At 44.4% G+C, this 120,379-nt stretch overlaps 1 protein-coding gene across 1 annotated transcript; it reads left to right on the forward strand.

Annotated features, from left to right (window-relative positions):
* The first annotated feature begins 33,772 nt into the window (after positions 1 to 33,772).
* TRAF3IP1 (TRAF3 interacting protein 1) lies at positions 33,773 to 111,366 on the forward strand. The gene is made up of 15 exons (XM_040357573.1): positions 33,773 to 34,077; positions 46,189 to 46,257; positions 53,845 to 54,006; positions 55,635 to 55,778; positions 57,714 to 58,256; positions 58,594 to 58,656; positions 60,545 to 60,620; positions 73,142 to 73,165; positions 84,425 to 84,497; positions 86,132 to 86,215; positions 89,059 to 89,185; positions 89,269 to 89,305; positions 92,182 to 92,249; positions 106,763 to 106,986; positions 111,034 to 111,366. Exons 1-15 carry the CDS (start codon positions 33,955 to 33,957, stop codon positions 111,197 to 111,199), a joined length of 1,983 nt encoding a protein of 660 aa, XP_040213507.1. The 5' UTR covers positions 33,773 to 33,954; the 3' UTR covers positions 111,200 to 111,366.
* Positions 111,367 to 120,379: the final 9,013 nt, after the last annotated feature.

A 120,379-nucleotide genomic window follows, 5' to 3' on the forward strand; every position in this document is an offset into this window, starting at 1 on the left:
CTGTGAACAGCAATTTTCAAGTCTGTTCACTGATTCTCAATTGGATTTAGGTCTGGCTTTTGACTGGGCCATTCTAACACATGAATATGCTTTGATGTAAACCATTCCATTGTAGTTCTGGCTGTATGTTTAGGGTCGTTGTCCTGCTGGAAGGTGAACCTCCACCCCAGTCCCATGTCTTTTGCAGACTCTTTAAGATTGCCCTGTATTTTGCTCCATCCATCTTTCCATCAACTCTGACCATCTTCCCTGTTCCTGCTGGAGAATAGCATCCCCACAACATGATGCTGCCACCACCATGTTTCACGGTGGGGATGGTGTGTTCAGGGTGATGTGCAGTGATTGTTTTCTGCCACACATAGCGTTTTGCTTTTAGGCCAGAAAGTTCAATTTTGGTCCCATCTAACCAGAGCACCTTCTTCCACATGTTTTCTGTGTTCCCCACATGGCTTCTCACAAACTGCAAACAGGACTTCTTATGGCTTTCTTTCAACAATGGCTTTCTTTTCCATAAAGGGCAGATTTGTTGCGTGCACAACTAATAGATGTCCTGTGGACAGATTCTCCCACCTGAGCTGTGGATCTCTGCAGCTCCTTCTAAGTTACTATAGGCATCTTGGCTGCTTCTCTGATTAATGTTCTCCTTTCCCGGCCTGTCAGTTTAGGTGGATGGCCATGTCTTAGTAGGTTTGCAGTTGTGCCATACTCGTTCCATTTTCAGATGATAGATTAAACAGTGCTCATGTTCAAATTTTGGGATATTTTTTAAAACCTAACCTTGCTATAAACTTCTCCACAACTTTATCCCTGACCTGTCTGGTGTGTTCTTTGGCCTTCATGATGCTGTTTGTTTACTAAGGTTCTCTAACAAACCTCCGAGGGCTTCATAGAACAACTGTATTGATACTGAGATTAAATTACACACATGTGGACTATTAATAAATTAGGTGACTTTTCAAGGCACTGTAGGTTCTAAGCTTGAAAAAAATGTATGACATTGTTAACATAATTATAGAATTTGTTTTGCTATTTTCTGATGGCTGTATTAAATGGTGATGAAACTTGTGAAAAAATTAGGAAAGTGTTTTATTTGTTTATTTAACACTTTGTTGTGTTTATAATGTACAAAATGTCTACTTTTGGCCAAAATTATAGACATAAAGCTACAGATACCATTAGTTGAACATTTTTATTCAGTGAAAAGGGATTTGAAATATAAGTAGATAATATGATAGACCATTATCCCCTAGCTGTGATTTACATTTGTGAGCTAAATTGGTACTTTTAGGATTATCTAAGGAAGCCTGTACTATATAACCAACATCACTCACTAATAGGTGGTGTTGTATATCTCTGCGTACAGTAAATGTTATTTACATATCTTGTTTATTAACAGTAACAGACATCACAGCCTGCTTATTAGTGAAGATACATACTAGTTTGTAGTAAAATCCAAGTGGCAGTTGACAGATCATTCATATACTGTACATACATGTTGTTTTTTGGGAGGAGTAACATGATAAACTAAAGCTGGCTATACACAGATGGCTCAGCAGGGACCAGCCACACTTCCATCAGTGTATGGCAGTCCACGGTCAAGAGTAGTGAATCATTTGATCAACTTCTTTAAGGGGACTAAATGAAAAAAACAAACAAACAAATTTCTCCATCTGTAAAATTAAGGTGGATAGAGGAATCCTCCCCACTAAGACATTTTATGATGACAGCGGGGATGCTGCATTGGATAAAAAGGTTCTGTATTCATTTCTTGGTCCATTCCTGTGCATTGGCAGCCCATTTAACCACTTACCCCCCGGACCATATTGCTGCCCAAAGACCAGAGCACTTTTTGCGATTCGGGACTGCGTCGCTTTAACTGACAATTGCGCAGTCGTGCGGCGTGGCTCCCAAACAAAATTGGCATCCTTTTTTTCCGAGGAAATAGAGCTTTCTTTTGGTGGTATTTGATCACCTCTGCGGTTTTTATTTTTTGCGCTATAAACAAAAATAGAGCGACAATTTTGAAAAAAAATTATATTTTTTACTTTTTGCTGTAATAAATATCCCCCAAAAATATATAAAAAAATAAAATTTTCCTCAGTTTAGGCCGATACGTATTCTTCTACGTATTTTTCGTAAAAAAAAATCGCAATAAGCGTTTATTGATTGGTTTGCGCAAAAGTTATAGCGTTTACAAAATAGGGGGTATTTTTATGTTATTTTCATTAATATATTTTTTTTACTAGTAATGGCGGCGATCAGCGTTTTTTTTTTCGGTACTACGACATTATGGCGGACACTTCGGACACTTTTGACACATTTTTGGGACCATTGGCATTTTTATAGCGATCAGTGCTATAAAAATGCATTGGATTACTATAAAAATGCCACTGGCAGTGAAGGGGTTAACACTAGGGGGCGGGGAAGGGGTTAAGTATGTCCCTGGGTGTGTTCTTACTGTGGGGGGGGGGTGGCCTCACTAGGGGAAACACTGATCTTCTGTTCATACATTGTATGAACAGAAGATCAGCATTTCCCCCCCTGACAGGACCGAGAGCTGTGTGTTTACACACACAGCTCCCGTTCCCCGCTCTGTAACGAGCAATCGCGGGTGCCCGGCGGCGATCGCGCCCGCCAGGCACACGCACGGGAGTCGGGGGCGAGCGGCCTAGTGGCCGCTCTAAGAGCTGACGTTATACTACGGGCTCTCGCCCAGGAGAGCTGACCTGCCGCCGTAGAATGACGGCGGCTGGTCGGCTACTAGTTAAAATGGATTTACTTAACATAATGTAGCGCACTGTAAGGCCCTGTACACATGATCAGTCCATCCGATGAGAACGGTCCGAAGGTTAAAGTGGAGTTCCACCCATAAATATGACATTACATCAGTAGTTTTAAAAAAATGTCATTAGTCCTTTACGAAATTTTTTTTTTTTTTTAGATGCCTTCAAAGTGTTGTTGCTAGGCAGAATAGTTAATCTTCCCACTTCCTGCACCTAGGTGCTTAAGCTTCCTAACCTACACCGCACAGACTCCTGGGAATGTAGTGGGTGTAACTTTCCAGGAGTCTGTGCACTCCCCAGTCTCAAAGAATCATGTGACTTGGACAGCACAGGTGCTAAAACCTGATCTGACACTGCTTGTGCAGCACTGAGCATGTGTGAGATCTGCAAGGCTGAAATCCAGGAAGTCATACAGTCTGGCTTCATGATGCCCACACTTAAGATGGCCCCAGTCAATTTCTATTTTATAAAGTGTCTAAATGCTGTAACAACCTAACAAAACGGACCTTAGTTTACAGACTAACTAGAATACATTAAGCTTGTGTATTACAGGGGTATTTATATTTATAAAGTGAAATTGTGGCCGTAACTCCGCTTTAACCGATGAAGCTGACTGATGGTCTGATGTGCCTACACACCATCAGTTAAAAAAACGATCGAGTCCAACCCAGTGACGTAAAACACAACGACATGCAGAGAAAAATTAAGTTCAATGCTTCCAAGCATGCGTCGACTTGATTCTGAGCATGCGCGGGTTTTTAACAGATGCTTTTGCGTACTATCGGTTTTGACCTATCGGTTAGGCGTCCATCGGTTTAATTTTAAAGCAAGTTCGAACATTTTTGTCCGAGGGATAACTGACCGATGGGGCCCACACACGATCGGTTTGGACCGATGAAAAGGTCCTTCAGTCCGTTTTCATCGGTTTGGACCGACCGTGTGTACGCGGCCTAACATGCATGCATTATTGCAACGCAAAGAAACAATGAACTGTAAATCCAGGCTTTGGCATGGTGTCAGTATCAGGAAACAAATGGAAGATAAGTCTAGAGGTTTCAGAATCGCACATTATCAAAGGATAATTTTTTTTAAAGTTTAAAGCGGAGGTTCACCCTTAGAGAGAACTGTTTAGCCTTAGATTCCTGCTCGTTTTGTCTAGGGGAATCGGCTATTTGTTTTAAAATATGAGCTGTACTTACCCGTTTAAGAGATGCATCCTCTCCGTCGCTTCCGGGTATGGGTCTTCGGGAGCGGGCGTTCCTTCTTGATTGACAGTCTTCCGAGAGGCTTCCGACGGTCGCATCCATCGCGTCACGATTTTCCGAAAGAAGCCGAACGTCGGTGCGCAGGCGCAGTATAGAGCCGCACCGACGTTCGGCTTCTTTCGGCTACGAGTGACGCGATGGATGCGACCGTCGGAAACCTCTCGGAAGACTGTCAATCAAGAAGGAACGCCCGCTCCCGAAGACCCATACCCGGAAGCGACGGAAGAAGATGCATCTCGAAAACGGTAAGTACAGCTCATATTTTAAAACAACTAGCCGATTCCCCTAGACCAAACGAGCAGGAATCTAAGGGGGAAAAATTTTTTTTTTAATATATGGGTGAACTCCCGCTTTAAGTGAGATTTGTTGTGTAACTGGTATCAGGAAAGTTGGGTAAATCCATAAGAATATATTTTTGTTAGCAAGAAAAATGAATCCTGGTAATATCAAATAGATGCTCTTTCACCTCAGTCATCCTGAAATATCCATTATGCAGAAGAATATCCAATGAGGCATGTGGGGCAACAGGTTAAAGAGGCAAGTCATTAAGACCCCTTTCACACTGGGGCCGTGGACGCGTTAGCGCTAAAGCGCTGCTCGTTTTAGCGGTGCTTTAGCGCTGTTTAACCACTTAAGACCCGGACCATTACGCAGGTAAAGGACCTGGCCAGTTTTTGCGATTCGGCACTGCGTCGCTTTAACTGACAATTACGCGGTCGTGCGACGTGGTTCCCAAACAAAATTGGGGTCCTTTTTTTCCCACAAATAGAGCTTTCTTTTGGTGGTATTTGATCACCTCTGTGGTTTTTATTTTTTGCACTATAAACAAAAATAGAGCGACAATTTTGAAAAAAATGCAATAATTTTTACTTTTTGCTATAATAAATACCCCCAAAAAAGATATACATTTTTTTTTCTCATTTTAGGCCGATACGTATTCTTGTACATATTTTTGGTAAAAAAAAAAATAAGTGTTTGATTGGTTTGCACAAAAGTTATAGCAGCTACAAAATAGGGGGTAGTTTTATGGCATTTTTATTATTACATTTTTTTTTACTAGTAATGGCGGCGATCAGCGGTTTTTATCGTGACTGCGGCATTATGGCGGATACATCGGACAATTTTGACACATTTTTGGGACCATTGTCATTTTCACAGCAAAAAATGCTATAAAAATGCATTGTTTACTGTGAAAATGACAATTGCAGTTTTGGAGTTAACCACTAGGGGGCGCTGAAGGGGTTAAGTGTGACCTCATATGTGTTTCTAACTGTAGGGGGCGGGGCTGGACGTGTGACGTCATTGATCGCCTTTCCCTATATCAGGGAACAGACGATCAATGACAGCGCCACAGTGAAGAACAGGGAAGCTGTGTTTACACACACCTCTCCCCGTTCTTCAGCTCCGGGGACCGATCGCGGGACTCCGGCGGCGATCGGGTTCGTGGGTCCTGCGGCCTCGGAGCTTCGGACCGGTTGGGCACTTAAAGAGGATGTACAGGTACCAGGGGCGGACTGACAACTCATGGGGCCACCGGGCAATAGAAGAATATGGGGCCCCCGGACTTACAGATGGCCACCACGCCAGGTGGCAGGGCAGCTAAAATCTCAGGATTTTCACATCAAAAGCATGTTGGTTTCAGACATATCAGGGACAGATGTAAAAAAAACACAGATTTGAACATACTGTCCCTGGTTTAATTGAGCCTGGCAACCCTGGTGGGGCCCCCTAGTGGCATGGGGCCCTCGGGCAGTGCCCGAGAGCCCCAATGGTCAGTCCGCCCCTGACAGGTACGTTCTTGTGCCCAGCCGTGCCACTTTTCAGCCCTTAGCGGACACTTTTAACTCCAAAGAAGGGGTTCAAAACTCCCGTGTTGTGGAGCTTCCAAAGCGCTGCCAATTCACTGCAATGGGCATGGGCATTTTGGGAGCGCTGTATACAGTGCTCCCAAACTGCCCCAAAGATGCTGCTTACAGGAAATGTGAAAGCACCCATTGTAATGAATGGGGAGGCAGTTTTCATGTGCTAAAAAGCCTGAAAACTGCCTCAGTGTGAAAGGAGTCTAAATATGTTATGGCTAATTTCCAAAGAATTCTGATGGATTAGCAAAACCAAAAAGCATGCAATGTCTTACTATATGTAATGGCAGTGAATGTTTTCCATGCACAAAATAGATTTGATAATATTTTCAATTTTACAATCATTCACTTATTGAGTAATTTTATTAGCAAACCAAAAAAGGCCTGAAGACTTGTTAATGTAGTCTATGCACAAGGATTTTGCCACCTAAGGGCATAACTACAGTCACAGTAGCCCATTGGAAAATTGTATGAACTGTAAAATAGCTGGTTGAGGGTTTGTGAAGTGCAGACCTTTTTATTTATTAATTACACACTGATTTGCCCACCCATTACCTGCTTAGTTTCGAGCTGACGGCTCATCAGAGCAGGGACTCATGAAGAGGAATGCAAGTCTTAGGCCGCGTACACACGATCGTTTAAAACCAATGAAAACGGACTGAAGGACCGTTTTCATCAGTCCAAACCGATCGTGTGTGGGCCCCATCGGTTAGTTATCCTTCGGTCAAAAAAAATAGGAACTTGCTTTCAAATTGAACCGATGGACGCCTAACCGATAGGTCAAAACCAATCGTTAGTATGCAAAAGCATCGGTTAAAAACCTGCGCATGCTCAGAATCAAGTCGACGCATGCTTGGAAGCATTGAACTTCATTTTTTTCAGCACGTCGTTCTCATCGGATGGACTGATCGTGTGTACGCGGCCTTACAGCAACCACGCCTGCAGTTAATTCAAACTGTTTGGGCCGGATTCAGAAAAGAGATACGACGGCGTATCTCCTGATACACCGTCGTATCTCCTGATACGCCGTCGTATCTCTGAGTGCGGTCGGTCGTATCTATGCGCCTGATTCAGAGAATCAGTTACGCATAGATATCCCTAAGATCCGACTGGTGTAAGTGTCTTACACCGTTGTATCTTAGGCTGCATAATCACGCTGGCCGCTAGGTGGCGCTTCCGTATAGTTACGCAAGGAATATGCTAATTTGGTATTTACGCCGATTCAGAAACGTACGTCCCGGCGGCGCATTTTTTTACGTTGTTTACGTTAGGCTTTTTCCGGCATATAGTTACCCCAGCTATATGAGGCGTAGCTAATGTTAAGTATGCCCGTCGTTCCCGCGCCGAGTTTTGAAAATTTTACGTTGTTTGCGTAAGTCGTTCGCGAATAGGGCTGGACGTCATTTACGTTCACGTCAAATCCAATGCGTCCTTGCGGCTGTTCAAAAAAAAAAAACGTCAAAAACGCGGGGTCAAGTAAAATTTAGAAACACAACACGCCCACAACATCCCCATTTGAATTAGGCGGCCTTACGCCGCAACACATATGTTACGCCGCCGTAACTAAGGGCGCAAGTTCTTTCTGAATACAGAACTTGCGCCCAAAGTTACAGCGGTGTAACGTATCGGAGATACGTTACGCCGGAAGAAAGATGCGCTCATCTTTCTGAATCTGGCCCAATGTCTGTAGCTAGAAGGCTTGGTTCACATATGTGCGAATTGAATGCAGATTTCACTGCATCCAATTCGCATTACATGAGTGTCCGGCTCTCAGTGGAACCGGTTTACACAGGTCTGGGGCAGCCGTGGATTGGAAAAGGGTCCTGTGCGTGTTTAGGTTCAGTTCAAGTGTGAATTCCGGCAAAAATTCAGACCTGAATTGTACCTGAACTGGTGAACAGACACGCACTGGACCCTAGGTACAAACCCTCGACGCATAAATATATGTGAATATATGTGAACCCGGCCTTAAGGTTGCAATTACAATGGTCACCAATGTTACAAGGAATATCTGCAAATTATATGCCGTTTGCCACTGATTGGGTCTCTTCAAAATTTTGCAATGGGACCCTTTGACTTCTAGTTATGTCCCTGCATGGCCCAAACTAAGAAATCCTTGGTAATGGTGTAACTGGGCCTGATGGCACGCAGTCTAACAAAATCTCCTGATCAATGTGACTCGTGTTGTGTTAGCAAAGTTATTTTTTTGCTGGGGGGCATTTGAAGCTTTATCAGTATGGTATAATACGGATTTATATATCTTCTCAGAAATTGCATTCATTGTTCATTGATTGGAGAATGTTTTTTTACAGCAGTTTTTTTTTACTAAGCTGGGACTAACTTATCATGAAATTATGGAAAGTAGACTCTCCCAATCAGCACTCCCATTTCATTTAGTTTGATAGTGGAAACGCCTGTCCCAGCATTTACAAAACAAAAGCAGGTGATAATCTGTTGATCTAATCTAATGAGTTTTTCTTAAATTTTTTAATGCATACATTTAACCTGGGATGGTTGTTTCTTATCATCAAAAGTGAAGTCTCTCTTTAAGGCCTGGTTCATTATGATGCAATTTTATATTTAATTATGTTTTATTAAAGCGGGAGTTCACCCAAAAATCAACTTTCTGCAGTTAGATCCAGCATACTGCTGACATCTGCAGTATGCTGGTCTTTTCTTTTTGGTACTTATCGTTTTAGCAGTATTTCTTCTATCGCTCCGAGCGGGGATTACTTCCTGGTATAGGCGTTCCCGAAGACAAGCAAGTTGCTTGACAGCCTTCGATAGCGCGTCACGGCTTCCGAAAATACACACGAGTGACACTCGGCAATTTACGGCGCCTGCGCAGTCAGCTCTACACGGCAGGCGCAGGCGCCGTAGACAGCCAAGTGTCACCTCGGCTATTTTCGGAAGCCGTGACGCGCTATCGAAGGCCGTCAATCAACTTGCTTGCCTTCGGGAATGCCCATTCCCCGCAGGATTCCCCGCTCTGAGCGATAGAAGAAATACTGCTAAAACAATAAGTACCAAAAGAAAAAAAAAGACCAGCATACTGCAGATGTCAGCAGTATGCTGGATCTAACTGCAGAAAGTTGATTTTTGGGTGAACTCCCGCTTTAAGTTTTCAACATTAGAAAGTACAAAGAGAACATTGTACATGATAGGCCATAAAGACATAAGCAAGGCATGTGAATAATGTACAACTCAGCAACTGACAACAGAGTTGGTAGGATACATCTGGGGAAAATGCAAGGCGTAAATATAGTCACATTAGTGAAGTAAATGCATTTGAACCAGATGGACAATAGCAGGATACCCAAAAACAACTTGTAGAGAGCTCTAATGGCCACATTGGGGTAGGAAATGAGAGAGAAAATAAAAAAAAGAAGGGGGGGGTAAAGGGTTGTTGTGAGAAATAAACTTCTTTGTTCAAGCATGAAAGTGACTGGCGCCCATCTTTCTACCTTGTACATCACCCACCATGCCTAGCAACCTGCACCCTGAGGAGAAATGTCGGCCCTCCCTGTCTCTAGGGGTCACCTCCAGGCCTCTGGAAATTGGGGGGGCTACATAAGATACTTGAACTGTGGTAACAATGTTGACTCTTGCCAATATATTGAATTTTGGAAAACTTTAATAAAAAAAATTACTGATAAAAAAGTAGGTTTAATTTATTTAGGCTGCAATAACAGTCCAGATGTATTTCAGATACAAAAATGATTATTGAATTTTTTATCAGACCATTGGGCTTCCCACAAAAGTATGTCTGTAACATAAAGTCTTAGGACTTTGGTTCTAGAACAGTCCGCACACCGTCATTCATTATCCATAATGCAGAGATCCTGCAGTAGTAACCTTTGGCTTCAATGAAATGCAAACATGTAAGTGGAAATGTACACAGGCAGAAAAGATGTTTGACAGCTCCGTGCCGTGCAAGAGTCAAGAGCAGGGGATATGCACCCTCTAAAGACAGGCAATACATCTGCATGTCCAAGCAAATTATTACCACAGTGCAGGCATCATCACCAGTTTCCAGAGATCCAAAAGTAGTTTTAGGGTTGGGAAAGGCTAATACAGAGGGGCCCAGATCCACAAAGAACTTACGGATACGCCGCGTAAGTTCTAAGATGCCCCGTTGTATCTTTGTTTTGTATCCACAAAAAAAGATATGACTGAATGTGGGCTCGATCCGACTGACGTACGTCTTAGTACGCCGTTGGATCTAAGGTGCATATTTACGCTGGCCGCTAGGTGGCGCTTCCGTTGATTTCCGCATAGAGTATGCAAATTGGCTAGATACGCCAATCCTCAAACGTACGTCCGCCCGGCGCATTTTTTTACGTCATTTCCATAAGGCTTTTTTCGGCGTAACTTTACCCCTGGGTCTATAAGGCGTACGCAATGTTAAGTATGGATGTCGGGCCAGCGTCGAAGTTTACGTTGTTTGCGTAAAACGTTCGCGAATAGGGCTTTGCGTAAAATACGTTCACGTCGAAAGCATTGACTATTTGTGACGTGATTTCAGCATGCGCACTGGGATAACCCCACGGCCATTCAAAAAAGACGTCATTTACGTGGGGTCAAGTAGAATTAACATAAAACACGCCCACATCTTATCCATTTGAATTGCGCACCCTTACATAATAATTGATGTGAACAATCAGTGATGGATTATAAACCAGGGGTGCCCAACCAGTGGCCCGGGGGCCACATGTGGCCCGCGGAGCCCTCTGATGTGTCCCGCAACCTCCTGCTCTGGGATGGCTGGTTGGCAAACCCAGATTGTGGATTGCCGATCATCCCAGAACATCAGTGTTGTGAATGAAGCTAGGGGTAAAGAAAGCAGGCGGCTGCGGAGCAGAACGGCATAAGCCGATGCTTCTGGTATAGCACTGGCTCCTGTCACAGGAGGAGTGATACCAAATATGGGCATATCTGTTATGCAGTTGTTTCTGGGCTGCTTTCAAACTGATCCGCAGGTGCACAGCCTACCTCCAATATGATCCACTAAAAAAACAGAAGGGGATCAATCCCCTTCCGCCTGGAAGGATCAGAGAGAAGGGCCCATAGAGTAGAGTGGGCTGTGTCCATGTCCGCTCTCCATATGCAGAGTGGACACAAACCTGTCATCCACCCGCTCCACTCATTGTGGCCCGCGTCCGATTACCAAGACACTTAAGTGGTCCTTGCTCTTCAAAAGGTTGGGCATCCCTGTTATAAACCGTGCTCTTAATTATAATGTATAGCAAGTGTCCATAATAATGTGCTCAAAATAGTCAACACTTCAAACAAAATAATAGTGAATAGAAATAGAGAATACATGGAAGGAAAAGGAAAAAGGGGGAGAAAGAACAAGAAAGACGGCAAGAGAGAGGGATGAGGAGGGAAAAAAAGAAATCGGGATAGAGAGAGATAAAGGGGAAAGAAAGGAGAACAAAGAGAGAGTGGTACATCCTAAAATGTACCATAAGGGGGTTCAATACTGTATGAGTGTAAGGGACTCAGGGAGCGCAAATTACTTGTCTTGCCTTGGGTGCCGACAACCTAAGCTACGAAAATAATTTTACTGTTAGGGGTCCCCACTACTTGGGAAATTTTATCAAGGGGTCACGGCACTAGAAGGTTGAGAATTACTGTTCTAGAAAATGCTTATAAGGTCATATACCGATGGTACTATACACCTGCATGCCTGGCCTGAATAATTCCCCAATATCCACCAACCTGCTTTCATGGATGTTCCCAGCCGGGGACGATGTCCCATATCTGGTTGTCCTACTCAATGGCAACTTGACTGTGGATATGGGTTTATGCGCTTTTACGAACATTTCTTCAACCAGATGTAAAGAGAAGACCATGTGAAGCCCTTCTTTTCAAATCTATAGAATCCTTATTACGAGTGGAACGCAAGATGGCAACGCACCTCTTTGTCGCAACAAAATTAACTATTGCGAAAGCCTGAAAAACTCCAGCACTCAATTCAAGTATTAAGCACCAGCCGCGACTGTTAGGCCCTGTACACACGAGGAGACATGTCCGATGAAAACGGTCCGTGGACCAATTTCATCGGACATGTCTCCTGGGATATTTTGGTCTGATGTGTGTACACACCACGGTGATGTGGCGGTGACAGTGACGCGGCGACGTGCGCAAACCAGGAAGTTCAATGCTTCCACGCATGCGTTGAATCAATTCGACGCATGCGCGGAATTTCGGTCCGCTGGTTAGACGTACTAACCAGCGGACATGTCCGACGGACAGGTTTCCAGCGGACAAGTTTCTAAGCATGCTAAGAAACTTTTGTCCGCTGGAAAACGGTCCGATAGGCCGTACACACGACCGAACATGTCCGATGAAACTGGTCCGCAGACCAGTTTCATCGGACATGTTCGGTCGTGTGTACGGGGCCTTAGGAAGTTTAACTTGGATAGGGTGAAGTGTAATATGGGATGCCCACTTGAGTTTAGTAGAACTATCAGGGGCAACTTCTTCTGAACAGCTATTTATACTTCTCAGCTTCCTCCAGCACAACACTTACTTGATGCACTACAACACCCAAGACCAGCTGGCACTGTTAGATTGGTAGCAATTTCCCTTTACAGGCAAGGACCATGGGCCCCTTGTTTATGTAGCAAAGTCCTAGTGCCCAGCTGTCCTTCTGTGGCTACTGATCCTAGCACCACCTCTTCAGGCACTGCCAGTCCACCTGGCTGCAGCTGCCCCTTTCTCCAGCCCCCTTGGCTAAACTTCCACAGTCCTCCCAAACTGACTGTGCACCCATCTCAGACTGCTGTTATCCAGTCCTCTCAGGCTGCCTCTCAGTCCTCCCTGACTGTAACACTCGCTAGCCCACCTGGCTCTCTTCCTCCCTAGAGATTTGCCCGGCAGTGTTCTCCTCCTGCTGTCCTCACTCCTGCTCCCATGTCACTGGTAAAGACACCTCTGTGTCATAAAGAGGGTCCCTTCCACACCCGTGCTTTCAAACACAAGGTCACCCCCCCCCCCCGGACTAGGGGGTTAACCCCCAAGGGTCTCCAACAGCCTCCTAAAACTCGAGTCATCTCCATCTTCTAACCAAACTTCACTGCCCCAGCTGGGCTGACCCTGAGTATTTAAGGGGGCTTGCACCCTGCCGACCATCTGTTGGAGATTGGTCAGGGCCCTCAGAAAGCTCCAGGAAGCTCCTCCTCACCTCCACTCCCATTCTTCTAGAATCTTCTCCAAGTTTCTGTGTCCCCTTTAGAAACCTCCTTACAACTGTAAGGCTTCCAGCTTTCAGCATGGCTGTAGCAGCAGGTGAGAGGTGGAGTAGGTCTTAAAGGGGTTGTAAACCTTGGTGTTTTTTCACCTTAAAGCGGAGTTCCGGCCACAATTTCACTTTTTATATATAAATACCCCTGTAATACACAAGCTTAATGTATTCTAGTAAAGTTAGTCTGTAAACTAAGGTCCGTTTTGTTAGGTTGTTACAGCATTTAGACACTTTATAAAATATGAATTGACTGGGGCCATCTTAAGTGTGGGCATCATGAAGCCAGACTGTATGACTTCCTGGATTTCAGCCTTGCAGATCTCGCACATGCTCAGTGCTGCACAAGCAGTGTCAGATTAGGTTTCAGCACCTGTGCTGTCCAAGTCACATGATTCTTTGAGACTGGGGAGTGCACAGACTCCTGGAAAGTTACACCCACTACATTCCCAGGAGTCTGTGCGTTGTAAGTTAGGAAGCATTAGGCACCTAGGTGCAGGAAGTGGGAAGATTAACTATTCTGCCTAGCAACAACACTTTGAAGGCATCTAAAAAAAAAAAAAAAAATTGTAAAAGACTAATGACATTTTTTTAAAACTACTGATGTAATGTTATATTTATGGGTGGAACTCCACTTTAATGTATCCAATGCCTGCATTAAGATAAAAAAAACTTCTGTGTGCAGCAGCCACTCTCGGCCCCCATAATGCTTACCGGAGCCCCCTCTCTATCCAGCAATGTTGCATGAGTGTCTCGGCTGCCCGGGACACCCCTCCTCCCACTTCTGTCAATCAAAATCAGTTAGCCAAATAGGAGAGAAAGGGGGAGGGGCCGGGCCAGGGCTTCATGTCTCAATGGACACGGGGAGCTGTGACTCAGCTCAGGTGCCCCCATAGCAAGCTGCTTGCTAAGGAGGCACTCAACAGTAGGGAGGGGAAAGGAGTATCGAAGAGGGAGCCTAGAAGAGGAGGATAAGGGCTACTCTCTGCACTGCACAGAGCAGGTAAGTATGACATGTTTGTTATTTTTAAAGCAAACAAAACAAGCCTTTACAATCACTTTAACAGATGAAGTTACAGTATCTCACAGTATCTCACAAAAGTGAGTACACCCCTCGCATTTTTGGAAATATTTTATTATATCTTTTCATGTAACACTGAAGAAATGACACTTTGCTACAATGTAAAGTAGTAAGTGTACAGCTTGTAGAAACAGTGTACATTTGCTGTTCCCTCAAAATAACTCAACACACAGCCATGTCTAAACTGCTGACAACAAGTGAGAACACCCCTAAGTGAAAATGTCCAAATTGGGCTCAAAGTGTCAATATTTTGTGTGGCCACCATTATTTTGCAGCACTGCCTTAACCCTCTTGGGCATGGAGTTCACCAGAGCTTCACAGGTTTCCACTGAAGTCTTCTTCCACTCCTTCATGACGACATCACTGAGCTGGTGGATGTTAGAATGCGCTCCTCCACCTTCCGTTTGAGGATGCCCCACATATGCTCAATAGGGTTTAGGTTTGGAGAGATCCTTGGCCAGTTCATCACCTTTACCCTCAGCTTCTTTAGCAAGGCAGTGGTCATCTTGGAGTTGTTTGGGATCCTTATCATTTTGGAATACTGCCCTGTTGCCCAGTCTCTGAAGACAGGTGATCATGCTCTGCTTTAGTATGTCACAGTACATGTTGGCATTCATGGTTCCCTTAATGAACTGTAGCTCCCCAGTGCCTACAGCACTCATGTAGCCCCAGACCATGACACTGCCACAACCATGCTTCAATTTAGGCATTTCACAATTGTCTTTGTACTCCTCACCTGTTTGCCGCCACACATGATTGACACCATCTGAACCAAATACGTTTATCATGGTCTCATCAGATCACAGGCCATGGTTCCAGTAATCCATGTCCTTAGCCTGCTTGTCTTCAGCACACTGTTTGTGGGCTTTCTTGTGCATCATCTTTAGAAGAGGCTTCCTTCTGGGATGACAGCCATGCAGACTAATTTGGTGCAGTGTGCGGCGTATGGTCTGAGCACGGACAGGCTGACCACCCACCTCTTCAACCTCTGCAGCAATGCTGGCAGCTGTCATACGTCTATACACAGATAGCTGTACTGGAGACTGCAGGGTGAGAGGGATGCTTCAAAGGAGGCTACAAACAGCCACAGTTTGCAGGCCTCTGGATTATAATAATACATCTGTTGGACCCACTTCTATATGGTGTTTGAGCTAATATAGGATATCTGTAATGAGTTTCCCCCGTTTCAATTGCTTTAGTTTTGTTTGTGATGTAGTACATTTTCAGTGGTATTGTATTGCTGACCCTGCAGCTTTTTTATATACATTTTCTTGACTTTCCCCTAGTACCATAATTATTCAAAAGCCTAATCTGGATCAAAGGCAGGTCAAGGGCTAGGCAGCAAAATCCTCTATGCTGGGCACACTCATGGGCCTATTTATGTGACTGATGATTAGCATACCTCCCAACAGTTTGAGATGGGAATGAAGGACACCTACCAGCAAACATATGTAGGCATAGGACACGCCCCTTGCCACACACCCTTAAAGGATAATTAACCCCCCCCCCCCCCCCCCAAAATGGTATTTTTTTACCACCTCTTATTCCTTTTTATTGGCTTTTTTTTTTTCTTTTTTTTCTTTTCTTTTTTTATTGAAAGTGGAATCCCAGAGGCATATAAAAGAGAATCCAATCCATCGGAAGGCAGAGAGTGCAGAGATGTCCTTAATTTCTCTTTGTCGTTAGAGAGCTTTACCAGCCTCTGAGGTAGTGGTATTTACACACTCTATACATAGGCTATCTCTCAAAGGGGACTCCCATTTCTATCAGCCAAGGCTCCCACACTCTTCTAAATCTGTTGTAGTTTCCTTGTTTAATAAAGGCTACCCTCTCGCACCAAATCAGAGCATTGATTGTTTCAACCCAATTCTCAACTGTTGGAGGTGCATGCGCTTGCCATCTCTGTGCTATTAGCTTCCGAGCTTGGAATAGGCACCTAAGCACACTTTCCATGGCTCCTACGGGGATTCTATGGTCTTCCATATCACCTAGCAGGCAAGTTCTAGCCTCCGGTTCTAAAGAGGTCTTGAAGATCTTATTGATCTTGATTATCACTGCTGTCCAATATCTAAAGAGCTTGGGGCATCTCCAGAACATGTGTATAAGGTCCCCTGTTGCCCTACACCTGGGGCATTCATCGCTTTGCTTCCAACCTAGTGCAAACATTTTTTTAGGGGTATTATAGACCCGGTGGAGTAGAAATAGGTGGGACAATCTCTGAGCTGGGGCAATTGACACCAATGTTCCTCTATATAGGATTTCATTCCACTTCTCCGGGGTCAATAGCCCAATGCCCCTTTCCACTTTTCTCGGCTCTTAGCCACCCCGATTTGACTTATGGATTTGGCCCCCAATTTGTCGTATAGTACAGAGATTTGACCTTTTGTAATGTTAGTCTGGATCATTTTGAGAAGTGCAGGGGTATGAGTCCTAACCATCGGATGGATCTTGAACTGAGTCTGGAGAGCATGCCTAACCTGTAAATAATTAAAGAATGTCTTATTTGGTATGTTAAATTCATCTCTCAATTCCGAGAAAGTTTTAATAAGGTTTCCCTCATACATGTGTAATAGCCGTGTTATCCCCTGGTTCTCCCAAATTTTAGGAATTTCTATGTCTCTAAGTTCTGTTAGGTTCTTATTATGCCAGAGGGGGGCAAACTCAGTTACACCAGTATATCCCAACAAAGCTTTCGTAGTCTGCCATACTTTGTTGATTAGCTTTACAGTTGGGCACTGATAGTGAAATGAGTTTGCCTCTAGGGCTTCTATTAGGATCGTATGTGGAGCCCTTGATAGCATTAATTTAAAATTATTATTGCCCAGCTTTTGAGAGCCACACCCCACTATGTGCTGTAGTTGGGATGCCAAGAAATATGTTCTCGGGTGTGGGACCGCCATCCCCCCCTCCTTCACCGGCAGTTGCATAGTCTGAAGTCTGATTCTGGCCTGACCTCCCTTCCACACCAACTCCCTAAACAGTGTCTCCATTCGTTTAAACCATATTTGGTTCACCCAGACTGGAGAGTTGTGAAGGCATATAATATCTGGGGAAGCCAGATCATTTTTATCAAATTGCATCTGCCAGCTACAGAGAGGGGGAGGCGGCTCCAGATATCTTTTTTTAGTTTCAATTTTAACAGTAGTGGAGCAATGTTATTACTGGTGTACTCCTTGACCTCGCTAGTGATCCAGACCCCCAAGTATTTAAATTTTGTTGTAATTTTCAGCTGGGGCATTTCGGCTATTGTCTGGTCCCCCAACGGATCTATCGGGAGTAGGGCCGACTTATCCCAATTAACCACTAGTCCCGAGAACTTTCCAAACTCCCCGACCATTTGGACCACTGTGGTCAACGAGCTATCCACATTCCCTATAAAGAACAGGACATCGTCCGCGAAGAGCGATATCTTGTCTTCCTCTGAACCCCTTCTAAACCCCTGTATGTCTTTATTTAGTCTAGTTTTGATAGCAAGAGGTTCCATGGCAAGTGCGAACAGGAGCGGTGAAAGGGGGCAGCCCTGTCTCGTCCCTCTCTCGAGCTTAAATGTGTCTGAGACTTCACCGTTAATTTTGATTTTTGCTCGTGGTTCGCTATATAGGAGTTAAACCCACTTGATAAACAATGGGCCAAATCCAAAGCTTTCTAATACCTTCCATAGGTATGGCCACTCAATGCTATCGAAGGCCTTAGCTGCGTCTAAGGCCAACAGTGCTCTGGGGCCCTCGTTGTCAGTGGGGATCTGTATATTTAGGAAGGCCCTTCTGATGTTTATGCTGGTTGACCTGTTTGGAATGAACCCTGATTGATCAGAGTGGATAAGGCTCTCAATGCACCCTTTTAGTCGGTTTGCCAGTACTTTAGCAAGAATTTTTGCATCTGTACAGAGCAATGATATTGGACGATAAGAGGTAGGATCTAGTTTATCTTTTTCCTCCTTATGGATTACAACAATCGTTGCCTCCATCATAGAGGAAGGGAGTTGCCCCTCCAGGAAAGCACTTTTTAAAATCTGAAGCAGTTCTGGTAGTAAGATTTCACTAAAGCGTTTGTAGATCTCTATTGGGAGCCCGTCCGGGCCAGGTGATTTATGGCTGGACATCCCCGCTACTGCCGACTGTAGTTCTTCCAGTGTAAGTGGGGATTCCAGTTTTTCCCTGTCCACTTCTGGGAGAGTTGGAACTGGAATTCCCTGAAAGAAAGTCTCCATTCCTGCATTTCCTCCCCTATACTTATAGAGGGATTTATAAAAGCCATGAAATATTTGTCTTATCTCACTACTATCAGTGGAAATATCGCCTGTTAAGGCCCTAATTGCCGAGATATTTGAAGAGGGGGAATTGGCTCGAGTCAGCAAAGACAAAACTCGCCCCACCTTCTCCCCCTCCCCAAATTGGGCTTGTTTCTGGAATATTCGATGGTTCTCTGCCTTTCTCATGGTGGCCATCTTATAGGCCTTCTGTTTGTCGAGCCACTCTCTTTGACTACTTACGGACGGGGTCTCAATATATCTTTGTTCAGCTACCATCACTTCACTTCTAAGATCCTCTTCCCATGCCCTAGACTCCCTCTGCACTCTTGCCACTCCCTGGATCAACAAACCCCTCAAATAGGCCTTCAGCGAGTCCCAGACCACTCCAGACCTTGCCGAGCCTGTATTTATTTCGAGATATTCTTTCAAGCTGTTCAACATTTCCTGTAGTTCACCCAATAGCTCAAGCCAGTATGGGCTAATTTTACACTCTCTTTGAAGGATATTCTTTCTCCTCCTAATAACTAGGTCCAATGGTGAGTGGTCTGAGACCCCCCTTGGTCCATATTCTATCTCCTTGACCATACCCAGAGCCAACTCGTTGCCCAAGGCCATGTCTTGGCTTTTAAAATGTACAAATTCAGCAATTTAGAAATCAGATGTAAGGTTTTCACACCGGTAAAAACTTTTTGAAAGATAAAAAGTGCATTTTATATACAGCTATATAAATCAGACCAAAATGAGGGACAAATGAGGAGGAATGAGGGACAGGGGGACATTGCTCCAAATCAGCAACAGTCCCTCGAAGTCAGGGACAGTTGGGAGCTATGGATTAGTTCATCAATCATTCCTATTTAACCACTTCAATACAGGGCATTTTCACCCCCTTCCTGCCCAGACCAATTTTTAGTTTTCAGCGCTGTCGCACTTTGAATGACAATTGTGCGGTCGTGTGATATCGCTCCCAAACAAAATTTACGCCCTTTTTTTCCCACAAATAGAGCTTTCTTTTGGTGGTATTTGTTCACCCCTACAGTTTTTATTTTTTGCGCTATAAACAAAAGAAGAGCGACAATTTTGAAAAAAACACAATGGGCCAGATTCTCAGAAGAGATACGACGGCGTATCTCCAGATACGCCGTCGTATCTCTGCATTGCGCCGTCGTATCTATGCGCCTGATTGTTAGAATCAGTTACGCATAGGTATCTGTTAGATCCGACAGGCATAAGTCTCTTACGCCGTCGGATCGTAACTGCATATTTACTCTGGCCGCTAGGTGGCGCTTCTGTCAAATTACGCGTTGAGTATGCAAATTAGCTAGATACGCGAATTCCCAGCGTATAGTTGCCCCTGCTATTCCCAGCGTATAGTTGCCCCTGCTATATGGTGGCGTAAGTGCGGCGTACCAATGTTAAGTATGGCCGTCGTTCCCGCGTCGAAATTTGAAAAAGTTACGTTGTTTGCTTAAGTCGTCCGTGAATGGGTCGAAACCAATGACGTCCTTGCGGCGTACTTTGGAGCAATGCACACTGGGAAATTCCACGGACGGCGCATGCGTTGTTCGGGGAAAAACGTCAATCACGTCGGTTCACAACACATTTACATAAAACACGCCCCCCTGATCCAAATTTGAATTAGGCGGGCTTACACCAGCCGATTTACGCCTCCGCAACTTACGGAGCAAGTGCTTTGAGAATACAGCACTTGCCCGTCTAAGTTGCGGAGGTGTAACGTAAATCAGATACGTTACGTCCGCACAAAGTTACGCGCTCCTACGAGAATCTGGCCCACAATCTTTTACTTTTTGATTTAATAAATATCATAATTTTTAAAAAAAGAAAAACTTTTTTTTTCCGTCAGTTTAGACCGATATGTATTCTTCTACATATTTTTGGTAAAAAAAAAATCGCAATAAGCAAAAGTTCTAGCGTCTACAAAATAAAGAATAGAATTATGTTTTTTTTTTTTTTTTTTTTACTAGTAATGGCGGCGATCTGCGATTTTTATTGTGACCGTGACATTGCGGCGGACATATCAGACACTTTTGACACATTTTTGGGACCATTCACATTTACACAGCGATTAGTGCTATAAAACTGCATTGATAATTGTGTAAATGTGACTGGCAGGGAAGGGGTTAACACTAGGGGGCGCTGAAGGGGTTAAATATGTTCCCTACAGTGTGTTCTAACTGTAGGGGGACTCACAAGGGGAGGAGATCGATGTGTGTTCCTCTGTAAGGGAACACACATCTGTCTCCTCACCGCTGACAGGACATGGATCTGTGTGTTTACACACACAGATCCATGGTTCTGCCGTGATTGCGGGCAATCGCGGGTGCCCGGCGGACATCGCGGCTGCCGAGCATGCGCACCGGGTCCTGAGCAATGCGGTGGGGGGGCGCGCACGTGCCTCCTAGCGGCCGGGAATGCAAGGACGTCATATGACGTTCAGTCTGAAAGAGGAAAGGTTCCCGCCGACGTAATTTTACAATGACTTGGTAGGGAAGTGGTTAATGTTTCACTGAATGCTTTTTGGGTTGTTTGCCATGGTTAGAAATAGCGTGTTTATCGGTAAAATGATCAGGCCCAAGCTGACATTACCCAGTACTTGTTTGTTTTGTCATATGAAAATCGTTATTTTCTTAATCCCTCTGCTGACAAATGAATGTTTAACTGGGTGAGTATGTCTGTATTTTTGCCTGTTCTCATTATTATGAAATGCACAAACCTAAAAACTGTACAACCAGTGAACTTCTGTTTATAACCACTAGAGGGCAGAGTTTCATAAGAACATCATTACAAGAAATACTCTTCAGTACTGCACTTATTCCACTATTGTAACCTGCTGCTCCAAAGTATTTTATTACACTAGGGAATTTAGGATGGATAAATGACATATAACTGCTTTTTTCTAAATCTACACGCGGTTCAGCTGCCCAGCAGCTTATGTTACATAGTGGTGTATTTATTATACTGCCACGTAATGTTTACATTAAAGGGACCCCTACATATTCAAATTCCACTGTATAGACATTTGCCCGGATTCACATACATTGCCGCATATTTATGCCGGCGTAGCGTATCTTTTTTAGGCTACGCCGGCGTAGCGCAGAGCGCCAAGCACAGTATTCACAAAGCACTCGCCCCCAAATCTACTCTGGGTTTCCTCGGCGTAAGCCAGCGTAGGTGGAAGTGGGCGTGAGCATGCTAATGAGGCGTGACCCCATGTAAATGATGGACTGAGCGTCATAAAGATACGAATAACGTACGGCGCATGCACCGTCCCGTGGCCGCATCCCAGTGCGCATGCTTAGAATCACGTCGAAACAACAACTGCCTAAGATACGTCGAATCACTGCCTACGACGTGAACGGAACCGACGCCCAACCCTATTCACGTACTACTACGTAAACGACGTAAAATAGGATGGCTGTTCCCTTGTCCATACCTTTGCATGAGTTGCGCCTCATAGATGGGGAATAACTATAAGCCGGACGTAAGCCTTACGCGAACCGCGTATATTATGCGCCAGGCGCAACTACGTTCGTAAATCGACGTATCTCCCTCATTTGCATATTTGCAATGAGGCGGCCAGCGTAAATATGCGCCCACGATACGCCGGCGTATGAAAGATACGTCACAATGCCCACAAGCAAGTTGGAGAACGCCTGGATGTCATTTTAAAAGTTCTTCTTTAGGACAGAATACGAGGCAATACGATTTGAATCGGCTAGCAAGTAAGTGTCAATTTGTAATATGTTATACTATGCATTGAACCTAACAGTTAAAAATCGTTAAACTGGGAACCTCCGCTTTAATATTGCACTTAAAATGTCATCCTCTCCTCAGATCATTGCACTGGTTAGAATTAAAACCTAGTATACAGGAAACGTAATGGTGAAGAAAGCACCAGTGGGTTTGAGTGATAATTCATCATGATCTGCATGACTGGTGATGTGGCAAGATTGTCCACCGCGCTAAAAGTTGTCTCTCTGTCCCATCTCAGAAAGTTGGGAGATATGTATTGTATTTGATACAGTCATTTTCATTATGAGTCTGAAATCTTGGGCTTCTGTACAGGTAGTCCCCGAGTTACAAACATCCGACTTACATACAACTCATGCTTACAAATGGAGAGAGACAACAGGAAGTGAGAATAAATCTACTCCTAGTAAGGGAAATTCACTCCTGTAATGCCGCGTACACGCGATCAGAAATTCCAACAAGAAAACCGTGGATTTTTTCTGACGGAATGAAATGCCGCGTACAGACGGTCGTTTTTTGTGAAGGAAAAAAAACGACGTTTTAAATCATGAAATAAAACAACGTTTTTGAAACTTCATTTTCAAAAACGACGTTGCCTACACACCATCGTTTTTTCAAAATGCTCTAGCAAAGCGCGGTTACGTTCAGCACTCTTTTCCATTGAAACTAGCTTCATAACTTGCTTCTGAGCATGCGCGGGTTTAAAAACGTTGTTTTAAACGTCGTTTTGCCCACACACTATCATTTTAATTGACACAAAAAACGACGTTTTGAAAAACGACACAAAAAATTCAAGCATGTTCGAATTTTTTTTGGTCGTTTTTCAGAAGACATAAAACACACACGGTCATTTTAAATGACGTTTTTAAAAACAACGTTTTTTTTTTATCACAAAAAACGACCGTCTGTACGCGGCATTAGTTCAAGCTTGTGTTGCTTACACACGGTCACGCAAATCTTGTCGGAAATTCTAACCGTCAAGAACGCAGTGACGTACAAGACGTACGACGAGCCGAGATCAATGAAGTTCAATAGGCAGTTCGGCTCTTCTGATTGTTTCTGAGCATGCACGTTTTTTTGCGCGTAGAAATTGCATACAGACGATCAGAATTTCCAATAGGAATTTTTTCCAGTGGGAAAAATAGAGAACCTGCTCTCAATCTTTTGTTGATGGAAATTTCGACAGCAAAAGTCCGATGGAGCATACATACGGCCAGAATTTCCGTCCAAAAGCTTACATCGGACTTTTCTTGTACGAATTTCTGATCGTGTGTACGCGGCATAAAAGTTATTATGGTAAAAAGATAACTCCACTGATGCTTTATCACCAATCCTTGTTTCCACAACACCCCAAAATTCTCAAAATCCAATTGTCATAAGCACAGAAAGTGAAGTGAAATCTTCTGAAGAGGGACACAGAAAGCAAAACATTACAGGGGTGTTAACCCTTCCCTATTTGATCCAAAAAACAAAATATATATTTTTTGGGCCAGATTCACAAAGAGTTATGCCGGCGTATCAGTAGATACACCGACGTAACTCCGAATCTAAGCCGTCGTATGTTTAAATGTATTCTCAAACTGAGATACACTTAAACATGCTTAAGATACGACGGCCAGCGCCGTCGTATCTTAGGGTGCAATATTTACGCTGGCCGCTAGGTGGCGCTTCCATTGCGGTCGGCGTAGAATATGCAAATGAGTCGTTAGGCCGATTCGCTTGCCCGTCGCAGTAAATTTACGCCGTTTCCGTAAGAGATACGCGGCGTAAAGATAAACATGCCCCCTAGGTGGCGTATCCAATGTTAAGTATGGCCGTCGTTCCCGCGTCGCAATTTGAAAATTTTACGTTGTTTGCTTAAGTCGTCCGTGAATGGGGCTGGACGTCATTTACGTTCACGTCAAAACCAATCACGTCCTTGCGACGTCATTTACTGCAATGCAGGGCGGGAAATTTTAGGAACGGTGCATGCGCAGTACGTTCGACGCGGGAACGCGTCTAATATAAATGATCTACGCCCCCTACCCGGATCATTTGAATTAGGCGGGCTTGCGCCAGGGGATTTGCGCTACGCCGCCGCAACTTTACAGGCAAGTGCTTTGTGAATCAAGCACTTGCCCGTAAAACTTGCGGTGGCGTAACGTAAATGTCATACGTTACGCCGCCGCAGTTTTGCACGAAACTACGTGAATCTGGCCCTTTGGCTGTAGTTACTTAAAAATCGTACCTGTTACAACTTACATACAAATTCAAATTAAAGTGGAGGTTCACCCGGAAATGACAATTTTAAGATTAGATTCATGCTCATTTTGTCAAGGGGAATCGGCTAGTTTTTTTTAATCTAAGCAGTACTTACCGTTTTACAGATACATCTTCTCCGCTGCTTCCCCGTATGGGCTGCGGGACTGGGCGTTCCTTCTTGATTGACAGTCTTCCGACATGTTTCCGACGGTCGCATCTATCGCGTCACGATTTTCCGAAAGTAGCCGAACGTTGGTGCGCAGGCGCCGTATAGCGCCGCACCGACGTTCGGCTTCTTTCGGCTACTCGTGACGCAATACATGCGACCGTCGGAAGCCTGTCGGAAGAATCAATCAAGAAGGAACGCCCAGTCCCGAAGACCCATACCCGGAAGCGGTGGAGAAGATCGCTCTCTAAAACGGTAAGTACTGCTTCGTTTTTAAAAAAAACTAGCCGATTCCCCTAGACAAAATGAGCATGAATCTAATCTTAAAAAAATGTTTTAAGGTGAACTCCCGCTTTAAGAACAAACCCAAACCTACAGACCCTGGCCCAGATTCTCAAAGGAGATACGACGGCGTATCTCCAGATACGCCGTCGTATCTCTGAGTCTGAGCGGTCGTATCTATGCGCCTGATTCTTAGAATCAGTTACGCATAGATTTGTATTAGATGCGACCGGCGTAAGTCTCTTACGCCGTCGGATCTTAACTGCATATTTACGCTGGCCGGTAGGGGCGTGTATACTGATTTACGCCTAGAAATATGTAAATCAGCTAGATACGCGAATTCACGAACGTACGCCCGGCCGACGCAGTACAGATACACCGCTTACGTTAGGCTTTTCCCAGCGTAAGGTCACCCCTGCTATATGAGGCGTACATGCGGCGTACCAATGTTAAGTATTGACGTCGTTCCCACGTTGAAATTTGAAATTTTTACGTCGTTTGCGTAAGTCATCCGTGAATGGGGCTGGACGTAATTTACGTTCACGTCAAAACCAATACGTCCTTGCGGCGTACTTTGGAGCAATGCACACTGGCATATGTCCACGGACGGCGCATGCGCGGTTCGTAAAAAGCGTCATTTACGTAGGGTCACATAACATTTACATAACACACGCCCGCATCTTCCAAATTTGAATTAGGCGGGCTTACGCCGGCCTATTTACGATACGCCGCCGCAACGTACGGAGCAAGTGCTTTGAGAATACTGCACTTGCCCATCTAAGTTGCGGAGGCGTAACGTAAATAGGATACGTTACGCCCGCTCAAAGATACGCCGATGTACGAGAATCTGGGCCCCTATCTTTTTTGTAACCAGGGGACCGCCTGTATATAGGTTTGTTGAGTCTAGTAACCAATTGTAGATACAAATTGACCTTGCTGTATAGGAGACCTAAACCATAGGTATTAAAATGATGCCAATGCATAAGTTATCTTTAGGCTAATTTATGCCATAAATGGAAGACTGACTGATAGAATGGTGGGGGCATTAGACAAGAAAACAGTTAACAACATACAAGAGAGTGCATAAGAAATAACTGTATGTGTTTCGTAATATTGGATATAAAAAAAAATGGTATGATATTACAAGCAGGAATTGGAGTTAGCTAGTATCAGACGAGCAGGAGTTGATACTAGACCAAGTTCAACTATGAGTCACATCACAAGCCGGGTTCAGTACCAGTCTAGCAGGAAGACATACCTGTGTGAAAACTTTTTCAGAATGAGTATGACAGAAGGACTGCCATTGTTGTCTTTGTGTGAGAATTTGCTTCTGGTTGCAACACATTTTTCTCCAAGCCAAAACCTTTACATTTCTGCTGCATTTATTTTATTTGTTATGTTGAGTAAATAATAATTGTGACACACAGACAGGGGCTAGGACATCTGATAGGAGCAACAATCAAGTCTGAGTAATAATGAACAGACGCATGCATCAGTAAAACATTCAGGATCTATATAAACATCATTCTAGTGGGCCATTTTGGGGACGGTATTTGCAGATAATAGACCTGGTCCACTGGTTAAGAGATTAGGTATGGAAGAGGAGAGGTATGAAAGGGGCCTTACTTGAAGATGCTGCTGATGAAGAAACACTTTGTGATGATCCAGAAGCAGCAGAAATAGTGTTTCTGGAATGAGAACTCTGGAGAGAAAAACTACTCGCACTTTTTTATTCTGGTCCTCATCATTTCATTAAAAATATAAATATATTGTGCTAAACCAAAACAAAACTATAGGCAGCCAACAACACAACAAAAGGATAATTGTGAACAACGTGAAAAATACAGTGTAGCGCCAATGATAGGACCGCCTATATGGCAGATTCACTACAGGCCTAGTGACAAGGTAATCACAGACCTTGAGTGACAATATTGCAATATTAAACTGCATCCACTGTAGGTAAGTACAGTAGCAGCAATACTGGCTGTAAATAGTTGGTGAATCAACACCGCCAAACTAATATATAAACAAATAGGTCAATCAGATACCATCAAAAAAGGACTGCTTGAGCACCCCTAGTTTGGCACTGAATACCTATATACGTAGTGGTGCTTCCCCCGTAGTGTCCTTACACACCAGGAAAAACTAACCCTATACAGTGATACAGTGGTAATAACACATTGACCTAAAGTCAGTCAAAAAATGAGTGTTCATAAAAAACTATCTGGGTGACACTATTGGTGTAAACCACTGTGTGGTGATAAACCATACATACAGATATGATAAATTTTATAATGCCAACTGTAAAATTCTATAACAAAAGTCCCAAACGAGGTGAGAAATTAGTCCATACACAGTGACAGTAATATGAGTATGTTCCCCTCTAGTTGATCTGGACAAGATGCATATTCCCAGATGCAATCCACAGTTGTTATAAATAGGTATGAATTAGGTACCCTTACCGGATGACGTGGACTCACCATACGGTGGGGGGGTCTCAAAGGCTTGTGTGGGCCGATTGCCCTCTCCAATCACCATCAGGATGGTTGTCCTAGGCGTAGTTGATATTTGATGTATTCAAGATGCACTTGTAAATTTCACTCCGGTAAGTAGATAGGCACCATAGTAGCACCGTAGTAGTACCCAATCAATTCCAGGGGGAAGAAGGAGGAAAATAAAAAAAGCTCCTCATAGTGTAAAATTATAAAAAATTTAATAAAAAGTTTCCAAAATTCACACTGGTGACAGGAACAAGTGTCAAAAAATCTTAAAACCACACGTGAAAAGCAAATCACACAGCAACTCTCCACCTTGGATGGATGGACAGATGTAATCCAAACATTGTGCAGTGGAGAAATGGTAGGACCAGCGTACCCGACCGGTTTCATCTAATGGAGACTTCAACAGGGGTGTACAGCTGGGCCTCACTCCCCCTCTGCACTTAAATACCTACTGCACCCACCTGTATGAGACCCCGTTTCGTTCGCCATTCAATAACGACGTGCGTTCCAAATGCAAGTGACATCCGGGAGCCTGCGCTTCAAAAACCGGAAGTGAGTGGGCAGGGATGAATACCCATAGCTTATTCAGGTCCCAATCCCAGAGTGGCCACGTCTCTCCCCTCTTCACCTCCCTTCAATGGGAGAGAGAGATGGAGCATGCTGCGTCCAACCAGCCAACTCTGCCTTAGTGGGCGCGGCGAGCGTCATGACGTCACGCGTTCATGCGCTCCGCCGTGCGCTCCACCCGCATCCACTGTGCGCACAGTCGACTCAGCGTGTGCGTCACGTGATGCGGAAGTGTAACGACGTTATGCGTTACACTTGTTGAAGACGTGCGCTCCAACGGGTTTATTGAGCGTCGTGGGACACCGGATGATGGGAAATAGACAAGCCTGTCACAGGGGTCTCATGGAGATAGATTTAGAAATGCTGCACAGACCTCATATAGTGGGACAAATTGTCCAAAGGGACCAAATGTCACTACCAGATCATCGGAAAGGCAGAAACATGGGTGAACCCGGTCTCGTAGGGGTGAAAGAATGTCAATACATAAAACATATTGAAAAAACATGTTAATGTAAAAAAAAGGGATAAAATAACATGTAAATAACATGTGACCCACAATCTACGTCAACCATCCCCCATAGGACATTTAGGATTGGTTGATGAAAGCATTCACATTCCATTCAACAGTTAAGGCCGTAAGGTACATAACTTTTGAGTTGATATATCCAGAATACTTCTAACTTAGATACCCCTCTGACACTAGGTTCACCCCTCCAATGGGGGACAAACCTATCAATAATGTGGAAGTTGGTACCTTCAAGCTTCTTGTTGTGTCGTTCAAGGTAGTGTCTGGGCACCGTATGATTAGTGCGGCCTTTTTTGATACTAGGGATGTGCTCACCTACCCTTGTGGAAAAGCTCCGTATGGTACGACCAACGTACTGTTTTCCACAAGGGCAGGTAATAAGATAAACAATATGCTTGGTGGCACATGTGAAAAAGTGCTTCATTGGAAATTCTACTCCTGTATAGGTAGATCTGAAACATACTGTTTTCTTTCTGCCACTCACATGTGTATTCATCCCTGCCCACTCACTTCCGGTTTTTGGAGCGCAGGCTCCCGGATGTCACTTGCATTTGGAACGCACGCCGTTATTGAATGGCGAACAAAACAGGGTCTCATACAGGTGGGTGCAGTAGGTATTTAAGTGCAGAGGGGGAGTGAGGCCCAACTGTACACCCCTGTTGAAGTCTCCATTAGATGAAACCGGTCGGGTACGCTGGTCCTACCATTTCTCCACTGCACAATGTTTGGATTACATCTGTCCATCCATCCAAGGTGGAGAGTTGCTGTGTGATTTGCTTTTCACGTGTGGTTTTAAGATTTTTTGATACTTGTTTCTGTCACCAGTGTGAATTTTGGAAACTTTTTATAATTTTTTTTATAATTTTACACTATGAGGAGCTTTTTTTCTTTTCCTCCTTCTTCCCCCTGGAATTGATTGGGCACTACTACGGTGCTACTACGGTGCCTATCTACTTACCGGAGTGAAATTTACAAGTGCATCTTGAATACATCAAACATCAACTACGCCTAGGACAACCATCCTGACGGTGATTGGAGAGGGCAATCGGCCCACACAAGCCTTTGAGACCCCCCCCCACCGTATGGTGAGTTGAGGGTCCACGTCATCCGGTAAGGGTACCTAATTCATACCTATTTATAACAACTGTGGATTGCATCTGAGAATATGCATCTTGTCCAGATCGACTAGAGGGGAACATACTCATATTACTGTCACGGTGTATGGACTCATTTCTCACCTCGTTTGGGACTTTTGTTATAGAATTTTACAGTTGCCATTATAAAATTCATCATATCTGTATGTATGGTTTATCACCACACAGTGGTTTACACCAATAGTGTCACCCAGATACTGTAGTTTTTTATGAACACTCATTTTTTGACTGACTTTAGGTCAATGTGTTATTACCACTGTATCACTGTATGGGGTTAGTTTTTCCTGGTGTGTAAGGACACTACGGGGGAAGCGCCACTACGTATATAAGTATTCAGTGCCAAACTAGGGGTGCTCAAGCAGTCCTTTTTTGATGGTATCTGATTGACCTTTTTGTTTATATATTAGTTTGGCGGTGTTGATTCACCAACTATTTACAGCCAGTATTGCTGCTACTGTACTTACCTACAGTGGATGCAGTTTAATATTGCAATATTGTCACTCAAGGTCTGTGATTACCTTGTCACTAGGCCTGTAGTGGATCTGCCATATAGGCGGTCCTCTCATTGGCGCTACACCTCATCATTTCATTGCATAAAGAATTTTTTTATGTTTTTAGGGCACCTCTGGCATTTTAGGATATGTTTTGTCATCCTTGTAGCATTTTAAAAATAATTTTTCATCTCACAATATTTGCAAATTGCAACTTTGCTCTCAGCAGAAATTGCACTGTGGGAATGTTTCCAAACTCTAAATGTTAAGCCTCATACACACAATCGGATTTTCCTTGGACAAAGCGTAGGCCATGAACTTGTCTTGCATACAAACGGCAAAGAATTGTCGGCCAACAAATGCAAAACGATGTGTTTTTTCAGCTTTTTAGCGCCACCCTTTGGGCAACTTATGCTAATGTTGTGTTATGGTTAGCATTGCTTCTTTTCCGAAGGACTTCTGTACACACAATCGGATAATCCGACAGCACATATTTGTTGTCGGAAAATGTTAAAGCATGCTATCCAACATTTGTTGTTGGGAAAACAATTGTCCGATGGAGCATACAAACGGTCGGATTTTCCAACAAAAGCCTGCCATGATACAATTCCTGTTGGAAAATCCGATCGTGTGTACAGGCCTTTAGTCTCACTGGGGTAGATTCAGGTACTGCTGCGCACTTCTTACAGAGGCGCAGCGTTACGTTTTTACGCTACGCCTCCGTAAATTACTTGCGCTACGCTTGATTCAGGAAGCAGTAGCTCCGTAATTTGCGGAGGCGCTCCGTAAAAATGGCCGGCGTAAGCGCGCGTAATTTAAATGATCCCGTAGGGGGCGTGGATCATTTAAATTAGGAGCGTTCCCGCGCCGAACGTAGTGCGCATGCTCCGTCGGGAAACTTTCCCGACGTGCATTGCGGCAAATGACGTCGCAAGGACGTCATTTGCTTTAACGTGAACGTAAATGGCGTCCAGCGCTATTCACGATTCACTTACGCAAACAACGTAATTTTCAAACATCGCAACGCGGGAATGATGGGTATACTTAGCATTGGCTGCCCCTGCTAATAGCAGGAGCAGCCTTACGTGGAACTCGACGAACGCAAACGATGTAAAATGCGTACGCAGGGCGCGCGTAGGGTTGTGAATCGGCGTGAGTATGCAATTTGCATACTCTACGCTGACCACTACGGAAACGCCACCTAGCGGCCATCGTAAGAATGCAGCCTACGATACGACGGCATAAGAGCCTTATGCCAGTCATATCTTAGGCTGCAGTCGGCGTAACAAGCTTTCTGAATACAGAAAAGTCGTTACGCCGGCGCAACTAAGCAATTGCGCTGCGTAACTATGGATACGCAGACGCAATTGCTTACTGAATCCAGCCCACTGTTTTAGGCTGGATTCACACCTATGCATTTTGCAGATTTGCACTACAGTCCATTTAACATGGTTTCCTATGGAACACGTACTTTAGTGCAAATCTGCAAAAAGCACTAAAAATGCATAGGTGTGAATTCAGCCTTACTGAGAGGAGAGAAAATAAAAAAACTATTTACTGTCCAGACTATAGGTAAACATTATGCTGTGATGGTGGGGGACATTATCAGGAATCATTTAAAGGTTATAAAGATAAACACAAGTAAAGTACAAGATGGAGCGCACAAGCAAACTTAATTGGAGCCTTTCCCTGCAGTGCCCATCAGTGCAGCCTTATCTGCGCACATCAGTGAAGGAGAAAAACGACCTGAAAAATTGTATAACTAACAAGCGCCTTGAGGCGATTTAGTTCGCATTTGTAGCGCTATACAAGTTACTCATTCATTCAACAATACCCATCAGTGTTGCCTATCAGTGCCTCCAAATTAGTGCCCATCAGTGCAGCATATCAGTGCCCATCGATGCCGCCTGATTAGTGCTGCCTTATCAGTGCACATCAGTGAAGGAGAAAAATTACCTGTTTGCAAAACATTTTTTTTAATTTTCTGTCTTTTTACGTTTATTTAGCAAAAAAATTAAAAAATACAGTGGTGATTTAATGCCATCAAAGGAAACGCTCTATTTGTGTGGGAAAAATAATAATACAAATGTCATATGGGTACAGTGTTGCATGACTGCGCAATTGTCATTCAAAGTGTGACAGAACTGAAAGCTCAAAATTGGTCTGGGCAGGAAGGGGGTGAAAGTGCTCAGTAGGCAAGTAGATAAAGGGACCAGCCACCACACTCATAGAGGGTTGGCAACAGTGGCGGTTCGTCCATAGAGGGCGCTGGAGCGCCGCCCCCTCTGGCTCTCACCGCCACTGAGTCTTATAACATAGATTCATGCATTGCACGAATCTATGTTATTATCGCCGCTGCCGCTGTTCTATTCAGATGGTCGGCGCTCATGTCCCCCCATCTGAATAATGGCAGCTGGTTGGCTGTACAGAAGTGCCTATCAGAGCCAACGGCTGAGTACAGCCCTCGGGTCCCAGAAGCTTATACACTGCGCTCCTTGTATAAGACTGACAGGCGTCTCAGCCAATCAGGTTGGCCGGTTCTGGCTACCGGTAACCTGATTGGCTGAGACGCCTGTCAGTCATCGAGGGCGGTAGAAGACATCGAGGGACGTGGATGGCTGACTCCAGTAAAGGTAAGTGCCAGGCGGGGCAATTTACAGGGCACAGCGGCGACATCAATGGGCACAGTGGGTACAATTAAAGGGCACAGTGGGGACAATTAAAGGGCACAGCGGCGACAATTAAAGGGCACAGTGGTGACCATCAAAGGGCACAGTGGTGACAATTAATGGCACAGTGGCTGTGTTTGATGGCATGGCACAGTGGCTGCGTTTGATGGCATGGCACAGTGGTGACAATTGATGGCACAGTGGCTGCGTTTGATGGCATGGCACAGTGGCTGTGTTTAATGGCATGGCACAGTGGTGCGAATTGATGGCACAGTGGCTGCGTTTGATGGCATGGCACAGTGGTGACAATTGATGGCACAGTGGCTGCGTTTGATGGCATGGCACAGTGGTGCGAATTGATGGCACAGTGGCTGCGTTTGATGGCATGGCGAAGTGGTGACAATTGATGGCACAGTGGCTGCGTTTGATGGCATGGCACAGTGGTGATAATTGATGGCATAGTGGCTGCGTTTGATGGCATGGCACAGTGGTGACAATTAATGGCACAGTAGCTGCGTTTGATGGCATGGCACAGTGGTGACAATTGATGGCACAGTGGCTGCATTTGATGGGCACAGTGAGGCTGCAATTTTTTTTTTTGGTTTGCGCCCCCCAAAAATTTTGAGCACCAGCCGCCACAACTTGGCAACCTAGGATGGGAAGCCACTGCGGAGGTACATACAAAAGAAAACAGAGGCTGCTGAATTAAAAGCATCCCTGAACACACTGATCTTTACTTTGTGGGTTTAGGTTATTTTTCATGCAGTAAAGATGTAAGCAGATACACAATGACAGAGCAGTACGGCTGAGTCTGATGCTAGAACAGCCTGGTGTTCTGATAGAATGACGACACTGGTCCCACCCCTCGTTGTGTTACCGTCCGTTTCCATGGCGGCGGACGCTTGGTAACAGCGGAGGCGGTGCATGCGCACATCGGCGTTGGAAAGGGATTGTGGGAAAGGAAGAACTGGCCGGTGCTGAGAGCACAGTAACCGAGCCTTGGAGACTGTTGTCATCGAGGAGCGGGAGCCGGGGAAGCAAGCCTGGGAGTAGAGAGCCCGCTCCGCCGTTCCTCTGCTGCTTCACAGGCCCGGTCTCCCGGGATGGAGGCCGCGGTGATCCGGCGTACACAGGATACTCTGGGGAAGGTGATCAAGAAGCCCCCGCTCACCGATAAACTGCTGGCCAAGCCGCCTTTCCGTTACCTTCATGACATTCTGAGCGAGGTGAGAGCCGGACCCTGACAACCACACCGGGGGGGGGGAGGGGTCCTGACAACTTTGTTCTACAACTCTCAGTAACAGAATGGTGTGCTGGGACTTGTAGTGCTTCTATAGAAAGCGAGGTCACAGAGCTCTAGATATGGGAATGTACACTTCTAGGCCTGGTAGGGAGCAGGGAGCCCGCCATGACACTGTATGACCCTGACACTAAGCTCTATTCATCTATGTGTTCCTAAAGTGGGTCTTCAGTCCGCCTTGTAAAGTGACTTCCACCAGTGGTGGCTGGGGGGGCGCAAACAAACTGAAAAGGAAAAAATCAATTGTAGCCACTGTGCCCATCAAGCGCAGCTACTGTAACTATCAATTGCCGCCAGTGTGTGCCCCATCAATTGCTGCCAGTGTGTGCCCCATTAAGCGCAGCCACTGTGCCCATCAAGCGCAGCTACTGTAACCATTGATTGCTGCCAGTGTGCGCCCCATCAAGCGCAGCCACTGTGCCCATCAAGCGCAGCTACTGTAACCATCAGTTGCCGCCAGTGTGTGCCCCATCAGTTGCCGCCAGTGTGTGCCCCATCAGTTGCCGCCAGTGTGTGCCCCATCAGTTGCCGCCAGTGTGTGCCCCATCAAGCGCAGCTACTGTAGCCATCAGTTGCCGCCAGTGTGTGCCCCATCAGTTGCCGCCAGTGTGTGCCCCATCAAGCGCAGCCACTGTGCCCATCAATTGCTGCCAGTGTGTGCCCCATCAATTGCCGCCAGTGTGTGCCCCATCAAGCGCAGCCACTGTGCCCATCAAGCGACACTACTGTAACCATCAAGCGACACTACTGTAACCATCAAGCGACACTACTGTAACCATCGATTGCCGCCAGTGTGTGGCCCATCGATTGCCGCCAGTGTGCCCCCCCCGACATCTTACCTGTCTAGGGTCACAACGCTGTCATCCATGCTCCCTCTGAGTCCTGGATGTCCTTTGCTATGATTGGACGCCTGGCATCCAATCACAGCGCCTGTCGCTTCAGCCAATCAGGTAACCAAACCCGGTGCACCTGAGAGGCGGGTCAGTGTTAGGGAAGCAATTTATTTGCTTCCCTTACACAGTACTGTAAACAGTGAACACACAGCATTGCGCCCGCTGTTTACCAATTTGGAAGCCTATTAGCCTATGGCTCTAATCAGGATGCCTATTAGAGCCGATGGCTCTAATCAGGCGCTTCCAAAATCGCCCTGACAAGGGGCCAGACACCTGAATAGGGGGCGGCAGCGGCGACAATAGATAGATTCACGCAATGCATGAATTTATCTGTTGGTGATATAGCGGTGCAGGAGAGAGGGAGCGGCACTCCTGTGCCCTCTATGGATGCACCGACTTCCACCATTTTGTTGTGTGCGCAGATATGCCTACGGGTTTTGCCAAGCCTTCAGGTCATCCTAGGGGCCGCTAGTACATCCGTGTACACGTCGTGGAAATTCTGAGCACGAGCAAAGACAGGGAAGGACTCCAGCTTCCCCATCAGCGGTCTCTGCGTGTGCCCGTCGAATCCTACGCATGTGCAGATATCTGGATCATGCGGCACGTCTGCAAACACATCAAGGGCAGTAACAAAGTCTTGCCTAGGTATAACAATCGATCTTTCTGTAGCTGCAGATCAAAATAATCCCACTAGTAGGAGTTGTATAGCAACCTCAGCTTGGGCTCCAATGCTTTTCGCTTCGCCCAATGATTAAGCTCCAAGGGGTAGCGCGAAGCACATTGAGGTCGTGGCCTGGTTGGCGCTCAGGCTGAGGTTGCCATACAACTTCTACTAGTGGGATTGTTTTGATGTGCAGCTACAGGGAGATCCATTTCTATACACAGGGACGTTTGGAGCCGGGGCAAGCTCCCTGCCAAGCCGACACTTGCAGCAGAGGACTGAGGACTTGCACCCCTCCTAAAAGCCTGATTGGCTCACATACACCTTTCTTTAAAGTCTGTCCTTGGCAAGCAGAGTGGAAATGTGTTTAGAAGAGGGAGGGCAGAGGACAAGTTCTCAATTAAACCCCATACACACGGGCTGAACGTTGGAAAATCAGCAACTGACTGGCTCCCGATCAGCGCTCTCAGCTAATGGTAAAGAGCGCTGAACGGAGTGTTTTCCGGGGGGGGGGGGGGGGTCGCCCTGTCAGAACACAACAGCTTAGCAGGGGAGATTACTGTACTAATGTTGAATCATTAGTACAGCAGCTCCAACTGGAGCTGAGAGTTTTTTTTTTTTAACAGAAAAAAAAACTCGGTGTGTACCAGGCTTTGGGGTGAAGGTCTACTTACCTCAGACAATTGCCTTCTATTGCCCTCAGCCTCCTCCAAACATCCTTTATTACTGCTGTGATCTGACTTCCTGTTAGCGGGTAATAGAAGAAGAAAGCCGCACACCACAACAGGATACCAGTTATAGCTTCTTTATCCCAAAAATGACTGATAAAACATCACAGGAAGCCAAGGATGTTAACGTGTTTCACTTTGTGCTTAATCATAATAATTTATGATTATGTGAAACGCGTTAACATCCTTGGCTTCTTGTGATGTTTTATGTCATTTTTGAAATAAAGAAGCAATTTTTGGTATCTTGTTGCGGTGTGCAGTTTTCTTTTATTTTCGTGGTTGATCGCGGTGGCGAATTGGACCAGCACCTTTCGGAAATGACTAGCTGTGGGATTTACTTCCCTATTTCACCTGAAGCGGAGGTTCCTCCATATCGGGGATCCTCAAACAATGGCCCTCCAGCTGCTGTGGAACTACAAATCCCATGAGGCATTGTAAAACTCTGACATTCACAGACATGACTAGGCATAATGCAGGGCTCGTCAAATCCCGGGCGCCAGGTCGCCATGGCAACTAGAAATAGGGTCCTGGCGACTTGGCTTGGAACGGGGGCCAAGCCAAGTTGTGAGCTGGCGCCATCTGGTGGTGAGCCATTGGTATTACAAGTTATTACCACCAGATGTGTAAGTTGGCGCCATCTGGTGGTGGCCATTGGTATTACAAGTTAAACTGCAATTCTAATGTGATTTTTCACTATTTTCACTGCCATCTTCTTCCCTCTGATTAGAACCCCCCAAACATTGTATATATATTTTTTATCCTAACACCCTAGAGAATAAAATCGATCGTTGCAATACTTTCTGTCACGCCGTATTTGCGCAGCGGTCTTACAAGTGCACTTTTTTGGGAAAAAATTACACTTTTTTTTTATTAAAAAATAAGACAACAGTAAAGTTATCCCCATTTTTTTTAATATTATGAAAGATAATGTTACGCCGAGTAAATTGATACCCAACATGTCGCGCTTCAAAATTACGTCCGCTCGTGGAATGGCAACAAACTTTTACCCTTTAAAATCTCCATAGGCGACGTTTAAAAAAATTCTACAGGTTGCATGTTTTGAGTTACAGAGGAGGTCTAGGGCTAGAATTATTGCTCTCGCTCTACCAATCGCGGCGATACCTCACATGTGTGGTTTGAACACCGTTTACATATGCGGGCGCTGCTCACGTATGTGTTCGCTTCTGCGCGCAAGTTAGTCGGGACGGGGCGCGTTTTCTGGCTCCTAACTTTTTTAGCTGGCTCCTAGATTCCAAGCAAATTTGTCAACCCCTGGCATAATGAGAATTGTAGTTCCTGAACAACTGGAGGGCCGTAGTTTGAAGACCCATGCTCCATATCATATAGTGTTAGAGGGTGACTACGCTCATTCTCCATGTTACCACTGTAGGTAGATACATAGCCACCCTATCTTACTTTCTCCTGAGATGGACTATGGACCAGGGATGAGCTTAGGCATGTTCAGATCCCAGCCTAAACCAACAGCCAATCATAGGTGGTGGAGTCATTCCCCACCACACGTAAGCAAAGGGGCTTGTATATGTGTGGCTGGGTGGTGATGAATGCCTCCACTGCCTATGATTGGTTGCCTGCTTTGACCGCTTTCCAGCGGCATAGCTCAGGTGGGTTTGGGCTCATGTCCACACCCATCTGAGCTCAAACTGGTTCCGAACCCACCTGAGCTATCCTGTCACTACACACCACCAATCATATGAGGCATTCCCCACCCTACAGTTGCACATATACACACCAATTGTATACAAGTGGGTGAGAAATGCCAGCTTCCAGGCAGGATAGCTCATGGATGTTTAAATTAAGATCTGAGCTCATCCCTACCAGGGGCTCTGGGATCTGTAGTGTGGCCATATTACATCAATTATGTCATGAACATCCCCGCTCCTTTTGTAGGTGGGATTTGACTGGACTTCTACTTTAGGACATGTGCTGGACCTCGCCGCTTGACTGATGTAGGCACCTCTGGCAGCCCGATGCTTTTTTCTTTTTGGCCTTTTCCTAGTGCTACAATGGCGCTGGTGGTCATCGGTCCTCCTGTGGACCGATGACTATAGTGCCTCTGGGCAGGTCCCTGTATGGTAGGCTGAGGAAAACCAAGCTCCATTCCAGCACCAGATAATGACACACATGTGGTGGGCAGAACATGCAATTCTGCCCAGTCGCTTAGAAGAATGTGCGCTGTAATTTTCTGTAAACTTCAATGCAATATGGCAACCCGGAAGTGTTCTGTACAACATCTGTTCCTCTGATTTTCCCAAGAAGTCTGCTGTATGATGCAAGTCAAATTTTAGGCATCCCCTGCAGTAGGAATTTTTGGTTTTGTTGCTCTACTCCCCAAGGGTTAATCATTTCTAAAGGGATGCAGACACTGCAGTTTTTGTTATCAGAACACAGAGTGCATCAGGTTATTTTAATGAACCAGTCGCTCCCATTCAGAGTCAGTATCCTAAAGACACACTACAACAAACAGCGTTTTATTCAGAGCACAAACGTAGGAATCTGCAACAAACTTTGCTAAATTCCCTGCAATTTACATTGATCACCCAGAGAGGTCTGTTTTTTATTTTCTCAGCAAAAGTGGAGTTACTGTTGGAGCTTTAGTATACACATTGTTCAACTGTACCTAGCCCATATGAATGGCTTAGAACCCCCTCACACTGTGTTGGCTTTTTATGATATGTTTTATGCTGCCCCCACCCATAAGCACCTTGTCCCCAAGGCCTCTCCCCCTCAATCCTGGACGGACTTGGGGGACTGCAGGCAGGGGGCTCATCGGAATCTGGAAGCCCCTAGATCCCTAGATCCCAAGATCCCTAGATTCACCAAAAAGAGTGTCAAAAAGAAATAAAAAAAAAAAAAAATTTTTTTACCCAAATCTCACCAGTGCTGTTTTAGAAGACCCTGGAAATGGAGTAACTGATAATTCTATCTTTTTTTTTACGTTTTATATGCTGGTTTAAAGCGGATGTGCCACTAAAAAAATATATTAAAAGCCAGCAGCTACAAATACTGCAGCTGCTGACTTTTAATATTAGGACACTTGCCTGTCCTGGAGTCCAGCGCCGTCCGCAGCAGATGACGAGCGATCGCTCGTCACCCTGCTGCTCCCCCCTCCATCCACGGTGAGGGAACCAGGAAGTGAAGCTCTCCGGTTTCACTGCCCGGTTCCCTATAGCGCATGTGCGAGTCGCGCTGCGCCCGCCGATTGGCTCCCGCTGTGTGCTGGGAGCCGAGTGTTCCCAGCATACAACGGGGGACGGACGGGATGGCAGGAAAAAAACCGTCTTTTGCCAGTGTCGTGTGGCCGGAAGTGGGTGCAAATACCTGTCTGTAGACAGGTATCTGCACCCCCCTCCCCCCTGAAAGGTGTCAAATGTGACACCGGAGGGAGGGAGGGTGCCGATCAGCGCGACTTCACTTTAGGATGAAGATCCGCTTTAAGCCCAGGTTCACACTGCTGCAGGAATGAAGCCATGCAAATTTGGCAACGATTCCACTCCCGCTTGTTCAGTTCTGATTTTGGCCTGCAATCACAGTGACATCTGTACAGTTTTTGCACAGTTGTCAATGTAAATCGCAGCCCGAAATCGAAAATGTTAATTGGAATTGAAATTGGTGCAGCGCCGCACCGATTAGGACGGTGCCATTGCCGGCAAATGTCGCCGATTTGACATGTAAAATCGCATGTCAAAACGCACCAGTGTGAAATGTGGGTCTGTTATATCTACCTTTAATTCTGCTTTAGGTTAAAACATGGTAGATTGTTCTGAATATTCAGACAGTGTATGGATAGGAATCGGATTCTGGAAATAATAAATTTATTGGGAATATGTGTAAATGATGTCATCTTGTTGAAATAAACAAGCAAGAGACTATCCAAATCTGCACGGTATTTAATAGATCTCATTTTCACCCCTGTCATTTCATATTGTGCCACATTTGAGATACCTTTTGTCGTATATTGTATAACGGCACCTATGTGTATTCAGCAAGCGAGCAGAACAGATTAATCCATTTATATAAAATTTACAGCAGATTGAGGCCCTTTTCACCTTTTCTGGAGTGCTTTGCAGTGCATTACCAGATGCGTTTTAGTGTGTGTGTGCGTTTTTGTTTTTTTACACTCTAAAATATGGTGTGTATGTTGGCTCATTTATTTAGCACTGGCTGCCATCACACCACAATTCTCTTAAAAAAATAAATAAATAATAATTCTTGGTAAATGATTAAATTCAGAGAATCAGCATCAGGTCAGCAATGACAGCCTATGTATTCTTCTCATAACGAGTTCCCTGTAGAGTGCTTTTCTTTATTTAGCTAACAGTCTCTATTTACTCTTTAATGTTGAAGGGTTGACATGGATAACGTCACTAGGTAATCCGTTTACTCTTACCAAACCCAATGTATAACACCTGGACATTCTATGAATATAGTTTGATAAAGATAAAATAATGGCATTCTTTGACCCACAGCAATCAGTTAGGAGGAACATTTTAGCAGTTAATAGTTGTAAAGGCAAAAGGGTAGGCAGCAAAAAACAACCTGACGGGATTTTACCCTTTCCTACTCTATTAAAAAAAAAAAAAAAAAAGACAAAAGGTTTGGGTTTGCTTATACTTTAAAGCAGACATGTCCAAAGTCCGGCCCGCAGGCCAATCGCGGCCCGCGTTCTGGTTTTGAACAGCCGCCTGGTTGTTTAGACATATATATCTTTTGTGGCCCCCGACGATCTCCCAGCGCCGGGGCCACAAAGATGTATATGCCTAGGAAAACAGGGAGGAGGTGGGACGAGCGCCGTACATACACAGGAGAAATTCCTATTTACGGCTGGCCTCTGTAATAGGAAATCCCGTCTCCGGCGTTGCCATTGGACGACTGTTCTGTCCATCAAATGAGGCGGGACGTTCTATTAAAGAGGCCGCTGTGTAAACAGGAGATTCTCCTGTAGATAATCTTTGGTGCTCATGGGTGCATTCCCGACAATGGTGAGTGCATTCCCGGCAATGGTGGGGGGTGAATTCTTGGCAATGGTGGGTGCTGCATTCCTAGCAATGGTGAGGCTACATTCATGGCAATGGTGGATCTGCAGATGGGCACCTGTGAGGCTGCAGATGGGCACTCACCCTTATTTTGCTTTGCAGTCTTTTATTTACAATTAAAAAAAATCCTGAAACTTCACTCTTAAAGTTAAGGCGCGTGTTATACGCCAATAAATACGATATATCCAAATAACACACCTGAGCTCATCTCTTTACTCACACACAGCCACAAAGGCAAGAGAACTCTTGTTGGGCAGTGTATTAGTGATCGAGCGAACACACTTAGACCAAATTTTTATGGTTCAAAGAATGTCAGGCTAAATGGTCGGCCCTCCTGCATGTTCACTTCATCAAATCTGGCCCTCTTTGAAAAAAGTTTGGACACCCCTGCTTTAAAGTGATACTAAATAGAGAGATTTGTTTTTACAATAATTATTTGCATAAATCGTAAACACACACTGGCCACTTTATTAGGTACACCTTGCTAGTACTGGGTTGGACCCTCTTTTGCTTTCAGAACTGCCTTAATTCTTAAAGGGGTTGTAAAGCTTTGCGTGTTTTCACCTTAATGCATCCTATGCATTAAGGTGAAAAAACATCCGATGCTTACAGGCCCCCCATTTACTTACCTGAGCCCTCGAAAGTCCTGCGTCGTGAATGTGCTGGCTTCTCAGCCCTTTATTAGATAGATTTATAGCAGCACAGCCATTGGCTCGCGCTGCTGTCAATCAACTCCAATGACGAGAGGCCGGCTGGGCGGGGACGATTTCTGTAGTTGGCGGCTATAGATACCGAATACAGGACTCAGGGGGAAAAGCCTGCAAGGTAACCCCCTTGGGAAACCGCATCAGCTAGCCCCAGGGGGGTTAGCTGATGCAGGGAGGAGCCAGGACAGCCGCCGAGGGACCCCAGAAGACGAGGATTGGGGGCCATTCTGTGCAAAACAAACTGCACAGTGGCGGTAAGTATAACATGTTTGTTATTAAAAAAAAAACAAAAATTAAACCTTTTACAACCCCTTTAAGATTCATCAAGGTGTTGGAAACACTCCTCAGAGATTTTAGTCCATATTGACATGATAGTATCACGCAGTTGCTGCAGATTTGTCAGATTTTGCATCCATGATGCAAATCTCCTAAGTGCATAAGCTCATAGGCTTATATACAAGTACTGTGTGTGTGTGTGTGTGTGTGTGTGTGTGTGTAAACAATTGATACAAAATGACAATTTTTTTTTTAATATAACAAACTGGTGAAACAAAGTCTGAAAAATAAGAATCTTGAAATAAGTAAAAAATAGTGGTGCAAAGTATCTCTTGATTGCTGGGTTCAAGATTATGGTTACCGTATTTTCCGGCGTATAAGACGACCCGGCGTATAAGACGACCCCCTAATTTTCCAGGAAAAATTTTGATTTTGGGATATACTCGCTGTATAAGACTACCCCCTTCTTACTGTCTTTCTGGAAGCTGAGGGGTAGCCAGAACCGCTAACAGAAACAGGCTTTTTCAAATCTCACTGTGCCATTACATTACTCACTGTGCCATTACATTACTCACTGTGCCCAGACTGTACATGGCCAGACTGTACATGCCCAGACTGTGCCACTGTGCCATTACATGCCCCCACATTGCCACTGTGCCATTACATGCCCCCACATTGCCACTGTGCCATTACATGCCCCCACATTGCCATTGTGCCATTACATTGCCATCACTTGCCCCCACTGTGCCTGAACTTGTTGCCCCCCCCCCCCCAGTGCAATAACACTCACTTTTTTCCCCCAGCGCTGACAGTCTAACATGCTGCGATCGCGAGCGTGAATGATTTCAAAGCCGCGCCTTCACTGCAGAGTGTTCTGTGATAGGAGGAACAAAAATCTTCCCAGCAGCGCCTCTGTTATGTTTTCCGCCTATCACGGACGTCTTCTCATCTCGTCCGAGGATGAGAAGGCATCTGTGATAGGAGGAACACAGAACAGAGGCGCTGCTGGGAAGATTTTTGTTCCTCCTATCACAGAACACTCTGCAGTGAAGGCGCGGCTTTGAAATCATTCAGGCTCGCGATCGTAGCATGTTAGACTGTCAGCGCTGGGGAAAAAAAGTGAGTACTGAGACTGTACCCGGCGTATAAGACGACCCCCGACTTTGGATGCATTTTTTTGCATCCAGAAAGTCGTCTTATACGCCGGAAAATACGGTATGTTAAAAAAAAAAAAAAACCTTAATAACTTTATTTCACACACTTTGTTTTTTTCATTTATCTGTGAATTATCTGGATCAAATGAGTGTCCACCCAAAACAATACCTGAGTAAAGGTTCAGTGCAAACATCATTTTGTGAGTTTCTTAGTGAATGTAGTCATCATACTATATTCCTCCCCTATAGTGTTTAGCAAAAGGACATGGGGGGGAGTGTCATTTACTACTGTGTATATGCCTACATGCGTGACTCTATACTTGGGGGCTGCACAGATCAGAAAAAGGAGAAAATTAAGAGTTTAGAGGGGAACTGAGATTGAGCATGCTCCATAGAGGACAACAGCTGGTCTATGCAATCTCAACCTGCAGTGGGGAGGGACAGCTGAGGGCAGGATCAAGCAGGTATATTTCACTCTACACAAAACAAATGCTTTAGTACCGTATTTTCCGGCGTATAAGACGACTTTTTAACCCCTCAAATTCTTCTTAAAAGTCGGGGGTCTTCTTATACACCAGTAACCTAACATGCAGACCGCGGCCGTCCATTTTTCAAAAGCAGCGCCTCCTCCTTCTGCTGTTCCGTGGATAGGCGGAACACTCAGCTTCCCAGGAAACACTGTGTTCAGTGTTCCGCCTATCACGGACACACAGTGTCTCCTGGGAAGCTGAGTGTTCCTTTTATCACGGAACAGCAGAAGGAGGAGGCGCGGCTTTTGAAAAAAATGGACAGCCGCGGTCTGACAGATACTGCATGTCTTAGGATAAGGTAAGGGATCGTCAAGACATGCAGTGACACAGTGAGGCATGTAATGGTGGCACAGTCTGGCATGTAATGTCACAGTGAGGCGAGGCATGACTGGTAAGAAGGGGGTCATCTTATACGGCGAGTATATCCCAAAACCAACATTTTAGCTGGAAAATTAGGGGATCGTCTTATACGCCGGCAAATACGGTATCTTTGTATGAACAGAAAGCATGTAATATATCTTTTTCTTAGTCTGGGTTTAATGATAGGCAAAACTTTATTTTTCATTTTGGATAGAATAAGGGAGGGATAACCGCTGTCAGATAATTTTTTGCCTTCTGTGCCCTATTGCAGAGATTTTCCTTCATTTCGTGTCCCATAGCCAAACAGGAAGTGACAGAAAATCCCTGAAAATTAAGGGAATGACTTGGGGACCCCCAATCATCAGAACTAGTGTCCCCCTTGGAAGATTTTCCCTCTATTACTTTTCTGGGGACAACCCAGAATTTGGGATTTATTTTACTTTCACTTTCAATAATAATGGTACATTTTAAAGAAAAAAAATTGTGCTGTCATTAATCGTATAATAAAGTGCATATAGTGATAAATAATCAAATTTATAATCCATCATTTCGCACACATTAATTAAATAACAATTCATGGTATCGGTGCCAGCATGCATAAAAAAGTGGCAAAAAGACATAAGAAAGTCCAATATGAATTCTTAAGCCTCATACACACGATCGCATTTTCTGTCATTACACATTAAACTTGTGTAATGACAGGCTGTTGTCGGATTCTCTGACCGTTTGTATGCTCCATCGGACAATTGTTGACGGATTTTCCGCAGACAAATCTGGAAATAGCATGCTTTAAAATTTTACGACAACAATTGTGTGTTGTTGAATTTTATGAGCGTGTGTACACAAGTCCATCGAACGAAACTCCAAAGTTCAAACACGCATGCTCGCAAGCAATGCTCACCATAACACAACATTAGCAGAAGTTGCCCAAAGGGTGGCGCTAAAGAGCTGAATTACCACGTAGTCTATAATCGCCTCAGTGAGCTCACCCCTCATTCTGGGTATGGGTTATCTAAACGTTTCCATCCGCCCTCTGATGTTTATAATTAAGAGGTTCTCATTAAAGCGGAGGTCCACCTAAACAAAAAATATTAAAAGCCAGCAGCTACAAATACTGCAGCTGCTGACTTTTAATAAATGCACACTTACCTGTCCAGGGTGCCTGCGATGTCGGCAGCCGAAGACAAGCAATCACTCGTCTCTCGGCTGCCCCCGCCGCCATTCTCGGTGAGGGAACCAGGAAGTGAAGCGTTGTGGCTTCACTGCCCGATTCCCTACAGCGCATGAGCGAGTCGCGCCGCACATTTTCACTGGTCCCAGCTGTGTTCGGGGAACTGTGTGTTTCCCAGAACACAGCGGGGGGGTCGGGATTCTACGGATATCTCTCCCTAGAAGTGGATGCAAATACCTGTATTAAGTTGAAAAATTGGAGCATGTTCTAAATTTTTAATAGCCATTTTTCACGTCGCGAAAAATGCTCTGGAGCCTACACACGATCATTTTTAATGACCAATTTAAAAAAAAATGTTCACGTCATGAAAAAATGGTCGTGTGTATGCGGCATAAGTGTAGTGAAAATAATGAATGCTATAAATGCTAAATCATAGTAATTACTTTGCTACTGTGCATCGTTGCTTTGTAAACTTGACATTAATGGCAAATCTGTTGTCTCAGGTTATCAGAACTGCTGGGTTTTTCAAGGGACTTTACACAGAGTCAGAACTGAAATCAGACAATGTAAAGGTATGTATTCGTTATTTTTGGTTCAGTACTGAAATATGGTCTTAACATCTTGTATTCATAATTATTTGTTTTAAAGGGGTTGTAAAGGAATTTTTTCCCCCCCTAAATAGCTTCCATTACCTTAGTACAGTCCTCCTTCACTTACCTCATCCTTCAATTTTTGCTTTTAAATATCCTTATTTCTTCTGAGAAATGATCAATTCCTGTCTGTAACTCAACACAGTAATGCGAGGCTTTCTCCCTGGTGTGGAGAAAGCCTCTTGAGGGGGGAAGGGGCAAGCTGGCAAGTCAGGACACTCTCTACTTTGCAGATAGAGAAAGGAGCTGTGTGTTAGTGGGCGTCCTGACACTCCTGCTCGCCCCCTCAAGAGGCTTTCTCCACCAGGAAGAAAGCCTCGCATTACGGTGTTGAGCTACAGACAGAACAGGAAGTGAGGATTTCTCAGAAGAAATAAGGACATTTAAAAGCAAAATGGAAGGATGAGGTAAGTGAAGGAGGACTGCACTAAGGTAAGGGAAGCTATTTAGGTTTTTTTTTTTCCCTTTACAACCCCTTTTAAGTGTCTTGTGTGGGTGTGTGTATACTGTGTATTTATTTAATATATAAAATATGCAGTGAACTTTGCCAATTTCCTCCTCTTAGAGCCGATTCACACTGGGGCGACTCGTCAGGTGGCTCAGCCGCCTGACGAGTCGCGTCCCATTCTATGCAATAGAACCGCTCTAATAGGAGCGACGCAAGTCGCTCTGACTTAGAAAAAGGTTCTTGTACGACTTTGGGGGCGGCTCGGGGCGATTTGCATTGACTTCAATACAGAAGTCATTTTGCTAATCGCCCCCGAAGTCGTGCCGCCGCAGTGTGAACCGGCTCTTATGGTTAGCTGGTTTCAAAGAATGCAGACAAGGTTTGTACCCTTCCCTTTGTTTTATATATATATATATATATATATATATATATATATAGATAGATAGATAGATAGATAGATAGATAGATAGATAGATAGATAGATAGATAGTATTTAGGTCATTTTCAGTGCAGTTGAGGATCCCCTGGGGATCTTGGCTACTGTCAACAAAAAAATTGGGGGGTTATTTTTATATGTATCCAAAGAACAATTGTCATGAAGTCTTGCCTGCTGGCACTATGTAGTTTTGCCCAACAAGATTGCAGTTGGAATTTGAACCTGGTGGCTGTGAGGTGCTAAAGACCCCTCTCGCACTGGACCGTATTGCAGGCACTATAGCGTTAAAAATAGCACCTGCAATATGCCCTTAAAAATCTGTCCCCATTCTGTCTCCGAGGGGCTTTCACACTGTAGCGGTGCGCTAGCTGGACAGTAAAAAAAGTCCTGCTAGCCGCATCTTTGGAGCGAAGGAGCAGTGTGTTTACCGCTCCTCCTCCGCTGCTGCCCATTGAAAGCAATGGGATAGCGCGGCTATACTGCCCGCAATGCGCTTGCGGGCGGTTTTAACCCTTTCTTGGCCGCTAGCGGGGGTAAATGCGCCCCGCTAGCAGCCAAAATGTGCCGCAAATTGGCCCATACAGTGGCAGTAAAAATAGCAGCGTTTTACCGCCGATGCTATGGGTGACACAGTGTGAAAGGGCTCTTAAGCTTCCGGAATGAATCTCTCTTATCCTTTACTGCCAAAAAACTGCCATCTCGGCCTCTGTTTGATCTGCAGTTGCCATGGTGCTATACATATGATCATTTATGAAACCAGCCATTTCAATGGCTTGACGGTTCAATTGAGAGCACAAGCAACTGTGACAGTTATCAACAACACAACTGCAGGTGTTTTTTTAATGCATTTTCCATTCATTTCAGTGGGGAGGTGGATTTTTGGCATGTTGTGTTTTTTTTTTAACATGCAATTGGCTGTAACTGTGCAATGTAAAGTACATTCACTGATGACAATTTTATACATTTTTCTTTTTTTTTATAAATTATTGGAACAGAGCATCAGTGAACATCACAGTCTGTTTTGGTCTCCCTTATTTCATTTTTTTTTTGGCCCCACGGTAAAGGTCACCTAGGTACAACACTAGTAATTCCAGATTATCAGAAAATGGATAAATCCAAACTATGAGAAGTTGCAAGCTTTTTATTTATTTTGAGCCTTGACCTGTTTAAAGGTATGATATAAAGCACTATCACTGTTTAATTTATTTCCTATTTGAGAACATGGCACATTCTCGAGCTATCACTTACATGGCAACCTCCACATAAACTTCACTATTGTTGCCCAGTTACAAATGAACACAAGGGCATGCTACAATGACTGAGGTAGTGGGACTGGGAGGTAGTTGGGCCATTAAACTTGTGGCAGACATTCCATCCTTTTTCCTGCTTCCCTCTCTATATAGTTTGCTTTGTATACGGGTTTGTACATTTTCTACAGCTTCAGTAAAGTTTGTTAGATAATTATAGCTGGATTCATAAAGACGTGCCTAACGTTAGGCAGGCGTAGCGTATCTCATATACGCTACGCTGCCGTAAGTTAGAGAGGCAAGTGCTGTATTCACAAAGCACTTGCGTCCTAAGTTACGGCGGCGTAGCGTAAATGTGCCGGCGTAAGTGCGCCTAATTCAAATTGTGAAGAGGTGGGCGTGTTTTATGCTAATGAATCGTGTTTTATGCTAATGAATCGTGACCCGTAAAAAATAAATTTGACGCGGTTCCGACGTCCATACTTAACATGGGCTGCGCCATCTTTTTGGTGGAATATCTTTAGGCCTGAAAACGCCTTACGTAAACGGTGTATCTTTACTGCGACGGGCAAGCGTGCGTTCGTGAATAGGTGTATCTCACTGATTTACGCATTCTAGGTGTAAATCAGTGTACACGCCCCTAGCGGCCAGCATAAACGGACAGCTAAGATACGACGGCACCGGCGGTCGTATCTTGGCTACATTTAAGCGTATCTCCATTTGAGAATACACTTAAATGTACGACGGCGTATCTCTATGTGAATCTGGCTATAAATGTATTTGTTTTGTCCAATGTCCTCCCTTGACCTGAACATCTCTATGCTTTAAATACATAATGGAGATATGTTGTTTTACTGATAGCTGAGAAAATTTACAATTGCCTTGGTTTTGTAAATACAGTAAAACCTTGGATTGTGAGCATAATTCGTTCCGGAAACTTGCTTTTAATCCAAAGCACTTGTATGTCAAAGCAAATTTCCGCATAAGAAATAATGGAAACTCAAATGATTTGTTCCACAACCATTTATTCATAAATCCTTCAGTTTATAGTCCATATAAAAAGATTATAGCCATATGACAGGTTGTGTAACCATAAAATGTCCATCCACAAGGGGATTAGAAGCAAAATCCAGCAGGAGCTACAGAGTATAAAAGGGAAGAGAGGCGCCTCCAAGTGTAGCAATATGGTTACATTTAATGAAGGTACAACATTTAGCAACTCACGTGGTTGATGATTAAAAGAGGCACATCTAAATATGCAGGGATCCGGGGTAAAGCGGTCCACGTAGACCATCCCCCACACCGCTGGCTCTCACCGCTGTCAGTCTGCAATCGCGACCGGGAGGACTACCCTGCAGTAGAGCAATTGAACCGCTTGTGGAGCACAGCGTGGAAGGGATGACGTTCATGATGGTGGTGGGGAGGATGGTCTATGTGGACAGCTTTACCCCGGATGCCTGCATACTTGGATGTGCCTATTTTATTCATCAACCCTGTGAGTTGCTCAATGTTGTACCTTCATTTAGGCTGCTTTCACAATGAGGCGCTTAAGTGCTCAAAATAGCGCCTGTAAAGCGCCTCTCCTCTCACTCAGTGTGAAAGCCCTCTGGCTTTCACACTGGAGTGGTGCGCTGGCAGGACGGTAAAAAGAAAGTCCTGCAAGCCACATTTTTTGCAGCGCTGTAAACACTGCTCCTTAAGCGCACCTGCCCATTGAAATCAATGGGCAGCGCTGGCAAAGCACGCTGCAGTTTTGACTGGATGTTATTTAAAACTCAGGAATAGGAGAGTGTGAAGGTGGGCGAGGATTCTTGTGACATCACAAGCCCACGAGGTTCAGCAAAGAGACCCACCCACCGATTCCAGAGTTTTGCGGGGCTCTTACGGCTAAATGGGGTGACATTTGCCCCAAGGTAGGGATACATGCAGGAGGCTTGCATGTGTATATACATTAATACTGTGCCATTAGTTTATACTGGGCGAGTGGTGAGTTTTCATCCAATTTAAGGCTGCTTTCACATTGGGGCGGGCAGGCATTGATGAAAAAAAGCTGCTCGTTTTAGTGGCGCTTTGCCATCATTTTAGCGGCGATATTTGGCCGCTAGCGGGGCGCTTTCAAACCCCCACTAGCGGGCAAATAAAGGGTTAAATGCACCCATGTAGCACCGCTGCTGAAGCACTGCCTATTCGTTTCAATGGACAGGAGGGGTTTATACACCGCTCCTTCACCGCCCCAAAGATGTTTTTTTTAATCGTCCTGCCAGCGCACCGCCCCAGTGTGAAAGCACTCGGGTTCTCACACTGGGGCTGCAGGGGAGGCATTATTCAGGCGCTAATTCTAGCCCAAAAGTGCCCCAGTGTGAAAGGGGACTAAGTGATGCTAAAGACTTTTTTCCTTGAAAAATAACAAACCTGTCATACTTGCCTGCTCTGTATCATGGTTTTACACAGAGCAGCCCACATCCTCCTTTTCCTGGGTCCCTCGCTGGCACCCCCATCTCTCCTGATTGGCTAACTGACTTTGACAGCAGCGGGAGCCAATAGCGCCGCTGCTGTGTCTCAGCCAATCAGGAGGGAGTGGCACTCGTGCACATCGCTGACCTTGAGATGGGGCTCAGGTAAGCATTAAGGGTGCTAAAGGGGGCTGCTGAAAACTGAAGGTTTTTTTGTCTTGCCTGCTGTACCATGTACTTGTATGAAAAAGTATTCTGTTCTCTTTGTACTGCTTTTTTTGTGTGAAATGCCTGGTGCCAGTCCCTCTGATTTCCTATCAAACTGGTCACACAAGGCATGAAAGCTCAGTGGGGTCAGTTTTCTCCCTGTGCTGAGAACTCGGCCTGCTCTCCTTCAGTGATCAGACTGGTTCTGACATCCCCCCCCCTCCTGCACCACCATTCACTGGGAAGACTAGTGTCCTGCTGTTTTTCCTCCCCCAGCTCTCTGAGCTCACTATGCAGCTAAGAACAGAGGGTATGTGATCACTTATAAAAAAAAAAAAAATGAAAATAAAAAGGTATTTATAATGTGTGTGTGTGTGTGTGATATATATATACATATATACAGTGAGGAAAATAAGTATCTGAACACCCTGCTATTTTGCAAGTTCTCCCACTTGGAAATCATGGAGGGGTCTGAAATTGTCATCGTAGGTGCATGTCCACTGTGAGAGACATAATCAAAAAAAAAATTCCAGAAATCACAATTTATGATTTTTTAAGTATTTATTTGTATGATACAGCTGCAAATAAGTATTTGAACACCTGTCTATCAGCTAGAATTCTGACCCTCAAAGACCTGTTAGTCTGCCTTTAAAATGTCCACCTCCACTCCATTTATTATCCTAAATTAGATGCACCTGTTTGAGGTCATTAGCTGCATAAAGACACCCGTCCACCCCCATACAATCAGTAAGAATCCAACTACTAACATGGCCAAGACCAAAGAGCTGTCCAAAGACACTAGAGACAAAATTGTACACCTCCACAAGGCTGGAAAGGGCTACGGGGAAATTGCCAAGCAGCTTGGTGAAAAAAGGTCCACTGTTGGAGCAATCATTAGTAAATGGAAGAAGCTAAACATGACTGTCAATCTCCCTCGGACTGGGGCTCCATGCAAAATCTCACCTCATGGGGTCTCAATGATCCTAAGAAAGGTGAGAAATCAGCCCAGGACTACACGGGAGGAGCTGGTCAATGACCTGAAAAGAGCTGGGACCACCGTTTCCAAGGTTACTGTTGGTAATACACTAAGACGTCATGGTTTGAAATCATGCATGGCACGGAAGGTTCCCCTGCTTAAACCAGCACATGTCAAGGCCCGTCTTAAGTTTGCCAATGACCATTTGGATGATCCAGAGGAGTCATGGGAGAAAGTCATGTGGTCAGATGAGACCAAAATAGAACTTTTTGGTCATAATTCCACTAACCGTGTTTGGAGGAAGAAGAATGATGAGTACCATCCCAAGAACACCACCCCTACTGTGAAGCATGGGGGTGGTAGCATCATGCTTTGGGGGTGTTTTTCTGCACATGGGACAGGGCGACTGCACTGTATTAAGGAGAGGATGACCGGGGCCATGTATTGCGAGATTTTGGGCAACAACCTCCTTCCCTCAGTTAGAGCTTTGAAGATGGGTCGAGGCTGGGTCTTCCAACATGACAATGACCCGAAGCACACAGCCAGGATAACCAAGTTGTGGCTCTGTAAGAAGCATATCAAGGTTCTGGCGTGGCCTAGCCAGTCTCCAGACCTAAACCCAATAGAGAATCTTTGGAGGGAGCTCAAACTCTGTGTTTCTCAGCGACAGCCCAGAAACCTGACTGATCTAGAGAAGATCTGTGTGGAGGAGTGGGCCAAAATCCCTCCTCCAGTGTGTGCAAACCTGGTGAAAAACTACAAGAAACGTTTGACCTCTGTAATTGCAAACAAAGGCTACTGTACCAAATATTAACATTGATTTTCTCAGGTGTTCAAATACTTATTTGCAGCTGTATCATACAAATAAATAGTTTAAAAAAAATCATACATTGTGATTTCTGGATTTTTTTGATTATGTCTCTCACAGTGGACATGCACCTACGATAACAATTTCAGACCCCTCCATGATTTCCAAGTGGGAGAACTTGCAAAATAGCAGGGTGTTCAAATACTTATATATATATATATATATATATATATATCTATCTATCTATCTGAGCTAAAATACAGCCCATTAATTGTAATGTGCCTATGCACACGTGTGTAAAGAAGCACCGTGCATTCCTCCAGTAATTTTTTTTTTTTTTGTTTAGAAAAATCTGCTTTTTTGGTCAGTAATTTACGCCTCATGCACACAAATGCTCATTTATACATTTATATATTGTAACGCAAGAGAATAACATTTGCACGTAAATGCGCATGTGCGTGCGTAAATATGCACAAATAAATACAAAAAAACAGCCGTCTAAAAAAAGTAGATGCTAAAACAGGAGTATCATGTGCAAGAGGCCCTAAACTAAATGGGTCGCTTTACAAGTTGAGGGTTCACATATACTTTTAAAGCGAGAAAATAAAACCCTATGTCACCAAGCGCATGCTCCGGTCAACCAACCAAAACCTTCTCCAAATCCCGCTACAAATCTAAGGGAGAACGTAGATTTGCAGTCCAAGGACCACGACTCTGGAATGCTCTACCCACTACCATCCTCCTTGGAAGAAAACCATTGGGCTTTTAGGAAAAAACTAAAGACCCACCTCTTCTGAAGGACCTGTACGACACTGGATGCCAAGCACCTTGAGGCGATTAAGTTCGCATTTGTTGCGCTATACAAGTTACTCACTCACTCAAAGCATGCTTCATTTTCAGTTTTTTTAATGGTTTGTTTGTTTGTAACCCATAGGAGAAGGATTCCAAAATCAGCTTCTTACAGAAAGCAATCGATGTGGTTGTTTTGGTGACTGGAGAACCTTTGTCTGTGAAGCCGGCTCGAATTGTGGCGGGACATGAACCAGAGAGGACGAACGAGTTCCTTCAGGCCATAGGAAAATGCTGTTTGAATAAAGTAAGTGTCTTCTTAAACAAGCTTGTTTTCATAATCCAAACTTTTTTTTTTAACAGTAAAATTTTTTATTTTGAAGACAGACAACAAAGACACACACAAATCAACGACAGTACAAGCCACAAGGGCAGCAAAATGATTACACAAGTCATAGGAAATCAGCATATACATAGTATATCTATGGTGGGATAGTAGGCTGGCCACACAAATCACAGGACAGACTTCATAAATAAAACAATTGCCAGGCTCGGGGCACCAACCGCAGAGGGTCCCCCTCTGGACGTCCTCCCCGCGTCTCCCCCCCCCCCCCCCTGCGGGGGGGCGACGGAGGTAGAAGAGTAGGGGAGACAACGAGGATAAGGGTGGGGGAGGGGGAGGGGGGGGTAACAGCAACCCGCAGGACACCTCAGTCAGGGGCCATCACAGGGGGATGATCAACAGATCAGCTGGGTGAGTCAATCCATTTCGACCAGATTTTTTCAAATTTGGGTGGACAGTTCCTGCTCTCGTACGTCAACCTATAGAGTGGGAGAACTCTATTAATCGTAGCCAGCCAGGAGGACACTGTGGGGAGCTCAGTGCCCCGCCAGCGCAGCAGGATCTCCCTCCTGGCATAGAACAAAGCAAAGGTGATACCCAGTTTGGTGTACCTGTCACCCTCAACCTCGCCCAGGTAACTAAGGAGGAACACTTTCGGATCCATTACAAGCTCCACCCCACAACGGTCCAAGAGGACCTCTGCCACCTCCCCCCAATACAAAGCTAGCTTGGGGCAGGACCAGACCATATGAAGGAACGAGCCCGTTTCCCCCAAACACCTGGTGCACCTGGGGCTCCTGGAGGGGTAAATCTTAGCCAGTCTCTGCGGAGTGTAGTAGGCCCGGTGTAAAAATTTTAGTTGTATAAATCGGTCTCTGGAAGCGATCATAGACGGAAGAAAGGAAGAGACGCAGTCCTCCCAAATCTCCTCGTCCAGATCCGGGATGTCCGCATTCCATTTGGCCAGGACCCCTGCCGTGGTTGTGTTGTATCATAATCCAAACTTTAGCTGATGTGTTTTCAGAAAGGAAGTAAAGGAAATTATCATGTTTTGTTCATGGAAACCAGCCTCTTATTAGCTTTAAAGTGTTTGTAAACGCTGTACTACCACTTGTACCTACAGGCAATCCTATAATAAGGCTTACATGTAGGTACTGTGAATATCTTCTAAACTTGCACAGTTTGAGATATATTCAGCCTGCATGCAGCCAATGAGATCACCGGCACATGCACTCTGAAGGTCCAGCTTACAGTGCCACACCTTCAGAGCACATGCCAGAAATAGCTGGAGGCCACAAACCCGGAAGGAAGACTGGGGGGGGGGGGGTGTCAGCTGTAACATTTCAGTGCTGGAGGTCTTTGTTCTAAGGTAAGTCTATCATACTGTGCTAGTATGCAATGCATACTAGCACATTGTGACATTTCCTTGCTTGTGTTTTTTTTTTTTTTTTTTAAACTACTGCTTTAAATCAAAGACCTGCTTGAGAAAAATAGGTGAGAATATGGTTTCTGTTGGTGACACCTTTTACTTTTCTCTTTTTAAAAAATTGCCATCTAGGGTTTCTTAATGAAATTCTTAATTTTATATCTAGTTATCCAGCGATGATGCTGTGAAGAGGGTTCTGTCGGGAGAAAAACTGGACTCTAAAGGGAAGCCTCCATCAAACACCAAGTCTCAAGATAAGGAAAACAGAGAAGCAAAAGATGAAGAACGAAGGAGCCAGAGGGAGAAAGAGGTAGGCATGCACACTTGCTGCACTTGCATCAGGATCTAGTATAGCTAGCTTAAAGTGTATAGTATATACACTACATATAGTGTATACACATCAATGGGAATAGAAATAGTGGAGCTGCGATTGCTGATATGTTTTAAGGTGCAGACATCGGAACTCCCACTCAGTAGTGTATTTAGGTTTTGTGCTGCCCAAGGCCTGACTAAACTTGTGCACCCCCTAATTGAAATATGACCCACCCCTTTCTGTTTAAGACCCGCCCTGAAATTTTCAAGTGGGGTAACTAGTTCTGAGGGCCTGGGGGGGGAGGGGGGCAATGGATTCCCTTTATTTGAATAGATTTTCTCCCACTTCCTGCCCCATAGCCAAACAGGAAGTGAAGGGAAATCTCTGCAATGGGACAGGGATGGTAAAAAAATAAACTGACGGGGGCTATAACCTTCCCTTACTTTATCCAAAATGGATGAAAACTGCATTTTTAAGGAATTGTGGCAAGGGTATGTGTGGTGGGTAAAGGCACCATAGATTGCCCAGAGTACAATAGGGAGTCGGTTTGAGGTGTGTGTGTGTGTGTGTGTGTGTGTTTGTTTGTTTTTTTAAGTGTATGTGTAGCCAGAATTCTTTTTGTTTTGGATAGAGTATGGAAGGGTAAAAACCCCCAGTTAGGTTTTTTTGGTTTTTTTTTGCGTCTGTGTACTGCTGGGGAGAGTTAAATTAAGGCACAACAGAAAGTAGGAGGGGAATGCCCATCCTAGATAGATGTCATCTGAACATTTGTGAATATCCCCCCCCCTCATGACAACCCTAAAATATGGGGGTTTCCCCTGAATTCCAGTCTTGGTGACTGGTCACCAAAACCAATAAATGGGCAAATCTTCCCAGAGGGGACATGCAGCAGTAAAAACTTAAGAGTTCTATTCTACTCTATTCAAAACTAATAAAAAAAAAAATTGCCTTGTGATTTGCATTTTTCTTTATGATTTGAAAATCAAAAAACAGTTTTGATTGGTTGTTTCTAACATGGTAATATCAGTTGCAGCAGTGATCCTGACAAAACCCTATTTGATAAAACACAGGTGTATGTGATGAATTTATTAAACTTGTCCTCTTTTGATGATGGATATATATCTATATATTAGGGCTGTTACTGATCAAAATTTTTGTGTTTGATTAATCGATTTTTTTCGATTAATTATAATGCACATACAGATCCAACTACTTTTAGCTGATCTCCTCCTTGCAGGCTGATTCCCAGTGCAGCTACCAACAACTGGAAAAATGGATAGCAGGAAACAAAAAACACACAAAGGCAGCTCTCGATGGGAATAGCATTAAAACTTTTATAGTCTTCAAGTAGGTAACAAAATAAATATTGCACTGGAGATAAAATCGATGTAGCTACATAAACTGTAAAAATGGTGTGAGTAATACCAAACGGTAACAAAAGCAGTCATAAAAACATGTAGCTAAGTATGATACTGGTATAAAAATGTGTACAACGATGCCACTGCTGAATCCAGATGAGGAGAAGTTAACATCAGTCTGTCAGCATGTAGATGTCCTGTGAAGGGAACTATCACAACTCCCAGTGGATGGTTGTAGAATCCCAGGTTGATAGAGGGAAGTGTAACAGCCCTTGCGTGTGACAGATAGTAAGGTCCCGCCGGCATGCAGATATGAAGGCACAGCAAAGGAGCCCTTCAGATGGACACGGCAAGCCCCGCCGGTGTCCGTGACGTTACTGAATCTCCGACGGAACTCCCTGAAGCCGGCGGAGAGGTGAGTACAAATCAAAATAATTTTGATCGATCAAAAAAATTTAAGATTAATCGATGAATTAATAGTTAATTTCCACAGCCCTACTATATATAAAAAATGTAATCATAAATGTTGACTGATGAAGGCTAATGCTGTCTTATTTTTTTGGGGGGGTTTTAGGACAGGAGGGAGCCTGAAATCAGGGAAAGAAGTGGAAGCAGAGACAGAAAAGACAGACAGATGAAAGATGAGGAAAGAAAACCTTCTGAAAGAGAAAAAAAGAAGGAACGGGAAAGAGTGGGAGAGACGGAGAAAGATGGATTGCGAGGAGAGAAAAACGATAGAGAGAAAAACAGAGTAAAAGAACCTCGATCAGAAACTGACAGAAATAAAGATAAAGGTAGGGACAGAGAAAAGCGAAGTGAAGGGGGCCATGGAAAAGAGAGGGACAGAACAAGAGATAAAGAAAAAGTAAGAGATGGAGAGAGAGAACGTGAAAAGGAGCGAAACCTGGAAAAAGAGAGGGAACCTGAAGATCGCAGTCGTGAAAGAGACAAAGAACGCGGTGACCGTAACAGGGATGAGAGGACAAGAACGCGTGAACAGGATAAAGAGCGAAGACGGGAACGGGATTCGGAAAGGAGAAAAGAACGTGTAAGGGATAATGAGCATAAAGGGGACAGAGAAGAAAAACCAGAGGAAGAAATGAGATCAGAACGAAAGGTAATACTGAAGGTGAACTGCTGAAGGCAAATAATATGGCTTTCTGTGCTAACTATAATATGCCTACTTTTAAGTTTTTTTTTATTTTATTAACGCAATTAAAATGCATATTTCTTTGGTATAGACCAGTTTCTGTGGGTTGCTGCACTCAGCATGGCGTCATTAATAGAATTGTATATAGTGGTGCATGTGCAAGGTCATCCTCTAGTACATCTTCATCACTGTTTGCAGATCAAAGAGCATCAAAAGCTATGTGTCTTTGTGCAAAATAATATATCCATCATTAGCTCAGCAGCATACTTTCCACAGTTCTAAGGCTTCATTTCTCTTTTAACAGCAAAAAATATCAGAGGAGCCTACAAAGAAAATCTCGGACGTCCCTGCAAGAGAGGAGAGACAGGTATTATTAACCAGTTAACAGTGTTGTACCTCCTGTACATCATATAACGGGGGTTATTTACTAAAGGCAAATCCACTTTGCACTACAAGTGCAAACAAAATTGCACTGAAAGTGCACTTGGAAGTGCAGTCGATCCGAGGGGGACATGCAAGAAAAATAAAAAACAGCATTTTAGCTTGCACATGATTGGATGATAAAATCAGCAGAGCTTCCCCTCATTTCAGATCTACAGTGACTGCACTTCCAAGTGCACTTTGCACTTGCATTGCAAAGTGGATTTGCCTTTAGTAAATAACCCCCAATAGCCTTTAAAAGAACATGTTTTTATTGATGGAAGTTACAAAATCTCAGTGCTACATTTAGGCCCCTTTCACACCGGGGCGGGAGGTGCGGTGGCGGTATAGCGGCGCTATACCATCGGAATTACAGCGGTATTCGGCCACTAGCGGTGCGGTTTTAACTAGGGTTGTCCCGATACCGAAACTAGTATCGGTATCAGGACCGATTCCGAGTATTTGCGGGAGTACTCGTACTCCCGCAAATACCCCCGATACCGAAATAGAATACTCACCCCCCGCCCCCTCGTTGCGCCGCATCCCGCTGCCGTTACGCCGCATCCCACCGCATTCCCGCTGACGCCGACTGGTTAATACGCGCGGGGAACATTACAGCTTTCATTTGAATAGCTGTAATGATTTGCGCCGCGTATAGACACTCCCCCTTGCTCGGGTGAACTGTCCAATCCCGAGCAAGGGGGAGTGTCTATACGCAGCGCGAATCATTACAGCTATTCAAAGCTGTAATGTTCCCCGCGCGTATTAACCAGTCGGCGGCAGCGGGATGCAGGTAAGGGGGACATGGCTGGATATGGGGGGGGGGACATGGCTGGATATGGGGGGGGGGGTCATGGCTGGATATGGGGGGGAGACAATGGCTGCATATGGGGGGAGACAATGGCTGCATATGGGGGACATGGCTGGATATGGGGGGAGACATGGCTGCATATGGGGGACATGGCTGGATATGGGGGGGAGACATGGCTGGATATGGGGGGACATGGCTGGATATGGGGGGAGACATGGCTGCATATGGGGGACATGGCTGCATGGGGGGGGATATGGGGGGAGACATGGCTGGATATGGGGGGGGGACATGGCTGCATATGGGGGGAGACATGGCTGCATTTGTGGGGGGACATGACTGCATTTGTGGGGGGACATGGCTGCATTTGGGGACACATTTAAAAAAAAGTATCGGTATTCGGTATCGGCGAGTACTTGAAAAAAAGTATTGGTACTCGTACTCAGTCCTAAAAAAGTGGTATCGGGACAACCCTAGTTTTAACCCTCGCTAGCGGACGAAAAAGGGTTTTATACCGCCGGCAATGCGCCTCTGCAGAGGTATCCTATTGTTTTCAATGGGAAGGAGCGGTAAACGCACCGCTCCAAAGATGCTGCTGGCAGGACTTTTGGAGCGGCCCCCCAGCGCATCGCCTCAGTGTGAAAACCCAGGGCTTTCACACTGAGACTGCAGGGCGGGAGTTTTTCAGGCGGTATTTAGGTGCTATTTTTAGTGCTAAACCACCTGGAGAACTCACTGTGAAAGGGGTCTAATACTTTTGGTTCTTATCGCTGTATAACACTGGGGAAAGTGTGGTGTTTTTAGTGCAGAAAATCAATCGAATGTTTAGCCTAAACTCTGTACCTTACATTGGAAACAGAAAAGCTGAAATATTATTTGTTGGAACTGGATCAGGATAGTGCATTTTTTTTTTTTTTTTTTTTTTTTTCATTTCAAATTAATATGGGTGTGTATAATTTTATTGCATGGGGGTGCATAGTTAAATTGCATAAAAAGTTAAAAATTTGTCTTTTTTATTTTTTAACAGTCCGTTTCATCCAAAGCAGCTCGGCCATCTGCCTCAAAACTACGAGAACGAAAGCCAGCCAAACTCGGTGGAGAAGGTGAGAATAAGAGCTTGTTCATATCATGTCCCATGCAGGTGTGTGGTGTAAATAGGGCAATTGTTTTCTCTGTTCCTTCTTCACACCATAAATGTGCGGTGGTGTGCAGAAAATGCAATGTTTTATTTGCTAAACAAAACATTTTTTTTAAAGTGGATGGAAAGGCTGAAGGTTTTTTTACCTTGATGCATTCTCTGCAAAAAAAATATTCTGCATGTAGCCCCCAGACCTCGTCTTATACTTCCATGAGCCCAATCTCAATCCAGTGCTGTGCACTAGAGCAGAGGCTCTTTTGGCTTTCTCCCTGCTCATTGGCTCAGAGACAGCAGTGGGAGCCATTGGCTCCTGCTAGTCACAGCCAGTAACGAGGGAACTGGGGGTGGGGCCAAGCCCACAGGAGTGTCCCCATAGCAAGCAGCTTGCTATAGTGGACACCCAGTGGTATGGGGGGGGGGGGGGGGTGGAGTTAGCTTGGTGCCAGAAGTGCTGATGCAGGGGGGGGGGGGAAGCAGAGTGTAGGTATGACTTGTTTTATTTTGAAAAAATAAATATCAGCCTTTACAATCTCTTTAAGGAGCTTGGCAGTCTTGATTTTCAGTGCACTGAAACTACTGTGCTGTAAAGCAAAGAAGTGTGTCAACAATGGGATAAATGGTATTGAACAATTAACTGTCCCGTGTAGATGAACCTTCATTGTTGTCAGCTCATCAGCTGCTACAGAGACTTTGAAATGTTATCCTTCATGAATCAGAAGGTTATAGAGAACACTGTTGAAAATACACACTTCCCCTGTGTTGTGCCAGTGCATGGTCTGTTCTCTCCATTGATAAAGTAAACCTCACTTGGCCTAAATGTTTCTAAGGTAACTGCAGTGCTTAAAACGGAGTTTCATCCAAAAGGGGAAGCTCCACTTATCTGCCTACCCCCCCCCCCCCTTCAGTGCCACATTTGCCACCTATTGGGGGGGGGGGGGACGGACATGTACCTGTCAGGAACCGGTCCCCACTTCCGAGAGACTTTGCTGCGGTGAGGTCCCCCAGAAGTTCACCCCCCCTCCTTCCCCCGTCGATGGGCCATTCTCAAATCGCATGCGCAGTAGGGAACTGGAAGTAAAGCCTCAAGACTTCCCTTACAGGCAGTGGCGGCAGTACCCGAGAGCAACATCGGCTGGGGTGCCGACATCACTGGATTCCCGGACAAGCAAGTGTCCTAATAGCTGCTGACTTTTAATTTTCATGGGGGGGGGGGGGGGACTGGACTTTTTAAGTGCACAGCTGCAAACACTTGAAACTGAAATCCGAAAACCTGGCGACACATAGAGCAGCTCGCTTTCTCCTCATTGGCTCACTGGCTGAGAAGAGAGAGTCGGGACAGCGAGGCCATCATAAACATTGCTGCATCGGAGGGAGCTCAGGTAAGGATTGGGATGGGGGGGGGGGCTGGGTGCACACAGAAGTGTGGTGTTTTGTGTGTGTGTGATTTTTTTTTTTTTTAAATCTTCATGCATAGAATACAGGAAGTAAAAGAAAATCCCTGCAAATTAAGGTAATTCTTTGTGGACCCCAAATCACCAGAACTAGTGTCCCCATTGGAAGCTTTCCCTTCTATTACTTTTCAGGGGACAACTCAAAATTTAGGATTTTCTTTTACTTTAACTTTCAATGATAATGGTAAACGGGGAGCGTTGTATTTCCTTAACAGGGGCACAGACGGCAGTAAAAAACTGGAAGGTGTTCTTAACCCTCTGCACTCCATCAAAAACTTAAAATAAAAAAGTTTTGCCTTTTAGTTCTACTGTAAGCTATCTTTCTAAGAAGAAAGAAGATGTGCATGGGCACCCTTGCCCAGCTCTTTTGTTGGGTTGGATTACACAGACCAGCCTTTTGCTTCCCACATGCATGGTCGCCCCGTGACCCTGTCACTGGTTTTCCAGTTTTCCTTCCTTGGACCACTTTTTGTTAGGTCCTGATCACTGCAGAGATTGAACATCCCAGAAGAGCTGCAGTTTTGGAGATGCTCTGATCCAGCCATCTAGCTATTACAATTTAGCCCTCGTCAAGGTCGCTCAGATCCTTACACATTGCCATTTTTTTTTCTGCTATTAACACATCAACTTCAAGTACATGTTCACTTGCCACCCACATTCAGATGCCATTGTAATGACGTAATCAATGTTATTCACCTGTAAGTGGTCGCATTCCATCAGTGGTAATGTTATGACTGATTGGTGAATAGGTTAAAGTTCTGAGACAGATTCATGAACTGTGCTTTTTTAAATACTGCATAATAATTCTCATGGTCAAGGAGTTTAGGAACTTCTGCAATTGTCTTTTGTCTGTGATTTCAGCATTATGACTTTTACTAAAGTGCAGAACTTCACATTTCTATTAAGAAACCCTCATTATTTTGAATCATACCTGTTGATTATTTTGCCATCTTCCTGAGTGCTCTTGTAAATGGTGATTCAGCATTAGCTTTATAGGTTCTACTTCCTTTAACAGTGACTGTTCTGCTTCACCTGAGCACTAAGGCATGAAAGAAGAATAAATTACACACAGCTGTCATGCTGTATACTCAAGAACCTGTAGCAGTATGTTCATTGTTCAGGTTTTTCCTGCCAGCTCTGTGAATGCATTTTCATAAATCATTTTAGATATATAAAGTACATGAGAAACTCGACATTTTAAGTTCCGGGATTAAATTTTTGAGTCCTGCTGTGGTTCCTACTGAGAAGTATAGAATAGGCAATAGAATAGGCAATGCTGCGTATCTACGCAAGTGGAATGCATGTACAGTACTACAACACAAAGGCATCATGTGTAGCAGCTATTTATTATATATGCAGCCCTCAAAATTTCCACTCGCCTGCTCGCATTTTGCGAGTGGATTTTGAGGGCTGGCGAGTGTGGGCTGCGAGCAAGGAGTGAATTTAGGGGAAGAGAGGAGAGTCGCCACTGCCTGGCTCTCCTCTCTCTTACCCAGCACAGGTAGGCTGCAATGGGGACACATGGCTCCACATGGCACATGGTTATTTTTATAACTTACTTCTGCATAAAACATTGTCATTTCATGAAATAATTTATGAGGGTGTGTCTAGGGGCGGGACATGGTGGGGGTTGGGTGGGGCAACTGGTGGTGAGTAACCCTTGAGGCTTGGCTAGTAGCTCAGGACTTTAAATTTTGAGCCCTGATATATGTATATTGTTGTTCTGGTACAAGTTATCAAACATGCTAACATTTGCTGTTAAAATATTTCGTTTTCCTATGTTTTTTGCTTGCTTGTCTTTGTTCACCTTTAAGTTCACTTGTACAACAGACAGAGCTTAGAGAACCTCAAATACAGCAAACTTTTTTTAGGTATAATGCTAATATCCCTAATAACGATGAGATTTAAAAGAGAGCCCTAGTAACTTATAAAAACAAGAACTCTCCTGCGCTCCGGTATTTTTGGAAGATAATATGGGATGGTAAAGTTCAATTGAAACTTTTAAATTAAAAATTTAGAAGGTATCTTCTATAGTCTTGCAGCCCTCCTCAGAACTGTGGGAATTCATAAAACTGAAAGAGAAAAAAGAGAGAACGGAGGGCGCACCGACCTAGTGTGATACTGATAAGATTTTAATAAAAATTTTTAAAATAAATCATCGTACTCACAAAGGGAGTGTAAAATCAGGCCTTAAGAGACAATGCAGCAAAAGTCCAACACCATCGGCAAAACACAATATTTACTTCAATCAATGACCGTTGTTAGGGCTGACGCGTTTCGGGGGCGTACCCCTTTCCTCAGAGCTTGGTGGTCTTATCAGTATCACACTAGGTCGGTGCGCCCTCCGTTCTCTCTTTTTTAGCCCTAGTAACTTGCCTTGTGTGGAAGGATGTCTGAAAACCAATACCATATATACTCGAGTATAAGCCGACCCGAATATACCACAAAAAACTGGGAAAACTTATTGACTTGAGTATGTGCCTCACTGTGTCCATGTCCATGCCTTACTGTGCCCATGACTAGACTTACGTTTTAACACGGGAGTATATAGAAGGGGTGCCCGGCTTTGAAAAATTGGTGCTCCCCGGCCGTAGGTCCCACAGACAGTAAACTTTGCACACCTGTAGAGAAGAACTGGGGCTACATGTGTGCGGGCCCAGGGGACCTACAAGTTTCGGGTCCAGGGGGCCTACGGCCAGCCGGTACCAGGTCCCCAAAGTTACAGGAGAAATTAAGTTTAAAATGGGAGTCTATAGAAGGGGTGGCCGACTTTGAAAAATCTGTGTTTCTCTTATCGTCCATGGACGGACACAGCTCCTTAAATCTTGACAAGTGGGTTATGTTCCCTGTTTACAGGAGAGGACTAGGCAGAAACATGTTAAATAGTTAAATACATGTTACATTAACAGAGTTGAACAGCCCCGCCCAGGGGGCGGTCCCTCCAGACATAACCCTCCTCACTGCAGCTTGCAGCCTCAGTTTCGTTCTGCCTAGCAAAGGAGAAGGACGTATGGCTCCCTTTGGGCCCAGCGCCCTGAGGAGAAATTTTATTTTATTTTACTTTACTTTTTCTTGAAGAATCTTCTTTCAACTGTTGGCTGAGAGACAGGCTGGATATTATAGATCCTTGTAGTCTACTCAGTCCGACCAGCAAGCGTGGGCACACCTTTGCAAAGAGGCTTGGTCTGCCACGCCATACCCCATGACTCCTGGGGGGGCCGGTGAGCTTTGCTCCGAGGTCCACATATGACTGAGCTGTGGTGTTGTCTCAATCACAGTGGACCGGGCCGACAGCTACCTCCATTGCGGTTGTAGGTCTGTCAGGAATGCGTCAGCGAGTCCTCGCTCGGACGGGTAAGTACAGTCCCTCCTGCTTCGGTGGGTTGGTACAGCTGGGCATTCCTGGGGTTCGGGGGTCCCTTCCCCTTACTTCCCTGCTCCTTTCCCTTGCTGCATTGCTAACATTGCCGCTGTCAGGGGGGAGGGGGCCTTCCTGAGGGGACTGTTATCTGGCCTGTGTTTTTTCTTTTTTGTATTGGGCTTTCCTGTGAGGTAAAAAGCCCTGTGATGAGCACAGATGTTTATGATTATACTTCAGCAGACGCTGACTGATTGGTGACACCTGTAATGGTTTTGCTTTTTATGCTGTATCTGTGACTTGTCCTTAAATAAAACAGCCCTATGAGGCTTTTCCTGTTTAAATACAGGTCCCTGCAAAAGTTACCTCACGGTTCTTTTCCTCACAGGCAGCGCTGTGCAGTCTCCTCCTGAGGGAGTCCCCTGGTTACCCCTGGTCAGCGCAGCAAGTGGGTGAGAGGCCCTGAATAGGGCTCTAGGAGCTTTTGTCTATTTGTATGGACAGGTGTGCATATTATAATACACACTATATGTAAATATTGGAGTCAGTATCTGGGTCCTTCCCCACATGCTGGTGGTGGCAGCAGGTGTTAGCACCTGTGATTCCCACAGAGTTTTTGTTAGTCCTGGACACAGTTTGTGCCAGGGTGGGGGTGGACTGCGGGCGGGCGGTAAAAGAGTGCCCCCTTCCCCCGTTATCCCCTGGGGAATGCTCTGTTATGGAGCCATGGACTAGGTACCTAGTTAAAAAAAAAAAAAAAAAAGGCAGAATAAGGCATTTATGGGTGCGCTTTTTACTGCTGCAAGGGACTCTCCTAAGCTGCATAGTGCAGCTGGGTTTCCGCTGAGGGCTCGGTCTTTTTTGGATCACACAAATCAGACTGCTGTGTAGGTTTTTTCCTTCTGTGCCCTTCTTTGATAACTTCTGAGATGCGGAATGAGAAAAGCCACTGAGGGCTTTTGTAGTCCCTCACCGCCGGGCGGGAACCCCTACTTGTATGGATCTGACTGATAGAAGATCCGAAGTACTGACCCGTTCCATGTTTACCATGCTGGGGTCTGGCTTGCGGCCTATTGTGGCCACTACACTGGGGTCTCAGTGGTCGCTGGCGCTATTTTTTTTGGGAGATTTTTCAATTACATTGAAAACTCCCATTGGCGCCCATTTTGTCGTAGCCACGCTATGGCGCAGCTTACATTGTGCTGGCCTTTTTCCTGTGGCCGCGTTCTGAACGCTCGGCGGCCATCTTGGAGTAGTCCTGACCCCTAGTGCTGTATACAACTCACAGAGTGAGCATTTTGCACCAGACAGTGGAGGAGCACCGACTCTCTCCTGAGGTTATTAGCCTAGCGGACCAGCTGGTCCAGGGCCTCATATAGGTCTGTGATGCTTCATTGAATGCTGCGCCCTTGTTATCCAGGGCGTCTGTTTCAGAATGGTTTTATGCACACGGTGGTGTAGTGCTTAACTCCATTACTTGGCAGCAAAAGAGTCATTGGTTCAAATCTGCACACTGACGCCAATCTGCCTGGAGCTTGCATTGTCGCTCCCTGTGTCTGTGTGGGTTTCCTCCGGGTACTCCGGTTTCCTCCAAAGACATGTGTGCATACACCTACATAATATACATACACACTATGTGTGTGTATTATTTAGGGGCAACCCTCCCAGGCCGTCAAAGGCCCAGCTGGGGGACTAATCTGTCCCTGGGTGCATAAGCCGGTCACGCCGGCACCCAAATCCTGCCAATGTATATAGCCTTCCCTCCCTGTCTCTAGGTGGGAGGGGCGGCTTGCAGGTTCAAAATTCAGTGAAACCTCCCTGCTCTCCGACTAGTGGGTCTGCGAGGTGGTCTCTTCGGAGTACTAGATAGGGTTTCCTCCTATCCACAGAACAAAGTTCTGTCCTTGTGTCTTCCCCTCCCGGCACGTCGGTCTGCCTTGGGCAGTGTGGGATTTGCTAAGCTGCAAGGTAATTTTACCTTTCCTGCAGGACGAGAGTTTTGGGGTTTTCTATGGGCCTCAGGCCCTAAATACCTTTGTGAACGTCGGGTAGTTCCGCATGGAATCCATTTGTTCGGTGGTAGCTGCGCTTCATCCGGGGGATGTCCTGACGTCCTCGGACATCAGGGACGCATACATGCATGTCCCGTTTTGCACATGTCAGTGTTTTTTTCTGTGCTTCGTGATGAGAGAAGGGTCTCTGTCAGCCTGTGGCCCTCCCTTTTGATCTGGCGTCAGCACCATGGGTTTTCAGCTAGGAGCTCGCACTTATTTGAATTTTGTTGGGACAGCGAGGCTTTGCCTCATTGGCTACTTTGACGACTTTCTTCTGAGAGCAGCTTCTGTCTCCGACCTAGTGGATAGGTTATTCCCATTCAGACCCTCCGAAGATTCGGGTGGATGTTAAACGTTTAGGCCAGAAAGTGTAGCTCAGTGGCAGCAAGCCTGCCCTACATGTGTGCGACCCAGGGTTCAAATTATGGGCATGCTAGGTTCCGACTCAGCGTTGGAGTATCTAGTGTTGATCCAGACTCCTCAGTGGCAAAGGTCCTTCTTCCCCTGGAGAAATTGCAGACTCTTCAGTCTGCGGAGAAGGTATTGGCATCACGCAATCGGTCTTCTCTCCGGGCGCCTGCTGGTTCAGGGTCTGTGGGTAGCCTCCTTCAAGGTGGTACTGTATGCCCAGTTCCACACCCTGGTTTTCCAGTGGAACTACTGTCCAGGTGGTAAAAATCTCTTGTCTCTGAAATCATTAGATTCCTGTGCGCCACCTAGTCAGAGTCTCTCTGAGTTGGTGACAGAGATTCCCGACTCTTCGGTCCGGGAAGTTGTTCCTTCCTTCCAGTGGTCGGTGTTTACGACGAATGCCAGCTCACGGGTTGTGAACCTGGAGGTTCACAAAACTGGGGGGTCCAGTCGGCCCTGAGTCGCTGGACTTGCGTGGACCTATGACCACACCTCCTTGAATGTGTCTGGTCTCGGTAGCTACCCAGGGTCGGGCCTGGCTAGTGCCTGGTGGAAGACCGCCTGGGAATACCAGGTGCTGTCTACTGTTCATTGTCCTACTATTTTAGGCGATCAGGCTATGCTTCTCCTTGTGGTCGACCAATCTGGTTTCAGCCGGACAACGCCACGGCCGTGGCTTCAGTCTACCATCAGGTATGCCGGCAGGCAGACTACTGGAGTCGCCAGATGCTGGACCAGGGCGACTGGTCTTTGTGCTTGGGGTGTTTCGGCTCCCTTGCAGGAGGTGAGCCTCACATGGCATGGATCTCCTGGCAGCTTGTCTCCGCCGCAAGGGTGTCAGTTAGTGGCCTGGTCTAGTGATCTTGTACAGACGCGTCAGTCGCGCTGGTGGCCCTGTGTTGTCTGTATCGGTGATTTTTTGCCATTCCTCCATGGTAGTTGCTTCCTCGGCCGCTCCACAGAGTGGATGCTGAGGAGATCCCGATGATTCTAATCGCTCCAGATTACTCTCGGCGTCCTTGGTACGCTGATATCGGGCGCCTGGTAGCGGAGGCACCCTGGCGATTGCCAGGGCAGGAGGTTCCTGTCTCAAGGTCCCATACTTCCTCCTGTTGTACAGTCACTGACTTGCTTAACATGGTTATTGGAAGCCAGACTTTAGGTGACCAGGGTCTGTCTGACTCGGTCATCTCAACAGGGCACCGTAGTCTTCTTCCGGAGGATCTACCGTCGCACCTCTCTTGGTGCGAAGGGATGGAGTGACGTCCACGGGCGTACTTTCAATGTCCAGGGTCCTGCTGTTTTTAAAGCTTGGATTGGATCTAAAAATTGCTTAAAGCACCGTTTGGGGGCAGATTTCAGCCTTGGCTGTGTTCTTTTAGTGGCCTTTTTGCGGCCCGTTCCCTGGTGGGTCCCCTTTTTTTGTGTGCAAGGGGTTTGTCATATACTTTCCCCTCTTGGCCCATCTCTTCCCCCATGAGTTTTGACTCTGGTGCTCTCGGTTCTTCAGGAACCTTCCTTTTGGAAACATCAGAGAGATTTTCTCTTGACACTATCTCAGAAGGTGGCCCCTTTAGTGGCCTTTACCTCTGTTAGAGGGGTTTCTGAGTTGGCGGTCTTGTCTTGCAAGCCGCCATGCTTGATCCCCCATAAGGATTAGGTGATGGTGCGCCCGCGACCTTCCCTTCTTCCGAAGGAGGTTTCGGCCTTTCATACTTTAGGCGTGGTACGCGCTTTGCGGGTATACCAGCCTACTACGGCTCCATTTCGGAGCTTCTGACTCTCTTTTGTGTCGGTGTCTGGTCCACAAAAGGGCCTGGCGGTCTCGTCGACCACCATTTCTCGGTGGATCGGGCAGGCCGTCATACAGGCCTATGCTCCTAAGGGCGGGCCCCCCTTTCCGGTCACGGCACTTTCGACCAGGGCAATTGGTACTTCCTGGGTTTTTTTTTTTTTTTCTTCCCGACATCATGCGTCGGTCTCACAGGTGTGCGAGGCGGCGATTTGCTTGTCCGTTCACGCTTTTTCCAGAATTTACATGGTTGCTGTGAGTGCATCTTATGATGTTTTTTTCAGCCGCTAGTTTTTGCCGGCGGCTGTTTAAAGTTGCACCTCCTCCGTTGAGGAGCTCTGCTTGTTTTGGGGTGAAGTTAAAATTGTTTTTACTGATATATTTCCCACCCCTCGTTTTTTGACACTGCTTGGGGACGTCCCACTTGTCAAGATTTAAGGAGCTGTGTCCGTCCATGGACGATAAGAGAAAATAGGATTTTTTGTACTCACCGTAAAATCCTTTTCTCTGAAGTCCATGGACGGACACAGCTCCCACCCCTCCTTTTTAGGTTTGTACTGCTTGTTACGAACTGAGGCTGCAAGCTGCAGTGAGGAGGGTTATGTCTGGAGGGACCGCCCCCTGGGCGGGGCTGTTCAACTCTGTTAATGTAACATGTATTTAACTATTTAACATGTTTCTGCCTAGTCCTCTCCTGTAAACAGGGAACATAACCCACTTGTCAAGATTTAAGGAGCTGTGTCCGTCCATGGACTTCAGAGAAAAGGATTTTACGGTGAGTACAAAAAATCCTATTTTCCCAGCTGTAGGTTCCCCGGACAAAAAATGTTGCACACTTGTAGAAGAAGAGTAGGGCTATATGTGTGCCAAGATTGGGGTCCAGAGGACCTACGGCCGGCCGGTACCGGGTCCCCAAATCCGGGAGATCAGGCACAAAAAGATGACTCGATTATAAGCCGAGGGGGGCATTTCCAGCACAAAAAAATAAACTCGGCTTATACTCAAGTATATACTGTATATTTTTCTTACCACCACTTGTCTAAATCACAATTAAAGCTGATTTCCAGGCAAACTGCTAAATGCCAAAGAAATTCATAGAAGCGGTTTTAGCTGCAGAATGGTTGTATTTCTGTCCATCCACTTCTGAGATTTACACAGCTCTGCTCATAAAACAGCTCTGTCTAGCTGGGGAGCGAATCTGATGTTTCTCTGCTGCAGTTTTACTTTCACTTTGGAGCAGAGTGGCGGCTGGTGCTCAATTTTTTTTTTTGGGGGGGGGGGGCAAACAAACTGAAAAACTCGGGGAAAAAAATAAAATAAATTGCCCCCACTGTGCCCATCAATTGCCGCCACTGTGCCCGCCTGCCACTTACCCTGTGTCGGGGCAGCGGGTCACGGCAGCGGTGTCCTCCACGCTCCTCGATGTATTCTCCCGTCCTCTCTTCCCATCCTCTATGATTGGACGCCTGATGTGCGTCTGTCGTTTCAACCAATCAGGTGACAGGTAACAGACCCAAGCACCTGATTGGCGGAGAGGCGGTTTAGTGTTTAGCACATAGCTCATTGAACTGCGAGTGCCCAGCATGGTGCTCGCTGTTCACCTTTTTTGACGCCTATTAGACCCTATGGCCCTAGGGGGTGGCAGAAGCGACCATAGATTCAAGCATTGCATGAATCTATCTATTGGTGATAGAGGGGGTGGCAGAAGAGAGGGGGCTGCACCCGTTCACCCTTATGGACGCACCGCCACTGCTTTGGAGAGAGCTTTGCATCTTTTGAGGTTTACGCAATAAGACTGCAGCATTGCCCAAGTCATATTACTTGGAAATCGGACTAGTTAACAGTTTTTCCAGGACAAATATTTTAAGTGAGTGGTGAAAAATAAAGTGAATATTATACATTCTTCATCTACTAAAGAGCAGTATGTAGTCTGATGTTGTGAATGGCACTTACAGTGTCTTTTGGATATAGCGGCAGAAATAATACAGCAACATACAATAATACAGACATTCAAATGTATAAGGCCTACAAAATACATTAATTGTGTTGTTCAGGCTTCTCTAAACTGATGCTTGAAAGTAAATCCTTTGCAGTGCCTTCATACTCCTTGTATTTCTTTGACTGAGCAAGAATCTTTATAATTGGCGTGTTCTTGTATTTACAAGCTGTGTGGCATCTGCCGCTGTAGTTGTGTCATCAGAAGAGGGCACATGTCTTCATGCTTCATGCAGAGATTAAAGAGATTAATTCCCAAAGCAAAAGAGAAGCTTAGGGGAAGAGATAGTGCTGAGCAGATAGGGAATGCCAACTTGTATACATGAATAAAATGGGCTATATAATATATATATATATATATATATATATATATATATATATATATATATATATGTATGTATGTATGTATGTATGTATGTATGTGTGTGTGTGTGTGTGTGTGTGTGTGTGTGTGTGTATGTATGTATGTATGTATGTATGTGTGTGTGTATATGTATATGTATGTATATATATATATATTAATAATATTTATTATTATTATTTTTTTATTATGTCTTTTGCGTGTCCTCACTTTCAAAATCTAGGGATTCTTTTATGATAGTCAGTTTTTAAAATCTAATTGTTAAAATCACTTAGTCCATAGTAGAAGATCCAGTTAAATAACAGACTGAGCACTTACTTCAGATCCTAGTTTAGGACCCCCTCCCTCCAAACAAATTCTGTGAATTTCCAGCTCTTAAAAGAGAAGTATGTTTCTTTTTTATTCATAATCATAGTTGCCTAGATGGATACAGCATAAGTCCGATTCTGCATCTGTCCCCTGCCGACTCTAAGACTGGGAACCGAGTGATTAAATACCGCTGATCGCTCAGTTCTCAGGGCTCCATGAGCAGAGAGCTGATAACTGTCACTTACCACTATCTGCTCTGCCCCCCCCCCATCCGATGGAGCACTGGGCTGTGGAGGGAGTGGGAGCAGCTGGCTCACATTCTCAGAGCCTCACTGAGAGGATGAGCCTGGGTGCCGGTCCAGGCATGTGGGCAGATCCCGACTTCATTGTCGCAATCTTGCCCAAGCCTAGACTGGCTCTGTGACGTCCGCACACAGCAGGCTTCGGGCCTATTGTCTGTTGAAAACAGGTCACAGGAGTGCAGAGCGATTTGCAATCCTTTGATCCACAGGAGGAGTACAGCCAAAAAAGCTTTGGCTGTACTTCTCCCTTTTAACCAGTTTAGGGCCGCCCACCGCATATATACTGCGGCAGGGCGGCCCAGCTGAGCAAAATCACGTACAGGTACATGCACGAGATGCAGGGGGCGCGCACACCACCGCCAGAGCGCCGCTCCCGCTGTGATTGGACACAGATGAGATGCTTCCCGGACTTAGGTGTGCATTGTTCTAATGTTTGCTCTTTTTGCCTTGCAGCAGCGGATTCTGCTAGTGATGGTGGTAAGAACTTTCATTTCTATGCTACTTATTAAACTGTCAATGAAAAATTTGTAAAAATAAATTTTTTCACTTTGTATATTTTATGGAGATCTTTAAACTGACCCTGTCACTTTGTTTATTGAGGGCAGTGATAGGATCCCTTTTTTTTTTTTTTTTTTTTTTTTTTTTTTTTTTTATATACCCAGACCCAAGTATACTCACCTTTTTAGGCACTTCCTGCTTCTCCCTCTACCACAACCACTGCAAAATATCAGGTGCTTCCAGGTATGTGGTCACATGTGGGGATAGTGATATCCTTGTAAGTATCAACTCCAGGTATTTTGCGACAAGTGCAACAGAGGAAAGAGAGTGGTAAGGCAATGCTGTGAAGGTGAGTATAACAGGGTCTGGTGTGGGCTTTAAATGAAGTATTGGGCAAAGCGACTATTGGCTAGATTCAGGTAGAGTTAGGTCGGCGTATCAGTAGATACGCCGACCTAACTCTGAATCTGCGCCGACCTAAGTTTAAGTGTATTCTCAAACAGATACACTTAAACCTATCTAAGATACAACGGCTTGCACCGTCCTATCTTAGGGTGCAATATTTAGGCTGGCCGCTAGGTGGCGCTTCCATTGCGGTCGGCGTAGAATATGTAAATCACTAGATACGCCTATTCACGAACGTACGCCTGGCCGACGCAGTACAGATACGCCGTTTACGTAATGCTTTATCAGGCCTAAAGTTATTCCAACAAATAGTTGGAATAGTAATGTTAAAGTATGGCGGCCGTTCCCGCTTTGAAATTCGAAAATTTTAATCGTTTGCGTAAGTCGTCCGTGAATAGGAATTTACGTCATTTACGTCCACGTCGAAATCAATAGGCCCGTGCGGCGTACGTTGCCGCAATGCACACTGGGAAATGTAGGCGGACGGCGCATGCGCCGTTCCAAAAAAAGTCAATCACGTCAGGTCAAGCCCCATTAACATAAAACACGCCCCCTTAGCCGGATTTGAATTAGGCGCGCTTGCACCACCGTAACTTAGCAGGCAAGTACTTTGTGAATCATGTACTTGCCTCGCTAACTTACGGCAGCGTAGTGTAAACACGCTAAGCTACGCCGCCGCAAAGTTAGGACACCCTACGTGAATCTAGCTATATGTCTCTTTTTACTAGCTAGTTGTATGCAGTAAGCTGTTGCGAAAACGTATACAGGGAGCTGTTTTTGCCATTCAGTAATCATTGTCCCTATGTTTTTTTTTTATCGGCAAGTACCGATACTTTCGGTCAAGTACTTACCGATACTTTGGGGTGCGATTTGAGCTTATACAAAATAAATAGGCTCAAATCGCACTGCAAAGAATCGCATGTCGCTCAAAAACAGAAATGGCGTGCAATTCCTGTCTGGATCGCATGAGATTTCCCAACCGCTCCTGTGTGAACCCAGGCATGTCATAATGATTTTAGCCTGGGTTCACACAGGAGCAATGTGGGAAAACGCATTTGATTCAGACAGGAATTGCACCGTATTCCTGTTTTAAATTGCATGCGACTCTTTCCAATGTGATTTGAGCCCATTGATTTTGCATGGCGGAAATGGCACCACAAAGTATCCGTTTCAGGTATCGGAGCATTTTCACGAGTACTGAAAATAATTTGTATCGGTGCATCCTTACAGAAAACGCATCTTAAATTTAAATTTGCTGTGATCCATTGTAGCCAAAGGAAGCAGGTCTTTCCCTCTAAAAGGGATTACAGTCTCTTATCTGTCATTATATGCTGTCTCCTTCCCTCTATGGATGAGAGGAGGGGTATGAATAATCTTTCTACATAATCAGGGCTATGCAAAGCAAATGTACAGCAAAACCGAAGCGAACAGCGCCACAGGATAAATATTTGTAACAAATAATTTGCAGCCAGATTTATTTTATTTTTTTTCACAGTGGGTTTCCCTGGTGTTCGCAACCAGTAGTCTTTGTTTCCTGTATGTACAGTGCATTTGGAACGTATTCACAGCGCTTCACTTTTTACACATTTTTGTTATGTTACAGCCTTATTCCAAATTGGGTTCAATTTATTATTTTTCCCTTAACATTCTATAAACCCCCATAATGGCAACTTGAAAGAAGTTTGTTTGAAATCTTTGCAAATTTATTAAAAGTAAAAAACAAAACAAAATCACATGTACATAACATTTAAAAATTGAGCTTGGGTGCATCCTGTTTTCACTGATCATCCCTGAGATGTTTCTAAAACTTAATTGGAGTCCACCTGTGGTAAATTCGGTTGGTTGGACATGAGGTCCCACAGTTAGTGCATGTCGGAGCACAAATCAAGCCATGAAGTCCAAGGAATTGTCTGTAGACTGCCGAGACAGGATTGTATCGAGGCACAGGTCTGGGGAAGGGTACAGAAAAATGTCTGCAGGATTGAAGGTTTCAATGAGCACAGTGACCTCCATCATCCGTAAGTGGAAGACGTTTGGAAACACCAGGACTCTTCCTAGAGTGGGCCGTCCGGCCAAACTGAGCGATCGGGGGTGAAGGGCCTTAGGGAGAACCGATGGTCATGCTGACAGAGCTCCAGTGTTTCTCTGTGGCGAGAGGAGAACCTTCCAAAAGAACCATCTCTGCAGCACTCCACCAATCAGGCCTGAAACATGTTAACATCTGCTGTCTGTCACTGTGTCTTCTTTGGGGAATCAATACATTTTTAAGATTTTAAAGAGTAAGCAAGGAGTTGCGGACCATCTTTTCTCATGATTGCTAGTACAGCTGTGCGACTGACTTTCCACACCCAGGTATCTCTGCAAAAATGTTCTAATCTTATTGGGTAGTAGCACCCTAGCTCTGCTCTATTTTATGGACTGTATGGTAGAGTGACCAGACGGAAGCCATTCCTCAGTAAAAGGCACATGACAGCCTGCGTGGAGTTTGCCAAAAGGTACCTGAAGGATTTAGACCACGAGAAACAATAATGTACATACATTCTTGATGAAAACCTGCTCCAGAGCGCTCTGGACCTCAGACTGGGGCAGGGGCGGACTGACAACTCATGGGGCCCCCGGGCAATAAAAGATTATGGGGCCCCCAATCTTACAGATGGCCACCACACCAGAAGGCATTACAGAGGCGGGGCAGCTAAAATCTCTGTATTTTCACATCAAAAGCATGTCGGTTTCGGACATATGAGGGACAGATGTAAAAAAAACACAGATTTTTACATACTGTCCCTGGTTTAACTGAGCCTGGCAACCCTGATGGGGGCCACCTAGTGGCATGGGGCCCCCGGGCAGTGCCCAAGTGACTCAATGGTCAGTCCGCCCCTGGACTGGGGTGAAGGTTTATCTTTCCCACAGGACAAAAACCCTAAGCACACAGCTTGAAAGGTCCTGCAAAGAAGAATGGGAGAAACTGCCCAAAAATAGGTGTCCCAAGCTTGTAGTATCATACTTAAAAAGACTTGAGGCTGTAATTGGTGCCAAAGGTGCTTCAACAAAGTATTGAGCAAAGGTTGTCATACTTTATGTACATATATTTTTTATTTATTTTTTATGTTTAAAGCAGAACTCCGGGACTGACAAAAAAACATTAGTATACCCCCCCCCCCCCTATAATTCCTTACCATTGAAAAGTCCAATTGAATTTTCAGGAAGTCAGCTCTTTAATTCAGAAATATGCTGCGTGTATTCTGCCAGGGAAGATCTGTTAGAACAGTGATTGCATCATATCCTCTCCTCTGTCTCTACACTATAATCAAACTACATTTCCCATACATCCTTGGGATTGGAGTGAATGTGGGAGGGTACACTTGGCCTGTACATGTAAATGTGAACAAGCCCACTTCAACATAAATCACACCGCCTCATTGTGCAGGCAGCCAGCCATACTACTCAGTAACGCACATCATGCTTGTGCGCTCCCCCTCCGGCCACAAGGAGATGAACATATTGCCCTTACTTGCTTTATGTAGTCATTAATAAACTGTAGACACATGCCCATAATTCGAGATTTTCCTAGCTTGTGACGGAAAATATTAATTATATGAAGACAGGAGGCGAGTATCTTATGCATTATCTTTCTTTAATAATGCCCATAGCAGAAATACAGTAAACATTTATTGTAACTTAAAAGAAAAAATTCAAAGAACTACCCTTCCCAGCAGTCCCTGGGCCAGCGTAGCCCCTCCCAGACCGTAGTCTATATAAGGGACTGTCTGAGGTAACCTATTCCTCTTTCTTCATGCGAATTAGTGTAAACAGGAACCGAAAGTCCAATTAGACATCTCCGCGACTGCCGGGAACCTTCCGACCGGAACACAACATCTGAATCTGGAGGAAACGAAAGGACAAGGCCAACACGGACCAACTTCATCCGGACCAACTTCATCCCAACGGGGACTATAGGAAAACCAAAACCATTCGGAGCCGACCGGTCAGTCGTCTTCAGGAACATGGACCAACGGATTCAGTCAACGGCATCCCGACTCCGGATCTGGAACGTAGTAGGAGCCTCCATCTGCGGTGAACTAAACCCATGGATCGAAACGGAACAGCAATCCCGACGGGGTTAGTGAAAACGAACTGCCGGGGCGTGCCAGCCTCCGACTTGCAGGGTGTGTGGTTCAACAGTCTAGAACGAGAGAGAGACAACCTCGTGACAGGGTTGGGTCGGGAGGGAAGATACTCGCCTCCTGTCTTCATATAATCAATATTTTCCCTCACAAGCTAGGAAAATCTCGAATTATACCTCAGACAGGAGGCTCATATCTTATGCAAGTTCAAAGCTATAACAATGCATATATAGATGATAACAAATTAAACAACTACAAAATTGATATAGATATGTGTTCCTCCGATCCAAGCAGAATTGGCGGAAAGCAATCGTGGTTACCAGTCCGCCGCTAGCCGTAAATCCTATAGGGAGCCGCCCGGGGTGATGACCTAGGAGCCACCGCTCCTCTGGAGGGGTGGGCGCCCAACGGGGTTACGTAAGACCCAGCCATTTCCATGATTGATCGTACCCCTCTGGCTAGCGTAGCTGAGGAAACCGGAAACTGAGGTTTAGCGTAGGAATGAGGAGTAGGAAGAGATGCGAAGATCGCAGTGGGACCGTGAAGGACTAAGAAATCCGTAGACAACGGAGTACGATGTGCGGGGAAGAACGGGTAGAAAAAACCGATGAAGTCCCGCCGCTGTCCTACGCGCGACGGAAAAACCCAGACTCTCCGAGGCGGGAGCCGACGCCTGGAATGGCCAACGTCGTGACACCCGATATGCGTCTGACGGAATCGGACACGAGGGGGCAGTAGCTCAAACGACAATAACCTCTGACAGAGTGAGATTGTCCCCCCAGTCCTGGCGCGTGGTCAGGACCACTGATCACCTCCCAAGAGCGTTGATACCCTGGGTGTGATGGGCGTTGAAACTTAACGCTTACTAAGTCGGTACACCATGGGTGTTATCCCACCGGTAGTAAGTCTACAAGGGAGCGGTAGTCCGAGTTCGCAGCGCGGAAGGCGCAGGGGAGCTATAGGACCTCCCGGACTCAAACGAGTCCACCAGGTAGTTGGTCATCTCAGACGAACGCCTTCATGAGGTTAACTTGTCGTTGATCACCAACTAACCCAGAGTCCTCCGGATGATCGAAATGTATATCTAGTCCCAAGGCCTAGATCAAGGCAAGTGGAACCCCCGTTATAAAAGAAAAGGTCGCTGTCCGTGACAGACACCCCGAAAACCCAACCATGCGAAGAGAAGTAGGACGTGCGTCGTGAATAGAGGGTGCAGATCCCCGTACAGACTGGGGAGAGAAAGGATCCCATAAGGGAGCAAGGGCCAGGAACACTGACCGGTGCAGTCGTCAGTCGATGGAATTGGGCGGGTAACGAGAATTCCAATCTAACAACATAGCGGAAGTGCCTGGGGTACATTTCGCAGCTGGAACGATGTCGCGTTCCAGGCAGAAATGTCAGAGATCTTGCTAGATCCGTTAGGATTTTGGGTCAAGGACCCCCCAAGCGAAGGTCGTACTGGACCGCGGATACGGTGTCCATACGCAAGAACACACCGTAGGTGGACGTGTGTGGCATTAGAGTCCTGATGGCAAGGCGGTCGTCAGGATTTCCACGTGTGAACGTGCAGCAGAGACTCCGCTGTGGGCCACGCCCCTCCTGTGGACGAGGGATCGCATCAAGTACCCCAACCGAGGTGGTTGGCAACCTATTCCAAGATGAATCCGTCGTGGAGTTGCAGGTGGACCTGCCGTGCCGTCTGTCGACCTGACGTAGCCACCACCGTAGTTCAATTATGGCTTCCGTGTCCAGAGTGACGACGTCTGCACAGTGAAGCCCCTGGCAAAGACGTAGGGACTGAGACTCTGAAGGTCTCGATAGTGAAAAGAAGCTGGACAAATGGCCTGGATTAACGCCAGAAACAGGCCGACCAGGCGAGCCAGTCCGCGTAAGGATACCCGTCGTTGGCCCAGCACGATACTGACCTCGTGCAGATGGCGGCCAAGTGGTCATGGGTAGCCGAAGGAGCACTAGGTTGGTGTCCACCAAGAACCCTAAAACTCTACCTCCTGAGATGGGGAGAGGATGGACTCCCCGTGATCTATGGGAGACTGTCCCGGAGGCGTGTTCGTTCGCCAGGCGAGGGGTACGAGCCATTAAGAGTAGGTCGTCCAAGTAGATAATCAACCTCACCCTTTGTGTCGCAGAATGTCGTCACTGTATACGGTAATTACGAGAGATTTCTCAAGTTACTACCGGGCGATAACCGCCCTCCTTTCCTGACCAGGAAGACGTTGTTGGGGAAACCCGGGGAGAGCGGGTCCGTCTCCACTATCGTTTGGGTGAACCAGAGGCCCTGCAATTCGTTGTCTATTAGGGCGGTGTTCAGGTCTGAAGACCGAGGAAAGAGGGACTAGGTCCATCTCCGGTCCTATAATCCTGATAGACCGGCACTGTACCGTGTTAGACTTTGATGACGTTTGGGCTCATCCGGGATGGAATAGAGCCCTACCGTCTTGGAATATCTTAATCAGCGTGATCCCGACTAGCCTGCCCTCGGTGGTCGGACCGGGGTCTGATTCGGCTAGGTGAGACAGCTGGGGAACAAGCCACGTTAAGATTCGAGCGGCGGTGTCCAGTCGGACCCGTAGTGTCCACACATCCCAGGAGGCGACCGCCCGTTGGGCCCAGCCCCGATTTGGGACAGGTCAGTCGGCTGTTCAACGGCGTGGCCTGCTCACTAAGGTGTGGGATGATGGTGATAGGTCCCAAAGATCCAAGGCCTTGGTCTGTATGATCCGAAGGACCTCTCTATTCCCAGCTTGGGGGATTTCCCGTGTATGGTGGGATACCCCCAGGGTATGGGGTTCACCTCGGGAGTGTGCACAGCCATAAATGGTAAAGGAAGGGGGTTACGCCCTGAAAATGATTCGGTGAGTTTTTCGACCGATCTCCGGGGTCCATTATGTGATGTATTGGATCACCTCGGGCGGAGGTGCCCCGTCATCGGAGTGTGGATGGCATATCGCCCCCGGATCTATAATGGCTCTCTACGAGAATCCATAGAGTGTCACCCTGGGAACAGGGTTGGCGTCATCATAGGGCGCCATGTGCCCACTGCCCTAACACTCATCATCATTCTCATCATCTACAACCTCAGACTCAAGGTGTTAGCCGCCTCAGACTCCGCGGACAACTCTGGAAGAGTCCACGAATGGGTCTGGCTTAGTCCGTCTAACGGATCGCTGCCTCTGCATGTGCATCTCCCCGAGGCTCGGGGGTCGGTCGGAGTCTGGGAGGGCAGTGGGTCGGCAGTCCGGGTAGGGTACTGCCTGGGACATATTATTTACTTCCCCTGTCGGGGAGTCAAGGGCCACAGAAACGTGGCAGCGTTTTGGAACGCCCAACCCTTCTCAGGGGCGGTAGACCGTTGCCGGATGGTCCGGGCATATGGTGTGCAGGCGGGGGTAACCGACGCCATGGTCGTAAAGATTGGTCTACCGATTAGTTTTGGCAACTGTGTAACACTGTTGAGATTTGGCCTCCTAGGACTGTGTCCACCCTATCCGGGGTACCGGCATGAACAATGCCATGATATTCATTAAATTGTAGAATCTTTGTACAATTCAATACAATTTTTTATACATATTTGTATAATTTATTTATATAATGAATATATAATTTGTATAATCCATCTATAATTTATTATTTGTAAAATTGAATAATGGATTTAGTTATATATTATAAGTAATAATATATATTAATAATATCATTAATAATAAATGTATTTATTCATTCAATCCTTAGATAGTTATTTAATACATTATTTATTAGGAGTATGTTGTAGGGAATAAATTCCCCGGAGATAAACATGCTATAATTTCTTTATTTAATTTATTGATTTATTGATCTATCTACATATTGATTATTTATTTAGTAGGATAAATAAGGTATATGTTCTAGGGAATAAATTCCCCAGCAATATAATTTGGGTATATATTGAATTATTTATTGTAGATTCGGTTATTTAAATTATTTAATTTAATTTATTTATTTATTTATTAGATATTGATTCATTGGAATGAAATATATATATTTATATATATATATATATATATATATATATATATATATATATATATATATATATATATCTGAAAAGATGTACTGCCATCTAGTGGTTGAAAGCATGGTGAAACAGCAGCAGGTTCCTGGCTACGACACCGCTGGGAAGGACATCCTGCGGTGTAAGGGGAGCCTGACGAGATTCTAACTCCAGAGGCGAAGTCTCGCGAGACTACGGCCTCTGGAGTTCTTATTGGCCCGAGGTTGTGAGGGACGGAACGGTCGATGAGAACCGTTCTCCCCGTCTCGCTCTCGATACCGAGAGAGGCACCGAAAGAGAGGAGAGGAGGAGAGGAGCGGCCGCGGCGGAGACCCCGCCCCCCACCTGAGCGCGCGGGGAGGGAGGGGGGGTTTGACAGTTGCCCAGGCATGGCGCCCGCCGAGGGAGCGAATGAAAAACAGCGCGGATCCCGCACGGACGCCGCAGTGCTCCGGCGTCAAAGAAAGGGAAAAAACCCGAGCAAAGAATCAAAGAATTGGATACAAACAAACGTGGCCTCTCAAACATATCTGCCTGACACCGCTCCGGTGTCAGGCAGACAGAAATAAAGCGCAGAAACGGGGGATAGCAGGGAGAACCCCCAGTATTCCACATCTTCCAAAAACTACAGAACAATCAATTCCGACAAAATACCTGACACCGGGGCATTCGGTATCAGGGAGGAATTCCATGGAAACTCCCCATGTTCCACAATACCTCAAACATATCAGTCAAGACTGAACAAAATCACCCGACACCGGGGCACTCGGTATCAGAGACCATATATACAATCAAACAATAAAGGTACATGAAACACCTATCTTGTAAATAATAAAGATACAAGAAGTACCTATCCTGTAAATAATAAAGGTACATGAAATACCTATCTTGTAAATAATAAAGGTACATGAAATACTTATCTTGTGTGCTCTGCCATGAGCAGAAAGAAAGAGGAATAGGTTACCTCAGACAGTCCCTTATATAGACTACGGTCTGGGAGGGGCTACGCTGGCCCAGGGACTGCTGGGAAGGGTAGTTCTTTGAATTTTTTCTTTTAAGTTACAATAAATGTTTACTGTATTTCTGCTATGGGCATTATTAAAGAAAGATAATGCATAAGATATGAGCCTCCTGTCTGAGGTATAATTGTATATTATACACACTGTACTCTGCTGTAATTCAGTATTGGAAATATTCCTCCTCATGCAGCTTTGAGATCTTTGCTTGTATGGTGTACAAGCCACAGAATAGAACCGGAATTTGATGCTTTACATCTGCATGTGGCACAAGTAAATGTCGGCATGAAAAAAAAACAAAAAAGTGCAGTGCTACCTTACTAATCGATAACACAATAATGGTGGAACCCTCTAATGTATGTAAATTTCAATGAACTTCAATATTACCTCAATACTGGTCTCTGTGATATGTAACTTCACATATAATACACATAATACTGAAAATAAAACCTAAAAATTACTGCACACTTTGCAGGGATGGTGTAAACCTCTCCTACAGATATTTGGCAATGGACGGTGTCAGTAAAACACAGTGTCCACTGCTTATCAGTGCAGCCTATCGGTCTGCCCATTAGTGTAGTTTAGTTTATCGGTGCCCATAAATGCAATTTCATCTGTGCCCACCAGTGCAGCTCATCAGTGCGGTCTCGCCAGTGCAGCTTATCTGTGCCCATCAGTGCGGTCTCGCCAGTGCAGCTTATCAGTGCGGTCTCACCAGTGCCCACCAGTCCAGCTTATCAGTGTGGTCTTATCAGTGCGGTCTCACCAGTGCCCACCAGTGCAGCTTATCGCTGCCTATCAGTGCAGAGTGGAGATCAATGACAGGAATCATCCGCATAACAGAGCCAAGATCTCGGGCTGACAGGTGCTGTATGTGAAAACACTGATTATTGTGATAGCGCAAAGCGGACTGTTCCAATGCCCGTAGGGAAGCGGGAAGTTACAGCGTTCAGTGTTTTCACATACAACAAACACCTATCCCTTCCTGAGATCTTCGCTCTGTCATGCGGATGATTTCTGTCATTGATCCCCACTTTGCTTGGAGAGATGGCCGGCAGGGGGGACGGGGAGGAGGAGGGAGCAGAGGAGGAGGCGGACACCACCTCCATGGTCGGCACAGACCGGGGGCTGTGAGACCCCCCTCCGCCCACTACAGCGAGCAGGGCGGAAATACAAGTCTCTACTCTACTCTAGTTTTAGAGAACTACAGATGGGCAGTGATAAGACTGCTGGCTGAGGATACAGGAGGAAGAGAAGCCAGTGGTCTTGCAAACAGGAAATCGCAGGGCAATATAATTTTTTCCGCAAGATCAGAAGGCTATTGCAGAGGAACTACAAAGCTCAGAAGATGGTTGGTGAAGGTAGGAGATCAGCAACAGGGACAATAAAAAATGTTTCCCCCCCCCCCCCCCCCCAGAGTTCTGATTTAATAAATTTGCAAAGATTTCAAACACACTTCTTTCACGTTGTCATTATGGGGTATTGTTTGTAGAATTTTGAGGGGAAAATAATGAATTTAATCCATTTTGGAATAAGGCTGTAACATAAAACAAAGGTGGAAAAATGTAAACACTGTGAATTATTTCCGTAATCAGCAGGGTTTATAATCTGTTGACACATTTCGTGACCTAGTTTTTATTTTATTTAGAGGGAAAAGACACTCAGGCAAAGAATACTGAAGATGAAGCTTCTGATGGGCGAACAAACCTCTCTGCTCAAAGGTAACGGCGTTCTACATAAAAATTAGATTAGACTTGTGCTGTGTGCGCCAAGTATACCAAAGATGTCCTAATTGGCATCTAAACAGTTTATTAAAATGATCGTATGAAAGCATAAAGTACTGATGTTTCAAAGCCACACAGGACCCCTTCTTCAGCCATGTGTGTGTGTGTGGGGGGGGGGGGGGGGGGGGGGGGAAGGGTGACCTGCCCAAAGAAGGAATCCTGCGCTGTGTGCTTAAACTGAAGCCAAGGAAAATAGGGATGTTGGTAACATGCAATAAAAGAAGTATGTTTTTTTTTTGCTATTTATACTTACCTCGCTGGATGGAGCATCAGGCTGATGCTGCCGCTGTCCCCCGGCGTCTCTGCACTGAGAACCGAGCCACCGAACATCACCGATGGCTTGGTTCTCGCTCCTCCCCGAGCAGAGCCATACTGACTGTCAGTCAGCATGGCTTCTGCTCTACTCGGTGCTCATTGGAGTGGAGAGGCGGGGGAGAGGCTGTCTCAGCGGCTCGCTGAGACTGCCATCAATCAGGGCAGCTGGAGGATCCCGACTTGGAAGTCGTGATGATGCGCTGCCCCGACTGATGGCAGTGACGTCGGCGGAGAGCGGACTTCAGACCGCTCTCCGCTGAAAACGGGTCACAGGAGTGCAAAACGAATTGCACTCCTGTGACCCAGAGGAGAAGCCCAGACGAAAAAGCTCTGACTGGACTTCTCCTTTTTAAGCCAGCATTTCTCAATCTTTTTTTAATTGCACCTTTTTGTATGCAAAATCCTGAGGCACTCCAGTTTAAACAATTAGAAACCTAAATATTACTCATCAATGAGAAACTTAAGCCCAGGATGATGAACACAACTAACTTCCTTCATGAAATTAACTTCACATCAAATGCCCCCCCCCCCCCATAACATGAGAGTCACACCTATATATTATGGTCTCCCATCACAAGTCTTCTGATCACTTCAGAGCCCCACTCTTGGTTCCAGCAGTGCAGCAAAGGTTGGAAGGTGGTGCAGGTCTGGGGAAACCTAACTTCCGTCTTCTCCTGAATGCTGGGGGCAGTCCTGCATGTTGCCTGCCCTAGATCAGCATCATTGCATTGCCATGGTGAGGATGGTCAGCTGCCAACACCATAGCAAGGAATTATGCCATGAATAGTGCCCTAGATCAACAATTGTTTTTATGGTGCTGGTGGCCAGCTTGTCCGCACCAAGGTAACTCATGACACAGATCCACGGCAAACTGGGTGCTGGTAAGCCAGGAAATAATAGCAAATGCCACATGTGGCTTGCCAGTTCGAACTGAAAAACATTAAATCCTGATTGACTTGTGCTCTATGACTGGCATGGGCTTTTATGAGATGTGGTACATGATTTGAAAGTGACTGCTTCATGCTTGGTAGTACTTCCAAATTATTATAAAATCTGCCAGTTTGCCCAAAGTTTTTAAAACAAAAACTTTTTTTTTTTTTTTTTTAGACTTTATACATGACAAGTTAATCTGAATTTGCAACTAATTTAGCGGTTGCTGATTGTATTGCTTGATTTATAGATAGTAAAGATAATGCTAAAGAACAGAATCAATGGTGTCTCAGTACGCTAACTTATTGTCCTACTATGTATTGCAGAAGAATCCCTCGACCTGGAAGTGCACGACCAGCTCCACCAAGAGTAAAGAGGCAACCCAGCACAGACAACATTGTCCCTGAAAGGTAAAATGATGATTATTATTACAGGTATTTTATATAGCTCTGATAATATGCGCAGCAACTTACATATTGATTATACATTCACATCAGTCACTGCCCTTAAGGAGTTTACAATCTAAGCTCCCTTACTCACATTCATGAATACACATACTAGGGCAATTTAGACAGGAGCCAATTGCCCTACCAGCATGTTTTTGGAGTGTGCAAGGAAACCAGAGTACACCGGAGGAAACCCACGGCAGGCACAGAGAGAACATGCAGGCAGATTGAAAACCCTTTCTGAGTGAAATTTTTTTAATTTTCGATTTTTTTTGCTTTTACAACAAATAAAAGTAACGAACATAGTGCTACGTCTCATGTTTACATTTTATGTCACACTGTATTTGCGCAGTGGTCTTTCAAACGCAATTTTTGGGGGAAAAAATACACTTCACTGAATTAGAAAACGAAACCATAAAGTTAGCCGAATTTTTTGAATATTGTGAAAGATGCTGTTACGCCGAGTAAATAGATGCCTAACATGTTAGGGTTTAAAATTGCGCACACTCGTGGAATGGCGACAAACTACAGAACCAAAAAAAAAAACCTCCCTAGGACATGATTTCAACATTTGTAACGGTTACCAGTTTAGAGATCTTTTGATAGAATTATTGCTCTCACTCTGACAATCGCGGTGGTGTGTGATTTGAGCACCATTTACATTTGCAGGCATGACTTGCGGATGCATTTTCTTTGGTGTGAGGGGACGGGGGTGCTTTTTAATTTTTTTTTTTTTTTCTCCTTATTATTTTATTTTCTATTTTTTAAATTGTCCCTTTTTGACAATTTTAAATTCAAAATCTGCTTGCTTTTACGCTAAAAAGCGTCTCTGGGGTGAAGCCGGCAGCTGCATCACCCACGTACCACCACTTTCTCAAAATTACGTACAGGTAAGTTGTTTCGCAGGAAGTGGTTGAAGCATTAGATCAAACGTGCGTTTTTTTTTTTTTTTTTTACCCAATGCTTTCTATTGTAGAGGAGAGATGTGGGGGTCTTATTGACATCAGATCGCTACATAAAAAGAACCTGTCATGCTATATTGTTGTCACAAGGGATGTTTAGATTTATTGTGACAGCAATAAAAGTGTGCAAACAATTTTTTTTAAAGGGACAATATAAAAAATGTAGGTCACACCCACATACACTATATTACCAAAAGTATTGGGACGCCGCCTGTCTTTCCAGCACATGAACTTTCATGGCGTTTTAGTCCATAGGGTTCAATATTGAGTTGGCCCACCTTTTGCAGCTATAACAGTTTCTGCTCTTGGTGAAGGCTGTCCACATGGTTAAGGAGTGTGTTTGACCAATCTTCCAGAAGCATGTTTGTGAGATCAGGTGCTGATGTTGGACGAGAAGGCCTGGCTCACATTCTCCACTCTAATCTCAAAGATGCTCTATCGGGTTGAGATTAGGACTCTGTGCAGGCCAAGCAAGTTCCCCCACCCCATCCATGCCTTTTATGGACCTTGCTTTGTGCACTGGTGCGCAGTCATGTTGGAACAGGAAGGGGCCATCCCCAAACTGTTCCCACAAAGTAAGGAACATTAAATTGTCCAGAATGTCTTGGTATGCTGACGTCTTAAGTGTTCCATTCTCTGGAACTAAGGGGTCAAGCCCAAACCCTGAAAAACCTACCCCCCCCCCCCTTCACCAAATGATTTGGACCAGTGCACAAAGCAAGGTCCATAAAGACATGGAGGAGTGTGTTTGGGGTGGAGGCAGAGCTTAACAGAGAAAAATTCACAGCCTGTTTAACCAAAGGGCTTCTATACCAAAATGTCTGTAATTTTTTAATCGGATGTTAATACACACACATTTTTTTTTCTTCAATTTGAAGTGGTGCAGTGAGAACACTCAAAACACCAAGTGCAAAAAAAGTGGGCATGCAAAAGGTGAAGCACACACAAAAGTGCACAGGGTGTACATATGGTCCTCCTCAGAAGAGAAAGAACCCTAGCCCTGATTCCCTGTGGCACAAGGCCTCTGACAGAGACTGGGGTACTTGTGGTCCACCCAGGTGAAACCAAGCAGACCCCATTCCTCGGGAGGCCAGGTGAAGCAAGGCCTGCCCAAGTTCTAGGTGGAGCTCCCCTGAAGAGAGTCCCTATTGGAGGGGGAGAACCTGACCGAAAGGCCATGTGTCCTTCCCCCTTAAGACTTTCAGGGCAACTCATAAGAACCTACACCCTAGTGAGTAAAGTGCAAAAATGACAAACGCACATATTTATAAAAGGGTAAGGGCTAAGTGCTTTGTGCCAGTGTATAATACAATGGTGGGCCCTTTGGCTAGGTATAAAAGTTGCTCCAGTTCTAGCCAAAAGGCCTGGTCCAGGAGGCAGGTGTGCAATAGTGCAGCGACTTTGGTGCCATAAAAAAAAACAGTGAGCTCCCCCACTGAGAATTTCTGACACCCCTTAACTGCCACTCCAGGGGCACATACACTGCAGGCTTCTCTCAGCCCTGACCCGCACCAGACCAGAGCTGCATCCCTACCAGAAAGACAGTAGAACTTAGGGGGAGGGCCTTGCCTTCAACTAGGGACAAACCTGATGCACCAGGCCAGAATCAACCCAGGAGGAAAAAGTCGTTCTTACCTTATTACATTAGATGGAATTCTCACTGGCGCCCCCACTCAATAAGGGGCACCAGCTTTCTCCCTCTCTCGATAACTGATAAGAACAGATGATAAACATGATCTTTGCAAATACATACAATATCAATGTAATAATGATATTGCGGACTGCATTCATAGTTCAGCGCTTAGCCATAGAGGTTATTCAGATATTTATTTATTTTTCACTTAGGGTTGGCAGTGGAAAGGGTGTCTCCAGTGTAATTGTGGAGAAGCCGAAAGATGACGGTGATGACGATAACGAATTTGTGGTGGAGGAAGCGTCTCCTCAGCTGTCGGATCTGCCTGCAATGGAGATGGTAAGTAATAGAGCTGCATAGAGACATGGTAAATGCAGAATATTAGTCACATTGATTAACTGACTAATGTCTTCCCCCTCCAGGAGTCGGCGCTAGACCTCCCTGCGGATGAAAAGCATGGTAAGAGTGATACTATTCAGTGGTTAGTCCTTGTAGTTGTAATATTGAAACTATTAAACATCCATATGTGACTTGCAATACAATATAATTGCTTAGTTAAAATATAATTGGTCTGCCAAGGTAAAGGGGTGTGTGGGTGTGTGGGTGTGTGGGTGTGTGTGTGTGTGTGTGTGTGTGTGTGTGTTTTTTTTTAAGTGACAAAACATATTGGAGCTGATTTTAAAAATTTCTTTCAATAAATCGTGTTAAGATCCACTTAAATTATCTAGTGAAGTGAAAAGAAAATCCGTCATCCAATTCTCTATCCGATTAAGGCATTTCTCTAGTCCGAGATAATGATCCTTTTTGTTGCTGATACGAAAATAGAGTTGGGTGTCATCCGCGTAGGAATGGTAGAGTAAATTCTGGTTACTGATGATTTCGAGGAGGGGGCGGAGATAAATATTGAATAGTAAGGATGACCCCTGAGGGACTCCGCATGACACCGTGCGTTTTTCAGAAGTGAACGGACCTAGTTTCACTATCTGTGATCGGTTTTCCAAAAAGGAGGAGAACCAGGGAAGATCCGAGTCTGCCACTCTAGCTACTTCCGCTAGGCAGGTCAGCAGCAATTTGTGGTATACTGTATCAAAAGCTGCACTCAGGTCCAACAGTACCAGAAGACAAGATTCTCCTTTATCTGCAGCTTGAGAGCGTCATCCCATATTTTGAGAAGTGCTGTTTTCGTTCCATGACCAGGACGGAAACCCGATTGAAATGGGTCCAGTAGTTTGTGGGTCTCTAAATGGTGTTGTAGCTGTTGCACTACTGCTTTCTCCATTACCTAGAAGAAGATGTTTAGGCCTGTTATGGGTCGACGATGGTTGGGTCTTTGGGGTCGAGCCCTGTTTTTTTTAAAATGGGCTTAATTATGCCTTGTTTCAGGGAGGTCGGCACCATGCCTTCCTTAAAAGATTGGTGTATGAGGTGCGTGATAGCCGGTGCCAAAATATCTGCACATTCTTTCAACAGTTTAGTGGGAATGATATCATTAGGTGATGTACTGTCTCGCAGAGCACCAATGATATTTCTGGTGGTGTCGATGGAGATTGGAGATTGATTTTAGTGTGAATTTCGTTGATTGTGGCATATTTGTATTAATATTGCCTTTTTGGTTTAAAGGGGGGTGGGTAGAGGTTCTCTTTTGCTGAATAATTTCATGGATATTTTCAATTTTGTTAATAAAATAATGCGATAATTCGTTGCAAAAATTTTGCGATTCAAAATTCGGAGCCTCTAGGCAGGCTGGATTCATGGTCTGAGCAACTAAATTAAAGAGTTTGCGGGGACGGTTGTGGGCTTTGGTGAGGATATTAGAAAAATTATCTTCTTTTGCTTCAAAGATTTCTTTGTGATATTTCTTGGTGATTAATTTGTAAATTATGTGGTTTCCCTCTGTTGAGCTTCTTCTCCAGGCTGCTTCCGCTCTCCTGCATTCTTGCTTCAGCAACGTGAGATTGTCGTTGAACCAACCGGAGTTGTTTTTCCGGATGAGCGTTTTGCGTTTCGGAGCTACTATGTCTGCTGTCTGTAGTAGAGCTTTGTTGATGGAGTTGAGCGTTTCCGCTGCTGTTTGACATTGTACTATTGTTTTTATTTTGTTTAATAATGTAGTTTTGAATAGTTCCGAATGGAGCTTCTTCTGGGATCTTGTCCAGTGTGTTGTTAACGGGTTTGTCGGGTTTTTTAAGAGGGTGTTTATAGTGATTTTTAATTTGATTGCATGGTGATCTGTCCAGGGTAGGGGGCTCATTTTCCAGTGTGTTGATATCCATATCTTGTTTGAAGATAAGATCGATAGTGTGACCTGAAACATGTGTTGGCCCGCATACTGGTTGCTGCAGACCTAATCCTTCCAAGTGGTCAATGCAGGCGTCGGCGACGGGGTCCTGTGAGGAATTGGCCCAGAGGTTGAAGTCCCCAAGTAGCAGGAGATGTTTGATATTTAAGGTATAGGTGGAGATGAATTCTGTCAATGATGTGAGGAGCTGCGTTTTTGGTCCAGGTGATCTGTAGGCACGCAGTTAACCTTTTAATCGCCCCTGATATTAACCCCTTCCCAGCCAGAGTCATTAGTACAGTGACAGTGCATATTTTTTAGCACTGATCACTGTAATAATGTCACTGGTCCTCAAAAAGTGTCAGTTTGTGTCAAAATTGTCCACCACAATATCACAGTCCTGCTATAAGCCGCTGATTGCCACCACTACTATTTAAAAAAAAAAAATGAAGAAGATAAAAATATGCCTTAGCTTGTAGATACTATAACTTTTGCGCCAATCAATCCAATATACGCTTATTGGGATTTTTTTTTTACCAAAAATATGTAGCAGAATACATATTGGCCTAAATTGATAAAAAAATGGATTAAAAAAAATTGGATATGTTTTATAGCAGAAAGTAAAAAATATTGCTTTTGCTTTCAAAATTGTTGGTCTTTTTTTGTTTATAGCACAAAAAAAAACGCAGAGGTAATCGAATACCACCAAAAGAAGGCTCTATTTGGGGGGAAAAAAATGACATAAATTGTATTTGTACAGCACCCCACGGCTGCGCAATTGTCAGTCAAAGTAACGCAGTGTCATATCGCAAAAAATGGCCTGGTCAGGAAGGGGGGAAACCTTCGGGAGGTCAGGTGGTTAATCATACCAAGGACTGTTGATGCTGGAATTTTTTTTGTAGCCACTAGGGGGAGATGGTTATCTTTCTCTTATTTAATCTAATTCTCACAAAGGTCAAACCGGACTGTGATGCTGATTTCGGAATAGGATTAAATATAGCATATTTCATCTATTTAAAATATACAGCACTTATAGCAAACATTTCTGATTTTACAGGCAGTCTTGTTAAGAAAATCTTAGAGACCAAAAAGGAATTTGAGACACAACCTGATGCAGGCAGTAAGGTAAGATCCACATCAATTTGGTGCACAATCGGTAATTTTTCCATGATATTTGGAACAAACAATTGTTTTTATTCTTTCTTAACACTTTCCTTTTTTTATCTAATTTTAAATTTATAAATGGGAAAAGGAAGACAAAGCTATAGCTGTGAACAGATAGTGCAGGTAGAAAATGTAAAACATATTTTATACAAAACAGACAAAAAAAATACAAAAATTTACCTCATTCCCTCCTGCACACCCTACATGCCCCAATATTGGTATATAATATCGATATCGGTGCCAATACTAAGTATTTGCACGAGTATTGGTACTCGTGCAAATGCTCCAATACCTGAAACCGTCACTTTCGGGCTCGGTTCTTTCAGCTGTTACTGACAACTGAAATGTAAAAAAAAAAAAAACATCAGCTGCGATGCCGACATCGCTGGACTCCAGGACAGGTATGTGTATTATTAAAAGCCAGCAGCAGTATGGGTAGCTGCTGGCTTTTAATTTTTGCAGCGGAGGGTGGACCTCTGCTTTTAAAGCAACCTGTCAAGTAAAAAAAAAATGTTTTTGTTTAAATAAATGTTCCTCTGTTTAACCCCTTTTTAACCCCTAATTTACGCTATTCGGCCTTAAAGTGATTGTAAAGGTAGAAGTTTTTTTTTCTTAATGCAATCTATGCATTAAGACAAAAAGCCTTCTTTGCGCAGCAGCCCCCCTCAGCCCCCTTAATACTTACCTGACCCTCATCTAGATCCAGTGGTGATGTAGGAATGCATCAGCTGCTCGGGACTCCCCTCCTCATTGTCTGAGATGGCAGCACGGCGCCATTGGCTCCCGCTGCTGTCAGTCAGCCAATGAGAAATGAAAGGGGGTGGGGCCCGGCCACGGCTCTGTGTCTGAATAGACACGGGGAGCTGTGACTCGGCTCGGGTGCCACCATAGCAACCTGCTTGTTTTGGTGGCACTCAACAGGAGGTAGGAACCCGAGAAGGGGAGGATCTGGGCTGCTCTGTGCAAAAACACTGCACAGGGCAGGTAAGTATGACATGTTTGTTATTTTTACCTAAAAAAATAAAAGGAGATTTTACAATCACTTTAACTCCTTATTCTCCTCCATTTAGTCAATATTTTTCTGCAGATTTTTTAATTTTTTCTTGTTCACTACTACTTTATAAGGCTACTTTCACACGAGGCGGACGCCGATACGGAGTCCGCCGGCTCAGCGGGAGATCTCTCCGCTGATCTACGCTGAGACGGCAGATGACAAGTCCCTCTCTGCTCACTGAGCTGGGAGGGGCTTGTGCAGTGCCATTGTCTCCTATGAAGTGATCTGATGAAAACAGACAGCATGTCCGTTTTCATCAGATCTCATCCGATCCACCATGGATGGATGGGGACGTATCGCCATACGTCTTTTGGCAGGTCAGGTCGGATGTCAGCGGACATGTCTTCGCTGACATCCGACGCTCCATAGGATTGCATTGAGCGGCTGTTCAGGTCTGCCGACAAAACTGTGAAAGGGGCCTAAACGATTAATAATTAAAACTTTTTTTTGCATTGTTTGTTTAATATTTTTACACCTTTTTAACATATATTTACACGTTTCACATTGCAAATAGTGCAACATTAAAAAAAAAAAAAAAAATGTCAGTGCTTTGTACCATTGTTGACAGCTGGAGTGTAAGTTGCCGGCAGGCATCAGTAATTAGTATCTGCTGTAAAAAAAAAAAAAAATGGTATCGGTGCATCCCTAGTTGTAACATCTACACCCCTAATGTGGGCCAGGTAGAGTTCCTTGAGATGTGACTTTTCAGAGGGCCTTTAGATAGATGGAGGCAATCTCCATGTCACCCTAGATCCCGTGTTGGATGTTTTAATGGGAGCTTCATATTTTTCTGTAGCAGCACTCCAAAGACTTAAAGTGTTAATAAACCTACATTAGTAAAATTAGTCTGTATATGCAGTAAAGCATATTCGTTATACTCACTGTGGAAGGGGTTAGGCTTGCGCATTGTGTAAAAAGGCTGTTTTATCCTGTCTTCTCTATTCCTCCCCTTCCACAGTCCCCTATTTATCGCCTGACAGTACAGAGCCCTAGGAGGCACTCTGCACATGCTCAGTTTGTGGTGTATTGCTAGAAAGTTTTTTTCTTTTCGGAGGGTGCATGTGATCGGCACAGGGCCAATCTGCACTGTCCAGACATAGGGTCATGGGTCATGCAGCCTCATGGGATAATCGGAGGAGAATGAAAATGACTCTTTTTAAGCTTTAACCAGTGCTCGGCTGGACACTGATAGAAGTCACAAGACTACTATATACTGCTGATGAGAAAAGGTATTTAGCAGTTTATATTTACTAAAATAATTGCATTTCCATGTTCTGTGTACTGTGGGAGACCAGATATAGTGAATACAGGGTTCTGGGTTTAATAACACTTAAGCGGGCATTACCAGGTGAGGGATTTGTTAATATGTGGCACTCATTGTACTCTGACATCAGTGACTATTCTTTCAAGAAATAATACCAGTGCTGATTTTAGCAGATGTAGAGAAGGCCTTTATTAAGCATGTAATGCCATATTTTGGTCTGGGGACCAACATGTGTCCCTGAATAGATGCCTTTTTAGTCTCACCTCACAACGGCGGTTGGAGCCAATGAAACGATCTCAATTGAATTCTCATTGAGCAATGGAACAAGACAGGAATGCCCCCTGTCCCCTCATTTTTGTACTGGTTTTTGAGCCATTACTGCACCTGATAAGAAATACCCAAGCTATACGCAGACGCTTCTGATAAGATTGATGTACAGAATTCGGAAGCCCTGAACATAAACCTGGCTCCAGACACTTTGACCCGGATCCAGGCACATTTTCTCTATTCTTGGGCTTGCCAGAACAAATATCTGGGCATGTACTTGACTCCTTCTGTTGTGGAGATCTTCAAAGAAAATGTTGACCAGGATGAACATTAACTCTGGCACCAACAAACATTTACATGCTTTGGGAGGCACAGTATTTTAAAAATGAAAGTAGTACACAGACTGTTCAACCACCTGCAGACCATTCCTGTGGCCATACCTCGGTCCGACAAAGGTGGAATTCCTGAATTTTCTTTGGATCCAAAAAAGAAAGCCGATTACTTGCTGGCTCTTAGCCTTACCGAAAGAGAGGAAGGATATTGGTTTCCTAGACCTATTTAAATAATATTATTATGCTGTTATTATGTCTTGTACACTGGACTGGATCAAACCTGCTAGAGAGAAGGGCAAGGTATGTCTGGAACAAAATTTGTTGCCACTTCCACTACAGACCCTCCCATGGCAAACTTCATGTTTACCAAATAAAGTGGAATCTCACCCCTTGATAGAAACTACCTTAGTGGTTATCAGTGGCAGCCCGGCCATTAGGGGCACACTAATCTACATGCAGGGCGGTGGATGCATCAATTCCAATGGGGGGGGGGGTTGATTTGAAGCACATGATTGGAGGCAGAAGCTCTAATGGGCTTCAAAAAAGGGTGGGCTTGGGGCGCAGAGCACAGCGTTCTGAGCCCACCCAGTTGTGTGAGAATAGCGAATGGATATTCTCACACTGATCTTCCTCCTGGCCAATCAGGAAGCGGGTCCTTAGACCCGCCAACCAAATTGGCTGAAAGGACAGGCGATCCTATTGGACGCCTAGGAGGAGGAGAGAGGAGACGCACGGCGGATGCCGCCGTGATGCAGAGAAGGAGGAGACGCCCGCTCCTCGCCCGCCCGCAACCTAGTGTTTTCAGACACTGTCTAGTACTTCTGTCACAATACAATGTCTCGGGAGGGAATCTTAGTTGCTAGTACACTATGTAAACTATATTGTGCATTACAGACTCCTGTATGTACACTATATTGTACATTACAGACCCCTGCAATATATATTCTCTATTGTACGTTACAGACCTCTGCACTATATACACTACATATACATATTGTACATTACATACAGTATGTCTGTCCAAAGTATTAATTGTCAACAGCTGCTGGCTGCTAAGTAGTCCCTAAATAATTGAATGAAGGTCTTTTTTAAGGTATGCTTAGATAGACAAAGTGATGGCTCTCTGTCTATTTTCAGTGTACACAAATCCACATGTAATAGAGTTTTGCTTTTAAAAAAATGATTGTACTGAGGTTTATAGATGTCTTTGAGACTTTGGCTTGTGGCACAGCAATCAAAGCATATTTTAAGAGCACAAGAAGGCTTTTGTTTTATTCAATCATGCCCTTTTATGCTCCTTCCACTGCAGTGACGGTGCATCCATAAGGGCCCATATTTTTTCAGGTAAAAAATGGGCATTTTTGTTTTGTTTTGTTTTTTTGTTTTTTTTTGGGGGGGGGGGGGGTTCTGCAGCCTGCTGAGCATTGCAAGCAGTTTATGGGCTCAATGTCGGGCTCCTGCAGAATCTCAGGATAGCTTTCTGCCCCTACGGGAGAGCAGGAAAATCGGAGAAACTACGAGAGCGCACACCAGTACCCTCCCAGTTCATTGAGATCTACAAGTCATCGGCCGTCATGGCAGACAAATATTTTGTAGCTCATTCATTCACAGATTGCTGTAAATGAATGATGCATCTGTGTGGATGGGACCTCGCACTGCTGCATTTTTTTTTTTAATTGTGTAAGGGGGGACAGGGAGAAGATCCCTGCTGGGGTGTCTTGAGTGGCAGAGGTACAGTGCCTTGGAAAATACTCCCTTGAAATTTTTTACATTATTTTCATCCTACAACCAAAAAACGTAAATGTTTAACGGTATTGTATGTGATAGACCAACACAAAGTGCCACATAATTATATCTGAAAAGTATGGCGTGCATTTGTATTCAGTCCCCTTTACTTTGATGCCCCTAACTAAAATCTAGTGCAACCAATTGCCTTCAGAAATCGCCTAATTTAGTAAATTGAGTCCACCTGTGTGCCATTTAATCTCCGTATAAATACAGCTGTTCTGTGAAGCCCTCAGAGGTTTGTTAGAGAACCTTGGTGAACAAACCGCATCATAAAGTCCAAAAAAAACACACCAGACATGTCAGGGATAAAGTTGTGGAGAAGTTTTTTTTTTCACAAGAAAAAGTTGTGGAGAAGTTTAAAGCAGGGTTAGGTTATAAAAAAAATATCCCAAGCTTTGAACAGAACACTGTCCAATCCATCATCCGAAAATGGAAAGGGTATGACACCACTGCAAACCTACCAAGACGGACAGGCTGGGCAAGGAGAGCATTAATCGGAGAAGCAGGCAAGAGGCACATGGTTACTCTGGAGGATCTACAGAAATCCAAAGTTGAGGTGGGAGAATCTGTCTACTGGACAACTATTATGCCTTGTACACACTATCGCAATTTCAGATGAAAAAAGTCAGATGGAGTTTTTTCATCGGATATTCCGACCGTGTGTGGGCCCCTTCTGACTTTTTTCCGTCGAAGTTTAGAAATAGAACATGTTTTAGTTTTGAAAATTCCGATCGTCTGTGTGTAACTCCGACGGAGAAAAAAACATGCATGCTCAGAATCAAGTCGACGCTTGCTCGGAAGCATTGAACTTCATTTTTCTCGGCTCGTCGTAGTGTTTTTACGTCACCGTCTTTTGGACTGTCGGAATTTTGGTCTGACAGTGTGTATGCAAGACAGCTTGAACGGAATTCCGACAGAAAATTCCATCGGATTTTATCCCATCAGAAATTCAGAGTGGAGAAGTTTAGAGTGGAGGGCATTAGTCGTGCATTCCACAAATCTGGGCTTTATGGAAGAGTGGCAAGAAGAAAGCCATTGCAGAAAGAAAGCCATAAGAAGTCCCGTTTGCAGTTTGCGGGAGCCATGTGGAGGACACGGCAAATAAGTGAAAGAAGGTGCTCTGGTCAGATGAGACCCAAATAGAATTTTTTGGCCTAAAAGCAAACCGCTATGTGTGGCAGAAACTAACACTGCACATCACCCTGAATACACCATCCCCACCTTGAAACGTGGTGGTGGCAGCATCATGTTGTGGGGATGCTTTTCTTCAGCAGGGACAGGGAAGCTGGTCAGAGTTGATGGGAAGATGGATGGAGCGAAATACAGAGCAATCATGGACGAAAACCTGTTATGCCGTGTACACACGATCGGTCCGATGTGTTTTCATCGGACAAACCGATCGTGTGTGGGCCCCATCGGTCTTTTTACCATCGGTGTAAAAAAAATAGAACATGTTTTTTAAATTTTTCCGATGGATAAAAAAAAACGATATGAAATTCCCATTGTCTGTGTGGAACTCCATCGGAGAAAATTCCATGCATGCTCAGAATCAAGTCGACACATGATCGAAAGCATTGAACTTCATTTTTTTTTGGCTCGTCGTAGTGTTTTACGTCACCGCGTTTTGGCACGGTCGGAATTTAGTCTGATAGTGTGTATGCAAGACTGATGAAAGTCGGCTTCATCGGATTTCCGGCGAAAAAAATCCATCTGATTTTTTTCCATCAGAAATCCGATCGTGTGTACACTGCCTTAGAGTTTGCAAAAGACTTGAGACTTGGGGTGGAGGTTCACCTTCCAGCAGGAAGACAAGCCTAAACATATAGCTACAATGGAATGGTTTAGAACAAAGCTTGTTCAGGTTTTAGAATGGCCCAGTCAAAGTCTAGACCTAAATTCAATTGAGAATCTGAGGCAAGACTTGAAAATTTATCTTCTGACAACAGACAGTTGGACGAGGAGTAAGGTCGCGTACACGCGATCGGTTAAACCGATGAGAACGGTCTGATGGACCGTTTTCATTGGTCCAAACCGATCATGTTTGGGCCCCATTGGTTATTTATCCATAGGTTAAAAAGCAATCTTGTTTTAAATTTTAACCGATGGATACCTAACTGATAGAAAAAAAAAACGATCGTTTGTAGGCATGTATGTAGACGGTTAAAAATCCACGCATGCTCAGAATCAAGTCGACGCATGCTTGGAAGCATTGAACTTAGTTTTTTTTCAGCACGTCGTTGTGTTTTACGTCACCGCGTTCTGACACAATCGTTTTTTTAACTGATGGTGTGTAGGCACGACTGACCATCCAGTCAGCTTCATCGGTTAACCGATGAAAACGGTCCATCAGACCGTTCTCATCGGATGGACCGATCTTGTGTACAGGGCTTAAGGATCTTCCTGACGGGGTCTGGGAAACCCAGAAATACCCAAGAGAAGATTAAAACATTTTCTGCTCAAAATAATTTAGGAACCACTTGGTGTCCAAGCTATTTTTTGTTTTTGTTTTTTTGTTTTTCCATAATTAAACTGGACTGTATGTGTTTTTTTTTTTTTTTTTTTTTTTTTTTATGTTTCTTGTGTCAGCAAAATTTTCAGTTTTCTTTTAAAGCACTCGTAACTGTTGGTTATATAATTATATTTGTGTACGGTAATCACAATTGAATAGCATATTTTGCCATACCTACAGGCAGAGTTGTGCAGTTCTTTTTATGATCTTGTTAACCACTTAAGCCCCGGACCAATATGCTGGCTAAAGACCCAAGGGGTTTTTACAGTTCGGGACTGCGTCGCTTTAACAGACAATTGCGCGGTCATGCGACGTGGCTCCCAAACAAAATTGGCGTCCTTTTTTCCCCACAAATAGAGCTTTCTTTTGGTGGTATTTGATCACCTCTGCGGTTTTTATTTTTTGCGCTATAAACAAAAATAGAGCGACAATTTTGAAAAAAATGCAATATTTTTTACTTTTTGCTGTAATAAATATCCCCCAAAAACATATATAAAACATTTTTTTTCCTCAGTTTAGGCCGATACGTATTCTTCTACCTATTTTTGGTAAAAAAAATCGCAATAATCGTTTATCGGTTGGTTTGCGCAAAATTTATAGCGTTTACAAAATAGGGGATAGTTTTTTTTGCATTTTTATTTTTTTTATCTTTTTTACTAGTAATGGCGGCGATCAGCGATTTTTTTTTTTCGTGACTGCGACATTATGGCGGACACTTCGGACAATTTTGACACATTTTTGGGACCATTGTCATTTTCACAGCAAAAAATGCATTTAAATTGCATTGTTTATTGTGAAAATGACAGTTGCAGTTTGGGAGTTAAACACAGGGGGCGCTGTAACATTTGGGGATCACTGTGTATGTGTTTACTAGTGTAGGGGGGTGTGGCTGTAGGATTGACATCATCGATCAAGTCTCCCCTATAAAAGGGATCACTCGATCGATGCGCTGCCACAGTGAAGCACGGGGAAGCCGTGTTTACACACGGCTCTCCCCGTTCTTCAGCTCCGGGGAGCGATCGCGACGGAGCGGCTAAAAACAAATAGCCGCGCCGTCGTCCCGGATCGCTCCCCGAGTGGACCCGACCTCCGCATGTACCGGGGGGGGGGTCCCGATCGGACCCCCCACCCACGTCTAGGCAGGCATGTACAGGTACGTTGATGTGCCTGTCCGTGCCATTCTGCCGACGTAAATGTACATGAGGAGGTCGGGAAGTGGTTAAACTATTATGCTTGGCATTTTTCCTAACTACCAGCTCAAATATCAGACCCGCCCAGTGCACACAAATCAAAATAATTGGTCTTGGAGTCTATGCGCTATTGTTCAATTTGCAGTTAGAAATCGTTCGTTTATCTGGGATTTGTGACTATGGTAATAATAGTCGTTCTTCTGCCAGCAGAATGTACTCTGCTCATTTTACTATATAGACCCTGAGAGATGTGCAGCTTCTCAGCTGTACAAGGGGAAATTATAGTTTTAATCTAGGTTAGTGGACTCCAGTGACCATGAATGTGCAGTTGTAAAGCTTGTATAGTTGTGTGGATATACGCCTCCTGTCTCGCATTTTTATTTTCTTCATTAATTATTCATGTAGACTTGGCATATGTAATACAGCCGTATATTTGTGTTGTAGCAGTGAACGTACATGCTAGTATAGTCTGTAAAAGGTTAGTGGAAGACTTGTCAAGGATTCCAGTAAGTGGTTAAAGTGGACCTGTAATTACAACACACTTCACATTAATCAGTAGGGAACATTTTTACATTGCAATTTCACATTACCAATTTCAGCAAAAAACGAGTTGTTTTTTCTATGGAAAAAAGCGCTACTCAAGTGTTTCCTCGTTTTTTAAGCTAAAGCTGCCAGGAGCATTTTGGTGGTTTTACATTATAATATACTAATGTAAACAGAAAAGTCACTGCGCTAAAATGACAAAAACTTAAACTAAGCTGCAACTAAAAGTGAAAATACACACTTGAAATAATAGCAAAAAATGTAGCTGCGCTGAGCCATCCCAGAAATTCCCTCTCAATGGAATGTCATAGGTGAAATGAAAATATAATTATAAGTAAAGGAATTGAGACAAATTCAATAAGACATGAGTGAATAAACGAACTGTGAAGAAATAGGTCAATAAAGTCCAAAAATTAAATGATTCAATTGACACAAACAGCGATATCTTGAATGAGTGAATAGCATCAGAAGAAATTCCACCACCAGAAGTGAAACCACCGTAAAAAATGTACGCTTGCCATAGGGCAAGCATTAGAAGCTTGTGGCTGTAAACCCCAGCCCGGGCCTTTATCCAGGGACACACCATGCAGCAGTTTCAAAATATCACTTCAAATGATCGCTAGATGCTTGCGCAGGTTCAAATATCATACAGGATGATCAGTGTACCGGGAATGAAAAAAGGGCTCACCATAGTGTCAATCCGTAGAACGGTAAGAATTTATTATGTTAAAAAAACACTTGCATAAAATCGAAGTAAAAACGGCATGTAAAGTAATGGCCGGCTATGCGAACGCCCGTTCGCTCCGACTTGGAACGCGATGACGTCAGCACGCCCACTCCTCCCGACGCGCGTTTCGTCACACAAATGACATTGTCTGGGGCTGTATACTGCAGAGATTCTTTTATGTTCAGACTTGCAATGTTTTTAGTAGACGTGCAGTGACATAAGAGAATTGTCAATACACAACCACTGTGCAGCCCTTCTAAGCAAAGGACGTAACTGTATAGCCTGCAATTAAGTTTCCCGAATTGTAGATATAAAATGAAACAACTATACAGTAAAACCTTGGTTTGAGAGTATTTTGCAAGATGAGCAAAATGTTTTAATAAATTTTGCCTTGATATACAAGTGATGTCTTGATATAAGAGTAGCGTCATGTAACAACTGAGTATAAAAAAAGAAGAGAGCAGCCTCTAATGCCGCGTACACAATATCATTTTTCGGCATGAAAGAAAACGTTTTTCATCATTTCCAAAAAACGACGTTTTTCCAACTTCATCATTAAAAACAATGTTGCCCACACACCATCGTTTTTAAAAAAATGATGAACAAAGCGCGCTGACGTACAACACGTACGACGGCACTCTAAAGGGAAAGTTCTATTCGCCTTTGGGCTGCTTTAGCCGATTCCTTGTTAGTAAAAGACGATTTGCGCTTTTTTGTCTGTTACAGCGTGATGAATGTGCTTGCTCCATTATGAACGGTAGTTTTACCAGAATGAGTGCTCCCATCTCCTAACTTGCTTCTGAGCATGCGCGGGTTTTAAACGTCGTTTTAGCCCTCACGCGATCATTTTTTACAACCCGAAAAACAAAATTTTTTAAAATGACGTTAAAAAATGCAGCATGTTCGAATTTTTTTTTTTTTTTTTGTCGTTTTTCAGAAACTGAAAAACCATGTGCAGCCCACACACGATCATTTTAAATGACGTTTTTAAAAACAATGTTTTCTTTCATGCCGAAAAATGTGTACGCGGCATAGGACCCCTTTCACACTGAGGGCGTATTGCAGGCGCTATAGCATTAAAAATAGCGCCTGCAATCTGCCCTCAAACAACTGCTCCATTGTCTCCAGTGTAAAAGCCTGAGGGCTTTCACACTGGAGCGTTGCGCTAGCAGGACGGTAAAAAAAGTCCTGCTAGCCGCATCTTTGGAGCAAGTGAAGGAGCGGTGTAAAATCGATGGGATAGCGTGGCTAATACCGCCTGCAATGCGCTGCTTCAGCAGCGCATTGTGGGTGGTTTTAGCCATTTGTTGGCCGCTAGCGGGGGTTGAAAGCGCCCCGCTAGCGGATGAAATGTGCCGCAAATCCGCCCATAGTGTCGGTGGTAAAAATAGCAGAGTTTTACCACCGACGCTATGGGCGGCTCAGTGTGAAAGGGGTCTTGGTGTAGCAATATGGTTACATTTAATGAAGGTACAACATTTAGCAACTTATCGCCTCTTCTTTTATACCCTGTAAAAAATGCTTTGATATACAAGTGCTTTGGATTACAAGCATGTTTCTGGAACAAATTATTTTCGCAAACCAAGGTTTTACTGAACATACAAACAAGGTTTAAAACATTAAATAATATTGATAAGATGATTCACATTAAGCTGATTGCCTTCACAAAAAAAAGGTCAAAAATACTTTTATATTCGCATTTTTCAAATATGATTTTGTAAGGTGGGCTAGATCAGCCTTTTAAACGTGGTATTGATTACCCATCTTTGTTCCGTGTTTGCAGAGACTTTTACAACTATTATCATGCTCTGAGGAACTTTTAGATTGTGTTGGTAACCATGCTGCGTGTCTGCAGCTGTCTGGAACGTTACATGGGGGTCTATTTATCAAAACAATGGAATGTAGAGCTTTAATCCTTGGTGCATTCAGCGCGCTTTCATGTTCGAGAGCTGCCATTTTTCAATCCCGGAAATTTTTGTTTTGTATTTAAAGTGAAACTTTGTAATTTTTTTCAACTTCCCATCTATCAAATCTTCTGCCCTTGTTAGTTTTAGCTTTGGATAGTAAAACATTTTTATTTTTTTCTACCAGTAAATACCTTATACAGCCCACTGAAGTGCTTGCTTCATATTTTCGCCTTTTCTCCAGCACTGTTGTGTTTTGTTTTGTTTTTCCTTTTAAAGACAGGTCCACTTGATTCATCTAAAAAGCTGGAAACTTGGGACCAGTTACTCTGTTTTGTAAATTCAGTCCACTGTGGATCATATAGCAGTAGGCAGACAATACAACTGGGATGAAGAGCAAAGTCTGTGTTTTTCACATTTTTGTGGTTTATATTGCAACCAAATAGGCTAATTAACAATTCAGTAGGCAGGTGCTCTCTAAGGAACGTTTTCCAAGCAGCAATCTTAGCAGCTGTTGTAGCTAAATCTTCTTTTTTCAGGTTGAGCATGCATCTGTTCCTGTGCAGAAATGCTGACCTGTCAGTATTGTTTGAGCTTCTCGGTATTAGAACTTGTGATAAATCATTAACTTGTTCATGGTGGCAACCATCCGAAAGGTTGAGAAATCTATTGTTTCAATTGTTTTTTTTATAGAAGGGTCATTGTTCACCTCACTTATTAAATACATAGAAGATCATTTATTTTTCTGACTAGAACCTTTTTTTGCAGAAACTTTAACCACCTTTGGAGAAACTTTAACCATGTTAAAGCTGAGTTTCAGGTAAAGTGTTCAATACAAAATTGAAATCCATATATGGGAGTTTTAACCCACTACGGGATTTCTATTTCTGCCTATATGGTCCTAAGGTTTACAGAGTCCTACTATACAGAACAGATAGGTTGGTGACATTGCTCCCAGCCTCTAAAGCAGGGATATGCAATTAGCAGACCTCTAGCTGTTGCAAAACTACAAGTCCCATCATGCCTCTGACTGGGTGTCATGCTTGTGGCTGTCAGAGTCTTGCTATGCCTCATGGGAATCGTAGTTCTGCAACATCTGGAGGTCCGCTAATTGCATATCCCCGCTCTAAAGAGACACAACCCTCTCCTCCAATCAGCTTATTCCTTGTCAACACATGTGCAAACCAGCACACTAGATGGGTGCCTAGTGCTATTCCTGACTCTCCGCCCAGGTTCACACTGGGTACGATTTTGCTTTGATTTGAGATGCGATTTCACATGTGAAATCGCATCTCAAATCGCCGGCAATTGTCGTCAATGACACCGTCCTAATCGGTGCGACGCCGCATCTGCGGCGCTGCACCCATTTCAAAAAGTAGTTCCTGCACTACTTTTTGCGATTTCGGCCCGCGATTTACATTGACATCTGTGCAGAAACCTGCACAGATGTCTCTTAAATCGCGGCCGAAATCGAGACAGCCAGCGGGAGTGAAATCGTGCAAGTTCAGCTGAACTCGCACGGCTTCACTCCCGCAGCCCAGTGTGAACCAGGGCTCTTAGTCAGAGTGCACTGATTCCCAATGTGCATTTAAATACACATTTTAAAGTTTTTGTAAAGGTTCCGTTTTTTTTTTTATTAAATCGCAAACATGTTATGCCTACTTGCTCTGTGCAATGCTTTTGCACAGAGCAGCCCTGATCCTCCTCCCTCTTTTCGGATTCCCTGCCACCGTTCCTGGCCCCTCCCCCCGCTAAGTGCCCCAATAGCAAGTTGCTCGGGGGGCACTCGTGTGTGTGCTTGCTCCAGAGCTGCCTCTGTGTGTCTATAAGACACCCTCTGCTCCCTCCAATGGCTCCTGCTGCTGTGCCTCAGCCAATGAGGTGGGAGAGACCAGGTAAGTAGAAGGGGGGCTGAGGGGGGGAGCCGCACACTGAAAGTTTTTTTTTTTTTTTTTTTTTTTTTTAACTTCAGGCTTACAATGCCTGAAGGTTAAAAACCTTTGGTCTGTAGAACCACTTTAAAGTGATACAAAAATCTCTTCTTCTTTATTATTTTTAAAGTAAAAAAAACAAAAAAAAAGCATGTCCTACTTGCCTGCTCTGTGAAATAGTTTTGCACAGAGCAGCCCAGATCCTCCTCTTCTCGGGTCCCTCTTTGGTGCTCCTGGCCCCTCCCTGTCAAGTTCCCCCCACAGCAAGAAGCTTGCTATGTGGGCACCCGAGCCGAGCTGCAGCTCCCTGTGTCCATTCAGACACGGAGCCAAGGTTTGGCCCCACCCCTATTTCTCCTGATTGGTTGACTTTGACAGCAGCGGGAGCCAATGACTCCGCTGCTGTGTCTCAGCCAATCAGGAGGGAGAGTCCTGGACGGCTGAGGCACTCGTGCAACATTGCTGGATGGAAAGAATGCTCAGGTAAATATTAGGGGGGGGGGCTGAGGAGGGCTTCTGCACTCAGTTTTTTTTTATCTTAATGCATAGAATGCATTAAGATAAAAAACCTTCTGCCTTTACAACCACTTTAAGGATTTTGTAATGGCTACATAACTTCTTTAATTGCGGTTTTATTTGTATCTGTCTGGAGTTAAGCTGATTTTTAAATCTTCTTATATTTTGTCTGCCTTGGTTTCTCTTTTTACCTTTTCTTCACCATTCTAATAATTTTTTTTAAATAAAACCTTTGTTTTGATTACATGTCCTATTTTAGACCCAGTGATGTTATAACTGAGGCTTGGTGCTTCTTTATTCAATGCAAGCAGATCATATCTATGTGGTACTGTGTAGAAAATTGCAGCTCAACCGACATGGTGTGAATAGGCTTTAAATGTTTTCTCGTATAACGCCTGTAATAGCTTCTGTGTTTCAGAAAATCTTTCAGCTATTTAAATTATTTTCAGGGCAAGGCCTTTTTGACTGATAATGGAAGACAGAAGGAAAAGGATATGGTGACAAAGGAGATTGGAAAGCTCAGGAGCTCCATTCAGATCGTGTGTCGCAGTGCTCTGCCACTTGGCAAAATTATGGATTATATCCAGGAGGACATGGACACAATGAAGAATGAGTTGCAGATGTGGAGAAAAGAAAACGGCGAACATGCAGAGGTTCTGCTAAGGGAGCAGAGGTATTTATCATACTCCTTGGCTATACTATATATGCTCACTTCTAATGCAAGTTATACAATTGAATTGCACTTGACGTTGTGCGCCCAGAGCTGGGAGGTGCTGCCACTTTTGCATTATATCAAGAAATAAAGCATTGCATTAAAGTGGAGCTAAAGTAAAAAACAAAATTGTGAACAGGCAGGCTCGTTGTAATGTTTTTTCTGCAATAAAATACACTTGCCTGTCTGTTTGCAATTCCCTGAGGCATGTAAACTGAGGTGTGTATGCACACCTCGGTTTACATCCTGGCAAAAACCCTGTGTGATGAGATGACCAAACTCCAATTAATGCACAGGAGTGACCTCATCCTGTGCCAGCCAATCAAGATGGCCCGAAGACTGGCACCTGGAGGAAGAGGGGGTAGAAGTTGCCAGTGTCATTGAGGACCTTGCAGACATTGGCCTGTTGGAACTAAGGTAAGTATTTTTGCCTTTAGATCCTCTTTAAAGTGGTAGTAAAGTCTTCTTTTTTTTTCACTTGTACCTAGAAGTGAATATCTCCTAAACTTTCACTGTTTAGGAGATATTCACACTGCATGCAGCCGGCGACGTCACCGGCGCATGCGCTCTGAAAGGGCGGCATACCTGTGCCATCCCTTCAGAGCTCTGTGATGTCATCACGGCTCAGCCAATCAGATGACTGGAGCACGCTAACCCAAAAGGAAGACCGGGGTGAAGATGGAAGCCCTGTCAGAGGTGACATCTAAGGTAAGTATTTCATAATGTGCTAGCAGATTTTGCCATTGTCTTGCAGGTTGTTTTTGTTTTTAAAGGTGTGGTTTACTACCGCTTTACTGCAGGACAGAAAAAATCCCTTTAATGGTGCCTCTGATAAGCAGTTTAAAACTGACAAGGGTTCTAGGTTCTAACTCTTCCCTACTGTTTGCACAAATAGGGAAAAAAAGTTTCTTTCTCATGCGTTGGGGGACAGTAATTCAGATACAATTTGGTTATGTTGCCACCTCCTCCTCGACCCGGTGCTTCGGACCGGGTCGCGGGAGCACGCCCGCGACCCACGGCTATGCACTTAAAGAGGACGTACCTGTACGTGCTTGTGCCCAGCCGTGCCATTCTGCTGTTGTGTTCCCCAAGCGCTGATCAACTAGATGTCGGCAGCGGCGGGGGGGGGGGGGGGGGACTTGGCTTTCTCTTAGGGGACACGAGGCTGCATCTAGGGACATTGGCTGCATCTAAGGACATGGCTGTATCTAGCGACGTATCTTCAGATACGCTGCGTAAGTGCATCTATGCGCCTGACCCACAAACTAAGAGACAAACTAAGAGACTCCTAAAAACAGGCTTCATCCCACCGACGTAACTTGTCTACGCCGGCGTAGCGTGGGTGCATATTTACACTGGACGCATGTGGCACTCCCATTGATTTTCTATTCAAATATGCAAATGAGGGAGATACGGCGATTCACGAACGTACATGCACCCGGCGCAGGCTACGCGCGATGCGCGTAAGTTGTACGTCCATAAAGGAGGTGTAACTCGGCACCAGATGTGCACAGGTCAGCTGTCCAGCTGCACCATCACCGTAACGGACAAGCTGAGCAACCACACTTGCAGGACCACATCTGTATGCCAACATGCCAGGCAGGGCTGCCATCAGGAATTATGGGGCCCCTTACACAGCTTCAGGCATGGGCCTGGGGGGATGCTGCCGCGAATTGAGAAAGAAGGAATAAAGAAAAATATATATAAAAAAGGGGGGTAGCCATCCGGGACCTCTGGGCTCTTTAATAAATAAAAAAAAAAAAAGAAACCTCTGGGCCCTTTAATAAAAAATAAATAAAAACAAATATATAAAAAAAATTGAAATAAGCGTTTATTAAAAAAAGGGAAGTTTCCATCTGGGGACCTCTGGGGCATTTAAAAATATATAATATAATATAATATATATATATATATATATATATATATATATATATATATATATATATATATATATATATAAAAAAATAAACATTTCTAAAAAAAATAAGAAAAAGGGGGCTTGCCATCTGGGTTCCTGTGGGCCTCCAGGCCCCTGGGGACCTCTGTACCCCCCTGATGGCGGCCCTGATGCCAGGGGCATCCATGGTCATAGCACTACTGCGTCCACAGGCACGGAGGGGGGCACGGGAGAGGATATACCGAACGCGCATGAGCGTCTTTGACCGGAATCCCCAAACCAGAGGAGAGAGAAGATGCATGGCTGCGCAAAAGTACTGTGCTCCAGGGGGAAAACAAGCAAACTGGTGTACTTTTGCGCTGGACGGGCGTATGGCTGGGCGTATTTATGTGCTTGGCCCAAGCCGGTGGGCCGGCGTATCTAAGGAAGTTGCGCCGGCGTAGTTGTGAGCATGTGCATAGGGGTGCTGGGCATACGTCCGCATCACGGCGCACGCGCCGTTCATAATATGCTGGGCGTAAAACATTGCACCACGCTCGGACCTTCATTTGCATGGGGTCACACCCACTTCCACCTACGCCGGTCTGCGCCTTCGAAATCCATGCCACGCCGATGCAGCTTTGGGAGCACTGGCTTCCTGAATTCCATGCTTGCCTCTCTGCGCTGCGTTGGCGTAGCGTAAAGAAGATACACTACGGCGGCATAAATATGCGCCGATGTCTGTGAATCCAGGCCATAGAATTTTCTTTTGGTGGTATTTAATGACCATTGGGTTTTTTATTTTTTGCGCTATAAAAGAAAAAAGACTGAAAATTCTGTTTAAAAAAAAAAAACGAATTACCGGGGCAGGAGCACAGTGCACACTCAGCACATGGAAGCAAAGGTGCCAGTGTGCTGCCTGACCACAATGACCTAAATACAACAAACAAAAGTCACTGCCCCTACCTATGGCTGGTCTATACAATAAGGAGCGCTGGAAAGGGCGCATATACATACAAAAACATAGAATATCCCGGCTATGGTCAGGCAGCACACTGGCACCTTTGCTTCCATGTGCTGAGTGTGCACTGTGCTCCTGCCCCTTTAATGAGGGCTGGGCTACCTCCAGTCACCTGTCCCTTATCTATCCATCAGCAGTCATGTGCTCCTACTGAGGAGACTTAAAATGCAATGTTATAGTTAGGACTGCAGTATACAGAGCGCCTTGACGGGGTCTGCAGCTTACACATGCATTTGCAAATGCGTGCAACTTAACCTCTGTTTTTAACGCACACAGTTAGACAGGTGAATTTGGTTGGTTGCTGATTGGTCGGTAAGTTTGAGCCTGGATATTCTATGTTTTTGTATATTACTTCTCGTGCCGTGGAAGATTGCTAATTTAAGTTTAGCCCTTTCTTTGTATTCATTTGTTTCCATGAATGGGGACAGTTTTTCTTTCAAAATCAATGTTTTTACTTTATATTTTCTCCCCTTGAAGATTATTCCTTGGAGTTTTCTCTCACACTGGTTAAAAAACTCATACCATTCCTCCATTAACTCCTTTTCCTCAATCCCATTATTTGGTCTGACATCCCACCGTAATCTTAGGGGTAGTATTTTGTTTGGCACATCTTTCCAGGGTGGCAGTATCCCACCATGTACTTATTTTCCTTGTTCAATGTCCATATTGTGTTCCATATTGTCCTCCCGGGAAGATTTCCCCTTCTGCATAAAATTAAATATATCCATTGTGGCAAGGTATTGTCTCACCCGACCACAGGAGATGAGACTAAAAAATATTTGATTAAAATAAACCTGCGCTGGTGTCTGACTATCAAAACTACATGAACTTAACAAACAACGCGTGTAACTAAAACAAAATTAATGTAAGAAGTTTTGAATATTAGCCCAGTTGCTGCACCACTCCGGTGCATTATAAACCAATGTATACAAGAAATATGCACAACTCAGACTTTACGTGTCAAATTGCCTAGACAACTCTATTGTGAAACAATGTGCTTTAAAGCGGAGCTCCAGGCTCCTTCAGAAAAAAAATAAGTCAGCAGCTACAAATACTGTTACGGTTACAGCTTTACATATACATGTGACCATGTTATTTTCTTTTTCATCAGCATCACTGACTCGGCTGTGGAACCTCTTAAGGCTGAACTTGTCGAGCTTGAGCAACTTATCAAGGAACAACGTGATAGGATCTGCACAGTGAAAGGAAACATACTGCGGAATGAAGAGAAAATCCAGAAGATGGTTCAGAGCATGAGTGGCTCGAATAGAGACTGAATTATGCAGTAATAGTCCAGACAGTAATAGACAGTCCATATCTCTGTGGCACAAATGACTTGTTTTTTCTAGGTCCAGTACTTTTAAACCTATTTATTCAGTTGCTGTTCAGGGTGCGTCTGTGAATTGTATACATTCCATTGGAGGTTTGTGCTTTTTTTTTTTTTCGGGAAGCATCTCCTGCTTTACAGAGCAATGCCAGTCATTGCCTGAGCTTCATAACTGAATATCATAATCTCTTGCTGAAGGGCCAGTCTTTTCTTTACAGGGCCACTTCTGCAGTGGTTCTTCTGGAGAAACCAGTTGTCTTTTGATCAGTGCATATCCTATAGAGAATATGCAACGTTTTGGTCCTATATGGTCTAGATCAGGGTTGTCAAACTTAATTTCATCATGGGCCTTAAAAGGGCCAGTTGTATCTGTAAGATTAGATGTCCAGCGCACCCCCTCCCCTTACATTAGATTTTAACCACTTAACCCCCGGACCATATTGCTGGTCAAAGACCAGAGCACTTTTTGCGATTCGGCACTGCGTCGCTTTAACTGACGATTGCGCGGTCGTGCGACGTGGCTCCCAAACAAAATTGACGTCCTTTTTTTCCCACAAATTGAGCTTTCTTTTGGTGGTATTTGATTACCTCTGTGGTTTTTAGTTTTTGCGCTATAAACAAAAATAGAGCGACAATTTTGAAAAAAATGAATATTTTTTACTTTTTGCTATAATAAATATCCCCCCCAAAAAAAATAAAAAATAAAAAAAAAAATATATATATATATATATATATATATATATATATATATATATATATATATATATATATATATATATATATATATATATATATATATATATATAATCCTCAGTTTAGGCCGATACGTGTTCTTCTACATATTTTTCGTAGGGAAGGGGTTAAGTATGTTCTAACTGTAGGGGGGGTGGACTCACTAGGGGAAATTGCCAATCTTCTGTTCATACATTGTATGAACAGAACATCAGCATTTCCCTCCCTGACAGGACCAGGAGCTGTGTGTTTACACACACAGCTCCCGGTCCCCGCTCTGTAACGAGCAATCGCATGTGCCAGGCGGCGATTGCGCCCGCCGGGCACGCGCCCCTAGTGGCCTGCGCGAGAGCCGACGTATAGCTACGGGCTCTCGCGCAGGGGAGCGACCTGCCGCCGTAAAATTATGGTGGCTGGTCGACAAGTAGTTAAGAGCCAGCCCACCATCAGAAGTCGAGTCCCCTTACCTCTCTTAGATCACAGTGCACCCCCCCTTACCCTATGCTGCTGCTGGGAAGAAGATGAATGCATTGCTTGAAAGCAGAAAGTACAGGGTCTGAAGGAGGACCAGAGGAGGGCTGGAGCTCTCCTGCAGCTGCGAGGGCCACATGAAATGGCATGAAGGGTCGGATTCGGCCGGTGGGCCTTCTGTTTGACACCTGTGGTCTAGATTATAAGTCAAACGTTCATGCAGTACTTGCATTATGTGAATATGACTCCTGGTGGAAAAACTGTGTAATCATTACCAATACTTTTAGCACCAGTTAAGGAATTTTCCCTAAAGGGTTAGTTCACCTTTTCAGAATTATTTTTTTTAAGGTGAACTACCACTGTACAGCCTCCTGGTCCACACTGATCAGCTGTCGGTGCCTATGCAGCCAGTCCAGGGATTTGAAATACCATTTATTAAAATATAAAACTCCAAAACATATAGTCACAAACCAAGATAAGTATCAGGCTAATATACAAATAAAGCCAAAGAACACTCCAACAATAAGCTTGAATTGTCATTCTGTGTAGGTATCAGCAACGTCATGAATGAATTCAGGGCACAGATTATATCGCCAGCGAGCAGTGGCCAGGCATTTCACAAATGTCTCCAATAGATGTCTGCAAAAAATATATGCAGGAAACTGTTAACAGAAATAGGACAATATGTTCCCCACAAATATATATATATATATATATATATATATATATATATATATATATATATATATATATATATATATATATATATATATATATAATATATAAAATCTCTCTTTCAGGAGACCATAGGGACCAGTGTTTCTAGCATAAGGTAGCAGTAGTATCCTGTTACAGAAGAAGTCTATCAAGCCCGAGATGGGTAGAGGTGATACTCGGTTCCCATAAGTATGCACACAACAAAAAACAAAATGCCCATGGGACTTTTAAGGAGCACACCTCAAGTAAAAAGTATAAATTATTTAACAAACATTTAAAAACAACATATAAATCAATGTGGCATTTTTGTCATAGACCTTTCCATGAGATCTGATTGTGTAATGCTGATGAATGTCTGTAGTCTAGGATGACTGCTAGGTCTCTACGCGTTTTGCGGGAGGAGTTTTGCTTGCGGGAGAAGCACAGATGGATGCAGATGATTTAGGACTCCTGGCCTAGTAGCTGGTATAATTGACTCTTTTTAAAGATCAAAAATTATATAAATGAATATATATATAAACGGATGGGTTTGATACCCTATACTTGTGAAAGAGATTCATAAGTATAGGTCATTGTTGTGTTTGAGCGTCTCCCTCGCAGGGGGTGGGCCTTCCTAGTTTGGGACATAGAAGCATTTTTTAAAAATAACCTCAGGGGACCCTCTCAAATGCTCACAATGCCTGAAAAACAATTACATTATTAACTATTTCAGCCATTCTGTGACAGAAGAGAGAGCAGCAGCAGGAAGAGCAGTGTGCTTTGTAGATGGCTTATTTTTTGTGTTTTCACTATGGATGTGTGGAAATGCTCCTGATGTTGAGAGGTCCAGAGTTTGTCGCTACTGGACTCAGCATGTGGTGAAATTTGTGGGGGTTTTTTCAACATTTTTCTATGGTCAAAAATGAACAGAAAATGTTTCCCCTTTAAAAACGCTTATAAACGAACGCTCATAAATATGGTTTACTGCGTTTACAAGCATTTTGCGTTTGAAATGCCAGTAAACTACAGTCCTGAACACGATTTTCCTGCTTTCAAAAAAATGCCTGTAACCTCGACTGCCTCTAAATGACTATAAACGGCTGAGTGTACATGTACATATAAGATAACATAGAGGAGAGTTCAGCTGAAAAAACACCCAACTGCTCCTAAACTTCAGTTTAGCCGCTGTAGTGTACATGAGGCCCAACCAATAGGTGATCATCGGTGACAGCCCACAGCATACCCAGGCGCGGGATCAAATCCGGTCTTGAAACGGCAACAATACAAAGGCACATAAATGTTTCTGCCAACTAAATCGAACTGCCCCAACAACTGTCAACGACACTGGGGGAAAAAAAATGTGTGTGTGTGTGTGTGTGTGTGTACACACTAAATAAAAAAATATTGTTGATCATCTTAAAAATTATAAAAAAAAATAAAAAATCGAAATTGGATATCTCACCACTGCCCCCAAGTGAATCAATCAAATTAATACGGGTTAAAATTAAAAAAATAATTCTGTTGCCATACTGTATTCAAATAGTGTGATCTGATATAATACAAAAATATTAATGACAATTTTTTACCAATCTATACTAGCATTTAAATATCCTGCAGGCAGGTGGCTCTGAGGAAAATGGTATAACCCCCAAAATGCATTAACATCTGGTTCTGCAATGTGCTGTCGCCGATACCTACCCAGAGTCATGGTTAAAGCTCATTGTTGGAGTGTGCTTTGGCTTTATATTAGCCAGATACTCATCTTGGTTTATAAGTATATTTTTTTGTTTTTAAAATTTAATAAAGTGTGTCTTAGGTTGTGTTTTTGAGGCTGGTGTGCCCTTCTTTTTTTCCTTATCCAGTTTTTCAGGATCCCCCATATCCAAATAGGGCAGCAAGGCCCGAAGTTTACCCGAGTAACTGTAAGCTGTTGAAGCGAGCGAGGAAGCCAATTGTGTTAGAGCAGGGTTTTTTCTCTTCCGTTCATAGACGGACACAGCCTTCTTTGACATTAGGGTTATGCTTCTTCCTACCACTTCTGGTAGGAAGAAGCATAACCCTAATGTCAAAGAAGGCTGTGTCCGTCTATGAACTCAGAGAAATGGATTTTACAGTGAGTACAAAAATCCTATTTTTTGCATCCATCTGTGTGTGCCACTGACATTTGTACACTTAGGCGTGGAAGAGATTTTTGGTCTGTATATTTAGTCATTTAAGCTGGAAAGTACAGATTTTGTTTGTTGCACAGAACACAATTGAGTGGCGAGCGAATGAGGTCTTTGACTAGAGATTTTTCTATGTTTGTTACACTCCTAACTCTTTCTTCACTTAGACAAAAGCCTGAGCACCTTCTACTCTAAAAGCCATTTTCTGCAGTAGGGCCCTAGTCTGATGTCACTGTGTCTAGGTCCCACACTGGTAGCCGCCTGTTATCACATTCTGCACATTCAGGGCTTGTTCATTCTAAAAGGTCCCATTCAGACTGTCGCATTAATGTGGCCTTTGTCAAGACCGCCCATTTATTTTTAATGGGTTGAAGGCGCACCTAATGCACTAGAAAATGCACCTGACCTTTGTTTTTTAGTGCTGACGTGCGGGTGTGCTGCCCGCTGCCCATGTGATGGGGTCTGATTAAAAATGAATGACGGTGCACCATGGTTCATGCTTTACAATGCACTATTTACAAATCATTGCCACAATGCAAAGATGTCAGTGTGCCCATAGAGCTTTCTCTTGCATTTTCCAGGGCAGTCCATGGACCTAAGAAATCAATTCTTTTCATCGGGGTACATTTACAGCAGTGCGCTATGCTTTGATCTGCATTTTCTCGTTAATATCAACAGTTATGCGTTAACATGTGCTAAAGCGCATATTGTGAACAAGCCTTTAGTACTGATCTCCAATCTGTCATTTCATTTTCACCTGTCCACTTCTATACAAACTGCTGCTAACAGAAGATTTTGTTTTGCACAGGTGAGTGATCACTACCAGGCTGTATGGACACAGATTTTATAAATTGTATTGTGTACAAATTATTTATATACATAATCACATGACAAAATTTGTGTGAACATTTTGTATAACTTAAAAGCGTTACATTCTATCAGATTGTTTTAATTTTTGCTATAAAATCTATTAAAACCGACTGCTTCTTTGTTTGTGTGTATTTGCATGTGGTGGGGCTTCCTGATTATAGTGGGAGTTGGACCGTGTTGCTCTGTTGCTGAGAATTAAAATTTCTCAACTTTATTTATTTGTTTACACTTTCAGGTTGCGCCACCTGATTATTATGATTGTAGACATAGGCGTGCGCAGCCTATTGCATTAGGGTGTGCACCCTAAGGCCCCTTTCACACGGGGCAGCGGAGGTGCTGTAACGGTATAGCGGTGCAATTTTTAGCGCCGCTATACCATCGTATTTACCGCGATATTACCGCCGGCAATGCCCCTCTGCAGAGGCGCATTGCCGGCGGTATTACACATATTCCACATTGAAGACTACAGGGCACAATTTTTTCAGGCGGTATAGCAGCGCTATTTTTAGTGCTAAACCACCTGAAAAACGTGTCGGTGTGAAAGGGGCCTAAATCTCAAACACACATGCATGTGTGTGTGTCTACATATATATATATGACCCTGGAACATTGATTTTCCTGCCGGCACAGTGAAAGAGAAGAGCATAAACACTTCTCTTATGGTAGAGCCGGTAAGAGGAGATCTTTCCCATGTTCCTGTTGCTACACAGAGTGATAATACTAATGCACATGGGGTGATTGGGGTGTGCCTGGGCACACCCTGTGCGCACGCCTATGGAGCAACTGGATCACAGTGGACTGAAATTTATTGTTGATCTCTGTGGTTCACAAGCATTGAAGATGATTTGGAAATAGCCTCTGCTTAGCACCTGAAAACCTCCTCCCATTCATTCCAGTATGTTTTTTTTTTTTTTCACACCTGGGTGGTGCGCTTGCAGGACTTTCTGAAAAGTCCTGCAAGCAGCATCTTTGGGGCGGTGTTTTTTGGGTTAAAAGCTCCCTGCTACCAGCCGAAATGCGATGCAAAAGCGCCGCTTAAACAGCGCTAAAGTGATTTTTGATATACCTTGTTTAGCCACTAGATGGTTGTGTTATTTATCAGTTTTTATTTATCAGTTTTTATCTATCAGTTTTTCATCCATTTTTACATCCGTTGTTTTTTTTTTTTTTTTTTTCTTTTTACATCTGCCAGGTAGAGTCCTTAACCACCTGCTTACTGGGCACTTAAACCCCCCTTTGTTCCCGGACCAATTTTAAGCTTTCAGCGCTCTCACACTTTGAATGTCAATTACTCAGTCATACAACATTGTACCCAAATGAATTTTTTGTCCTTTTTTTTTCATACAAACAGCTTTCTTTTAGTGGTATTTGATCACCTCTGGACTTTTTATTTTTTGCGCTATAAATGAAAAAAGACGGAAAATTTAGAAAAAAAAACAAATTTTTTCTTAGTTTATGCGATAAAATTTAGCAAATTATTTATTTTTCTTCATAAATTTTGGCCACAATTTATACTGCTACATATCTTTGGTAAAAATAACCCAAATTAGTGGATATTATTTGCTCTTTGTGAAAGTTAGAGAGTCTACAAGCTATGGTACAAATCATAAAAAAATGATCACACCTGTTGTACCGGTGGCCTATCTCATTTCTTGCGACCCGAACACGCCACGAAAGTACAAATACCCCCCAAATGACCCCTTTTTAGAAAGTAGACATTCCAAGGTATTTAGTACATGATGAGGTTTTTGATGATGTAATTTTTTTCCCACAATTCTTTGCAAAATTAATATTTTTTTTATTTATTTTTTCCCCCCTCACAAAATTGTCATTGTAATAGGTTATTTCTCTCACATGACATGTGTATACCACCCGAAAATACATTCTGCTACTCCTCCTGAGTATGGCGATACCACACGTGTGGGACTTTTTCACAGCCTGGCCACATACAGAGGCCCAATATGCAGGGAGCACCATCAGGTGTTCTAGGAGCATAAATTACACATCTAACTAGTTGACTACCTATTACACATTATTATTTTTATTGAATTTTCAAAACACGTATACAATAACAGGCCACATACGTGATCAACATTGACCGGTTAAAACACAGAGACCGGTGTACAAAACCAGAACATGACAAAACTTAAAAAAAAAAGGGGGGGGGAGGAATGGGGGGGACAGAAATGCTTGCATTAAACACCGTCAACGTTCGCTGAACGGACTAGGATGAATAGAAATGAGATGGGGGTCAGAGCACAACCGATTCCCCCCCCCACACAATATACATATGACTCTTCCGCCCACACCCACCTCCAGTGCTAAATCAAATGACGTATGGCCCCATTCCCTCTCAAGGAGCCCATCCATAACAATAGATTACCACAAGATCCTCCACAAAATTGAACAGTCACCCCTATGCGTGTAGATCATATTTCTCCACAATTCCCTCCTACAGGATTCCCCGACCACTGTAGCTGCTAGACACTAAACTTCTCCATCAAAGTAGCTTAGTCTGACACCGTATCTGTGGAGGCCATCCAACCCCATAATACCTTATCGAACTTGGTCAATGCCCCTCTACTCAAGTATGTGGCTTTGTAGAATGGGGTGGCTTTGTTGACTAATACCTTCCAGACTGTCACCGTCGGAGCAGAGGAACTTTTCCAAGAAAGAATAATTTGTTTCTTAGCATAGAAGAGCACAAGAATGAGAAGAGTCCTTATGACTACCTATTACACTTTTGAAGGCCCTGGAGCACCTGGACAATGGAAATGCCCACAAAGTGACCCTATTTTGGAAAGCTAACACCCCAACGTATAATCTATGAGGCATAATGAGTCTTTTGAACGATTCATTTTTTTTCCAAACGTTTTTGGAAAATTAGAAAAAAAAAGAAAACGCTATTTTTTTTTACGCAAAGTTGTCTATTTATAAGATATTGCCAACACATAGCATGTACATAGCAAAAATGACACCCCAAAATACATTCTGCTACTCCTGAGTATGGCGACTTTTTCACAGCCTGGCCACATACAGAGGCCCAACATGCAAGGAACACCAACAGGTGTTCTAGGGACACATAGCATGCACATGCCAAGAATTACACCCCAAAATACATTATGCTAAGCAAAGGGTAAACAAAAAATGTACCTGTGGTTTTAGTAGCGCAGTTGTCCACAGGAGGAGAGCACTGGTCCAGGCAGCAGGCAGGGACTTGGTCAGCAAACGCAATTGTCCAGGCAACAGGCAGGGATATTGTCCATAGTCAGTACAGGCAGCAGGCAGGGATACTGTCCATATACAGTCCAGGGTCAGTGCAGGCAGAGATTGTCAGCAGTGCCAAAATATTGGTCCTGCTAGTAGGCAGGTCCAATTGGTGTGTTCAGTTCATGCGACAGGCAGAGGCATGATGGCATAGGTCCTACAGGCAGCAGGCAGAAGTAGGGCCTCGTTCAGGACAGAATGGGGACGGGGTAGAGGCTTCTCCCACCCAAATCTCTTTGAAGCCTCCGGGCAACCAGACCCTAATCTAGGATGAGAAAACAAAAACAATTGTTTTCTTCATCCAGAAAAACAATTCTGGAGCCCCTCACATATGGTGAGACCCCTCTGTTTTGAATCCCACTAGTCCACTGGCAGGGTAAAAGATCAGTCCAAGAGGCAGGGAAAAAGAATGGTCAAACGGTTCAGGGTCAGTTCCAGATCAGGCAGAGGTATAAACAGAATCGGTAGGCATAAGCGTGGTCAAATAACAGTCCAGGGTCAGTTCCAGATCAGGCAGAGGTATAAACAGAATCGGTAGGCATAAGCGTGGTCAAATAACAGTCCAGGGTCAGTTCCAGATCAGGCAGAGGTATAAACAGAATCGGTAGGCATAAGCGTGGTCAAATCACAGTCATGGGTCAGTTCCAGATCAGACAGAGGTATAAACAGAATCGGTAGGCAGAAGTGTGGTCAAATAACAAGCCAGGGTCAGTTACAGAGCAAGCAGAGGCATAAGGGGTGTGATGGTAAATGGCAGGAAGTGACTAATAATTTAGTGAGGTATGATAACGGCGGAAACAGCCAACCACGCAGAGGCCTGGTTGGGAAGGGCATTGGGCACAATAAAAAGTGGTGTCTCTTCTCACTCCTCCCCTGGAGCACACCCGGCATCTTTTTTTGGGCGTTTTTGGCCTGTTGGTCTGGGAGGG

Source organism: Rana temporaria, chromosome 6 (assembly GCF_905171775.1).
Source record: "Rana temporaria chromosome 6, aRanTem1.1, whole genome shotgun sequence".
In the NCBI taxonomy this organism is placed as follows: domain Eukaryota; kingdom Metazoa; phylum Chordata; class Amphibia; order Anura; family Ranidae; genus Rana; species Rana temporaria.

Bases quoted from the DNA above. Each gene is read 5' to 3' on its own strand.
- TRAF3IP1 (XM_040357573.1), top strand. From the start codon at position 33,955: ATGGAGGCCGCGGTGATCCGGCGTACACAGGATACTCTGGGGAAGGTG. The intron at 73,166-84,424 runs GTAAGAACTTTC...TATTTTATTTAG, and splicing joins GGATTCTGCTAGTGATGGTG to AGGGAAAAGACACTCAGGCA. The intron at 86,216-89,058 runs GTAAAATGATGA...TTTTTCACTTAG, and splicing joins GACAACATTGTCCCTGAAAG to GGTTGGCAGTGGAAAGGGTG.